General features: G+C 39.4%; 2 protein-coding genes across 9 annotated transcripts in view; one reads left to right on the top strand and one right to left on the bottom strand.

Moving 5' to 3' along the window:
- Nucleotides 1–7,304: 7,304 nt before the first annotated feature.
- On the top strand, nt 7,305–119,160 carry Ammecr1 (AMMECR nuclear protein 1). The gene is made up of 6 exons (XM_006970292.4): nt 7,305–7,840; nt 61,972–62,082; nt 97,898–98,012; nt 111,274–111,364; nt 112,708–112,804; nt 114,727–119,160. Exons 1-6 carry the CDS (start codon nt 7,368–7,370, stop codon nt 114,839–114,841), a joined length of 1,002 nt encoding a protein of 333 aa, XP_006970354.1. The 5' UTR covers nt 7,305–7,367; the 3' UTR covers nt 114,842–119,160.
- Nucleotides 119,161–133,930: 14,770 nt separating this feature from the next.
- Tmem164 (transmembrane protein 164) overlaps nt 133,931–144,179 on the bottom strand; it is a 166,325-nt gene continuing 156,076 nt past the window's right edge. For all 8 annotated transcript variants that reach the window (XM_015992039.3, XM_015992079.3, XM_042269046.2 and 5 more), the window contains 2 exons: nt 139,961–140,061; nt 133,931–138,412 (listed from right to left, as the gene is read on the bottom strand). In XM_015992039.3, the coding sequence (XP_015847525.1) occupies nt 138,206–138,412; nt 139,961–140,061 (308 nt within the window). In that variant the 3' untranslated portion in view covers nt 133,931–138,205. The remainder of the gene's footprint in view (nt 138,413–139,960; nt 140,062–144,179) is intronic.

The raw sequence follows: 144,179 nt of genomic DNA on the forward strand, positions 1-144,179 counted from the left end.
TGTGTGTGTGTGTGTGTGTGTGTGTGTGTTTTACGTGTTTGCACACATGTGGAAGCATGAGGTGAATATAGGGTCTTCATCACTCACTCTCCACCTTGTATGTTGAGGCAAGTTCTTTGACTAAACCAAATTTCACTTATTTGGCTAGCCTGTCTGGCAAACTTGCTCCTCCAGGCATTCTTTCCTGATCTCTGCCTCCTGCATACTGGCATTATATGTAGGTCATCAAGCACACCTAACTTTTCCTCAGGTTTTAGGGATGCAAATTGTGGACCTAATACAATTGGCGCAAGTCCTTTACCCGCTCAATGATCTCTCTTTTCTTCTACTTTTTTTTCTACTTTTATTTAAACGCAACATGGATAAATAAATAATCCAATTGTAAGTGCTTAAAATATACAAATATTAAGAGCAGGTATGAGTGTAAATCTTCATGGTCTTGTATTTGGCTACAGTTTATTATATATAACATCAAGAGTATAGCCAATAAGAGCAAGTGGTAGTGAGTTGTGCTTATAAAAGAAAACAGTAAATTGGACTTTGTAAAAATAATAACAATAATGAGGGGTCATAAAGATGTGGAAAATTGGAATCCTGATACATTTTCAAATAGGATTGTAAAATGTTGTAGCCAGTTTGGAAAAAAAACCTCCCACTTCCTGTAAAGGTTCAGTGGTTAAACATATAACCCAGCCATTTCACTACTAAATATATAATCAAGAGAACATATATCTATACAAAATGAAGACATATATTTACACAAAAAAAGTCTGTCATTACTTTGCTAAATGGACATAGTATCAAGCTACATTCTAAACGTTTATCTGCATAGCCATAGATTAGTGCAGCTTTCGGCTCTCATAAGAGAACCTTCTTTTTTGCTGTGGGTGCTGATTAATCCAGCGACTCACAACTAGTCAGAATGCAAAGAGTAAGGGACTATGGAGTGCACAGGCCCAAATGAGCTATCCCTATCACATGTATACCCCCAAGGCCCGAGAAATATCATAGAAAGATTATGGAAGCTAGAGGCTGGGGAGTAGTCCTGCAAACCATTGTCTTCTTGCCATGATAGGGCTGATATATTTGGGAGCTCATAGCGTTGTGGTTACCAGCACAAGATCAAGCCAGGCAACATTCCAGCCATGATAGGGGAGAGGCTCACAAGGCCCCACCCCTAGCTGAGAGCTATTGGCAGTTGATTACTGCTGGGGAAGGGAGAGAGTTAGTTGCTTTCAGGGGCGTGGCCTCTGGTAGGCTGCTTATGCTTATGGATGGCACTAGTTGGATTCAGTTGGTTATTTTTAAAAAGTAAAAAGAAGAGACCATGAAGGTGGGAGGAAGATATGTTGAGGAAGGGTGCAGGGGGAATTGAAAGGGAAGAGGAGAGGGGCATATGATAAAAATACATTGTATGTATGAAATTCTCAAAGAATACATTTAAAAAGTTGTATAAATAAATCTTCATGGCAGCATTATTCATGACAATCAATATGTGCAAACTCCCGAATATCATGGGATGCATTAACTGGCAAACAAAATTTGGCCCACCCATATAATGGAACACTGTTTAGTTATTTAAAAAAAAGGAATAAATTACTGGTAGAGGCTGTCTTATGGACACATCTTGAAAATATTGTGCTAAATGAAATGAGCCCGACCTAAGGGGGCAAACACTTCATGATTCAATTTGTGAAAATGAGAAAGTGAATCCATAGAGATAGGAAGTATGTTAGTGGTTGTCTGAGGCAGGAAGCAGTGAGAAGATATGGGCAATAACTGGCAATTGGCACAGGGTTTTATTTTGGGTGAATTTGTTTCAAAATTGATAGTAGTACAACTACAACTATTCTGAAAATGATATTCTGAAATATGGTCAATTCTAAAACTTAAATTGGTGGTTTGTATGCATTGTGGGTTGTATCTCAATAAAAAAGAGGAAACAACTAAAAACGTGTGGAAGAAATCCAGAACAGGATAGAGCATGAAAAATTTCAAGTGCATTTGAAAAGCCACGTGCTCTTATGAAGCATTTGTAGTAGAAATGGCAGTAGAAATAACTTGGGTTTTTGTTAGAGAAGCCCATGAAAGAAATCCAGAACTCCTGGTGGAATTCTGTGAAGAATTCTTTGTGGATACAGAAGACAGCTGGGGATTTAGTAGCAGCTGACTTGCCAAGCAGTTTTTTTAGCATGGGGGTGAACTGTTCAAAAGAAGAGTCTGTGGCATGAACAGCCAAAGCTAGGTGGACAGAAATTGGCTTACCGGCACCACTAGTAGTTGGGGGTAGGACTTCAGGAGAATAAGCACCCAGAGACGGCAGCCGTCCCAAACAGCATCATCATGGTGCATTGCTGAGAGAATGAGATATAAAGTATACACCTTTAAACAAGGGATATAGTAAAATGAAATGAATTACGTTTCAGTCAGGATTCTGTAGAAATTCTGGGGCTCAGATTTCTACTACTCGGTTCCACAAGTGAGTTTGAGCTATAAATTGTGTATTTGCACAAAAGAGAGTTGAACTCAAATAGGCTTTTACTTTTTAATTAACAAAGTTAATCCTCACTTTGCCAACCTGTGCCTCTAACATACTGGAACAGGTCTTCCAGAATGTGATGGGATTAGTTATAGAAAACAACTATATATTAACAATTAAACTTGGAGGCTGGATATTGTAATATATACATGTCCAATCTCCAATGAATGCATAGATAAATGTCTTAAAAGAGTAAGAAAGAATCAAATTAAGATTGTCTAAGCTGCATTTGATACCTTCATGTTTTGGTTGCTGTAACTAGTCCCTATATAAATGCTTTCATCGTCTCCTCCTGCAAAGTTTTCCTTTTTAATCTACAGTGAGCTAGCTCTATTATTTGTTCAACACACAGTGTCCATAGAAGCATATCTAAGTCTCATTAAAGAATTAATGTAACTCTGTCTCAAGGAAGTAGGTAGCAAAACACCGTTCAACCAGTTTGTACTCCAGTAGACTATAGGAAATGTAACTGGAAAAATAGTTCAAGGGAGATCTTGGTGCTTCCACTTCTAAACCCATTCTGGAGATAAAGCAAGGATTTAAGAAACAAGAATATTTTGTAACCAGGAAAACAGAAAGAGATTAATCTATCTGAACTTAAAATCAAATAAAGAATTTTAGTATTATCTCACATATTCATTAAACATGAAATGCTTAATGTCTCCAGTTTTACCACTACAACCATGGATTACATGTGTACAAGGTTAGATCAAAGTGGCAGCTAAGAATATTCCATTCTGCAGTTGTTCAAGGATGACAGTTGAGAAAGTTGGATAGCAGAGGATAAAAATAACACTTGTTTGGGCATAAATGGTGTTTTGTTTTTAATTCAACAATTGTGAGTGCTTCTCAGCTTACCATAAACTCCAAAAACCTAAGAATAATTTTTGCAACATTATGAAGTTCACTATCGCATCAAATTACAATTACTCTTGTTTTCTAAAGTGAAAAACACCTTATAAATGTGAGAATAAATTGAGGCAACAGTAAAACAATCAGTAGCCATCAAGTTTTATTCAATTTAGTTTACCACATAGTAAGCAGTGTGCATATTCTCTGAGCAGTTTTTTTCCACTGTTGTAAAAACAAAATGTTTGACAAGTTGGTTAATGGCAATTTGGAGGCAGATGCCTGCAGAAGCAGAGATGGTTTCAATTCGAATGGCCAGTTTGAATGGTGATAGTCAGTGGCTTATTTACTTTCCTTTTATTACTTAAGAGAAATGTGGAATCTTTAGCTCTCAGTGAGTTATAATGAGCAAAAGGCTCCTCTGGAAAGTATTATCACTGCACTCCAGGATCAGCAGAGGGTAGAAACACCACACTATCTTACTTTGACATTTGTACTTGGAGTCAAGAGAATCCTGATCATGGTCATTTTCCTATCCAGTATGTAATTTATATAGAGATGCAGAATTTATTTTGTAGGTTTCATATGTTTGAATGATATCCATGTACATATTTGTATCTATCTATATGTGTTTGTTTCTGCGCTAGTGACTTTGCAAGGTGAGTTTGGACCATGAGCTAGCTAAGTTTACAATTTATTTCCCCTCATTTCAACAAACCAGTACAACAAAGGACTCCAGACGAGTAAGCCCTAGTGGTCAGGTAATGATGTATTTTCTGCAGTGATCACATTTGTGTTTGTCTGTTTTCCTTGTGATAGTGACACTCGAGGTTGGAAGTAAAAATCCTTGGGGGAAAAGCTATTTTTGTAATTCAGCTGGAGTGTCCTTGTTGTTGGGTTTCCCATTGCATCAGTCAGTCCCTTAGCCTGGCAAGAGAGCCACGATAGTGTTTTATCTTTTAGATGAAATGCAGAACTGAGGACATGACTACTGGTGCTTATTAAAGATTCCTTGCTATTTTCACAAGAGTAGGGGCGTTAGACTCTTGTCTACTGGCCAAATTCTAAATTGGGAGATTACATTCTGCTTTCTTAAATTCCCTCAGCAGAAGCAACACCCATGGTACCCTACTTTGTGGTGTGATGCCACTAAATGGTTCAGGTTTTCTACTCCACAAGTGTACTCATTTTGGGGGGTGTGGGGAGTAAATTGACATCTACAGTATAATATTGTATTTAATATAGCTCCCCCACTTTTACTGAAGTATAGTTGACAAGCAAAGTGTAATTATTTCAGGTTTGAAACTTGATGTCTCCTAAAATATGTATATATTATGAAATAATCACCGTAGGCAAGCTAGGTAACATAGTCATTTTTTCATACCAGTGTGATTTTTTTCTTTTAAAAATAATTTGTTTAATTCAAGTATAATATTTGTACTTATTTAAGGGATGCAGTATTTGTACTTCTTTAAGGGATTCAGTCCATGTATCCAAGGCATAATGATAATTCAGTTCCAAAAAGTAGGCTCATATGTAGGATAAAGCACAAAGCAAAACAAAAGACACAGTGTATCAGTTATAGTTCTCTGAATTTTTAAAGTACTTTGTTTTCTCTTTTCAACATGGCAGAAAAAATTGACACACTTTTACTCTGATAGTAGCTGACACTATTTTTTGCCTTCTTTATCAGAAACCAGTTAACTCTTCCTCCTCCTTCTGCCCTGCCTCACCCTATACTCCCCCTCCTTCTTCTCTCTCCTTCATCTGATTTTTTTGACACAATGTCTTTGCTATGTAGCTTGTGTTGACCTTGAACTTGTGATTTTTTTCCTGCTTTAGTCTTCTGAGTACTGGGATTACAGTATTTGCCACTCTATCCAACTTAAATAGCGTGTGTTGGGGAGGGGAAGGGTGTAGACAGCATTTAACCATTCCAGTTGTCTGTCCATTTCATACAGTATTTTTTTGGAATGCATTTCCTTCTTGGTAACATATTTCAGTGTTTTTTAATCTTTTAATCCATAAAAACAAAGTTCTTTCTGCTTTACCCTGGTACTACTCTACTAGAGTTTAATGTCACTTTCTTTTCTTACTAACTTTTTTTTTATTATGTACTGTGGCTGAACATAACATAATAGTGTTTTATAACATAACATAGTGTAGCATAACATCATAGTTTTTTAGTTGTTTATTTCCTGATGTTGGGAATCAAACCCAGGTCCTTGCACGTGCTAGGCAAGCAATCTACCACTGACCATTTACACCTCCAGCCCTGTGACATAGGTTTTAGAATGGGACATACTTGTGTTTAAATCCTGATTCTGTCCCTTTCCAGGTGTCTAATGTTGGGCAAGGTACTTAAGAGTTTTAAGTAAACTTCAAATTCTTCCTGTGAAGATCAAATGAGGTGATACACTATTTTCTAGATTGATGGTGTAAGATAGGTATAACACTGACACCTAAAAAGTGCTTAATAAATAGTTGCAATTTTTCTGATCATATAGACAGATCTGACTTAATTTATAAGTGTAAGAGTGGAAAGTATACATATTTTCTGCACATGTCATTTTTTAACAGAAGTGCACCAGGATGTGCATAGAGGCTCAATGTTTGGTATGCAAATAAACCTCTCTCGAGTGGAATGAAATGCTGTCAGCTGTTTGTAAGGTCCCACACATTTAGACTAAAGGCACCAAAACCAATCTCCTACAGTTTACATACAGACAGACTTCTGACTTTGTGGGGCTATTTTGACATGGTGTAGACACAATGGATATCACTTGTTTTTTTTTATCAGGTTTATTTTTTAAATGAATATTTCCCCCTGAATATTGCCATTTTATAGCCCCTTCTTAAGTGCTCAGAATGGGATTGACTCAATCATACACCTTCTCATTCATTCAAGCAGTTTTGAGACAATTTTTAAAATGAGAATTAAGAACTATCTCATTATACATCTGAACAAAATGTTCTAACTTATAAATAAGTACACTATCTGACCAATATATTTATCTGTAAAGTCTGGACATTACAGATGTATTTCTAATTTCTTTGTTCTCATGTCCCAAACATCAAATTTGAAAAGGCCACAGCTACAAGTCTGAAAACACAAGGAACATATTTGAACCTGTGAGGTGTTCGTGAGGCAGTTATTTATATATTTATTTTTGCTTTTAAATGTTCTTCCTGGACTACTAGGAGAAGATGGCGGGAACAAGTACAAGATATGCTGATTGAATGGGGCTTTACTATGTGTCCATTAGGAAAGAGAAAAACATTGCATTTCTAACATAATCTCAGAACAACCGTGGTGTCTTGTTAGGTTAGCATTAAAAACACCACAGCGTGGCCATTTCCCGGACTGCTTTGTACATTCTTTACAGTGGCTGTCTCAGGTGTGTGGAGCTCCAGGGAGCACCTGCCTGCTCACACTCCCAACAGTTCAGAACCAGTGTATCTGAGGCCGGTGGCTCAGGTTTCACCTAACTGTGCTCCAGTGTCACTAACCCTACTTGCAATGGGGTATCACCAAGGTGTGCTTTGGAACTTGGATGCTTATTTCAGACTTTTTTCTTTCTTTTCCCCCTACACTAGTTTCTGTCTCTCTGCTTCCTCTTGGAGCTTGCCCACCTCCTCTCTCTCCTCCCACTCCTCCCTGGCTTGTTCTCTTTTTTTCCTTCCCCTTTGCTTTTCCGTCTTCCATCCTCCTCCAGGAGCCAAGCTCCCAAGAGGCGCGAGTCGGGCGGGACCCACCGTAGGCGCCAAGCCACGAAAGCCCGTGGCGCGCGCCGCAGGCGGGGGCGCGCGCACGCCCGAGCCGCGGCGGGCCGGGCAGCCTGGCCGCGGAGCCGCGCGCGCGCGCAGACCGCGAGCCCCCGGCGCGCCCCCGGCGGCCGGGGCCGCAGCGTGCTCGCCCCCGCCGCCAGCTCGCCTCACTTATGGGTCGGAAGCGCTGCGTGGGGGAGACTGTTCCAAGATGGCGGCGGGTTGCTGTGGGGTGAAGAAGCAGAAACTGTCCAGTTCGCCCCCCTCTGGCTCGGGCGGCGGTGGTGGCGCCTCCTCCTCCTCCCACTGCAGCGGGGAGAGCCAGTGCCGAGCCGGGGAGCTGGGACTAGGAGGCGCCGGGACGCGGCTCAACGGGCTGGGCGGGCTGAGCGGCGGCGGCGGCGGCGGCGGCTGTACCCTCTCTCCCCCCCAGGGCTGCGGCGGCGGCGGCGGCAGCGGCGGCGGGGGCATCTCGCTGTCTCCACCTCTGAGCTGCGGAGTGGGAACCCTACTTTCTACTCCGGCCGCCGCCACCGCCTCCTCGCCGTCCTCCTCGTCCTCATCCCCGGGCTCCCGGAAGATGGTGGTGTCAGCGGAGATGTGCTGCTTTTGCTTCGATGTGCTCTACTGTCACCTGTATGGATATCAGCAGCCCCGGACCCCCCGCTTCACCAACGAGCCCTAGTGAGTACCGCGCTCCCCGTCGCCCTCTTCCCCCGGGCTCGGGATGGGGCTCAGAGTTGAGGCAAAGTGCAAGTCCTCCGCCTCCTGCTCGCGGGTGCCCCTCAGCCCCTCTCGCCGCTCGGGTCCCCAGAGCCGCCCGACCCGAGGGGCACTCGGCGCTCCTCTGCTCCACGAGGCGAGCACCCCACACTTGGAGCAGGGGGGCTGCTTGCCAGACATGGCCCCCTGGCTTCCAGACTGCTCCGCTTCCTCTTTGCGCTAACTTCCAGGAGTTTTGACCCTTTCCCTCGATCGTTTCTGTCCCTCACCCTCCACCCCAGCAGCGTTTTTGGAGCTCTGGATCACTGTTGCTACCGACCTCTCCTCACTTTGCTCGCCATTACCCCACGTGAAAGCCCCGCGAGTATTCCCGCCCCGCGTACCTTGCACATGGAGAGCTACTATCCCATTGCAGGGTGAAAAATAGCAGTGATCTAACTTCTATTCAGCTAGTGATGGAACTTAGCTCCTGAGCTCCAGGGAGGTTGCCCATCTTTTCCTCCGGGTTTCCCTGTTCCTTGGGGAGGGGAGAGGTTTCTTAAAACACCTTTTGGCTTCCTACCTATTTTTAACTGAACGTACCCATTAAAACGTGTTTCTAGTGAAGCTAGCGCACCACCAGCTTCCTCACATTTGAAGAGTGAGACCTTTTTGCTCCTTCCTTCCAGTGTCTGGTATAGCACATTCAAAGAACGTTGTCCCCTCAGAAGGCGCTGTCAATTTGTACTAAGCGTGCATGCGCTTTTGTGTAGATTTCAGTTTAAGCAAAACCTATGTTAAACTCAATGATTGGAGGAACAGTTAAACAATCCAGTAAATGTGTAGGCACTTGTACAATTTCCTTTGGTTTTTGTACTTTACATTATTTTACCCTGCAAGTCTATGGTTGAAATTGTTTAAAATAGCACTGTTACAAGCTAAAAGCCAGGTTACTTTCTAATCTCTGTCCATTTGGATGTGTGGGAGATGGGGCATATGGCTTTTCTTTAAAAATGTGTAAACTGAGTGTAAACTGACTTTCTGAGTTAAATGCTAGACAGAATGTAAAGTCCACAAGAAGGCAGAATGGGGAAAAGGACGATTGTTTTTATTATGACTACTAGCATCCACAAGAAAAATACGGAAACAAATTTCAGTACACTCAAACTGAAAACCATCAACGCCCCCCTCCCTTCTGCCTAAGGGCCCCTTGTTTCCCACAGCGTAAATACCTGAATTGATGTTCTTTTTAACTTGCTGCTTTTCATTTTGTGAGATTAGAGGAATGAACTACCACTGGATGATTATAAACACGCCTGACTCTACTAAAATATTAAATTAATATGTAAAGTGAAAATTACAATAAAGTGTCCTGGAAATTGTGCCTTTGTATTGTTTGTTTTCTTTGCTTTCATTCTTTAAATGTTTTTAATTTTGTATGACTCTGCTATGCTCTGTGCATTTTAGATTTGGTTCATCTTTGGGCATCAGTTCATGAGAAATGTATGAAAAGGCGTCCAGGTGGACACTGTCAAGTGAATTAAGTACTTTTGTAAATTTCCTAGTGTGCATTCTAGGAGCTTAAATCCTAAGTCTACACCTTTATTTGGCCTATTTATTTTTTCACTAAGAAGTAAAATTCATTTTAAAAAGATTGCCATGTTAAAAAAAAATCTATGAAATACTCACTAGTTCAAGTCACTTATTTGTGACTTTTCTTTTCTTTTTTGCCTTCTCCTGGATGGCTGTGATGTAGTAAAAGCTAGACCTGGGGTAATTCTTAGGTTGGCTTTGTAAAGTCATGGGCCTGTAAAAATTGACTCCTGTTCAGTTCTTGAGCTATTGCTTGAGTTTGCCAAAGGCTGTCTTAGCATTCCCGCCCCATTGCTCCAAAGCGTATGAGAACACACTTTCAGGAGGTGCTATTTTCGCACATTTTAAAGTGAGTTTGGCTTCACTGACTGACTATAGCAACAGTTAAGAGGAAAATGAGCTTGACCAGTTCATAAAGGAAATGCTTTCAAAATGGTTTAAACAGTGGCCACTTTGCACACATACATAGGTTGTTTCTCTCTCTTTTTTTTAATACTCTAGTTGCTGATTTTCTACCTCTCAAGTTATTAAGCAGATAAATAAGACACCCATATGACCACTGTGAATGTATTGAGATGGTGGTATGAATGGTTAGTAGGCTTTCAGTATGTCACATTTCTATAGACGAACTAGTTTATAGAAGGCGCTGAACCTGAGCAACCAGAGGATGAAGAACTGTGTCTCATTTTCGTTTAAACTAATTTTAAGGTGTATGATGTCAAATTCAAGAAACTCTTGATTGTGGGAAGGAAATAACTGATTATTTCACAGTGCCTTGGTAACACCACACATTTCTCCATTTTACCTATTGGATGATATTGTGTGCTTATTAGTGTGGCATTGTATGGCCCCATCCCCACTGACTTATGGGTATCATTTTATGGGCAGTATGTTTAAGGTCTTTTTTAAATTTTCTTGTCTACCTGAAGACATGCTTTTGACAATTTCAAATTATCATATGTAAAGCACAGTGTTGTTATCTCCGTCTAGACCTTTCAGTTAGAATGCTTGTAACTGGTGGAATCTGACTTTTATAGGTTTAGAAGTTACAGATACATCTGTTACCCTGCCACTCTGAAAGGTCATCAGAAATTTCAATTATTTATGTGTTTCAGGGTTGGGGAAGAAAGAGGTCATCGTATGAAAGGCCACGTAGACACAAATACTTCAAGGTTGCTCCTGGCTTTTGAATACTAACCATTGCAGAGAGCACATTTTTTTCCTCCAAAAATAAGATTCAAGACACAAGGAAACCATAATTTTAGGTACATTTTCCTGTTCAACAATCAAAGCACTTATAGGTGAGGAAGCTCACATAAGCCACTTTAGACGAATACGTTGGCTACTATAAAGGTTCCACTGTGGCAGGTGTTGAACCAGTTAGACTCCAGAACATTCCTTCTCAACCATGGCTGCACATCGGAATCACTGGGAAGGTATTCAAAATGTGGAAACCTGCACTCTATCCCCAGAGATCCTGATTTAGTCGACCATGGATGGGACCTGGGAATCAGAGTTACTCAGATCTCCCCAGGTAATTTTAACGTGTAGTTGGAATGGAGAACTGCTGGATACTTTCTAGCTTTTTCTCTTGAGATTTGGATTAATTTGATCTGGGGTAGTGCCACTCTCCATATTTTATAAGCATCTTGAGTAATTTTGGCAAAGAACTGATTTAGGAAACACTTGTAATGTGGCCCATAAAAGACATCACCTGGGAACTTATTAGGAATGTAGGCTCCCAAGCCCCACCTCAGCCCCCCTGAATTAGAATCTGCATTTTAACAAGCTCCCCAGGTGATTCTCATGCACATTAAAGTTTGTGACGGACTTGTTCTCTGACTTGAGCATACATCGTAGTTTTCTGTTATGCTTGTTAAAACTGCAGGTTGCTGGGCACTTTCCCAGAGTTTGCTCCAGTTGCTCCAGTTGCTCCGGGGTGGGGCTGTACATTTGCATTTCTAACAAGCTCCCTGGTGATGCCGATGCTCCAGTTCCCAGGGTCACACACTGAGTAACTGGGGGCTAGAGAGAAATGAGGGCCCATATGGATGCTTGAGTGACTGTCAGAGATAGTTTGGACCGGCATGGTCCTCATTCCGTTTTTCTGTCCTTTAGCACTCTCACGTAACACTAGGGAAACTAAATGCTACCAAGAGGAGGAGTCAGATTCTGGGGATGGGATTACTCTAGGAAACTGGTTATATGGTTTTTAAAATAAATTATTTCATATGAAGGGTGTATTTCAGGAGTTAAAAGCAGCACAAAGAGAATATCTGAACATGAGTTTAAGTGAAGACCCCTCTTGTCTTCATGAAAAGTACTATTAACATTGGCTCCCTAAATAACAGGATGTGATAAGATTTTTCAAAGCCCTCATTTATACTTAACGTTTGCTGAAACTCATTTAAAGAATCTCCCTCATCAGTAAAGAAATATGAAAAGGGTCCTGGTTAAAACACTAAGATTGTATAGTCTTAGATTTTTAATACTGTGGTGTGTATTATATCTCATGAACCTTTTAATTATCTTACCATCTAGAAAATTAATATAATACTAGAATTTGTGTTGACAATTGCACATGGATATTTTGCTTTTAAATATAAGTGTTATTTTCTATTGCAAGGAATAAAACCTTTTTTTTTTTAAAATCCACTCTTGGACATGCAGATCTTGTAAGGCTCAAGTCAGAGGACTGAGCATTAACTCTTGTCTTACCAGAATAATAAAATTACTGTTTTCATCATGCTTGTGAGGCAGTGGATTGTGGTAGAGATGTAGGCATTTGTTCTACCAGAATAGCAGCAATCCTGTTTATTGAGCTATCAAGAAGATGATTGATTTGATAATGCAATTCAGGTTCAAATGATAGTGAATTAGCATTTTAAACATGAGCTATTACATTCCTATTGTCTTTTTTGAATGAAGAGTGACTAAAATAAGTAGAAAGTGTATCTCTACTGCAGACGATACAACTGGACCATGACAGATTTCCTTGTCCATGCTAACATAATGGTACTAACTTCCTTTCTCTGAGCATATTGTATAGTTTTTCTTGTAAAAGAAAAACATTTCTGACAGTTATTGAGCCTTTTGAAGGTATAATATGGTTCTTTTCACCAATGTTGGTGTACATTGGAGAACAACTTAATGTTTCTGATAGAGAAGATAGGCATATTTTCAGTTATTGCTTGTACCACAAAACCATCAGTGGTTGACGCAGAAAGATATATAAACATAATTACAAAATTATTTTTATATCTGTACATACAGGTGTATGTACACCTAAGTATATTTAGTTAAAAAAGTAGAGCTGTGTTTATTTTCCATTCTTCCCCATATGGCTAAAAGGAGTAATAATTTAGCCCATAATTTTTTCCTACTTATAAATTGTGCTTGAGTTCACATTCCAATTCATACGTAGCAGGCCAGGAGGAATCTCTGTTAAGATCCTTCAATACGATGGGAAGATCATAAACAGTAAAGTGAACGGTACTTTGTTAACACGTTTGGGCTGCTTTTCTAAGTATGCTTCTCTCTTTTGAAAACTACACTTTCTGAGACTGAAGTTGTGTGAGACACAAAACCCCTTCTGCTACAATGGATTGTATTTTGAAGTCAGTTGTGTTTTCCCTTTCTATGGATAAATTCGCTTTTTGAGAATGTATACGTATGGAACACTAAACTTGTGTAATGAGATTAGTCAGAGTTCCCAGGTTTCCTTGATTTCAATAGGCATTATTCTGTGCTTTCCATGTCACACATGCTTGCCTGTTTTAAAGCAGTACAATGACCAGAGCTTTTACATTTACATTTTGTAAGTAGTCTCTTTTTCAAACTTGTGTAATAATGTCTCTTTTTATACTGTTCTGAATCAATTAAGCTAAGTAAGTGAGGACTAGCAGTAAAAACCAGTGGCTGCCAAGAATGGACCTTGCTGTCTTTCCACATTCAGTAATTGGGCGGTTGCTCACAAGACACTGGAGACTGTGGGAAGCCGGTGGTTGTGTAGGTGGGAAGACTAGATTCCCAACAGTAAACTTATTTAGAGTTGAGCTTCTGTAGTTATTGTTGCTAAGAGCAAAAATGAACCAGAGCTTATGTAGTATAAAGAAAAAAAAAAAGAATCCTACAGAAGATGTATGGTTTAATAGTATATTGTTGGTTGGGTGCAGGAAGATTCTGTTTGGTCCAACTATAAGTGGCATCTTTTGTATCAAATGTGGGTGTATTTTCTACATTTCTTAATATATCATACTTTAAAACTTGCTCAACCTTAAAATATGTTAGTGTTGAATAGCTGACTGGAAATTCTGTGTCACTGGAGGAAAGTGTGTGTGTGTGTGTGTGTGTGTGTGTGTGTGTGTGTGTGTGTGTGTGTGTGTGTTTGTGTTTAAGCAATATATATTCTGCTGAGGTCTGTGGTTAGATACCAGTGAAATGGAAGAAATGGTGCCACCCCCCCAAGCTTCCTATCTTATTCATGCAATGATACAAATAAGAAAGTTGCTTAAAATTATTTCAACACAATGCATACATGCTCACATGCTCAGGCAATGAGACACAAGCAAAATTAAAAGGCATGGCATAAATGAGTGATCAGGAAAAAGATACTTGGGAAGGAGTGACTTCCCAGATAGCTTTTTTCAATGGAAAAAGTCCATGGATTACTGGTGAAGAGCTTTTATGGCCAACAGATTTTGAACTCTAACTTGGGTGTTCTCAAACCAGTTGCTGTTAGCACCACACCCTTTCCACAGTACTCGGGGATTCCCAGCAGCTGTCTTCAGTCAGCAACTTGCACTCTGAGCATTCTCCCACCATTCCGCTTTGCTGTGGTCTCTTTAATTCATAAACCTTCAAAGAAAGTGTAGTTTGTGTTGGAAGTTCCCAGGGAAGTCAGGATAGGAGGTTTTGAATTAGAATTAGATGATCATTTCTTGTATTAGAGATCAGGAACATACAAGAATCTTGTAGATTAAGAGGAATTGGAGGATGAGTCTTCAGGTGGGAGAGACCAGCTAGAGTTAATTTAAGATGATCTGGTAGTAAGAAAATGGTATTGGAAAGTCGGAAAGTTGACACTGAGCCGAGATTGTGATTGTGGGAATGTTGCAAACTGAAGAATTGGAAGAAGGTATCAGCATTTCAGCCATTCCTACTCTCAGGCCAGGTTTTGTGTAGGAGTGGGAAGATCGCAGCTCACCTGTTTTTCAGCTTCCATCATTGCCTAGCTATTCTCGTGCTCAAAAAAGTGTGTTAAGCAACTCCATTGGAAATGCTGTGAATTTGCTCATGAGTACGTCCTAGGAGAAAGAAGGCATTGGTTTATAGAATTTGGATCAAGAATAAAGGTAGGATAGCTTTTGGAAGAAGATCCTAAGCCAAGTGACTGCATGTGAGTCAAACTAAACTGAGAAAGAGACAGTGCACTCTTCAGAATTCCAGTTGCTGGGATAGGAGAATTAAAGGAGGAGAGGGTTTAGTGATTCTGAGCTTGTGGCAGGAGGCACCAGAGAAAATGGGAAGAAACAAGTGGTCCCACGGGGGAAATGGTAGTTCTTGGTATGTATAGTTCCACATGTTGGCCCTTACTAAATGTCATTTCTTTTGGGGGAGTTGCTTCTCTTACCTTTCCATGGGATTTGGGGATTGATCTTGGGTCACCAGGCTGGCATGGCAAGCACCTTTCCCCAAGCCATTGCTTTTTGAATTATCAAAACCACAGAGCAGCCATGAGAGCTCTTGGGATGTTTTGGTTAGTCTCTTGGCATCACTTCGGCTCCTCCAGCCACATGGTGATGTTGAACTGCTCAGATGGGCAGAGATCTGAGATAGTTTTCAGCTTTGTACTGCTAGTAAAAATAACTGGCCAAAAATTACATTTCCCTAATGTAGATTTTTACATTCAGTCTTGAGGCTTGCCAATTTGTAAAGCAGTCAGTGATTCTTATATTTTCTTTGTTATGTACCATAATACAGCCTTCAGCAAAATTGTGTCCTGGAGGACTATCCAAGGAATGTAATAGTTTCAAAACTTCCATTAAAGGAAAATTTGGAAGCACTAGGAAGGACTAGCGTCTAGTACTAACCATTGCCCTGTCTCACTTTCTCTCTCGTCCGCACTGCAAACATTGGGTATCTGCAGAAAGAGAGTCACATAGAGCTAGCTGGAGGCAGGAATACAAGGCTCATGGGACTCAAGGAGGGTGAAAATGAATTGTAGTAAGCGAGCTAACCTGGACTTGGGGCCAAAACAGGAGGCTGAGCACATTGTCTGGAGAGGAGAGCTTCAAGAATGTATTTTGTTGTTGTTGCTGTTCTTTTTTGTTTGTTTGTTTGTTTTGTTTTTTTTGAGACAGAGTTTGTCTGTGTAACAACCCTAGCTGTCCCAAAACTAGCTCTGAAAACCAGGCTGGCCTCAGACTCGCAGGTATTTGCCTCCTGAATAATGGGACTAAAGGTGTGCACCACCACCTCCCAGCTAAAAAGCAGGTTTTAGCATGTTTTGGTTTGATTGTTCGAGACAGGGTTTCTCTGTGTAGTTTTAGAGCCTGTCCTGGAACTCACTCTGTAGCCCAGGCTGGCCTTGAACTCATAGAGATCCAACTGGCTCTGCCTTTTGAGTGCTAGAATTAAAGGCATGCCCCACCACTTCCTGGCACATGTTTTATAGTATAGAAACTAAGATGTTTGTCCTTAAGAACCAGTGACCATGGCACTGCTGTTAAAAAATAATTATTTCTATCAGAAACAACTATAAGAGTACCTACTATTGGTCCTCTGTGTATTTTTAGTAGACCACTGTGAAAACCATTAACATGGATTTATCAGACTGATGCTTCTGCAAATATTTGAAAGCCATGAGACAAATAACTTTACCCTAGTTATAAATGTCTCTGATCATTACCCTTATTTTTTATTCTGCTGTGAATATAGTTATAGATTCTTGAGTATTCAGCTATATCTTATTTTAATGTCTATATGTTTATAAAGTAATAGCCTCTACTGGATGTGTGTGATGTTTCTTTTATTTAGTTTGCTCCTACTTATTATTTATAACAGAGATTATGGGACAGGTATTATTAAAGGATAGAGCCAACTGTAATTTTTCTCTTTCACCCCTCCCTCCTTTTCATAGTCCTGGGGACTGAATGTAGGGCATCCCTATCCCTAAACTATAATTTCTGATTGTACAGCTGCATAAGAAAGCTATGTGAAGACTCATCCCTATGTCTTCTACATTTTTGTCTATGAGCCTTAAGCTAATTTTCACGTAACATTCCCATATGTCAGCCATCTTGAATCATAATCAAGTTGCTGAGTTTAGTTTATTTTACATATATGAGACTGAAGCTCTGGCTGCTGTGGCAAGGAGGTGCCTATTTTCTGGTTTTTATAAAATTTCTTTATTTTGAACATCTGTGTGGATTGTGTGTGCATATGTGTATGTGCGGTCTGTGTTTATGTGTACATGTGCCTATGGAGGCCCAATGCTGATGTTGGGAGACTTTCTTGGTTGGTTTCCACCTTAATCCATTGAGGCAGAATTTCTCAGTTGAACTTGCAGTTTCCTAATTCTGACTAGTGTAGCTAGCCAGTTTGCTTCAGCGATCCTCTGTCTCGACTTTCCAAACATGGAAATTACAGTCAGGCCACCATACACATTTCCATGGTTTGGGGGTCCAAACTCCAGCCCTCACACTTATGCCAAGGGCTTTACTTCCTGAGCTGTCCACCCAGCCTGATTTTTGTTTTCTTCAGGACTCAGAGTCTTGCTCTAGTCCAAGCTGACCTGAACTCACTCCATAGGCCAAGGTTGGCCTCAAATTCATGGTGATCCACCTACCTCAGACTCTCAAGATGACATATATGGACATGAACCACCATGCCTGGCTACTTTAAAATTTTTGTTGTAGTAAAGACATAACAAGATTGATCTCTAACGAATATTAAAGAGTACTTACTGTCCAATGATACATGATAGGGGCTCCACCTAAAAGCAACTCATCTTTTTCATAAGAATTTTGGGAATACTTTAAAAAATTAAACATATAAACATATAGTAGAGGATCCAGAGCTATTTATACTATAGCTCAATTTAGGGTTTAAGATATTTTTCTAAACTTACTGATAATTATGACTAAACTAGGTTAAAAGTATAATAACCACAAGTAGACATTTGAAATGTTTTAAACTACTAGAATTTCCAATTTGGCTTCATAATTATCACTTGCTTTATTGCTATACTTAATTCTAAGTGCTTGTATTTGAGAAGAACTTGATTTTATAGCTTTCTTTTAGATTATTTTTCTCCTCTCTGTCCTTTAGGGTTTTGTGATGAATCTGCTAATAATAATATACAGAAATGTCTTTGACAGGTAGAAGCTTTGCCTTTGTTCACCCACTTTCAAAGGTACAAGGACTAAGGCATTAAAGGAGAAAATTATTTTTGACAGTTTCTAAGAAATCTGTCTGAGAAAATGGGCTTTCTAGAGAGATGGAGAATTGGAAGATAAATTGCATAATGAGTGTTATAAGTAGGGCCTTTAAGTCCATATGTGTACTGTAGGCCACTTTAAGGCATTTCTTGAGATTGCTTCTTACACTATACTCACTTGTTTCTAGGGAAAATGTCATTTAAATGTGGGAGTAGCACCTATGAAATAATAAATGTGATCAAGCCGTGGATCTTGAAAGTTTTGTTTTTCCCCCGTTGTTGCTACCCAGCCAACGTGAGGTTATCATTAGTGGGGATATGCAGATACTTTGAAGCATTACTGTTGAATTATAAAGTGTAGGTTTGAATATGGAAACAGTTTTTCTTCCGTTTAATGATGGCTTTTCAGTTCTAAATTAAAAAAATAGAATTTCTACCATGATTATCCTTTTTCTAACAGACTTTTAAAAATGAGTATTCTTCACATCTTAAGATGCATTGGCCAATGCTATTTTAGGGTAGTATATTCTTTATGTTGTGGTTAGTTGTAATACTACATTCAGTTTAAACAGTATAGTTGCTGTGGGCAGAAAACTGTACTAGTGTGGTTTTTTGAGTGGATGTGAGAGGTCTATAAAAAGGCATTCCTGTCCTTAAAAAAACTTGTAGTCATATTGAGGAGTTGAGGTTCATGAAATGCATAATGAAGTTACATATCCTTCAGTGACTGAATAAATGTTAGAGACAATGAGGTGCATAGGAATTTGGACTGACTGATGTGGGCTGGAATTTTATAGGAGGGCTTCACAGACAAGGTGGAATCAAATCTGGGTGAAATTTCATACACAGAAAAAGCATTCTAGGTGAGGAAACAAAGAAACAGATCAGAGTGAGCATTATGCAGTTGTCATTGGATACCAATCAAAGGTAGATTGAAGTTATGGAGAACCTAGGCAAGAAAGGAGTTAGCTGTAATTCAGGCATTGGGATATGATAGTCTACCAGTTGACAGTTTTAAGCTAGTAATGGTCCTATGAATTCCCCCTTTCTTGCTAAAGCTTCCCTTCTTTTGTTCAGTTAATTATGGTTCACCAGCTCTGGATAAGACATGAGGAAGTAACACAAGCAGGAGTCCACTGTGTAGACAAAGTGACAATGTGCTTTCTTTCATTCATCAATACATATTCAGCATAAGTCAATTAGAACATTGGGCATACTCTGATTGAGTGCTTTCTGTGTCCAGTATTCTATTCTTTTAAACCTCCACATCTTAAATGTGAAGTTGGAAAAACTGACTTGCTACAAAGATTATGTAATTAAAAAAAAAACCACCGCAGTTATAGAATTAAATAGTTCAAACCACTTTTTTCTTCCATAATGAAATATTGCTTGAATATTCAAAATTTAATATAATGAAAGTACTGAGAATTGCATCAACTATAGGAGGATTGTATACTAATTATTGAATTATATTTTTGAAATTGGTTTAAATATCAGTCAAATGTTTGGGCTCATTGTAGTTCTTAACACTCTAAAATGTTTCAATTCTGAGACAATCCGTATAAGCAAACTTTATAAAGGCTCTATACCCATTATTCTAGAACAAAATTTTAGAATTGTTTCTTAAGTTAAAATAGAACAATACTTTATTTCATAATGAAGAATGATTATTCTTTGAAAGAAAGCAAAACTTTCCATCTGTTAGCTAAAGGTTTATCTTTAATTGTAGTAAGACACAAATTTAAGACACAAAAAGTGATCACAGTTAAATGACAACTTTCATTCCTTTGTGCTTTTTAGAGACAGTCTTATATATTCTAGACTGGCTTCTAGCTATGGAGTAGAGGATGACCTTGATTTCCTGATTTTTCTGCCTCTACCTTCCAAGTGTTGGATTTCATGCATGTGCCATCATGATCAGTTTATGTGGCACTGGAGATTCAAACCCAGGACTTGGTGCATGCTAGGCAAGAACTCTTGTCACCCAAACTTCATCCCCAGGCCAGGAAAATGGGAGGTAGTACTGTTTGTACAGGGTTGAATCATAGACAAGCTAACTTGATTTTTCCCAGGTTTCAAAGAATGTACATTTTTATTTGTCGGTGGCCTTCATAGGGTAGACATAGTAGTGAAGAAAGAGTTATTTTGAATATGGTAGTAAAACAAGTAAATTCTATATTAAAATGGAAAAGTGGGCTTGGGTCTCATGGGTCCTCATTCTGGTTTTGACTGGGCTGCTCCTAAAACCTTGACTCGTGTTTATTTCACCTCAGTATAGCAACATGCATGTCAGCTTTTATAGGAGAATTGTCACTTACTCTTGAAGCTTCCTTTCACATTCATGAAGAGTTACAACCATTTGCTAACTTAAATAATTTTTCATCAACCCAGGATGGCCTCTGTGGCCTTCATATACTTAGAATTGCTATGTTAATATGAATACTTTCCTCTCCCAGTTTGTCTCGCCTTAAATTTGAGATATAAATTTAGGAAGAGCCTTTTCCCTTTCCACTGCAGAGTTCCTCTGTTTCACCAACTTCAAGAGTAGTAGTCTTAATGTCTAGAAGCCTGGTAACACCTGCATTATACAGTTTTAAATGACTTTAAGTCTAGCAATGTTTACCCCTTTATAGCATATGGAAAGTTATTTCCTGGGATTACTGTTTCCTCCATTTGTGGAACCTAGAGGAGTAATGAGTGGAAGGGATTAAAAACTTTTGACTGTCAAGTTGTTTCAAATAAAGGATTTGAATATATAAAGCACTGTGTATACACTGTTTAATGGGATCAGTTTTGAGTTAGTGATAGTATAATTCTGAAAAGTTTGTAGATATTTTTTCTAGACAATATTTAAAGCAGAGAATGAATGAGATGCCCTATATTGCATAAGCTTTCATTATATTTGCCAAACCTCTGAAATCTACTCTTAAACACTAAGGATATCTGAATATAGACATATTAGGAAAGAATGGAGCATTTATCCAAACAGGAATACCTAGACTCTATGTTTGGATTCTAGATTACAACTTCCTGACTGTAGAAACCTTAAGACACAAGCATTTGTCTGAACATATTGATATCCATAACTACCAAGTAAAAGATAAACAACACATGCAAGAAGATCAATGAAGACACAGCTTTCTAGAGTTAAAATTCAGTACACAAATTTGATACTAAAACACAGGAACAAGTATATCATACATTCACAAAAATAACGCATGAGGATACAAAGAAAATTGCCATTGTAATGGGCCACTATTATTGTTAGGACATGGAATTTTTCCCAGAGGCAGTTTATTCCTCATCTTGGTGATATTGAGAGGTGGTGGAACCTTGAAGACATAGATCTTAGAAGAGGAAGTTAGGTTGTTTGAGACATACCCTTAAAGGGGGGTTATTGGGATCCTGGCCACTTTATTCCTTTTCTCTGCTTCCTGGCTGCCATTAGGTGAGTAGCTTTGCTCCACGTGTTCCCCACCACAATATATTTTGTTGTCACAGGCATAAAACAACAGATGCAGAAGACTATTGACTAAAACCTTTAAAACTGAGCCAAAAGGAAGCCTTTCCTCTGCTTAAGTTGATGAGCTCGGGCATTTGGTCTCCTAACCCAATGTTAACCAACGCTACTCACTGCAGCTCTCACCATATCTGACCCATTTAGACTTTTCATCCTTTCTCTACATCATGGTACTTAAATTGAATCGTTTTAAAAGATTTATGGTATGTTGGCCTAGTGATTATAGACTAGTAAGAATCCTTTGTCAGAAAGAAACAAGGCACTGTATAGAAAACTGATTTCTACCATATACTCATATTCATTCTTCATTATATTATTGCCATATTTGGGATAGCCTGCATTTTGTGAGAAAAATTCAGCCTGAATAGACATTTCTCCTAACTAGATACATAGATAGCTACCAAATAAATGAAAGATGTTCAGTATAGCTAACTATCAAGGAAATGCAAATCAGAGCCATTATAATATATATTACCTCATACCTACTAAGATAGCTACTATAAGAAAGATGTAACAAATATTGACAAAGATGTGGATTAAAGAAATTCTTACATACTTTTGGAATCAATGTCAGTCAATTACAATGAAAGTAGTATATAGAAATTCTTAAATATAGTTTCCATTATGATTCAGATAAAGCACTTTCAGGTATACATTTGAAGAGAACAAAAATAGTAGGTTGTTACATTATTGACAATAGTCAAGATAATTGACAGTACTCAAGACAATGAACTAAGTGTGTACAGACAAAATGGATAAGGAAATTGATACACATACAGACTCAAACATACTTTGGAACAGTATCTAGCCATAAAAGAAGGAAATCCTTCCATTTTAACAACATAGATGGACCTGGAGAAGATTATGCTAAGTGAAATAAGCCAGACACACAAAAAAATGCCATGTTATGTAGAACCAAACACGTATAAACCATGAATATAGAGTAAAATGTCAAGGTCGAGGGGAGGGATGAGAGGAATGTTGATTGAAGAATATAAACTTAGTTATAAGCTGAATCAAGTTTTAGGGATCTGATGTACAGCATGGATGGTGATGGATATGGTAATTTAACTGTCATAACCATTATATAACATATACATAAATAATCACTGTATACCATGAATATATACTATAGTTTTTGAGACAGGTTCTTACTATGTAGCCCTGGCTATCCTGGAACTTGCTATGTAAACTAAGCTGCCTTTAAACTCACAGAGATGCACCTGCCTCTGCCCCATGAGTACTAGGATTAAAGGTATGAACCGCTATGTCAGGTTTATACCATATTTTTAACTGAATGTTTTAAAAACATAATGCCTTTGGTTTTGTGTAAATTATTTTGTGTATGTTCATGGGGGAGGGTATGCGCACGTGTGTGTGCGTGTGCGTGTGCGTGCGCGTGCGTGCGTGCGTGCGTGCGTGTGTGTGTGTGTGTGTGTGTGTGTGTGTGTGTGTGTGTGTGTAGGTCTTTGGACAACCTTAGGCATCATTTCTCTGGTTCTCTTCCACCTTTTGTTTTGAGAAAAGGTCTGTCGTTGACATGGAGTTTTGCCAACTGTGCCAGGCTAACTGGCCAGCAAGCTCCCAAGGATCTTGTTTCTGCCTTCCATCTCACCATCTCTGGAATTACAGGCATGTAACATTGTTCTGGTTTTTATTTTTTGTTTGTTTTTGGAGGGTTCTGGGCACCCAGGCTTTCAAGGCAAGCTCTACCTAAACATCACCAAACCTTGTTTACATAAAAAGTCTTGATGTGTCTGCATTCACATTAATAAAATGTAGAAAAACAGATTTGAGGAAGCCTCATCCAAGGGATTATAAGGTATCTTTGAAAGCACAAATACTATTTTCATATGTAATCTCCCTCGAAAATGTTTTATGGCTGACTTATTTATTTCATAGGTCTGAATCAAAAATGAATTCAATGCATTAGTCTTTAACTTATCCAAAATTAATCTTTTGGCTGAGAACCAGCAATAATTTACAACCTTTAAATGATTCCTGATGCTTATTGCCTGCACTAGGTATTTGGGAAGAGTGTTTGTAAAAAGAAAATTTTATCACATTGTGAGTTATTATATAATTTACAAGGCAAAGAAAACATCCAAGCCTGGTCAGATGATATGACAGACTCACTAAGCAACTCATTCACACATATTAGCCTTAAAACAGCAAGATTTACATTCTTCAAATTAATGCCCCAGTTAAGTGAAAAAAAATTATTTAATCAAGGACCTTATTGGCTATCCAGAAATGTTTTTGCTCTTAAGTTTTTAGAATTGCATATTTTAATTCCATAGCTCCTCAAGGTTTAGTAATGAAAATATATGTTGTGCATCATGCATTGTGTGTCCATGGATTTTTTGTAAAGTCCATATGGAATGCAACAATGAAGCACTGAGAAGGTGACAGCATCATAAGTATCGAGACTGCTATTGCTGATTTTCTGAATGATTTCTTATATTCAGTATCTGTTCTTTTAAATTGGCTTCCCAGGAGATTGCTATTGCTGATTTTCTGAATGATTTCTTATATTCAGTATCTGTTCTTTTAAATTGGCTTCTCAGAAAAGGTCTTTGACTTTGTAATCACTAATACATTGCCACTGATTTTCAACATTTTTCTGCCTGCAGCAGAAATCTGTACACCGCCACATGAGTTCCCAACTATTCTCATGTATAATTCCAGGTGCTATTTTCATGGGGGTAGAAAAATGTTACATATTTGCCTGCCTTCCAATCCCATTATTTCTTCTTCCTCTTCCTGCCTCTCACTATCCCCACCTCCCTCACCCTCTTCCCCTCCCCACCTCTCCTTCTCTACACATATGAATGCACATACACATTATTGTATTTATGTTATTAAACATAACCTCAAAGCTATCCAAGTGGAGAGTCACTTTTATGTTTTATATCTCCTGATGTAGCATTAAGATGATGTTACTGTTGTCAAACTTCCATAGTCAAATATGTTTTGGCAGCTTCATGAATAGTCAGTTGTAGTGGATAAAACAGTAACTTCTGTATTGAATTTTTAAAGATTTTTGATTGTTTATGAAAATCAAGACTTAGAGCTTATAATTACTATGTTCTTCATTTTGTCAAAGAAATGCATTGATTCCTCTTGGAAACCTTTCATCTGTTGAGTTACAGTGTTAGGCATTGAACTAAGTATTGTGTAATTAGTCTGACTGGCTAGCATCAGTTATTTTTTATCATGTTCTTTTATATAAAATTGACATATGTGAATCTTTAAAACCATAGCAGAATGCTGATAATAACACATACTTTTTTACTGGATGCCACATTTATTTCTTTGTAGTCACCAAAGGTGAAAAAGAATAACAATCAAGGCATGTCGTATTTTTTTCCTCTACTGGTTTTATGGACAAAGAATACCTTCAAATAGCAGTTTAGGTGGTGATATCACCCCAGACCCTACATATTTTGCTGTGTAATTTTAAGAGCTGAGGGTAATTTTTAAAAGATCCTATTACCAGTATGATTTTCAAACTCAAGGAATAAAGACCTTAGAAAATTACAAACAATGCTGATATAAACATAGCTGAGCAAATGCTCTTGTGGTATGATTGAGCATTTCTTGGGTATATGCCCAAGAGTGGTATAGCTGGATCTTGGGGGAGATTGATTCCCAATTTTCTAAGAAAGCACCATATTGATTTCCAAAGTGGTTGTACAAGCTTGCATTCCCACCAGCAGTGGAGGAGCGTTCCCCGAGTTCCACATCCTCTCCAGCATAAAGGGTCCTCAGTGTTTTTGATCTTAGCCATTCTAACAGGCGTAAGGTGGTATCTCAGATTTGTTTTGATTTGCATTTCCCTGATGATTAGGGATGTTGAGCAATTCCTTAAATGTCAGCATTGTTTGTAATAGCCAAAACCTGGAAACAACCTAGATGGCCCTTCAACTGAAGAATGGATAAATAAATTGTGGCACATATACACAATGGAATACTACTCAGCAGAGAAAAACAATGACATCATGAGGTTTGCAGGCAAATGGATGGATCTAGAAAAAATCATCCTGAGTGAGGTAACCCAGACTCAGAAAGACAAATATGGTATGTACTCTCACTCATAGGAGGGTACTAGATGTGGAACAAGGATGACTGGACTGCTACTCACATCACCAGTGAGGCTACCTGTAAAACAGGACCCCAAGAAAGACACGGGGATCACCCAATGATGGAGAAATGGATGAGATCTACATGAACAGCCTGGACATGAGTGGGAGCAATGAACGGCGAGGGTCGAGGGAAACAGAGCGGGAGATCCCAGCTGGATCAAGAGCAGAGAGGGAGAACAAGGAATAGGAGACCATGGTAAATGAAGACCACATGAGAAAAGGAAGAAACAAAGTGCTAAAGAGGCCCACAGAAGTCCACAAAGATACCCCCTTTTGTGGGGACAAAAGACTGCTGGCAATGACCGAGAGACAGCCGGGACTGACCTACTCTGGTGATGGGATGGCCAAACACCCTAATAGTTGTGCCAGAAACCCCATCCAAGGACTGAGGAATCTGGATGCAGACATCCACAGCTAGGCCCCCGGGTGGAGCACTGGGAGTCTAATTAGCGAGAAAGAGGAGGATTTATATGAGCGAGAATTGTTGAAACCAAGGTTGGATAAAGCACAGGGACAAATAGCCAAACGAATGGAAACACATGAACTATGAACCAAAGGCTGAGGGGCCCCCAACTGGATCAGGCCCTCTGAATAGGTGAGACAGTTGATTCGCTTGATCTGTTTGAGAGGCATCTAGGCAGTGGTACCAGGTCCTGGGCTCGCTGCATGAGATAGCTGTTTGAAACCTGGGACTTATACAGGGATACTTGGCTCAATCTGGGAGGAAGGGACTGGACCTGCCTGGACTGAGTCTATCAGGTCGATCTCAGTCCTCAGGGGTGGCCTTGATCTGGAGGTGGTGGGAATGGGGGGGTGGGCTGGGGGGAAAGGGAGGGGACAGGAAAGGGGAGAACAAGGGAATCTGGCTGTTATGTAGAACTCAATAGTAATGTAGAACTGAATAGTATTGTAAAATAAAAGAAAAAATAAGAAAAAAAAAGACCTTAGAAAATTTACTCCTTTATAAAATCAATGTGACTATTGACAACAGTTGTTTGGGTCAGCAAGATGATTTATCAGGTGCTTACTGAAAAGCCTGATGATCAGAGTTTTGTCCTTGGGACCTACATGGTGGAAGAGGAGAACCAACTCCCACAAATTGTCCTCGGGCCTCTACACATGGCGTGCACATACACACATACATACAGAGTATAATTAAAATATTTTTTGGTTTTAAAAATTTTATCAAATGCTTCTAGCAGCATGTAAGAACATCTACTCTATAAAATAGCTAATATTAGAACAATAAGCCCTGTTGTGGTTTTTTTTTTGTTGTTGTTGTTTGTTTGTTTCGGTTCTTCGAGACAGGGTTTCTCCATGTAGTTTTGGTGCCTGACCTGGATCTCGCTGTGGAGACCAGGCTGGCCTCGAGCTCACAGGGATCCACCTGGCTCTGCCTCCAGAGTGCTGGGATTAAAGGCGTGTGCCACCTGGCCGCCTGGCCCCTGTTGTGTTTTAATCTCTCGTAATTGTGTCTTCTGTGTCCATTTCCATGATAGCCTTGAAAGCCAGCAACCTCACAAACATGGTAACTGGAAGTATGTAGTCACCTCAAGGGGAAATCTCTGTAGTATCCCTGTCTTCAAATCATTTTCTTTATTTGACCTATATGATAGCACCACAAAAAGGCTGTATTCATCTGATTTGCATTTATCTTTCTCATCCTCACTCATTGGGAAAAGCCCAGTGCATTTGTTGAAAACCATCAGGGACAGTACTCTAACCCCCTGAATCATCCTGAAGTGGTTGACTTTGAGATCTTTGTGTAAGGAGGAAGCAAAAGCTAAGGCAGGATTTTATCTTCCACACTATTGAAGGTACATCCATATACAGGACACCTGGATAGAGAATGAACATCTTTTGATTTTTTTTTTTTAAAAAAAACCCTATCCTCATCATTAACTGACTATTAAGATAACAGAAGGGATACTTCAGTGGCCAGACATGACAGAGAATGCAGGCTTTATAGATTTAGTCCAGAAAAGTCTAAACAAACAATAGTGACAAAGGAGGAAGGAATGCTGTAGGATAATGCTTTTGTACATGGTTTAATAAAACACTGATTGGCCAGTAGCCAGGCAGGAAGTATAGGCAGGGCGAGCAGACTAAAGGAATGCTGGGAAGAGGAAGAGCAGAGTCAGGAGTTGCCAGCCAAACACAGAGGAAACAAGATGACAAGGCAGAACTGAGAAAAGGTACCAAGCCACAAGTCTAAACATAGATAAGAATTATGGGTTAATTTAAGTGTAACAGCTAATCAGTAATAAGCCTGAGCTAATGGTCGAGCAGTTGTAAATAATATTGAGCCTCTGTGTGATTATTTTATAAAAGGCTGTGGGACATGAGTGGGAGAGATTTGTCCTGACCGCTAGCCAGCTGGGACATAGGAAAACTTCCAACTACATTTGGTGCTCACCATTGGGCATTGAGCCATATAGACCTAAGAAAGCTTAAAGATTCTGAATGCACAAAAATGAAGCCACACTAGGCTTCCTAGTCTCACAGTCTCATGCCAACAGCAGCGCAGACTCATCTCCCAACAGCTGCCTACAAGATGGAGCTGGCCGCAAGCGGCCACAAGCTAAGCAGCATGGCTGAGGATTCCCACTGCAGTACACAGAGGCATCTGCAAACCTCACAGCATGGTGCATGGTGGATATAGCTTTTGTCAGTACAGACAAGAAAAAAAAGGAAAGAAAATATTTTTTGGGCTACATGCTGCTGGATGGAAGAATAGACCCACTGCTTCACATAGTCAGCGATGAGCATGATTCCTCCAGAGCTGGCAGTAAACATAGTTCCGCCATGTTGGAAAGCTAAGGTGGGCAGAGCCAGCAGCCAAAGTTGCCATTTCAGCCCTAGTCATGCTGCAGTTTAAAGCAACAGATTCACAATAACACAGATTCAGATGGGATAAACCTTAAACAGTTTACAGTGTGTGTAAAAATGTACGTAAGTTTGGAAGAGAGAAGAAAATTAATATAGACAGTTATATAAAGAAATAGTTTTAAAAATGAAGTCTTTAAAGAGACTAAAACATAAAAAATAAGCCACGTAAAGATGGAAATCACACACAGAGTCTGGATTATATTGTCTTTGGTATTTTTAACTACAGAAGACATTTGACTGTAAAATCTGCTGAATTAAGCCAATATATATATTTTAAAAGTACCTTGACTTCAAAATTTATGTCTAAGGATATGTTGCTTTGGAAAAGAGGTTCTGCTTTTGTTTCCACAGAAGATAAGAACCTGTGGATTGCTTCCAGGTTCATATGGTTTGATCCAGGAAGACCCCCTGAGAGGTCTCCAGATGATCCAACATCCAAAATCAGCTTCAAAGTAACTGGCTCAGAGAATGCAGCCTCACAGACTATTCGAATCAAGACTTGACCGTAATTCTTAATTTTCTCAGGGTCCCTAAAGATTGCCAGCTCCCTCATCTAACAGGAAGTAGTATGAGAAGCTACACCCAGATTCCCAAAATATTGTTTACAAATGTTTATTTTTATTTGATTACAAATGCAATCTCTTTCTAAAAAAGAAAAGGGGATAATATAGATATGATAGGACAAAAGGATAGATTATTGAATCTACTTTTAAAGAGCAACAACTTGTTCAAAAATGTTTTATAATGCTATGGATTTTAGTTTATTGATACAAATTTAAAGTTAATTTTGTTATACTTTATATATATATCTACTCTTGTTTAAGGTATTATGTTTGTACAGCTTACTTGAAATTGTAATGTATAATTAAGAAATACAGATTATTAGTCATCCATAATAATCAAACTTATAGTCATATTAAGTTTTCTAGGTAGTTAGGTAATCTTCAAACACTTCAAAGACCTACAGAATATGGCATTTAAAATGGTTTTAGAACTTCGACTTTTCTGGACTATGAGACACATCTTCTCCTGGCAGCACCATTTACTTCAAAGAGAAAGATGGGCATTGAAGACACTCTGTATGGAGTTTATCTTCTTCTTGGCAAAAATAGCCATTTGGACAAGAAACTGTTCTTGCCTGGACTGCTTGACAAATTGTTAAATTGACTGGACATGCAGGATCCATAGGAAGGTGACCACTGAACTTTGCAAGACGAGACGGTCCTTCAGGTTCCTGCTTCACAGAGGAGACTGCCAGATAATCTACAGGCCACATGGAGAAGCGATTAAAAAACTCAAGGCCAATAGGCTGAAGTTGGATGCCCCAACATTACAGAGGAACTTTGGATGACTGTCTAGGCAGGCAGCTGTCTCTGTCATTTCCAGAAATTTGGAAGTTGCTTACAATGCATTTCCTGTTTACTTATGTAATATATCCTTCAGGGGTCTTTGATGTAGTTAAAGGCTAGATAGTTATGATTATAATTTTCCTTGGTTATGATAAAAGATAAGTTAGATATGAAACTTTAGACTCACAAATATAGGATAGATAGAATATTTTCTTTAATATTGCTAAATACAAATAGCCTAGATATTGTAACTGTAATTCTTACTTGATAACTGTTCTATTATATGCAATTTTACTATGTTAAAGCCTTCCTTCTTGTTTAGACAGAAAAGGGGAAATGCTGTGGGATAATGCTTTTGTACATTGGTTTAATAAAACTGATTGGCCAGTAGCCTGGCAGGAAATATAGTTGGGGGCGAGCAAACTAAAGGAATGCTGGGAAGAGGAAGAGCAGAGTCAGGAGTTGCCAGCCAAACACAGAGGAAGCAAGATGACAAGGCAGAACTGAGAAAAGGTACCAAGCCATGTGGCTAATCATAGATAAGAATTATGGGTTAATTTAAGTGTAAGAGCTAATCAGTAATAAGCTTGAGTTAATGGTTGAGCAGTTATAAATAATATCGAGCCTCTGTATGATTATTTTATAAAAGGCTGCAGGATGTGAGTGGGATAGATTTGTCCCATCCACCAGCCAGCCGGGACATGGGAAAACTTATGACAATAGAGGAAATTTGATTTTCAAATATTCTACATATTATTTAAATGTCTAATTTTCCTAAGCAGGACACATACACAAGTAAATAAGGAGCCAGTAGGAAATTGTCTCTGAGGAAGCCCAGATATTATGCTTATTAGACAATACTTTAATTTAGATATTATAAACAAACTCCTTTAAAAGAAACCATATCCAAAGAATTATAAGAATGTTGTCTTGACTAGTAGAGTAGAGAAAGATAAATTATGAAGAAATATCTGGATTTAAAAGTACAATAACTGTACTTTAAAAAGTACAATAACTGAAATGAAAATGTCACTAAAATTATATAACAGGAAGAAGAATCAATACATTTTATTTTAGTTTTTTTAAATATTTATTTTTATGTGCATTGGTATTTTGCCTGCATGTATGTCTGTGTGAGGGTGTCAGGTTACAGGAAGTTGTAAGCTGCCATGTGAGTTTTGAGAATTGAACACGGGTCCTCTGGAAAAGTAAACAGTGCTCTTAACCCCTGAGCTATCTCTCTAGTCCTCCCTTTTTAGTTTTTTTTTTTTTTAACCGAACCTTGTTATATAACTCTGGCTGGCCTGGAACTCACTATGTAGACCAGGATGGTCTTGAACTCACAGAGACACACCTGTCTTTGCCTCTGGAGTGCTAGGATTAAAGGTATGAGCCACCACGCCAGGCAGAATCAAGAAAATTGAAAATACGTTAATTTAGGTGATTATATTTAAGGAACAAAAAAAAATGGAATGAAGAAAATTGGCCGTCTATGAGACCTGTATTATAACATGGCTCCCAATGTATACATAATATCCCTGAACTGGGGATATGGACAAAAAGAATATTTCAAGGAATAACAGATAAATACTCCCCAAATTTGATGAAAATATAAATCCTCAATGTCCAAGAAGTCCAGTGAATTCAAATCGGATAAATCCAAAGCATATTCAGATTCTTGAAAGACAAAATCAAAATAAGTCTTGTAAGGGAAAAGAAACTGATCATAGATGAGGCCTCAATGAGATGAACAGATGATTTCACATCAGAAATTTTTGACCCAGAAGAGCAGTGGGATAAAATAGTCAAACCTTGAAAGAAATTGATTTTAAGCCAGAAATTCTATGTCTAATAAGAATATATTTTATTTAAAAAAATAAGAGATTAAGAACATTCTCAACTAACTAAAAACTGAGTATTTGTTGCTATATGTCCTCTAAGAAGTTATTGAAGTGGGGAGGAATCCTTTAGACTGAAATAAAATAAATAAAAGGAAACTCATGCATTCCTCAGTTTACAGTAGGTCAACTTGGATTTTACTTCCTGGTTTTGTTTTTATTAGGCATTATGCTGATATCAAAGTGATACATACAAACTTAGTAGAAACCCTAGTTGGAATTTTGAATTTGTAACTTTTTCCAGGCTAAGGATATGAGGTATTATGCTGTCTCAGGATACCAAGCAGTAACAGTCAACCCCAGCTTCCACTGATCCATGTGATCAACCGAGACTCTACCATGTTCTGTGTTGCTAAGCTGCGATGTTTGGGTAGGCTAGTTGTATTAAGTATATTTTTAACTTACGGTATGTTTTAATTTATGATGGGTTTATTTGGATGTTAACACCACATAAGTTGAGTATCTGTAGATATAAACTTATGCGCACACAAAGAACTGGTAAAATTAACTATAAAGTTAAAAATAAAAATATTTTGTTTTGATTACAATTGCTTTCTCTGATTTAAAAAACAGAAGCTGCATAACACACTGATCATAAAACTATTGATGGGATTATCACTTACAGATACACTATTTAAAGTCAGTTATGATGGTATATACCTGTGATCTCACCATTTGAGAGGCTCAGGCAAGAGGATCATATCTCCCAAAACAGTCTGGGTTATATAGTGAGTTCCAAGCCAGCCTGGGATCCTATCTTAGAAAAAAGGGAACCTGAATGGCAGGAGAGTACAAATAAAGGAAGAGGTAATGAGCAGATATAGAGGAAGAGTCTTTGTACATTACTGCTGTTGTTTGTGTTAATCTAAAATGGATGGATTTAAGATATTGTCCTAACCATGGTAACCCTTAAGAAAATGACTTAAGAATTGGTATTTAGCGTTAGAATCTCAGTGTTTTGGCATTTCCCCAGAATCGAGATTCTGAGAGTAAAATAATAAATGCTATTTCCAAAATTAATCTTTGACAATTTATTTCATCTCATAACTATGTACAAATATTTTACCCAAATAGAATAGTTTCTTTCTGGATAAACTTTAATAAAATACTTAAAAATTCACAACAATTAATTCTCAGAACATTAAAGTGAATTATGAGTTCTTGTAATTTGAAGTTGATAAAGCTCTGTTGAAGAGAATTTAATCTTTGCCTGCTTGGAACTTACACAAATTTATATAACTTAATTACAGAATATACAAACAAAGTTCTGTACCATAAGTAATATTAATATTTAAATAACAATATTGTTGATTTGTTCCTATGGGAAGAAAGTCTGGTCTCCTTTGGCTTGTTTTCAGTTCTTGGGGGGGGGGATGTGACAAAATGAGTGAAAACTAAATAATTTTGAATGTTATCTTATAACATTATATGCAAGTAACACCAAATAAGGACTGCATGCTTCTGGGGCCTTCATGATCTGAGATGTAAGCAGACAAAGCAAGATTGCTTGCTAGTAGTAAGCTATAGAAGTTGTGCTCTCAGAAGGGACTACCGTCTTCCACCTGTCTCCAGGGATCTTAGTCTCCTTATGTAGCATTTGTTTACCAAGTTTAAAGAGAGGAGTTTAGCCATTTTGTAGTAATGTTTCAGCTGAGAAGCAAGATCTGCATGGTGAATGGCAGGAGAAGGGAAACAGTTTTCATTAATGCACAAAATGCTGGTCTCCTTCCCACAAAGTCAAAACAGCATCCTCAAGGGATAAAGCCTTGTTAGTTATGAGCACGTCATTTCTTTCTATAATGTACTTCTAGAATCATTTTCATTGTCTTTACAATAATACCACTGTTGTATTTTAAACAAATTAGTTTGGTTTTTAAATTCTATTTTTAAAGTTTGTAATGTTAAATGAACTATCCTCAAAGACGAATGACCTACATAGTAGTTGCTGTGAAGAATGCTGTGATGGATACAAAAGCTTCACCGCCTTTAAGAAGGTTATTCTCTAGCACAAGAACTAAGTTATAAGCTCAGCAAACCAATGAATGCCTTACAGAGGTTCAAATAAAGCTTGGGGAATTTTGGCTAAGGTGACAAATGCTTCACTGACGTGCAGAATGTCAACATAAAGAAATGTATAAGTAACTCACTTCCACGTGAAGTTCTGCCTTCACACGATAAAAGCTTACATCTTTGCTAGTATTGATGGTTAAGGTTAGGCAGTTGTTGACTGGGGAATGACTTATGCTAGTGAGAACTTAAGTTTTTAACAATGCTATCCCAGGGACAGCACCATTGGTAAGGAATTTTTCTGAACCTGGGGTTCTAAGAGCAAGTCAAATGGAATGTTCATGCTAATAGGTTGAATTAATTGCTGAAGATCTGTGTCTATTACTGTGTCAGTCGTTGGGACAAGAACAGCTCATACAGTGAGTGGTGCATTACACTGGAGTAACTCATAGGGTAGCAGAACTCAGAATGCCGGATCCGTGGGAAAACCTATCCGCAACTCCCATCCCATGATCTCCAGACCTTCTCAGTTGGGTAAAAAAGACAATGTGCCAGATGGAGGGGATACCTAAGAAGTCTGTAACAGGAAAAACAAATGTGCTCACAGAAAGGACTTCTTTTTTGAGCAAATAGTATATGCTCATTGTGGAAACATAGTATATTCAGATATTGTAAGAAGAAAATTCAGTGTAACCTCCCCTCCCCAACCCCAGCTCTCAGCTACCTAGTTTCCCTCTCCAGAGGCAACTATCATTACTGCCAATTGTTCGTGTGTCTTTACAGAGAGTTGCATGTGTAGATTAGTACATACTTTCTGTGTTTTACTTGAAAAGTAGCATATGAGATACATACTCTTCTATGCATTCTTCTCAGCAGCTAAGAGTTGGTTTTGGGGTTACTTTTATAAAATTTTATTTTGGGGGCAGTTTTATTTTACAGCAGAAAGAAAAGAGACATGGAGCGATACCGCATACCCTTATTCTCTGTCCCAATATACATAAAGTCCATTATCAAGAGTACATTTCTTAAAAATTGGATTACCTTGCATTGGCAGATCATCACCTCCAACTTAGTTATTGTGGGGCTCACTTTTAGGGGTGTAAATTTTACAGACTTGAGCATCCCATCATAGGCTCATGTAGAATAGTTTCTCTGTCTTAAAACTCCTCTGATCTTTACCTCCCCTCCCACCCCCAGAAATCATTGATTTTTTTTTGATGTTTCCATACTTTGGTCTTTTCCAGAATTACATATAGTTGACTTCTTTCACTTAGTAATTGTAATTAAGTTTCATCCATGTCTTTCTGGGGCTCGATAGTTCATTCCTTATTAAGTACCTCATTATCTGGATGTAACACACTGTCTTTATCCATTTGTCTGTTGAAAGACCTCTTAGCTGTTTCCAGATTTTGGCAATTAGGCATAAAGCCACTTTTAAACATCAGTGTATGGGTTTTATGTAGACATAAACTTTCAAGTTAGTCTTATAAATATCAAGGAGAATAATTGCAGGATCACACAATATGAGTAACAGCCAAATTCTTCCAAAGTTGGCTGGACCATTCTCTCCCCTCCCACCACCCAGCAATGAGTGAGAGTTGTTACTCCAGATCTTGTACGTACATATGTTATCAGTGTTCTTACAAATTCCCAGTTCTTCTCTGTTTACTTTTACTTTTTATTTTGAAGTAATTATAGACTCACAAGAAACTGTAAAAATTGTAAATAGATCCTATGTACTCATCACAGCTTCCATCATGGTGATATCTTACAGAAATATAATACATTATCAGTGCCAAGATATTAATTTTAAGTATCTAATTAACTATTCTCCCCTGTGTCTCTCATCTTAATGGCCTCAACATATTCCATTATATGGTGTAACATAATTTAATCAGTTCTTTATTGATGTGAATTTATATTGTAGTGTTGCTGGCACAAGGAAGGGCAAGAAACGGGACACATCTGTGTATTCGCCACTACTAGCATATGTTACTTGTGTCAATTAGAAAAAATGCTCTCAATGTATGTAGTCCTATAAGCACATATATTAGAAAGCGAAATAAAATCAGAGCAATTACATTTAGCAGCTCTACATGGGTATCTCTGTGGATCTATGCAAGAACCCAAATCTGATAATGGAGTATACTTTGAAATTCTTCAACTTGATATTAGTGTTTCAGTTTAAAACTTTGAAGACAAAGCACACATGTCTTCCTCACTTGGACTTCAGGTGTTGTATATTTTCTACCCTGTACGTGTCTGTCCATTGGATTCTGAGCTGCTTTGACGCCAGAGACCTTATGTCTTTAGGTTTACTCTCCTTTGCTCTCCTTTCCTCTTCTCTCCTCTCTGAATATTATTTTCAAATAAAAGTGCTAAAAGATTTTTTGTTGACATTTTTCTTCAGTAAGCCATGAGCAATGAATTTTAAGTCTGCTTCTCAATACGTCAAGAAAGTGTCTTGAAATTTGAAAACTCAAATTATTTGAATTAAAATGCCCACACATACCATTTTTGCAAGAGAGTAAAAGGGTATGCTGTGAGCTCAAGCAGCTAATGATGGGGTACTGCAGTTTCAAAAGCATGAAGGATTATAGCTTTGGCAATAAAAACCAGAGGAACAGCACTCCTTGTGAGTTTGTAAGCAGGTTGTTGAGTTTTGGTTCCACTGAATATTATACCATTGGAAGAAGAAGAATTTTTCACAAGAGTGTGTTAAGAGCTTGATGTATGCGAACGAATTGTATATTGTTATAGGTCAAGGAAAGCATATCAAGCTCTTTCAGAACAAATCTAACATCTATTATATGCATTGTATGCTTATGTTAAGTGTGGTTCTGAGATAGTGCATCATGTTTAGGCCATAAAAATACCCAATTCTATCAGCTCTTAATTTTGACATTGATTTAGGAAGGAAGCTGTATTTTTAAGACTGGATTCATCATTACTGTTAAGCACTAGAAATGTTTTATGAATTTATATTAAATATTTCATTAAAACATCACTGGAATCACGTGATACAGATATATTTTTATATATATGACTGCTGTAAACAGACAAGGAAGAATGGAAACTAATGTTTTGTTAAAGATATCGTCTACATAAACTTCATATTAGTAAATAAAATCAGTAGCTTGACTGTTCAGCCTGATCAGCGTATCTTACCTACACAAGTGACATAACAGGTAACAATAGTTAATAGAGGTAACATAGTTGTAAAAGTGGCCTAACCTGAGGGAAGGAACTGCTTGCCATCCATAGTGGGCAGGTACGTGTAAGAGTTAATGAGATCGCAGGAGAAGTTGTGTTGGAAGGCTGCGAGAGAGGTTGCTCTTCATTTGTAATCATCACAGTGAATTATCAAGTGAGAAATGCTTAGCTAGCAGTGCATAAATATTTTTCATTATAAAGGATGATTATTAAAGAGAATTGGAGAAAACATTTGTTTTTCCTGATTATTTTCTATAAACAGTTTTCTTTGAACCAAAGCAACAAAAGATTGTGGGCTCAGTGTGAGACTACGCATTGTGGCATAGAAGCTCTGTTAACCTGCTCTTAATTATAACAGGCTTTTACCAGTGGTCCAGGAAATACAGCAAATTGGGTTGGTTCCAGTAGGTTTATTTTTCAGCATTAGTGCTAAAATCAGATTGTTTGCAACTCTGAATCATTATTCTATAATTTCTTGGCTATACTAAGTAAATTACAGTATAACTTTCAGTATAATTATAAGAAGGCTTTAATATGCAGGATGCTTTTTTTGAGAATTTGAATGATTAAACATTAATTTTCTCCTGCATTTGAATTATTCCTGTCAACTACTGTTCAAATGCCATGTATGTATTTGACAGCTTATTGCAGACTAATCAGAATTTAGAGAATAGTACAGTATCTTTTTTGTGTCACAAGCTTTTGTAGTAGTGACTAGGATGGGTATATTTATGCTGTGACTGTGTTTTTATGCATACATATTTGTGATTTTTGTCTGTGGGCTTGGCATATCCATCAGATTTACCAATTAGTCTTAGAGTATAGGGAAACATGCTATCTCTTCTATGGAACTGAGTGATTGACTATTTCTATGACTGTGTGGTATGTGTCAATTTTAGATAAAAATTGATGTCACATATCCACATATCTGCAGTTCTATATATATACATATATGTAAAAGTACAATTTAATTATGACAATTCAGACTTAATACATAGAGAGCTGATTGTCATTTGCCATTATCCTGACTTTTGTGAGGGCCTCTTATGTAAACATGCTACATAACTATGATTTTGCCTCCTTTTCTTGACCTGTACCTTTGTGTGCCTTTTGAATCTTGCTCCATTGCTTTCAGTGGAGTTGGTTGCGCTAGAAGAAGGAAACACATAGAAAGGAAATGGTGAATTGAATAAATTTGATAGACCATGGGAATGGCAGTGTGTAGTGGGTAGCCATTCCAGCTTGGTTCTGGAAGTTCCAACCCCCATTGAGACTCTGGCAACTGTCACGCCTACGAGGCGGGGCGAGGGGAGGCGCCTGGGGACCCGAGAGCTGGATGGGCCAGCGCTCGCTCTGGGCGCTCTCTCGGTGCCGGAACGCTGACCGGTGCAGATTGACTGTGCAGAGAGCTCCGGAGAACACCGCTAGACTGCGTTACACCTTCCCCAGACCCTGCGACCTACCCATTACTTAATTTGTGAGTTACGCCATTAAATAAATATCCTTTTAACTACGTGGAGTGGCCAAAATAATTTCTCCAATAGCAGTGTACATAGTGGTATTTTATAGTTCATGAACTTATTTGTTGAGGAAGGATTCAGGGATGGGTTTGAATTATGGCTCAAGTCATAGTGATTAGAATTTTATTGTGAGGAAGACGACTAGACATTCCAGTGTTTGAGGATCATGGACAGGGCTGAATGATTAGTTTTGTTCAGAAAACTATAGGGTACCGGGGATGTTTAAGAATTTGTTGGTTTTGGTTGTTGTTGTTTTTGTTTTTTGAGACGGTTTCTCTGGGTAGCCCTGGCTGTCCTGGAACTTGCTCTGTACTCAAACTCACAGAGATCTGCCTACCTCAGCCTCCTGAGTGCTATGATTAAAGGTGTGCAGCACGACCATCCAGTTTAATTATTCTTGAATCAAGTGACTTCTGATATTCTTATTGGAATGACTTGAAATTACAGCATTTGTTTATTCATGTTTACTTTGTTTTCTGACTTACTGGGAAATGCTGTAAGAATTATATGGTTGAATCAGAGTAAGGAAAAGTCACATATAAAACCAGCCTGTTGTTAAAGACATGGGAAGTGTACAGCCCAGAGATGACTCTGGTCTACATAAAACTTAGTTGTGAAATTAGATTTGAGAAGAACAAGAAAGGAAAGGCATCATTTGGAATTTAATTGAATAATGTGGCTGATAGTTTGGTGGTTCCTGATAGGCTAGCTCTGTTCTTCCAAAGAGAAGGGTTGTGCCATTTTCAAGTAGAGAGTTTGGAGAGCTTGGCCAGCCACCCACTATTGAAGCCCTGAACAACATGGTTTGTAATTTGCTGCCAGGTATATCTTGCAGATCTCTAGTTTTCTATCAATTCTTGACAGTGTACAAACTAACCTCTGAAATTCTCATGTAGCTTACGAAGCTAAATCAAAAGAAATGAATGCTGCTGGATGAGAGCATAATGTATGATGTGTGCCTGGCTGGATGTTTCACATACCTATTTTTATTTTTCTCCACTAAGCCAATACATATGAGGGCATGTGTGCTAGTGTGTTAGTGAGTGGACACTTCATTGAAAGAAAACTGTCCATTCTATCAAGTCCTCTATCTTCTAAAAATGTTAAGTACTCTGGCCCTTTTTCCCCCTTTTCCGCTATTGATTTGTGGTTTCTGATGGCTCAAACACATAAATAAAGATATAATATACTTCCTCCTTAGTAATCTTCTCTTTTCTTAGTTACCTGAACTTGAAAATTGGTTAAGTGGCCTTCACATTCCTCATTCATATATATATATATATATATATATATATAATTTTTGGTTTTTCAAGACAGGCTTTCTCAGTATAACAGCTCTGGCTGTCCTGGAACTCACTCTATAGGCCAGGCTAGCCAAGAACTCCCAGAGATACGTCTGCCTCTGTCTTCCAAGTGCAGGGATTAAAGGCATGCACCACTACCACCCAGCTCATAGCTATATTCTTACAATGTATTGCTTTCATACCAAACTTCTGTTTAATTTTTCTCCCATCCTTTACTGGTTCCTAAAAACTAGGGATGGTGGATGACCTTTTAATTTTTGATTCTTGCCTAGCACATGGCACATGATAGAGAAAATGCTTCATAATGGTTTCGTTCTTAGATTAATTTTTACTTTTAATTATGCATATATGTTTCTGTGTACGTATATATGCACATGAGTACAGTGTTTGTGGAGGCTAGAAGGGGGCATCAGATCTCCTGGAACTGGAGTTACAAGTGGTTGTGAATCACCTGGTGTGGGTGCTAGAAACTAAACTCAGGTCCTGTGCAAGAGCAGTCCCCGTGCTTAGGTGCTGAGCCATCTCTCTAGCCCATAATGCTTTCTTATATTAAATTGACCCTATCAACTGCAACCTGGAATTTCATCTTGTTAGTGTTACAAGATTATCTCTGCATCCTCGAACCAAGTCTGTCTATAAAGAAAAACCCCTTAGGCTTCTTTGGCAACCTATGTCTGAAATACTTGTGACTTGCTTCCAAGTAACACACCAATCCTCCATGGATGTAACTCACCATGTACAAGATGGTGCATATAGATTCAAGTGCAAGTAGAGATTGAGGCAGGGAATTCAGAGCAGCAGTATATACAATCATTTTTGTCCCCAGAAGAGTGTAACCAGGGAACCAAGGATCCTCCTAGCCCAACAAGGAATCAACTGCTTCAGGTAGAAATTAGAAGAAGTCACACCAGCTCTTATCACTGTTGTGACTGGAATACTGATAGCCAGGTGTCCTTTCTCTCACAGCAACAGGGTGGCCTTTTTTTTTTTTTCAAAATTGGAGAAGAAACTGGAACTGCTTGACACTTCTTAGTGAGCTAGGTCTGGAGGGGAAAGAGCCTTTGCTTTAGTGACTCCTTGTAGCTCCCAGTCACAATAGATGACTGAAATTTAGTCTCTTACTAATGGGGAAATGTATAATACATTGTTATAGACTGTAGACAGACAGCTTGCTGCACCATAGATTGCAGAACCTATTTCCCTTTGTACTGTGTTCAAATCTATATTCCCTCCCTCCCTCCAGCCTCCAGTAGCCATTGTTTTATACTTTTTTCTTGCATGAGTTCAACTATATATATATTAGATTTCACATATGAGATGAGATTATGAGGTATTTATAGTTCTGTGAAAAACTTATCTTACATAGCATATCCTCCAGATTTATCCATGTTGTAGCAAAAGACAAGGTTCTATACCACCTTTTTAAGGCTGAATGGTATTCTAACATGTGTATGGAACATGTATATTTCCATCCATCCATCCATCCATCCATTGATGAACAGTTAGGATGTTTCTATTTCTTGGCTGTTATAAATAGTATTGTAAGGAACACAGAAAGGTAGATATCCTTTAAACACACTGATTTCAGTTCATTTGGATATAGACCCAGCCATGGGAATGCTGTTTTGTACTGTAGGTTTGTTTTGTCTTTGCAGTGCTGGGAAATGTAGCCAGTGTGTTTATGTGTTCTAGGCATCTCTCTACCATTGAGCTGTCTATACCCACAGCCCCGTATAGTAAGTTTTATTTTTTTTCAATTCAAAAAACAAAGCAAACCAAACAAAACCTTCCCTACTGTTTTTCACAATGGCTGCCCTATTTACATTTTTATTGACAATATTTGAGTATTGATATACCCTGTATCACATTTGTATCCATTCTAACAGACACAAGGTAGTATCTCATTGTAGTTTTGATACACTTTACCAGTGATCAATGATACTAATCATTTTCTCATGAATCCCTTGGCTATTTGTACCTCTTCATTTGAAAAATGTTTCTATTCTTTTCCCATTTAAAAATCAGATTTTTTTTTGCTATTGAGTCATGAAAGTTTCTTTAATTTCTTATATTTGGGACATTTATTAGTTCCTTATCAGTCGCATAGTTTGCACATATTTTCTTCTAATCTATGTGTTGGCCTTTTACTCTGCTCATTTTTTACATATGACACATTTGAAGAACCAATTAACATTAAAATGAAATAAGGAAAGAATTGAACTTCGTTGTACAGCACATTTTTAGCTTGGTGTCATCCTATTTGTCTATTTTTGCTTGGATTTCCTGTGCTTTCAGGGTCATACTCAAAAAAAAAAAAAAAAAAGCCGGACAATAGGGGCACACATCTTTAATCCCAGCACTCGAGAGGCAGAGACAGGAGAATCTCTGTATCTCTGTGAGTTTGAGGCCAACCTGAGCTACAGAGCTAGTTCTAGGACAGGTAACACAAACCTGTCTTGGAAAACCAACCAACTTTGTCTGCATGTATGTCTGTGTGAGGGTGTTAGATCCCCTTGAACTATAGTTACAGACAGTTGTGAGCGACCATGTGGGTACTGGGAATTGAATCCAGGTCCTCTGGAAGAGCAGCAAAGTACTTTTAACCACTGAGCCATCTCTCCAGCCCTAGCTCTTACATTCTTTTAGCCCCTCTTACATTTGTTCCCTGAGCCTTGGTCAGGGGAATTTTTGTATGTTGCATGTAATGAAGATCCAATCTCATTCTTTTGCACATGGACATCTGCTTTTCTTGAAACTGTTTTTGAAGACTACTATCCACTCCTCATTGTTTCCTCTTAGCCCCCCTGTAAAACAGACAAAGAAACAATCAGGTGACCATAAATGTGTGAGTGGATTTAGAGTCACTTCAGAGTGTTTCGGGATTTTTGCCAAGTTTAACTGAGGAGGAAAGACCTACCATAAGTGTGGGGACCTCATTCCATGGGCCGGGGTACTGGGCTGAATAAGAAGGGAAAAGTGAGCTGAGCTCCAGCAGTCATTGCTCTGCTTCCTGACTGCGGACGCAATGTGGCCAGGTTCCTCACACATCTGCCCCACAGCCAGAGCTGCTTCTCCCAGGACGGCTGCACCAGCAAACTGTGAGTCACAATCGCCCCTTAGTGGACTTTGGTTAGTGACTTTTTTTCACAGCAAGAGGAACTATAACTGATACACAGCCTTTTATCTCCTTGTTTAAATTTGGACATAATTTTGTTACTATTAAAGTGAGGTTTTCTTTAAAATGCTAAAAAGATATTTAACATTTTGTTTTATTGTATTTTTTGATGTACATGTGTGCTTTGCCTGTATGTATGTCTGTGCACCACATGCATGCCTGGTGCCTGCAGAGGTCAAAAGATGGCAGGGCGTCAGAGCCCCTGGGACTGAATCTAAAGTTGGTTATGAGCCATCATGTGGGTGCCAGGAATCAAGCTCACGTCCTCTGCAAGAGCAACCTGTGCTCTTAACTGCTGAACAATCTCTCCAGCCCTAACTCTTTTAATGTGTTCCTGAATTTGGTTTGACCAGTATTTTTCTGAAGACTTTTGAACTTCTATTTCATAGAAATATTGCCTTATGATTTTCTTGTGGTTTCCTAGGTCATGGCGATATACACCTGTCTTTGACTATTTTTTTCTGTGGGGGATTTTTATTATTGTGTTAATCTTTTTGCTTAATACTGAGGTGTTCAGATTTTCTATCCCTTCACAATTTGTTCTTGGTTTGCTTTATGTCTTTAGGAATTAAGCTGCTTGGACACTATCCAGTGTGTTAATGTAGAATAGTCCACGGAAAGCTCTTTGGAGCCTCTGGTTTTCAGTGCTCTCAGTAGTGCCATTTTTAATTCCTGCTCGCTCTTCAGCAGTCTTTCTCTTCCTTAGGTGAGCTAGGGGTTTGTCTGTTATCTCTTCAAAACCAGAATTTTCTCCGTGTTTATTCTCTATTTGATTTGATTTTTTTAAAGAATGTTTCCTTTGTTTCCAGTCTGATCTTGAGTCTTCTACGAAGTTTTGAGGGGGTTTGTTCTACTCTTCTAGATGTTTGAAATGTATGTTGTGGAAGATCTGTTGTATATATGCTGCTTCTATGTGATCTTTGTTCTTTTTTTGATATATTGGACAGCTATTAGTTTCACTCATAGGGTTGTTTTTTTCAATGTGGTTTTGGTATGTTGTTTTTTCGTTTCCCCCCCTGGAGTTAGAGTCTTCTATAGAGTCAGGCTGTCCTTGAATTCCTGGCAGTCCTCCAGCCTCAGCCTTCTAGGTGCTGGGATTGTAGGTGTTTATGGCACCATGCCTGGCTTCCATTTTCTTCTGACTAAAACATTTTTATTTCTTTTAAAATTTCTTCTGTGGCCCATTTGTTGTTTAAGAACATTTGTTTAATGTCCCACTATATGTGTGTTTTCCAAGATTCTGTTAATAATTTTTATTTTCATTACATTGTGATCTAATTTAGGGATATTTTCTACCCACCTGCTCTTATCTTTTGATGGCAGATTTTTAGCTATGAAGTTTTATGATATATTCTTTTTCCCCCTGTTCTGGACCTTCTGTGCTTTGAGTTAACTGGCTTTTGTTTAGAACATTCTGTCTCTGGAACTATTTTCTTGCTGTCCAGTTTTATTTTGTTTTGATTAAAGTTTCGTTGGTATTCTGTCCCTATGCAGGAAAGGGGTCTCTCACCAAGTACTGTGACATAAATATTTATTTCCTTTCAAGTTGGTGGAATTAAGGAGTAGGATCTTGTGAGATGATTGGAAGTTCTTTCATGTGAGCCTCATGAGTAGGACTTGGTGCCCTTATAGAAAGAAGGCCCAAGGATTGCTTATTTGTCTTTTCTGCCTTGTGAAGATACAGTGAGAAGTTGCTGCCTGTGAGCAACTGATCCTTACCAGGCAACTTTTCCGCTGGTGCCTTTATCTTCAAATTCAGTGTACAGAACTGTGAGAAATCCATTTGTCTTATTTATTAGGTACCTACTTTGTGTTATTTTATTGTGGTAATCCAAATGAACTAAGTTACTAGTCATTTCTTTAGATATTTCTAGGAAGAATACTTACTTAATCAGCAGTCTGTAAATCCCTAAACCAAAAATATTATCAGATGGAAAATACTGGAAATGGACGTTTCTGGTTGACAAAGATATTTCAAGTTTGAAAAGACATCTCATGCATATTTTGTAGACTCTCTCCCATCCACCAGCACCAAGGCGCCAGACTTTACCCAGACTGAGAAGCAGTGTTTACCATGAATTTAGAGTTTCCTTTGAATAATTTGGGTCCTAGTGGCATAGAGTGTGCACATAGATTTGAACCCATATCTTAACTGATTTGAGTGAAATAACAGAAGGAGAAATTATGTACAAGCTTTCTCATATCTGGAAATGAGAAGCCTTTTCTGGGTCTTTGAAGTCAAATAGCCTTGGTTGGTCATATTATGTCTGTTCTATATTATGTCTTTGGTAACTAAACTAGTCTCTTTAAAATTTAAATTAAACTTATTTTATCTTTTATATAAAAATGTAACAGTTGTACATACATAAACCAGTCTTGCTATGGATGTTAAGTACTCAATAGTACTTAAAACCTAGTGTGCTCTTCCTCATTGCTTATTCTTATTTTCCTTCTTGATGTTCTTAACTCTGAACCATTTGACTGATCAAGGTGCATTCCCTTGTATTGCATTCATATTGGCTCCAAAGCTTATATTCCTTATATTCGCTAGATATGGAATCCTTTCATGAACTATTTGCTCAATGATTTTTATTATGATTATTCACAGTACTTAGAACATCCCTTGTTCTCCCAGATATCTAAACAAGGAAAGTGAGAGGTTACCAACTTAGTAGATGTCTCATTGGTCCAAAATGATAGTAACATTTAGAGTTACACCATTATTGATATGGATTTACCTACATGGCAATTTTCAAAATCCCTTTAATCAGTAATGTCTTTGGATTATGTATTAGTTATTTTTCACATTCCTATGAGCAAATACCAACTTAAGGGAAGACAGGCTTCTTTTGCCTCATGGTTTCAAGTGATCTAAGTCCACAATGACTGGGAAGACAGGGAGCTAGAACCAGCTTAGCTATGGGGGTATTTGGCTCACATTTCTGAGGACCAGGAAGCAGAGAGAAAAGGAAGTGAGATGTGACTATAAACATCAAAGCCTACTCCAGTGACCTACTTCCTACATCCAGGCCTCACTGCCAGAGGTTCCACTGCCTCCTAAAACAGATCAGATGTGTGGCGTCCATCTTGAATAGCCATGTCTGAGGATCAAGAGAGTTGGGTGGGTCCCTTATACCCTTCTGACTGAATATGAACCTTAAGCACATAGCTTCTGATAACTCTCTCCTTCCTGCCCTGTTCCATCAACTTTGTCTTACTAAGCCACAGTGATTTGAACTGTGAGGTTCTGGTACATGTTTTTTGTAATTACTGGATTTCTAAGAATAAAGTATTTCCTTGCTTCCTCTCAATTTGATCCCTGTGATGCTTCTCTCACTATGATAGTCTAAAGTGTGGGACTCAGAAATTCAGTAAATGCTACTTGTGCCTTTGGTGTGCACCTGTGTGCTACAGATAGACTTGCACTGTACATTCAACAGCAGTATTTGTTGGAATTAGATTTGTAACAGAAGTGATCTTTAGTGTCACAGACTCTTGTTAGAACTATTAGATTAATTTATTTCATCTCTTTTTCTTTCGACAAACATATTTAGTCCTTATTATGTACTGGGGCTATGGTTATGTCCATTTAAAAGGTGGGCTCTCTGTCCTCTTGAGACTTACAATCTAGCAAGATAGATGATAAAAATGATAATTATTGTAAAGAAAAATGAAGCACTTCAAAATTTGCTTATGTTAGGATCTTACTAAATTATAAGAGCTGCCTCTGGTAACCCCTTTTTACAAAGTTAATACTGGGAAGATGGCCTTAGAGAAAGAGCATTGTCTTTGAGAGCTCTCTGCAGGGCTCCCTTTCTTTTGTATCATTTGGGCTATTCCTTGTATAGTGACAACCTTGATCAAATTGGAGTTTAAAGGGCTGGCCAAGCAGGTTGTTGAGAAAGGAAGTTAGGAGTGAAACAGTTTTGGAGAAGCAGCCTCATATCATTTCAGAGTTATTTTACTATTTATTCTTTGTAGTGTCTTATACTAAGAACAATGAAAACTGACATATTTCAAAATACCTATTTAATTCTGCTGTATTTAAGAAGATCATATAAAGCCCGGTGGTGGCACAAGCCTTTAATCCCAGCATTTAGACGGCAGAGGCAGGGTGGTCTCTGAGTTCAAGGCCAGCCTGATCTACAGAGCATGTTCCAGGACAGCCACGGCTACACAGAAAAACACTGTCTTGAAAACACAAAAAAAAGAAAAAGAGAAAAAAAATCCCATTAAAAGCATTCTACTTGGATGCTTTTAGTTTTGTGGCATTAGGACCATTGAATAAATTCTTCTTGATATAGGTTCTGAAGAAGAGGGAGCCCATAAGTTAGAAAGAAGCCATTTTTACCATGGAGTAGATATACTTGAGTTTAATTTTTAAACTATAGCTGTGGTTTGACCATTAATTAAGACAGCCTCTTTAGCAATGAGAAAAACATTTAACACAGCTGCCATTGATTCAGCTGATCCATAAGTGCTGGTCATAAAAAAAATATACTTGAAATTTTAACTCATTAAAGCCTGTCTCTGGAAAGCACTGATAAAGGCATTCAATAAAATGCATGGAATGGTAAAATATTTTCAGACTTTGATCTGGTAATTCCGTTCCTTTTGCAATCTGTACTGAGAAAATAAATCTGAGATCCCAATAAACCATAATACACAGATGCTTTGCCCAACAGTTTAACAAGGGGGAAATGATTAGCTAAGGTTTGGAAAACTTGTGTAATGAAATGTCACAGAGCCCGTCAAATATTTTTAAAGAATATTAACCATGCAGGAACTTGTTTGTACAGTTAAACTGAAGAAACAAGCTGTATAAACCCAGGGTCTCACATGTGCTCGGCAGACACTTGACACACTGACCTCTACCTCCAGCCTGCTTCTGTAGACAGTATTTCCATTAGACATTTTCCTGTTTGTTGTGTTAGAAGATTTATTATTATTTTGTCTATCTAGTTTTCGATACCCAGCATGGATTAAATTCATAGTGAGTAAGCATGTTCTGTAAGCGTTCTGGCCTTACCCTCAGTGAGACAATTTTTATTACTATCCAATCAATTTCTATTACTGTAACCAATTTTTTTCTACATTTTTATCTTTAGAACATTTTTTCTTTGTAGTGAGTTTTTAATATTCTGGTGTTTGATTTTTTTTTATATGGCTTTATCTTTGTTAGTTCCAGTTTCTAGGTAGTCTCCTTAAAGAACAACAATTCAGTTCCACATTGGAAGACTATTTTTCAGCCAAAGAGTGCTTCCTAGCACATGCAAGGCCTTGGATTCAGTACACAGTACCACCCCCCCCCCATACAATACCAGCTATTCTAATCTTTGATTCACCCTATACATTAAAGCCCTACTTTAGTGGGAAAAGTGAAGAATGTCAGATGTCAGTATATTCCAAAATAACTATATTTGTTTCTTTTAAAATGCTATGATCTTAATTTCTCTATAATAATCTCTTCTCCCCAGACAAATCAGTGGTGTAAAGAAAGCTACCTTTCATTTAATCAGTCATTGGGCTAAACTTTTTATATCTTACACGGTTTTGCAGTCTACCACAAGAACTATTTTAAGTAAAACAATCATTTGGAAATTGTACTCTTCCATTAGAAAATTACGAATGTGTTCCTACAGAAAACAATTGAATTTAACGTAATTCAAACTGTTTATTTGTACTGAATAATTAGTTCTTCATAGCTAATTAATTTGGCCATTGCTTTGTTGCCTTCCAGGGAAGAAGAGGTTCTTTCATGGCCTCTGCTCTTCCCTTCTTTCTTGCCTGCCTCTTCAATACTGGACGCCAGCACTCTCCACAGCATTGCACTCCCAGCTCACTCTCCTGTTACCTTCTAGTTTAAGAAAGGTTTTCACTAAGTTACCCAGGCTGCTCTTGAACTCACTGGAGCCCAGGCAAGCCTTGAACTTGCAGTCCTTCTGCCTTAGCCTTTTGAATAGCTGAGGTGATAGGCCTATGCCACCAGGACTGACAAATTGTGCTTTCTTCTGTTATTGCTGTGATTAATCAAAGTAGGCTGCTTTCATTCCTAGACCATATACTAATCTCCATGTTACCATGTACCTAGCAGTTCAAGTGGAGACTTTTTAAACCCAAACATTTAAATACACGCAGGAAGTTGTTGTATTAGAGGTTGTTGGTAGGACTAGTTTTTTCGTTTTTGTTCTCTGTTATCTTCCCAGGGGACTTGGCCCCTTTGTTGGGCTTCTGTTTGATTTGTTTACAGAGATGCAGGCTTTGAAGTAGACAGTTATATAGGACCATTAGAGAGAAGGGTGAAGCCAAAAGGCTGCTTTATACATTAACAGGTGTCCTCGTTTTACCATCTTACTGCCTGGAGTTCTCAGCCGTTGTCATTCATGGATTTTGCTTTCTTCTCACATGTCTGCATTGACTTTCTTATTGCTGTCCTAATTTTCTGTAGAAATTTACTTTGTTCTTTGTCTCCCAAATTAGAAAATAGTTCACGTTATTGAACTATCATAATGTTGCCTGATGGGTTAGTGGGGTACTTCTTAAATGAATTTTTGGATATAATAATTTAATGATATTATCTCATTCTGCTTTTTTTATGATAAAGGGCTTTGCATATCTGGTTCCCTTCATATGTAGTTCCTGTCCTTAGGTAACTGTTCCTTTATAGATATGACATTGGTATTGAAAGATTTGTACTAGTAAAATTGATACATTTAGTGTTGTCTCTGGTCACAGTGAGGTAGGTAGCTGTGATGTAAGACTGTTTAAATAGTCCCAGGTAAAATAGCCATTTTAAAATGGGAATAAATGAGACATATACCTCAGACATTGTTCATGATTACTGAGAACATCTTCAGGTATGTCGGGTCTTGTAAATATGGTTGTTCAGATTGTTTTTATTTTTTAACTCACGAAAGGAGAATAAAAAGTGATCTATTTTTGGCAGAGACTTAAGGGAATATCAGTGTGACTGTTCACTGACACTTTTGTCAAGTTCAATTTCTACCTGAGTGCTTTGGCTTTTTTCTTTCTTTCTTTCATTACTTTGGACATTAGAGTTTTCAAAGGGAAATTTGTAGCAGTGACATCTCTAACCTTTAGGTCTGAGCAGTGCCTTGCTCCTGAAATTGGTCAAGTCACTTAATATTTTTCACCACCTGTCACAGCTGAAGAGAGCTGTCCCTTTCCCCTTCTGCTTCCCGAACCATCTTCCTGCTGGTAGTAATCTTCTATTATGTGTGGCAAGTTTTTCCACATTTCTGATGTGAAACCTACCAGAGTTTGATCCTTAAAGCGACTCAGGGTTCAAAGGCTGCGAGACTTCCACTTCTGTTCATGAAAGAGTAACTGGTACATGACTGGTTATTTTTCAAGTCTTATCTCCCATAACAACTGGAAACCAGACAAAATATATGAAAAAAAAAATTGTGTTCAGACATTCCACGCAGGCGGCAATCTCTAAAAGAAAGAGAACGAATGAATGAAATGAGTGTTTCAGTCGTCCTGACTTTTTGTCTACAAAATGGCAGTTTTTAAGATCTATGAGCCTGTGATCTTGCTGAACGTAAGAGACAGGGAGGAGTAGATAGCAGGAATTGGTGGAAGAGATTATTGGAGATGGGGAGCCACTCACAGAAATAACTCCAAAATTCTGCATCGATGTAAATCTGAGCATGTGTCATAAAGGACTTCTGAGCTCCTATACCAGGAGTTATGTCTAATATCATGTGCATACAAAGAGACCCAAGAGTGCTCTTACAATATTAGCAGACTTAAATTAACCCTAGAGTAAGGCCACTCTGATCCCAAATGAACAAAACAAAACCACACCTTGACAAATGACTCTAACATAATTTAACTGTGTGCACAACTTGAATACTCCCCAAGGGAATAGGGCAGCATCCAGATACTCAGCAGTGTAATATTTAAAAGATCTAGTACTCCACCCCAGATTATTAGGTCTTCCAAGAATCAGTGAAATATGAGCTGTAACTAGGAGAAAGTTAGTCAATAGAAATAGAACCAGAGATGACGGCAAGAGAATTAACAGAAGATTTTAAAGCAACTCTGAAAATACATGAAGGATTGAAAGAAAAGCATAAATATAACAAAGAAATTAAAGACTGTAGTGAACCAAATGAACTTCTGAAGATGAAAGGTGAACCGCATGAATTGAAAACTTACCAGATGAGATAAATAGCAAATGAAACATTACAGGGGGAAAAGGACTGATGAATTTCAATAGATGAGTGGAAATTGTCCAGTCTCAGACATAATGGGAATAGCCCAGTTCGGGGGAAGAGTCCAATGGTGAGGCAATATCAAGCAGATTTATATGCCATGTAACTGGAGTCAATAAAACAGAAGAATAAGCAGAAAATAGTGAAGTAATGACTATAAAATTTCTAAATATGTTGAAGTTTTGGAGACTTTCTCCATAGATCTGAGAAATTTACCAACCAGAAACAGAAAAACTACAGTGAAAACAAGAGTAGAGCAATTATAATCAACTTGATAAAAACCAGTGATTGCATTTTAAATGCTGCTGGAGAAAAACAAAAACATATTAAGTGCAGGGAGGGCCGTTTACTTCTCATCAAAAACAGTGACTGAGGATGATACACTGACATTCCTTAAAGTACTTCAAGTGAGGAAACAGAAAACAAATAGTACTTCTGACTGTAAAATCCATAGGTAATGAAAGGATCTTGAAAATGAAGGAGAACAAGAAAAGAGGGAGAAATATTAATGGCATTCTTTAGATAGAAGGAGAATAATGCCAGATGGGAGAAGAGACAGGTAGGTCCTGGGGCTGACTGGCCAGTCACTCTAACCAAAATGGTGAGCTTCAGATTTGATGACACATAGTTTCGGCCACTAGCCACCAGACATGCAGGCACCCACACTTCTCACATATATATGCATATAATAACATATACACATGCACACACAAATATAGGTGCAGTAGACTTAAATGTAAACATACCAATAGTTAAATATAAGTAATGCAACCACTGCTATTAAAGGTTGAAAAATGCAAGACCTAATAATATACGATATAGATAAGAACAAACTTTAAGAATAAGCATGGATTAAAAGCAAGAATATGGAAGAAGATAATGTGAACAGTTACCACAAGGAAGCCAGAATGCCCATATAAATACAAGATGAAGTAGTCTTCAGTTAGAGTGGTATTACCAGAAATAAGGCTGGCCATTTTATAATGATAAGTGATCAATTCAACAAGAAGTCGATGACCAGAAATATGCCCCTAACAGAACCTCAAAATACACAGAAAATAAGCATATTCTGATAAGCTAAATAGACAAAACTATCATCAGAATTGGATATTTTAATTGTCTTAGCTTGGTGCTTGGTAGAACTAGAACTAATGAATAAAACTTCATTGAGTCGATGGAAGGTAGATAACAACTACCTGAATCTAATTGACATTTATAAACCACTGGGCACAACACTACCAGTATGTATTTTCTTCTCCAGTTCATGTTACATTCACTATGAACCATAAAATAAACTTTTAGTACATTTAACAAGGAATTCATAATGTGTGTTCTTTGACCAAAATGAAATTAGAAGTAATAAAACTATCTTTAATTTCCCAATTTAAGTTCCCACTATTATACAGTGTATTTGTTTGTTGTTATTGTTGTTTTGAGACAGTCTCACAGTGTAATCCAGGCCACTCTAGAATTTACTATGTAACCAAAGTTGGCCTTGAACCTATGATGATCCTCCTGCCTTAGCCTGCCAAGTGTTGTGATTATGGTCATGAGCTGCCATGCTTGGCTTTTAATATACATCTAAAAAGATAATGAGCCAAAGTCTTAAGTCATTATTATCTTAGATAAATAATAATGAAATACAACATATGCAAATTTATGAGATGCAGGTACCACAGTGCTTGGATAGAAACAACTTTAAAAGGAGAACCTTATAGCTGGACTTACAAAGATTAAAAGGGAGAAAAGACCCGTTAACATAAGTGCCCAATGTTGGAGACAATATAATCCTACTACAGCTCTTAGAGCCATTAAAAGAATAAGAGAATATTCTGAATATTATGCTAGGGATTTTTACAATGTAGATAAATGAAAAGATTCATTGAAAGGTACAATTGATCAAAATGGACTCAGAAAATCTGGAGAGCTTGACATCTGTCAAAGACATTAACTTTACAATTAAGAATCATCCCACAATTATAACTTTAGCCTCTGGTATATTTAATGGTAAATCCTGTCAAATGTTTAAAGAACAAATAAACCAAACTCAGAATCTAGAGGACAATAGAATGCTTCCTCATTCGTGTCACAAGGCAGATGATGTTGGAACCTGTTGGTGAGAATGTGCAGCAGCCATGGAAGACAGTGTAGAAATTGCTGACAATTTTTAATTCAAAACTGCCGCAGTGCCCCAACAGTCCCACGTTTGAGTACATATTCAAAAGAATTGAAAACAGGGCTTATCCCGAGTCTAGTATGCCTTGTCTCATTATTCACAATAGCCAAGGTATGGAAATAACTCCTAACAATCAAATGAATAAAGGAAATGTTAGTTTTCAAAATGGGAGAAATCCTGGTATTTACAACAATGTGGATTAATCTGGAGACCATTATGCTAAGTGAACTAAAGCAGCCACAGGAAGACAAACACCACGATTATAAACACTGCATGATGATGCTTATTCGAGAAGTCTCTAATAGTGCTTACTGGAAGCTTACGACAGGGCTGGAGGGTTGTTCAGTGTGTGTTAGGTTATAGTTACAGTTGAGATAAGCTGTAAAGATCTATGCAGTGTAGCCTTATAGTTAATATATATCAAAATTTATGAGATCATGGTAAGTATCCCTACTACAGAAAAAAAAGATGCAATTTGAGGGGAGCTGATGAATATGTCTATTACCTTGATTGTGATGATGGTATCATAGTTGTTTGCAACTATACAAACTCATTAAATTGTGTGTATTAAATGTGTGTTTGTTTTTGTTGGACTAGGAGCCATGTGCCTATAATCCCAGCTAATTGGAAGTCTTAGCCTGCTGGATCTCAAATTCAACCATAAATCTGAGTAACAACATAGTGCTAAGTAAAAACCCTATCTTAAAAAAGAGGCATATATGTGTACACACACACACACACACACACACACACACACACACACACACACAAAACTAACGCTGTTAAAAACTTGAAGAGAGCCGGGCGGTGGTGGCGCACGCCTTTAATCCCAGCACTCGGGAGGCAGAGCCAGGCGGATCTCTGTGAGTTCGAGGCCAGCCTGGGCTACCAAGTGAGCTCCAGGAAAGGCGCAAAGCTATGCAGAGAAACCCTGTCTCGAAAAACCAAAAAAAAAAAAAAAAACTTGAAGAGAAATAATCTCAGTGTCCTTATTTGTAACAGTCCCAAACTGGAAGGCGCTTGCATACTGGTACGTCACCAAACTGGAAGTAACTTACATATTGATCACCAAACTAGAGGCAACCTACATATCTAACAGGAGTTTACTGGATACATTTTTTGGAGTATTCATTCAAGGTCTAGGATTGCAAGGAAGGAAGCTATTACTAAAGGGCATGAGGGAACTCTGTGGGATAATAGTAAGAGTTCCAGACCTTGACTGTGATTCAGCTTACATGTATGTGTACATTTGCCACAGTTTGTTGAATGTTACATTTCACCCTGGTAATTTTTGTATGCAAATTATGTTTTGGTAAAAGTGATGTTTAAGAGGCAGTTTGGAAGAAAGATATCTATTCTACCTATAGAAACACTGCAGGGCCCAGAAAGTATAGCTCAGTCAGTGGTAGAGTGCTTACCTAACTTGTATGAGGGCTTTGGTTCAATCCCCAATACATACACAGACACCTACCTTGGGTTCAGTCCTCAATACAACACACACACACACACACACACACACACACACACACACACACACACACCAAGACACATACCACACACACACAGAGGCACATATATCCCTTGAGTTCAATCCCCAACACCACACAGACACACACACACAGACACACAGACAGACAGACACACACACACACATACACACACACACACACACACACACACACACACACACACGTACTTACATGCATGCATGCATGCGTGCTTACACACACACACATTCAACCTCTTATATATCTCATGGTAGAGCTTTTGGGGCGTTTCAACTGTTCTCTGAAAGGTGAAAGGTGAAAGCAGGAGAGGACAACTATAGTGCCACTTGTCTGCTTTGTCCCTGGAACCGCTTTCCTTCCCTCTGAAATGAGACAGTCTTGCTGAGTTTCTGCTCTAAAGCTATGTCTTCCCAGTTCTTTTCTTCCATGAGAGCATGCAATCCAAGAAAAGACCTTAACATCCATAGAGTTAACCTTGCTAAATCCAGAAAGCACAAGAAAAACAAATGCATCAGTTTTATTGTGGCTCTTACTTATTAAGCTGACACATTTCATCAGATCTCCATGGAATGAGAAACAAGATAAAATCTAGGATGAAGAAGCTAAAATGATTTTCCAGCTCCTTTTACATTAGTGTTGAAATTAATCAGCATATTTATTTGTTTTCTATCTACTTCATTTCTCCTGAGTGGGCTCCACAGCAAGGACAAGATGGTAAAGTATAGATCATTAACGGAGGAGGCAGAATATAACTGCCAATTCCAAGTCCTTACTCAGTTGTTTCTGTTCCCTGATTGTGCTACATACTCAGTCCCAAGAAAGTGCCAAAGCGAAGTCCCATGAAAATCCTTAGTGATCAAGAAAAATAAGAGGAGACTACATCCATCAATTGTATCCATTAATATTCATCCTAAAACTTCTGGACCTAATTTTCTTTTTCTTAATTTCGTTCATGTCAAGGAATCTTCAGACGTCAATAATAAAGTCTCTTTTTGCTCAGTCTGTTACATATTAAAATAACCCTTTTCATAGCAAAAGCTGACTTGCAAGATTGAAAGCTCTTTGAGAAAAAATGGTTTTCAGAGTAGAAATTCAAATGGAAATCATTTCATTTTTGAAATCTGTAGTAAATTGTCACCTAAAATTAGTGAGTTAGATAAAAATTTGTGGTGTGTTTTTCTTGTCAGGAAAGAAGCCTTAGCTAGTCCATTTTCAGAATGTTGCCATGGATTAAATTCAATGCCCACTGCAGTGTAAATTAGGGAAAGAAAATATGTACAGATATGTTATTTTTTCCAGTCTAGGTAATCATTCTTATCTAAATTGGACTGTAATAAAAAATAAGACCCCGTTGACCTGAAACTGAATTTTTAAAGAAGTTTGCTGAAAATGGTTGATTTAGTCTTGCTAAGGGGAAGAAATGGTTCCTTCAGTTCAAAAATTGGCAGAATCATGGTAATCTCCTACAGCATGCATTTGATTGGGGTGACTGTGTGTCAGTGTGATTAGACTTGATTATAAAGAGAATTCAGAATTTTCAGCTCTGGTAGACTTTACCTCTCCTTCATCTGGCATTCACCAACTAAATTAGAAATATAAACATGGGGCAAAGCATATAATGCTGTTATTATTTCATTTCTGTGAATGCCAAACCAAAAAAGTGATAGAATAAGATAATTCTTGATTCTCAACTTTAGATATTTATTATCGTCTATACTATACATGCTATCTAGCCTTATTACTTTGGTTTCCCAGGTACCATGAGATACCGGCTACATACAAAGTTTGAAGGGAGGGATGTAGTAGAAAGTTATGATGTTTTTGGTTTGTTTGTTGTTTAATATATTTTTATACATAAGAAAACAATGGTGTGAACAAAAAAGTGTTGAATGCGTTTGAACTTTACCTTCTCTCCTCTGTCTCTTCCAGTTTAGCCTATTTTCTCTCATTTCCAACTGCTCTGAGCTTCAGATTATCTGGAACCTAAGCATTATTCATTCCATAACATAAATTGCATAATTATATGATCAGATCCCATCCCTAGCTGAATAATCATTAAACAAGGGTAAGTGGAAAATTTCATTTGATGGACAATTTGTAGAGAATAGTCAAAAGACCTGGATTTCATGAAGGCTGCCTCGATAACAGGAGAACATGAAATAAGAAGGTGGGGGGAAGGGGGAGGTAGAAAGGGTGTTGGTAAGCCATTGAGGATTAAATAGTAGGCTTTGCTGTGGGTTTCTTTCTTTCTTTTTTTTGGGGGGGGGGTTCGAGACAGGGTTTCTCTGCGTAGCTTTGCACCTTTCCTGGAGTTCACTTGGTAGCCCAGGCTGGCCTTGAACTCACAGCGATCCGCCTGGCTCTGCCTCCCGAGTGCTGGGATTAAAGGCGTGCGCCGCCACTGCTGTGGGTTTCTAATAGGAACAGTATAAGAACTTGTAAATTGGTGCTGGTCTTTCTAGATCAGTGATTCTCAATCTGTGGTTGTGTCCTGTTGGGGTCAAACGACCTTTTCACAGGGATCACCTGAGATCATTGGAAACCACAGATGTTTACAATACAATTCATAACTAGCAAATTTATAGTTATAAAGTAACAATGAAAATAATGTTATGGTTGGTGGTCACCACAACATGAGGAACTGTATTAAAGGGTCACAGCATCAGGAAGGTTGAGAACCACTGCTCTAGATGGTCTGCCATTTGTACTGCATCCTGTCATCTTTTCAGCTAATCTTTTCACTCCTTAGAAGAAGAGATGGAGGAATGGGAGGAGACTGGCCCTTCTGCTCATCTGTCTACATGGTTAACTGTGTAGTATGCATAGAATTTTCCTACATGGTAATTACATGACAGCTGTACTTCCTACCCAAGAGATGCTGCCCTGCCACGCACACAGAAAATGGCATGTGAGGGCAAAGTAGCTTTCTCTATGCCTGACGAGGGTTCTAAGAACTCAAGTCTATTATAACCTGCATCATGCGATTTGGAGCTCCTAAAGCTATAAGTAAAGTTTCTTTAAGCTGTCCAGCCTAGGAGAATTATTACAGCAGTCCGTGCTGACTAATGCAGAATGTAATGATATCGGGCATATTTTGTATTCACGAAAACTATAATTTATATAGCTTGGAAAGGAAACACACAACCTCCTTTCATTGAAATATGAAGAGAAATGTCTTAGCTTGGTGGTGGAAAGAAGGTGCCATCGTTCTTGTTTTTACTTAAGCTTCCTAGATCCTGGAGTTTAGTTGCATGGTATAATGAGCATAATTGGATTTTTGAGCTAAGTTGCTGATGAGACCAAGGACACTTGACAGCCATTATTTGGTGGTGTAAGAAACAAACTAAGATACAAGGCTTCTCTCGTGTTCTTTTTATCTCTCTGTGAAATAAATAATCTTGTTGAATTCCTGTAGCAAATAGGTATGGTTTCTATTATCGTGTTAATGTTGTTACCGGTAAGCTTCATTCTAAATGAGAGAAGTAGAAGCTCACCACGGACTGTGGTTTTAGACTTCCCATTTTATGCTGTTGCAGAAAGAAAGGCTTTGAGCGACACCATTGTTAAGTAAATACATCTTTTTCATTGTTTCCTGTAATTGTATTCCAGTCCTACAGACACATTTCTAATGTGTTGTGGCTTAAATCAATAGACTGTCTCAGAAGAGGGCATTAGAAGTGGCATGAAACGGGGAGAATCCTGTGCAGATTTATATTGCTCTGTGTTCCATTATTGTTCCATAACAGCTACATTTCGGAGAGCCACTTTTGATCTGACAGTATTGGCTGCCAGTTGGCAGAGAGGATTCACCTAGATTAGGTGGCTGTTTCCTGTTTCTATGCACAGGCTTGGGGAAATGGGGTTTACTTTTCTCCAACTGTTTCTCAGAACATACTGGTACAAAATGTTCAGCAGTAGGATAATTCCTTTAAAAGCTACATCTGGTTACCCTCAGATAAATATTTCCATTAATATTTCAACTCATTTTGAGCCTTCTTGTAGTTTGTAGTATTTTTTTCAATGTATGTAGGTGGCCTTAAACCATATGGCAAAAGCGTTTTCCAAAAACCATTCAATCTTTGCCTTACTATGAACTATTTTCCTTTTTCCCTTGTCATTGACTAGCTCCTCTCAGCAAGCTCCAGCCCCCTTCTTCCTTTGATCTGATTCTGCTTATGCTGATGGCTTAGCTTATGTACTTTGGCGGACTCATACATGTTTTAGTACCATATTTAAGAATGAAATCACCTATTCCTTTCCTCTGTTTGGAGTGAAAATAGGTTTTTACTATTTTTAGGTAATATGCATTGAATGTTCCTGCAGCCATTGCCCTGTGCAGAGTCCTTATTATGCACATGATGCTATCTTTTGGGCTCAGTGGTTGTGTGTCAATTCACTTTAAAAGCTCAACTGCCTAGATTCTTTTTTCCCTATTAAATGATGCTTTTAGACACTTTATTTTTAAGTCTGTGAATACTTTTTTTTAAAAGATAAAAGATATTGGATGTGCGTTTGTAAATGACAAATGTGAGACCCAGACATTATGGAAAAACTTTATACGGTTTACTAAAAGTCTGACTTCTTACATCTTCAGACATCTGTCTTAGTAGGGTCGGCATTCCCTCCCATTTTTGACAGCTGCTTTACTGCAATCTTAACTCCCAAAGTGGATATTGGTTATGGTAGGGAAAGAATAGGAAATAACATAAATAATTTTACATCATCTATTTTGCCTGTTATGAGGACGCTTAAGAACATATATTCAATAATGTCAAAAATCCAAAGAATGTTAAATCTGAAAGAGACCACAGCAAGTTCTAAAGGCCGTTATCAGACAACCCATTCCCTATGCAGTTTTTTACATCCCCATGCCCTGGGTTATTGTGAAGTGCCTTTGCTTCCCAGGCTGCCTTGCAGAAATGCAGTCCTGTAGCACCCTTAGCCATATATGAACAATTCCCCAAAGAATGAGCATAGCATTATAAAAAATGGCATGTAATTTCCCCTACCATGTGGTTGAATCCCTTCCAACATATTTGATCATTCAGTACAGTGATCAGTATGTGTAGTTCTATTTATCCTATATATTTTAAGTATTTACTGGAAAAGATGTTACATTATTGTAAGAATGACATATGTATGTATTCTAGTGGGGTAAATAGTTGAAAGTATAACACTATTAAATGACTTTCATTTCAAGTGTTTTGGTAAGAAATGAATTAATTCTCACCTTTTAAGTTTCTTAAGTCACTGGAGATAAGAATAAACAATGTTGGTCTGTTACTGAAAAGTTGTCAAGGTACTTTGGATACATGGCTTTATATAGATTACAGGATGACTCACTTCACTCTGAAGCTGTCAAAGCTGTCAGACGACCTGCCTTATGTAGGGATATTGTCTAGTCAGTGTGATTAGAAAGGATTGATGGGGATGGAGAGATGGCTCAGAGGTTAAGAAAGGATTGATGATCTTGCTGTCCATAGGAATTGTTGCAGATGTAGACTACACTAAGTTGGAAGACGGAAAAATAAAGAGATGAAATTTATTCTGAAGAATGCATAAATCTTTTGATATTAGTGTTTCTCTGAGTAATGAAAAGAGATCATGATAGTGTAATTCCCATCTAATTTTTGTCTTCTTATGAACTGCTAATCAAGAGCATTTAGAGGAAAAATTTCAAATGGATGATTATAATCTCAAGTTATTTATATTTAGCACATAAGAGCTAAAAAGCAGAAAAGTTGGGCTGTCCTTTTTGTTTTTACTTTAGTACCTTTAGTGTAGGTCATCTGGCGCCTTAATGTCATCTTTGCCTCGATACTGCAGTCATGTTTTTCAGTGCTACTGAACGTTGAGTTCGTGGAAGAAGGGAACTTTTCATGGTGCGTCCTGGTTTGTCTATGGGGTTAATTTGGGACCCAGTCTGCCATTGTGCCTATCTGTCAGAACTCGCCATAATTTAAATGTTTGAGGTGGATGATTAAACTGTTTTAAGGGACTATCTTGTTTCTGAAGAACGTTTTAAGGAGAGAATGTTCTTTTTGAACTCACTGCTGATTAATGAGAAATATATAAAATATGGTATAACCCCATAAATGTAAATATTTTAGAAAACAGAAATAGATTATCCCTCTATTATTGTGAATATTCATGGTAATCCAGACCACCTTACCTGCGGTGTATTTATATTTTTGCAGAATGTCCTAAAATGTATAGATTATATAAAATTATTTGCAATTACAACATAATTGTTTTCAGACTTAATTGTTTAAGGATATTTGCTAGTTAATGTTTGCAGCCACACTTTACCTACCCAAACCATCCTAATTTTACTAGGGCAAACTGAAGATTATCAGGTCTGATGAAATGTTTTCTTATCCCTGTAGCTTAAATTATGGCATTTTGGGCATGGTTTATAATGCTTGTTTTTTTTTCCAAAATTCATTTCACTTTGTTTTATGTGCATTAGTGTGAAGGTGACCAATTCCCTGGAACTGGAATATAGACAGTTGTGAGCTGCCATGTGGGTACTGGGAATTGAACCCAGGTCTCTTAACCACTGAGCAATCTCTCCAGCCCCCTATAATGCTTGTTTTTGTCTGCCTTATGTTAGTTACCTGTGACTGTGTCTGCCTCTGTGCTGGCTTCCTACAAACCAATGACTGCCTTTTAGTGTTTCATAGCCCCTGTATTTTCAGAAAATGTGCTTGTTAAAGTTGTTGATTACCCATTCCCAGTTTTCTAAATCAGACTTACAAATCAGTCAGTGATCCTAGGTTTAAACAGGGAATCCGGCAGATATCAATGATGAGTTAAAGCTTTGTATTCAACATTACCAAGTTTGAGTGTTTATTTTACTGTTTGGTCTGTAAACAGGAAATTAATATCTTCAGTCTGCAAGAATTGTTGATGAGGATTAACAAAAATACTTCATGAAAACATTAATTTTGGTGCTTAATGTATAGAAGACACTGAATACAATGTACGAAACACTGTTACTGAGCTAAACCTTGAGCCCCTTGAAGGCTTGTCCTTGGTCTTTATATCTCAGTCACCTAACCTAGCATATGGTATATACTCAATAAACGCTGGCTGGTTCAACTGACTGATTTCCCCTATTTTATGTTCTGTTACAGCCCACTGTTTGTAACATGGAAGATTGGTCGAGACAAAAGATTGCGTGGATGCATAGGTACTTTTTCTGCCATGAATTTGCATTCAGGACTCAGGGAGTACACACTTACCAGGTGAAGACCAATTTTTGTTTCATTTATGTCTACTTATAAAAAAATCTTACAATACTTGAACCTAACACTTTAATTTGTTTTCATTTACTAAATTATTGACATTCCTCTCTCCTTTCTTGTTAGTTTTTTTCTTGGTATCCAGTTAACTTCTCTTACAATGTATTATTGCTGTGTATTATTATATAAAATGCTGTGGTGACATATATCTTGCCATAGATTGTGAATATGATCTTTTTTTTCCAGTGGGCAGCTTATTTTATATAACTTGAAAATGAATGACTAAATGTCCATGAGTTACCAAAAGTATTATTTCTGTCTTAACAGCCTTTACTGGTTCCCCTTTAGACCTTTCAAAAAGAGTTGTTTTTTTCCTTCATTTATGCATTTTGCTACACTTTTATGTGCTTTAAATTTTGAAAAGAAATCCTAGGAAGAAAGTGATATCACAGCCCAGCAGCATAATCATTCCCATTCACTCTTTACCCTCAAGTTCACTGTAGCTTGTTTATTTTGTTTCCTCTAACACAATGAGAACGTAATGAGCACCCCATTACACTTACTAAGACTTTGCTCTTAATTTCTCTACTCACAACAAGCTATCTAACATGCCATCTAATTTTTTTAAAAACACAACTTCTAGCAAGTTGTGTTCCAAAATTATTTCATAAGAAGAAAATGTCTTTAAGTAATGAGCTGTTAGTAAAGGTATTTCCTGGTTTTGTTCATGTGTTAGTGTGGCTATTTGACACATAGTTGTAATCCACACAGTATTAGTACAATATGAAATTGGTCCTTGCTAACTAACTATTGGTACTTGGGGGAAGTTGCATAACTAATAATTCAAGTATTTTTTCCTATATACTCAATATAGGTGTTAGAATGAAATAATCATTATTTTACCGCAGGATTAATGTGACAGTTAAATATCTTGTTGTAGAATTGTGTAAATTCAAACTTACAACACAAGTTAATAAAAAAAACTAAGTTTAATATTCTTGTGTTTGAAGATATGTAATAGCTCATAGCTGCAAGGTTTTTCCCTATCCATAGTGAATTGCAAGAAAAAAATATGCAATAGCTTGCGGGGGGGGGGGCGTATCTATTGTTGTCTCTTCTCAACTATGAGAAACAGGGTGCTTGGACTTGATTAGACAGCACAAAGCTTGGGAGAAGTCAAATATCTGTATCTCTACATCCAGCCATCATCAGTCTATATATCTATGTATCTATTTATCTACCTTTCTATCTACTTATCTATCTTTCTATCATCCACCCACCTATCTATTTATCTATCTATCTATCTATCTATCTATCTATCTATCTATCTATCATACCAATCATCTGTCTGCTTTTCTTTCTTTCTTTCTTTCTTTCTTTCTTTCTTTCTTTCTTTCTTTCTTTCTTTCTTTCTTTCTTTCTTTCTTTCTTTCCTTCCTTCCTTCCTTCCTTCCTTCCTCCCTCCCTCCCTCCCTCCCTCCCTCCCTCCCTCCCTCCCTCCTCCCTTCCTTTCTTTCTAACATTTATCTACCTACTTACCTATCTACCTATCTTCTGAAAAGAACTCCAACTCACTAAAGATTATAAATGTTGCCCTTGAAATAAATATTTTAAACATGTAATAAGATTTACTTGAAGATCAAATTCTTTAAGTGGCTACTTTTTGAGGAAACAGATACATATGAAATTGCTTGTTGACTACATATAATGGATAATTTATTACATTTTCTACAAAGTAACTTGCTATGAGGCATACTGGCTCCTTGACATTTCCTGAGAAAGAGTTCTGTGCCAGGTGAACTTGGGAAACACCAGCACCAGTTGATAAATGTAGAAAGCTCTCCTTGATTGCAGCAAGTTTCAGGCCCTTGTGTGGAGGTATTGTTATAAATCTGGAAAACTATATGATGCAGCATTTTCTAGACTACAGATCCTCTTTATCCTTCTACTCCGGTGTCTTGTGCCACTAGGATTCCAAAGAATACAACTTTGTAAACATGAGCCTGTGATGAAATTTTACAAGTGTTATAAGGTATGCTTTTTTTTCTTTAGGTTGATACACGCTATTTATAGTATCGAGGTTCTTTGTGCTTTGAAGTGAAGTTGTGGAAGAAATTCCATTATCAGATATTGCATACTTTAAAAGTCTTGGGTGGTGGTGGCAGTAGTAACCTGTTTGGGGAACTTCTTTTGCCTAGGCGATGAGAATGTCCAACTTTTCTGAGCTTATGAATTTTTTGACAATAATGTGAACTGAGTGAGTTTTTCACACAGTTAAAATTTGCCTGTATTTATGGACCTTTTTACTCTCATTGCATTGTGCTCTGTGGATGGGAATATCCTGTTTACTTTTCGACCCTTTCCTTGTATTTCTATACAGCTTCCTTAAATTGTATATAGCACATTACAAAGGAATGCATGCATATATACTTTGTGTTTTCTATATACACATACATGCATCTGGCTTGTTTCCCGTTTTTTCTGTGCAATATAATCTAATTAACATATTATAAATCTTGTTATTTGAAAGATGTAAACAAAAGAAATGTTATGAAATTTAAGCAATATTTTAATTCATTTTAATGCATATTTAGAAGTTTTAATATAATAATGCTCTTCAGTCCCTTGTGCTTACTCCCCTCTCTTTCTCTTTCTCTTTCTCTTTCTCTTTCTCTTTCTCTTTCTCTTTCTCTTTCTTTCTCTCTCTCTCTCTCTCTCTCTCTCCCTCCCTCCCTCCCTCCCTCCCTCCCTCCCTCCCTCCCTCTCTGTGTATGTGTGTGTCTTTCAATGTGTGTCTAGAGAAATGTATTTTCAATTAGGGTTTTTAAAGGCAATAATTTTTGATTAATTAAATTGCTTATCTGACAGTCTTATATAATGCATCCTGATCCTTACCCCACTTTCTTTTATCTCTTTCTCGTCACTGTCAACCCCCACCCTCCCTACAGGTCCCTTTCCCACATCCATGTCTCTGTTTTGTTTATGACCCACTGAGTTTAACCTGGGTTGTCTGGATGACCGTGAGTTTGGAACTGTGTATCGAAGCTTGCTGGTCTCACCAGTGGGTACACAACAGAAGACAATGGCTTCTCCGCCCCTAGCATCCATCCCCGGGCAGGAGTGGTTCAGCAGTGAGGTGCTGGGGCCCTTCTCGCATCCTGGCCTGCCTCCAGCAGTACCTGTTTCCCACAGCTATGCTGTTGTCAGGCTGGTGCTGTGTTAGACATCTGGGAGGTGCTTTGTGCCTGCCTTCCTCATAATAACTCTTAGGTATTGATAGCTACATTTTTAGTAAGGAAATGGAGACTCGAGAATAATTTATTCAGCCATGCTTCTAGTAAGTGGTAGAACTCAGATTCAAATTTAGGCCATGGACTGCAAAGAACATATTTTTCATTGTGACATATATACACAACTCTCTGTCATATGTTCCCTTAATGGAAACTTTGATTAAGTTAGATTAAAATAAGACCTTATAAACAGAAGTCAAGTTATTATTCTGATTTTATTTGTAGCTTCATCATGAAAATAATGAACTCAAAAGATTACTATGAATTTAATGAGTTGGTGATCAATAATTCTTCAAAAATTCTAGTGAAGATTATGAATAAAGTTGGTTTGAATTTTTATTATATAAAAGAAAATGCTTATATAAAAATACTACTTGGAGGTAAGAAATTGTAATTTTTGGTTGTATAGTCTAGACTTCAAGAAGAATTCAGAATATTTAAACATAACAAGTAGTGATTCTTTTTTGGAGTCTGGTGTTTTCATCATAAAGTCTGTAACTCAAATGAACTAATAAAATCAGATAAACTAATGGACCAGGGAGCAAAGAGCGGTAGAATGGGTTAAAAAATTAGAATATCTACTTATTTGTTATCTTCATCTGTGATTAGGTAGAGATTCAGTTTTCAGAATGCTACTCAGTTGTACCGTGTCTTATTCCAGTAAAAATTTAAATAAATAAAATTATATTTTATCATTTTAATCATTTTTAAATGTACACTTCTGTGATCTTAAATACATCTCGAGATGTTGTGTAACTATCACCACTGTTTATCTCCAGAACTTTTCCATCTTCTCTTTGCTTAGTGTCTACCTTTGGGCTATCATGGATAATAATAATAATAATAATAATAATAATAATAATAATGCTGCATTGAAAATGGGCATGCAAATATCTGAATACTCTGTTTTTTAGATGACAGTCACATAGCTTGTTTATAGTCCATTAATCTTTTAAAATATTTCTTTAAAAATTACCAGTTTTTTTAATGAAACATCTACCCTAGATTAAGTTTTGATTCATAAATGAAGTTTTTAATTGATGATTTTCATCATCAAAGTGTTTGCTTAATTGAAATTTTGATTTATTTTAGATTGAAATAAGACTTTATAAATTGGTGATTTTCTCCCAATTATAGGAATACATAATTAGAAAGTCTGAAAACTGCTGGGCGGTGGTGGCGCATGCCTTTAATCCCAGCACTCGGGAGGCAGAGGCAGGTGAATCTCTGTGAGTTCGAGGCCAACCTGGACTACAGAGTGAGTTCCAGGAAAGGCGCAAAGCTACACAGAGAAACCCTGTCTTGAAAAATTAAAAAAAAAAGAAAGAAAGTCGGAAAACCTTGTGACAATTACAATATGGGACTCTGAAGAAGACCACCTTTCCCTTCTCCTGGGAGGCTCTTTTAGACAAAAGCAGGAAAGATTCTAGTGAACAAGAAGCAGGATGTAGAGCTGAGAGTCACAGATAAACATTCATAAAATACAGGCTGATGGTAAAGTATACGAGTTAGTTCTTTTTTCAGTGCCTATACTTTGAAGTAGAAATAGTCCTTTGTCTCAGTGAATAAGAGTAGCCTCTATTATTTACCATTTTCAAAACCAATAACTTAGAGTATTTATGTAGATGTATAGCTTTTGTAAGCTGGACAATAAAAAGACTTCTCTTTTTTGCTACTTAAAAACATACTTTTGTATTTAGGAGAATTAGGATTAAGAGAGGAATTCAATCATCTCAGTCAATGAAGGTGGCTTATAAATTGCTCTTGAGAGCACAGCTCTAATTCTTTATATAAATTCATAATGATAGCGTGGTATTTTAGAATACAGAAGTGACTGATACTTTGTGAGGACAGGGAAGTGGCCAGTCAGCACACTTAGAAGATGACTATCTTTTTTCTCCTCTCTTTCATTGTCCACAGAGTCTCCTCTGAGCAGGGAAGTCATTATGTAGGTTGTGGCCGGCCAGACCTGGAGCCGGAGTCTTCACTACGCTGCTTTTGTTGTGCTCTGAATTCTGAGAAATTAGCAGTGGAGCTTTAGTTCTTTCCAAGAAATGGAGTGACCATATAAAAGGCAGAGAAGAGTTTGTTTTGATTTAGAGTTTTCTTTTCTTTGATTCTGTGCGCCCGACTGGAGTGTACACGTACATATGTGTGTCTGTGCTGAAATTGAATAACAAGAAAAGCAAGCAAGGGATTGTTTGCACATTACAAATGTGTTTGCTTTTGATTAGATTGTTTGAGATATTGAAAATTCCAAACAAGCTTTGCTTTTTACTTTTCTTTGAAAGGTTTTATTCAGATTGGGTACTTCTAGGTGACTAGATGCGTTCTAAACTGAATTTTCTTTTGTATTTGGTAGCATAATCTCTCATTTTTGTAGCGTTTACAGCCATTGTAAGCACCGTGATTATGTTTTTTCCACTCAGACATAATAGACTATTATGTGCTAATTCTCATGATTGATTATTTTAGTAATACACATGGCTCATTGTGAATAATTAAATTAAACAAGTTATTCTTCCTTTTCATGTAATATTGGTCCTTATGTTAGCATCGCCCAGATTGATTTTTCTTATGAAAAATCAATGAGTCACTTCTGACTGTACATTATTGTCATGGCAGCTCATTCCTGAGATGTTGAGGACAGACTATTTTTGGTAAGTGTCTATGGCAAGACTCCTGGCTCAAGTATGCTTTGGGAAAAGTAGATTTATTAGAAATACAATGCAAAAATAATTACCTTACCTTAATTTACAATCTATGCTTTACTCTTTGCAAAAAGGAGTATGGCCCAAGTTCTAAAACTTACAGCTACTGTAGTCATTTCAGCTCAATTACCAAATGAAAATTTGTTCAGATTTCATAAAGTATTTAACTTAAGGTACAATTTGGAACCTAGATTGTCATGTGCTTTTTATTCAATATTACCCTTAGAAAAGCATGATGAAGAAACTTAGCTGCAGAAATCTGAGATCTTCATTTTAGCTGCTGGGTTAATGTACCCTTTTCATTATCCCAAGTTTGTGCTAATGTGCAGAGATGTGGCCAGAAACATTGGCCAGCAGAATGTGGAAAGAGAAAGGAAAACGCACGAACCCTTCCCAGTATGGCTAATGGCTCCTGAATTAGAGAGAATTGTCTGAACTCCTGTAGCACCTCCTGCCATAGGAATTAAATGCACTGAGTGTATCCGATTCTAATTCCCTATCACATCTTTCAGATCTCTGGAGTCTCCACTTGGAATTCCCCTGCTGCTTTGATTAAGTGCCACAGGCACAAAGCCTTAGGGCAGAAAGGCAGAAAGGACCATCTGTAGAAAAGCTGTGAGGGAAGCTGCACACGGAGCTTTTTCAGTGGCAGGCCTCTTGATTCTTGAGTTTGACAGGCAGAGAGTGAAGTACAAGAAATTGACTGGATTCATACATACGTCTAGCAACTGAACCTGTTTGCTCCCCTGATACTGATATTTCTCCCTTTTAATCGGGTTTAAATAATTCTTCCTGAAATCTGTCTGTGTTTTGCCTTAGGAATTTATGACATCATAGGAGAAAGAAGGTAAATAAATAAATAATTACAATACTAGGCAGAATAGATTGTTGCCAAAGAGACAAAAAAGTTGAACACAGATTCTTTGCATTGTGATAAAACTGAAACACATTTAATGCAATTCATACATTATTTCAACTAGCCAGTTGTTTTACTGGGTATAAATTATTGTACATGAGTTTTTTTTTTCTACAAGGATATATTCAAATTGTTGCCAGCCACGTAACCTTATAAGATTTTGGATATTTCAAGAGATTAATAACATTTAATTTTTTTTGTTTGTTTCTTTGAGACCAGATCTCAATATGTGGCCTTGACAACCATGAAATGTGGTATGTAGAACAGGCTCATCTGGAACTCACAAAGAGCCGCTTGCCTCTGCCTCCTAAGAGCTGGGATTAATGGCATATATTACCATTCTCAGCAACACTGGCAAGGGAAATGAACTTCGTATGGAAAAATCTTTTGGAATAAAAGAACTTGTAAAAGTGTGTGTGTGTATTGGGCTAGAGAGATGGCTCAGCAGTCAAGAGAGAGGACCCGGGTTCAATTCCCAACCTCTACATGGTGGCTCCCAATCATCTGTAAATCCAGTTCTAGAGAAGTCCTCTTCTAGCCTCCACAGGCACCAGATAGATATGCAGACAAAACACTCATACACATAAAATTTTTAAAAATTAAATAATTTATTTCAAAAAGTGTGTATATGCACATATAGGTATGTACACACACACACACACATGCAAACACAAACACTACTACTAAAAATATCTAGAACCAACTTGAATTAAGCCTGTTGTTTGACAAATGAAGACAGAAGTTAACAGATTTTTCTCTGATCCATCTACATTAAAGTTAATTCATGTTTTGTTGTAGTATAAGCTGATATCCACCCCCTTTTCTAAGAATCCTGAGATACTTATCATTTCTTTTGATGAAATATTGACTTGATAAAGCAGTGTTAGAATAGAAATATTATCTGGCATTATTGTATTAAATGAGGCTTAAAATTATACTCAGGTACTTACTATGTATATTGGGTTTTTTTTTTAGGGGGAGGTACAGAGTCTTATTGTGCATGCAGGCCAACCTCAAACTCATGATATTCCTGCCGCAGTCTCTGGAGTATCTGGAATTACAGGCCTGTGCCTCCATGGCTGGCTTTAAAAGCGTATTTCTTTTGGTCTGAACATTTCAGTGATAAATATTGGTTCTACTTGTAAATGTCTAAAGTGTTTAAGTCAGTAGGACCTGAATCAACCAGAAAACAGATTTGTGTCTTGATATTCAGGAAGAATAAAATAATCAGGTTGATGTAAGCTCAAAGTGATTATTCCAGAATCGGACACAAACGATATATGCTTTTGCCACATTTGGGGATGGGGGCAGGGGCGATGTCGCTAGTGATCTGAGTGGTTTAAAATAATGAATGTTGAGGTTTGGGTGTGGCAATTTCATATTAAATTTTTAGCTATGGGTTTTTTTTTTGTTTTTTTTTTTTTTAGCCTGAGAAATGCTTTTGAAAATATTTCCTTAAAAGGCAATAAGAAAGTCTTTCTCTGTGATCCTTGCCCCTCTCTCAGACTGTAAAGTGTTTCATATGTGTATATTCAAAGTAGCCGTCACTGGAAGAAAATTCTCTTTTTATTGCTGATAACAGTTTGTTGCCCTTCTAAGGCCAAACACTGTGTTAGCCTTTCATGTTGCATCAAGAATATATTTTTCTTAGAAACAACTTCCAGATGGTTTTACATTTTTTTTCTGCTTTTTTAAACAAATCACAAATACTGGTTATAAAATGAGGGAACCAAAGAGCTGCATTGTTTGAACTGCTGCTGGTTAACAAAATAAATTATATACATGTATTCACATACATATATATGTGGAAAGAGATTATGTAGCACACTTCTCAGTATATTTAAAATCTGTAACACGAAGAATATAAAAATGCAGCCTAATAATTGGTGTTGTGATTAGAAAACATATGTATTGCTTTTTTAGATTTATGTATTTTATTTTATGTGTATGAATGTTTTGCCTGCATGTATGCATGTGTACCACATGTGTGCCTGGTGCCCGGGGAGACCAGAAATAGGCACTGGATCCTTTGGAACTGGAATTATAGGCAGTTGTGAGCTACCATGGGGGTGCTGGGAGCCGAGTCCAGGTGCTTTGCAAGAGCACCAAGTACTATTAGCCAGGAAGCCATCTCTCCAGCACTGTCTTATTAATTGTATAACCTTACTTCAGCTCACAGAATTAACCTGTATATCCACGTTCACACTGTAGGAATGTCATTTAAATGAGATTAGCATATTATTGTCCCAATTTCCACCACCACCCACTTTTTTTTTAACATTCCACATTGAAATACTAATTTGTGTCCTTCCTTAGAGAAAAACTAAGAAAAATCCATATAGAAAATCCTCCAGAAGCTTTAATTACAGGGATTGCTAAGAGCTCAACCTCCTGTTGCTATACCCAGCTCTCCTCGGGCCTGTTTTCTGTGTTCCACAAGTCGGGTTAAAAGGTTCCAACTGTACCTGCTTCATTGGCAATGGCAGGGCAGAGGATTTCTTTCCACTTTTCAGGCTGCTTTTAACCCAAGACATTCTTTTGACCTTTTGTTGCTCCCTAGATAAGAGGACCTGATTTGCTTAGCTAGATCCAGAGAACTATTCTAAGCCTTTGGAATAGTGGGCAGAGTTGCAGATGAAAAGGAATAAACTATTCACTAGGCTAGCCTTATGCTACTAATAAGGTCGTTGGTTCAAGGCCCAGTTTGGGCCAGTTCGCTTTGTTTGTTCCACAGAGTTGACATGGTAAAGCTGAGGCAGAGCTTGTGCACGGTCAAGTATAAATCCAAACATGATATCAGACAGGCCACATTAAGACTTCTAACACCGAGCCATCCTGGGAAGAGTTAATAATTGCTTTGACCCTCTAAGAAAAGGCGCACATATTAAAAATTGGTGATTTATTTTCAAAAGCTCTCTTAAGAGAGTCAATATGGCTTTGTGGGGGAAAGTGTTTAGCTCTTTGGAGTATAAGGGAAAACTGAGAACATAGGTTGGCCTTCAACAAGCCTGAAAATACTATGGAAGAAAAGAAAACCTGCACTCAAAACCTCAGGAACAAATTGTTTATTACTTCCCTTCCGCTGCGTCCCCCACCTTTAATGTCGAGAGTAGTGGCTAGAATTAGTGAGAGTCCTCTCAGAGAATAGTAGATGTACGCTGCTGCCACTGCTAAGTATTTCAGTGGGAAAAGATGACTAGATTAAATTTACCAGTGTGAAAACTCCATCAAGTACAATTGCTCCTCATTTCAAAGTACATCTTAAAAGGCTCCAGGTTGAAGTGCTGGTCTGTTGTGGGTGGAGATGTTCCTGTGCCTCAGGTAGCAGCTCACTAAAGTGGTTATCTGTGGTCTCAAACTGTGTGCCCTCCTGTGCAATTGCCTCTTCCACTTCAGAGGTTTTATTATTGCTCAGAACAGCACACTTCACCCATTAGCCAGTGTAGCCACAGACACTCACTGGCCTAGCTAACCTCTCCCTCTGAGACAAGATTTCCATCTACCTCTCTTTGCCTAGAGTAAAAGCCAATCTCATTATAAAGTCTACATTTTACTCAGAGTAAAATTAATATCCTACAATGTTCCAGTGCTCTGCTTGCTTCCCCTGCTCCTAGTCTTCTGCTTTGCTCTTCATATTCCACCCCCCCAGTTAGCCTTAGCCCTTAGCCCGCCTGGCTTCTTTGTTTTCCTTTAAACCTGTTAAACGCTTTTGCACATGCCATTTTGTCAACTAATCTTCTCCCAGATACCAATGTACTTGCCTCCCTTGCTCTCTATATGTCTCAGTTCAAATGACTTAGAATAGTCTGGTGTTAGTCTTTTTGATAATAGCAATATTTGCCTCCTAATTTACGGGGGTTCGATGCTTAATTTTTAAGAAAAGAGGCTGTGTGAGCATATCAAGAGCCTGAGCTTTAGAGTAAGCAGTAGCTGCATTGTGGTGCTGGTTACCCCAAGTCTTTAACTTTGTGAAATTAAAGAAGCTAAGGAACTTTTATGGAATTTTACTTTCTTCAGTTGTAAAATAGAGATGATACCAATGTGGTAGGTTTCTTGTGAAAATTAAGAGGCATATTGATATAAAGTATCAGCATGTTCTGGTTATGCTGTTTTTCTACTTCAGAAATTAAATAGTAAGAATAATAAACAAATAAAAATTTAAATATACTTGTAGGAATTGAAGTTTTCTTTTATCTCTTGCACATGTGAATTAGCAGTTCTTATTGTATGAAAAGGCAGAACCATCGTTAAAAAATAAATCAATGACAATACAATCTGTCACCATCTCACTTTTGTTTATGAAATCCTTTAAACACACATGCACCACACACACACACACACACACACACACACACACACACACACACACACACAATGTGACCATTGAACAAAACACCACCAGTCAGTATTCACAGGTCGTTCTACACTATCAAGTATGTCCTCAGCTGATTCTCAATCTCAAACATTTAGGCCACTTTTTTACTCAAGGCTCTGATGTTGACTCATGGGGTTCATACATTTCCCATCAAAACCATTTCAGACACAATATATGGCACTGCTTCGAGGAGCTACTCTTACTCTGTCAGCACAGAGGAAGGCCCAGTCTTGTAAGCAGCCTACCCTACAAAGCCCCAGCCTCACAATCTAGCCATGCATGCTTATTCGCTATTTCCTATGTAGGTTCTTTCATGTCGTTCTGGCTTTGAACATTTTTTTTTCCTCTGCCAGCCATGCCTTGCCCCATTTCCACCCAGTCAACTCCTACTCATTATTCAAGCCCCAGCTTGCTTGTTACTTCCTCTACCAAATTTCTTTGACACTCCCCAGCAAAGCTGGTTAGTCTTTTGTGTTCCCACAGCACTTTGTTCGGGCCTCTGTTGTAAATATTTAACCCACCAGATTATCATTATTGACTTTATATGTTTGTCTCTGGTATGAAATTGCCCTGGATGGTAGTTTACCAAGCCATGTCAGAGCAAATAACCAGAAACCAGTCTTATTGCTTGGTAGCAGCCTTCCTTGGTCCTGAGAGCCATGTCTACTTTCCTCCTTGGTATCTGCCTCTGTTGGCTTTTGTTACCTTTCATTGCTGCCAACGTACTTGAGTGTATAAGAGATGCTGAAGTTGATTGATAGTGAGGAGTTGGTTTAAGGCCAGTTGCAGTTTGATTGAACTGTAGGACAGGCACTGGGTGTGGAACATTTTACAGAACAGATTAACACGAGACGAATACCTTCTTTTAATAGGCATAAGTGATGGAAGAAGCTCCATGTAAGCTGATGCTTGCTGTAGGACCATAGAGCTGGAAGAGACCCTTAGAAGTCTTCTGGGCCAGCCCTTATTTGATTTGCCTTTAAATCTTCCAAGAAATGAGCATTTAGTTTCTGTCTCAATTGTTTTCATTGACTTGGAACTCACTACCAGCTCAGCGGACCATTTCATTTTTGGACACCTCTAACCTCACTACCTTTATTTACTCCAGTTATTCTTTCATGGGGCACCAGTTACTTTGAATGCCAGAAGCTACAGACTGCCTGCACTTAGCAGCTTCTTCTTCATGAAAGCCACATTAACCAGCAGCGGTCAAACTTAACCTCTGAGTTACATCCTCATCTTCAGAAGTTTAGGAGTGGTAAGATACAAAGGTTTACAATTGACTTCCTTCTACCCACCCATAAGAATTTGAACTGGCCCCTTATTACTGAAACCTGTGAAGCTACTGCCATCACAACTTTTTTCACTGTCTATCTTAAACTTTTAGAGTCAAATGAGCAAGAGAATCCTGAGATTTCAAGCTAGAACAAAAATTAGATCTTCCAGTTGTCCCAATACTTTATGATCGAGAATTGGAACTAGCGTTAGAACACAGCCTCCTGACACTGTCTTGGACTGCCACGCAATGTACATAATGGAAGGCATATGTGTATGCAAATTTATGTATTTTAGTTTTATATTAACATGTATGTGATTTCAAGGAATCCTATAATAAAAGAATCATTTCATAATGTAAAGTCTAACTCTCAAGCTACATGCCTTTCATCACATTTTTGACACTGTTTCCGTAAAATGTAGAGACTGGGCCAGCAAGATGTGTGACCTGAATTTGATTCCTTGGACCTACTTGGTAGAAGGAGAGAACTGCCCACCATAATTTATCCCCTAACCTCTACAGCCATGTGTGTATATACACACACTAAATAAATAAATAGAATCATCGTTTAAACCTGCAGTAGTAGAAGCTGTTATAGGAACTTGAAACAAAACCTTGTTTATTGTTGTAGGTTTCCTTTTTATCAAAAATATCTTCAGTAGTGGGAAAGATACACAAACTTCCACTCGTCCACTAGACAGTTGCTGGCTTCTGAGGGAGGGAGAGTCAGTTTCTGTTAAGGGCATGGCTCCTAGTAGGTCAACTACACTCTAATAGGTGGCCCCACAGTCAGAGGTATATGGAGAAGAGGACTGGGGGCAAGAATATGATCAATATACATTGTATTCACAAAAATAAATAATAAAAACAATGTCTCAAACATAGTAGTAGTTATGTTTCCTAATCATAGTAATAACCTTTATTTTCTGTGTACTGGCCCTTTACTAAGTGTTTTACACATGGCTTCATTTAATCTCTTCAGCACCCTATCAAGTTGAAGTCATTTCGCTTATGTTATATATAGTCAGGGAAATCCAAGGCTTAGGAAAGTTCAACTTTACTGAATGACAGCAAGTACACAGCAGTACCTGGATTTGACTTGCATTCTAAATCGTATTCCTACACTGCTCTTCTCCCAATAACTTCACTCCCTCCTCTTTGTACATAGGCTTGCTTCATTCACTCAACTAATTGGTCTTGTGTCACATGAAAAAAAAATCTATGAGTGAGCATTCTTATCCTTTGGGCATTCAGTTCCTCAACTCTTAGTTTCCCACAACTTCCCTTATATCCCCAGTTTGTTTATTCCTGTGTAATTTAGCCTCTCCTGAGTTGTCTTTTCTTTTAGAATCCCGATGCAAGCTTTTTTGTTCACAGTGACCTTCTTAGTGCAGTTGGGACTTATGAACTCTCATACACCAATCAGAGCTTCTCATTTGGGGGATATGCAGTCTGAAGGTTTTGATTCCTCTGCCTGTGTAATGTGTGCAGCCAATCTCAACAGATTTACATGGAATACTAGTTCAATCCTCAAGTTCTACAGCTCTGCAATCTACTATGATTTTGAGGGCTTGGGGAAATGTTTCCCATAGGGGGACTGCAGAGTCATCCCAATTCTGCTCTTTACAGCTTGCTCATATAGGAGGCATCATTTGGGGAGTAGGAAGTTAGTCTATTCCTTAGAAATTATAATTAGGTAAATAGCCCAGATTTCTAGATAATTTAGGTCAAACATTGCTTTCATTTTCTTTTCTTCTTCCTTTTTTCCCCTTATAATTTAAGTCCCTTAAGAAAAGTTAGCATAAAAGAAGAAACAGTTATATAAGTAGAACATAAATGTACCTATGCCTGACATTTTCCTCACAGAAAAATCAAAAATGGATTTTAGGAAGGAATGGTGTATATGTGGTAACAAGCTATGCCTCTTTTGCCATATTTGGATTTACAAGAATTAATTTTTAAAGTAATTAAATCATCCAGAATATGTCTTTTGTTTTTTGTAGCAGAGATTTGAGGAGTGAGAGAAAAGAAAGGAAAATACTTTGAAATTATAGTAGTATTTTTATATATGGATTGTCTTTAAATTTTTGAGTTGAATTATGGAAACTTTAGAAATATAGGCATTATTGAATGTCCTCTGGGTTTTTTCCTGATCCATGTAAGAGCTTTTTTTTTTTTTTTATTTCTGAGCCAAATAATAAGTTGTCTGGACTCCTGTTGTCAGGTTAGGTATTTTTTAAATTTGGCAGTGAAAACATATTTTTATGTTTGTTCACATATTGCCTGTTAATTATAATGAAATTGATAGCAGTATTTGGGGCATTATCCATGTTACATATCTCTTAGAATTTCAAAGACTTTTACCAGTGTAAGATACTGTCATTCCACATATTTAGGGCCTACATACTTACTCATGGTAACATGGCAAATTAATGCTGCAGCGAATGCAAAACCAGCAAGTGGCTAGAGATGCTAGCCCAGAACCTGGTAACATTTTGTTCTTTTAGGATAGCAGTAAGATGTCACTTTGTTAGAAAGAAAAATGGAAAACTGAATTTATTTACAATTTGAGCCAGAACCAGAGTGAAAGAAACTCTCAATTTATTTCTGCCTTGCCTGTAGCAGAGCCACAATTTATAGAAAAGATGAACCAAAAAGTAAGAATTTTCATCTGTAGATATAGCTGTGAGGGCAACCTGCTGGGACTGGGAGATGAGTCTTTCTCTGTGAGAAAATTCGTCTGCTGTCACCAACATTCCCTTGAGTGGCCTATATTCATCCCCATTGTGAAATTTCCTGAAATAAATCTTTTGGACCCTCTTTAGGGTCCCTTTGTTTTGTCCATTCTTCAGCCTTCAGGAATTTGGGGTGTTGTGCCATCTATTACTGATGGGTATGTAGATTCTGGAAGTGGCTCCTGAAACATGTAGGTATGAAAGAGCCACGTGCCTGCAACTGAAGGATACCCCATGAGCAGAATACAAGTAGTAGTATAAATTAGACATCCAGCTAGACATAAGTTCCATGTAACTATATATAAAATCTTCTTCTCCTTTGCTTTCTGTCTAGTTACGTTTGGAAGGTCTAACACAAGTGATTCAGATTTTTTGGTTGGCCTTTGAGACAAGGTCTCACTGTGTAGTATAGGCTGGCCTCTAATCCATGACCCTTCTGCTTCAATCTCCCAAGTCATGTGCTGGGGCTACGGGCATGCACTAGCACAGTCAGTGTGACTTCATTTTACATTTTGGTAGTTTCTCCTCTTGTCTCAGAAGACATTATAGATTAATCAATGTGCGGCTAGTTCTTAGTTGCCCTTTCTTGTCAAAATGAGGTGTGTTCCTATTGTCTGATTGGGAGTCTACTCTTAATTTTAATTTAGGTTTCATGTGGGCAATATCCTAGCATTTTAGGATATTTTGCTATACGTTGTATAAGTTCTAGAGAACCAGTCAAGCTATCTTTAAGTTCATAGAAGGACAAGTGCCTGAATGAAGGCCAAAATTATACTCCAGCTACTCTGCAGGAGTCTTTCTTCAAATGCATCCTCCCTTGTTTAGGTTAAAAGGTCTCTGTGACCCAGGATGAGTCTGGTCCTGGCTGAGTCACAGCACTCTAACTGTAGCAGTTCTCCCCTGAAACTGCTAGCTGGTGTGTGGATTCAGTAGGAGTCTTAATTCTCCTTCCCAGAACACCTTGCTTGGTTCACTGTCCGTCCACGTCCCCCCCGCAGCCTCTGCTTGCTGTACAGGATGTGCTGGCCCAGTGCAGACATGTCACCTCCTTCCCACCACTGAAGTGCTCCAGCCCACGACTTTGTGTCAGTTGTAGCCTGAAGTCATAGGCTAAAGAAGTAGGAGGAAAGGGTGATAAGACCTGGTACAGTGATAATTTTGCCAAATAGTTGAAAGTCAGAGTTGGTCTTCTGTTCTTGTGTAAGGCATGTGCCATTTTCAGTTCACAATTTCTAGAAAGAAACTCAGGCTTTCTCACAGCACATAAATAAGTAAATGCTTATGGCTTTATTTATACTTTTTATAGTGTAGAGTTCCTTTTCTGTTTCCCTAAGGACTCACTTTGAAATCTTCCCCAACTTCCCAGAGTTACTGTTCTTCCTTTGTGTGCTCACATCACACTGCAGGTACCTATGTTACAGCTCTTGCTTCCTCTTGCCTGCTTCATTTCTTGCATGCTTATGTTCCCTACTTAGGTTGATTATCCCCTCCCAAGACCAAATATTTCAAATATTTCACACCTTTACATTCCCTTGGTAACATAAGTTTTTGACCAAGAGCCGGTTGTCTGTTTATAAGGTGGTTAAGGCAATTAAAGCACCGAGAACTGTAATCCTATATAAGAGCTGTGAGAAGCAAGGAAATCTCTGAAAATATGTGTTAGGTAAGTCATATTAAAATAAGTCAGTTTGCAAAAGCAAGCTTTTTTTCATTTGTAGCGATTTACTTTGGAATTGAGAGTTATCTATATTTTGTTTTCTACTTATAATTTTAAATCATGGACATTCTACCTTGTTGTGTTATAACAGCATCAGTCATCCTTTAGTAAAGGATGGGGATACTCAGTTTTCACATTTAGATGTTCTCATTGTGGTAATGAAGTTGTGTTATTCTAAAAATGAGGCTAATTGAAATACAAGTTTGAAATCTGCTCCCAAGGAAAAATCTTTATGTATTCTACACATAAGGTGAGTGAGAAAGAGCAGTGGCTGGAAAAGAAGTGGTAAGTGCAGTGTGTGTGTGTGTGTGTGTGTGTGTGTGTGTGTGTGTGTGTGTGTGTGTGTACACTATAGCATATAGTTGTAGCTCACAAACATTTGTAAGAGAAGATGCCATCAAGCTACTATTAAAGTTGTTTTGCAGAGGACATTTTATTCATTCAGAAGGCCAGTTCTGTGGCGTTTTGTTTAGAGTTCCTGTCTTTCGGAGTTTGAGAGAGTAGGTGAAGGTGGCTTTACAGAAAGGACCGTTCTGTGGTAGGGGAACAATTTGGGAGGACCAAAGATCTAGGTAAGCAACCCAAGGTCCTGGGTTCATATTGTGTGTGCCATTTATTAGTAGCTAACTAGTTATGTTTAATTTTACTAATGTATGAAAGCATTTCAATGGTGTTGGTACAGAAATAAAACTTGAATTCAACAAATGAAGTACTACTTAATATCTTTTTCCCAGAGAAGAAGCGTTGAGCTAGTGATTGAGTCATTTTTTCTCATTGAATTTAGCAAGTTCAGAAAAGCTCTTTTGAAACCCAGCCTCTAAGAGCTCCTGTTTACAGTCATTAGTATCCATTCCCAAAAGGGCCCCACCCCTTTCTGAACTTGACTTTCTTCCTCATTCCCTGTGGAATAAATATCACACAGTAAACAGCGGTGTGAGGAGTAAACAGTTTGGGGGTTAAAAGGAGTGCTTAATGCGATAAAGCTGAGATGCAGTGGGAAAATGGCCTTCTGATGTGCATTTGATAAGGACTGGGTTAATTTCAACAAAACATCTGATGCAAAGGTTGTGAATGCAAGACATTTGAGAGGGGTATCTAGAAAGAGAAGGGAGTTACTGTCAGTAGCCAGGCACTTGCAAGTTGTGATTTTTGTCAGACTTGGAAATTAAGTGTGATCAGGTCTCCTCAGCCCTTCAATGAGAGAAGATGGAAACCTAGCTGCAAGACAGAGCAGTGTGAGTTTGTACTGATACACTGTCCACAAGTCTTCTGGTTAGTTTACATTCATGTGTTTATTATTGCCCTCTTTATAGTCTGGACTTTGAAAAAAACAGAGGCCCGTGGAGCTTATTGGTTGAACTTGTCCAGCTGGATTCTTCTCCAGCCACCGTGATGTTACTACAGATTTCACTGTGCTTGCTCTCCTACTTCTTTTCTTTTGCTCCTTCTTTTCTTAATAAGGTAATTCCAACTCTGAATAGTTGCTAGAGTTCCAACGCTTGATTGAAAGATACATTCAGTTTTCTCTAAATATGCAGCAGTTATAACAACACAGCTGTAGTTAAAGATAGACTTTTTCATAAATCCTCATGGCTTTACTTCTTAATCACATCAGACCGAATTAAGGTTTTATTCATTTCAGTTTCACGATGGTTGAACACTTAATTCTGAAAACATCACTAAGTACTACAGAGCACTAATGGTGACCATCAGGACACATCCACCTTCAGTTTTGTAAGGAATACTTGTGTATATACACAAGATCTATGATGAGCAAAGTAGAAACGTCCTCATTAGGTGGAGGTACCGTGCCAACAGAAGTGGGAGGAATTAGATGGGGCTCAATAGATTGACAGCTTTAAGGAATGAACTTTAAAGCTGAATCTCTATGGACATTTTAAGATTCAGTTTCAACATCCAACGGTGAGGATATGGAAAGGATATGCATTCTATAGCCAAAAAATACCTTGAGCTAAGAAGGTAGAAGTATGTGTTATTTGAGAAAGAATTGTAAGTAATGCTGCATGATTTGGCCTCTAGTGGAAACAGGGGGAGATACAGTGATAGACTGTAAAGGCATTGAATTGCCATTGGAAGATGTCAGCAGAAGAACAAGGTTATCAGGGATATATCTCTGGTTACTCACATATAAGATATTGGAAAAGACAGATATCAGTAACAAAGATGGGCACAATGATACAAATCTACTTTATCTTCTAATGTCAAAGACATTTTGAATTTGTCTTGAGCTATCTTTTTCAAATTTAAGTGTGTGTGTGTGTGTGTGTGTGTGTGTGTGTGTGTGTGTTCATGCATATGTATGTAGGTGCCCTAAGGCTAAAAAAGGGCATTGGATCCTGTGGAGTTGGAGTTATAGACCGTTGTGAGCCTCCTGGTATGAGTGCTAGGACTGAACTCAGGTCATCTAAAAGAGAAGCAAGTACTCTAAACTGCTGAGCCATCTCTCTGGGTACCCAACATTTATTTTTTATGTGTATTATGCACCTCTGTGTGTGATTTTTCTTTTTTTTTATTAAATTATTTTTCATTTATTTTATGTACCAACCACAGTTTCCCTTCCCTCCTCTCTTCCTGCTCCCTCCCCCTACCTCCCATCTACACCCTCCCCATGTGTGAGACGTTTTAAGAGTATTAGTCTCTTAATAGTTTTCCCCAGGGAAGAGCACACCAATTGGTTATCCAATACCAAATGATCAACCCTGAAAAAAAATACATATGAGTAACATTATACAGACTGTACAGGTTGTTTACATGTATGTATCTATAAAACAAGAATAAATGAAAGAAGAGTCTGTGACTTTGGAAGAGAGCAAAGAGGAGTATATGGGAGAGATGTGAAAGAAAGGGAAGGGGGAAATAATATAATTTACATTATAATCTAAAAAATAATAAGTAATTTAAAAACAATTAGTTTCCCGGTTATAGATGAAATGACATTCGTAAACGGGGAAGCTGATAGGATGGCCCATTGTGCAGAATCGTTTGTCATACAAGCCTGACAACTTGAGCTTGATGCCCAGAACCGATGTAAATGTGGAAAGAGAGAAAACGTTCCACAAAGTTGGTCTCTGACCTCCACATGTTAGGACATTTGTTAAAATACAACAGAACCCTGAAGAAAAATTCCTAACCAAAAATACATTTGTGGATGAGAAATCTGTAAGAAAATAAATATTTGTAAACAGTGGATGGTTGTTATGTAATTTAATATCTATATTTATTACTTAAGTATGTCCGAGGTTTGTGGCTGAATTAAAATAGATTCTAGGCTTCCTTAAAGGTAAACAGCACATCCTCTGAGTAGTACAATGGAAACTAAAGTTTGATTGTTATAAAAGTCAGTGTCTTCTACTCCATCTATTTAGCAATACTTTTGAGTAATCTGTTCTCCACTGGGGAACTTTCTAGATGTTTTGTGACTATGATTCAAATTTAGAAGATCTGTTTGTATATTGTAGCTGAGTGATGTCCTAAGATGACACTTTTAGATGAGGTAAAATTCTATCCAAAGAATTGGGTCCTTTGCAGTTTTTAGAGTAATGCCCTGTGACACTGTGGACTTCTTGACTCTGACTTTCAAGTCTTCTTGAGTGCAGGATGGGGAGAGCTTCCTGGAGGGAGAGTTCAGCCCTCCTTGTAGTAATGTACATTAACAAATAAAATAATATTTCCAGAAATCAGCTGGGGTCTAAGTTTTGAATAATGATCATGTAATATAGGACAAATGAATAGCTGGTTCCACAAAAAAAAATTTAGATAGTTCATTAGGTGCAGATATTGACACATATTCTAAAGGGAAATTCCTAAAATTTAGTGAAAAGAGAGGGTGGATGTACTATACACATTGTGAAACAGAACCATTTCCAAGTAACAGATTACTTAATTTAATGCTGATATGTTGTAGTAGATTAGCACTGAATAGTAAAGCAACTTCAAACAAGCACCCCAATTATTTTATAGCTCAGTTTATTTTTAACATTTATGTAGTAGTCCACATTTAATTTTCCTGATTTTTATAATGCTCTGTAGAAAAGCCATCCCTAAATGGAACAGCTGGTTTGTACCCTGCATATGTTGACTAGCTTAGAAACATTGTTCCAAGAAAAAGTCTCCTTTCAAGGTTCACAAGCTTATGATGTCCTGCTGTAGATGATTTTTGGACTGATAATACAGAACAGACCTAAATGATTAACTCAAAGCATAAAGATGCTTCCATTTAAAACAGAGACTCTTTGTGACTCTCCTGGCCAAAACCATTTTGACTTTTCCCCTGTATAAAATGTACTGGTTAGCATTTTACTTTTGTTGGAACATTGACCTGTGATTATTTTATTCAGTATTCCTATATAGGCCTTTGAAAAGATACCTATCAATTTTAGTGTCCTAAATTTTCTTAAGCAAACACATTTGGTGGTTCTGGTGTTTTAAAGGTTTCCATAGAAACAGGACATCTTGTTGCTTTTTTTTTTTTCTTTTTAAATCGCTGTGGTTTACAATTTTGTATATGAAAAGGAGGCATCTTATCCTGGCCAACCAAGCAAAACTAGTAGAATATCCATGGTGTGCTGGTTAAGTGTGTCTTGTGCTTTAGGGAAACCTGTATAAATCCAAGAGTTAGCCATATAGTTAGGGTAGTCAGATGTATATTTTTGTCAGGGTAACAGAGCTTCCTAGGCAGTGAGCCATACTTGCCGAGGGAGTGTTGTAGAGAACTGGAAGACTGCCCTGTGCTGGTGAAGTGAGAGCCAGGGTAGATGCATGAGGAGTAACAACTTCCAGGAATGCCTCCTTTGGACAGGATGATATTTCATTGGGTTTTTACTTGGTATTTATTTTATAATGACTAGATATTTAGTACTTAACATACAGTGTTCCAAAGGATTTTATTCATTGTTTTGGCTTTTTATTTTGTTGGTTTTGGTATGTGGATCTCTAACCTAGGGAATATAATCCTTTCTTACCCTCTGTTTTCCCTCTTTTATGGCTAGAGCTATCTCATATATGAAACTGGATTGGTTCAGATAGTGAGCAAGTAATCAAACTCGGTCCACATGTTTTAGTTTTATTTTCTGTTTGAGTTATTAGTGCTCTGTTGTAAACCATAAACTTAGTGACCATTGCCACAGTAGGCAAGTGACTAGTAATATTACCATGTGAGTAAAAGCTCCCAAATTCAAAACAGTTGCAGGAAGACCAGAGTAATCAAAAAAGAGTGGATGACTGTGATCGGGATAGAAAATAAATGAAAAAAATTAACTAATAAAAAATTCATACCAAAAAAGAATGAACGAAATATTTATTTTAAAATTAGTTGTGCTTGGTTTAGTGACACAGATGTCTCAAAATAGGTTGTGTTGTCTAGCAAAAGTTTGCCAGAGACCTGCCTTTTTAACCTACACAGAAGATTTGTAACTAGGATGTTATCATGCTTGTAGATGAGTCAAGTCAGGAAAAGAATTTGTTCTCTTTGAGCAAGTTCTATATTCTCCTTACAACCTTAATTACAGACTTGATTTGCTTAGCTGATCCTTATTTTCCAGACTTGCTAAAGGAAACCTTCAGCCAAGGTCTGTTTGAATTAGGCCAATTTTTTGAAATAGTAGAGTTGAAATTAATGAGGCTTTATTCTGTTTGGAGAGTTTGTTTTCCATCATTGATAATTATTTCCAGAAAAGTTAAATCCACAGAAAATATTCCCTCAGATTCCTTAATGTTGTTTACCAAAGGGTAACTACACAGAGAAACCCTGTCTCGAAAAACCAAAAAAAAAAAAAAAAAGAAATGGCTTTTAGTTTCATGGGGCTACAGAGAGGACATGGCAGCGGCCGATGAAAATGACGTGCTATAACCTGGTCTCATACCCGTGGAGCAGGCTCTGAGCAGCATTCTAAGCCAATATTATTCCATATAAAAAGCAAACGAGACCTTGGAATGTTAAAGTCTAATGTGATTGATAGAGTGCATGCCAGTGCATGCTAATACGTTAACCCGCATGAGCCTGGTGAGTTGTAAGACCTTCGAAGTCAACATTTTCATAGTCTTGCCAGGTGTACACACATCTTCCACAGAATTTGCTTTCTCCTGCTAAATAATCCTCATGGCTTCAAAGGCTTGATTTTCAACAAGGCCTTTTCTCCCTTTGATGAATTTCAGGTTAGTAAGTGTCTAATGTCCAGAGAACAGGAAGTGGCCACAGGATTTTTTTTTTTTTGTGTGTGTGTGTGTGTGTGTGTGTGTGTCTATGTGAATTGTTAGCCAATTTCCTCCAGGTCTGTGTTCATTTAAAGAGACTATTGTGCTTCTTTTATCATCTGTGCCTACCCTTGATGTCTTATGATTCATCCAGTTCATAATATGTCCCTTTATAAGAAGGTGTGAAAAGCATAAAATAGGTTAGTAACATGGGTCCCTGTATGTTTCGTGCTACAACAAAATGGTAATAATAGCAACATAAACATAAGATGCTGTTGAGCTCCATCAGGATGCGAACATTCATGTTTTCCTCAAGGGGAAAAAGGCTTGTGAGATCAAAGCCACTCTGTGACTATCATGGGAGATTATTATCTATTTATAGCAGTATGTGAGTTTCAGATAGAAAAATATTGCCAAACAGTGGCATTGTGAATGCACACTAATCTAAATAAAAACTAAAAAGACCAGTTGCCACATTCTAAATGAACATGGTTTAATGGCTATAAAAAAAAGTAAGATACACTTTAATGGCATAGTTTTTAAACTGAGCAATAAAAGATATACATAAAATATAAGAACAAAAGAATTTAAGGGACCATTAACCACTTAATAAAGTATATGCTGCACAATTATTTTAATGCTTATTATATTACCAATAAATGTGTATTGAAATGAAACTATATGAGACTGCTTTTCCTATATTTTTTATTTCATTCATTAAATATCTACTTATCAGCTACAGTATTTTAGGTAGTAAATATACAGCAGTGAACAAAAATAAGAATAATGTCCATTCACTTTGGGTGTAATTAATTTATAATATGTACATGGATACAAATAGAAACTCCTTTCAAATTTCAACTCCTTTCAAATCTAGTCATGTTACTGCAGTTTAGTGAAACTTTCATGAAGCAAGGTGTTCCTCAAAACTAAGTAGAACATTTAATGACCCTAGATATATACTTGCATTTTTCCTGTAGCAGGCACTCATGGATGTCTGTGAAAATAAGTCATATTCACTTGATGTTCCTTGCTTCCCATAGTCATTATAGCTACCACCTGTTAATGGCAAGTTCTGCTCTGGGTGATACCACTACTGTTACCTGACTGTGATTTAAGTTGCATGGCTTTTATCTGTTGCATTTTTCCTGTCCTTAAATGATGATGCCCCTTTCAGTATCAGTTGTGGTTTTACCAAAATGCATCATAGGACAGAATCAGCAACTGTTATTTTAGCTGCATATTATGAAGCCTTTCCAATATATTTTATTAGCCCACGTGCTTTTCTCATGGAAACAAAGTCAAAGTAGTAGTACCCTTTTGTTGAGTTATTTCATTTTTTGATGGTAAAAGAATGGAAAACTATACTAGCAAAATTTGTCTTTGCCTTTGAAAATTAGGTTTCTTAAGCTATATCCAAAAAAGAAACAAAGACTTAAAAAACAAAGACTTAAGACTTATCAGGCTCAGTTTAAATATATTGGAGGGAGTGAAGTCAAGTCTGTTCTAGTTAAGCGATTGGGGAGGAGGATGGATTCAAGTCCGAGAGAGCTTCAGTACATCGAGCACCACATATTTCCCCTGTACTGAATCTACACATGGCATTGTGCTATTTCCTTGAAAATGAACACTGAGGTTATCTTGCCCTGACCAGCGTATAGTCTGACATAGTTGTGCAAACACAATCGGAACATACAGTGGCTTTTACCATGGGGACAAGACTCCAGTTGTTAGACTTTAATAAAAGGGAATTAAATGTCTTATTTTTAAAATATGTAACTTTTGCTGTTGAATGGTCCTTTATGTAACTAAGTAGCTAAGGAGAAATGATTCGTCAGACTAGATGGAATGCAGGACAAGATGAGCAAGGGTAAAGCAGGAGAGGAAAAGAGCCCCATTGTAAAAGACTGTGTAAGGAGTGGACAAGATCAGGAGAGGGAGAGAGTCCTACTGTATAAGATCAGGAGAGGGAGAGAGCCACTGTGTAAGAGCAGGAGAGGGAGAGAGTCCTACTGTGTAAGAGCAGGAGAGGGAGAGAGCCACTGTGTAAGAGCAGGAGAGGGAGAGAGCCCCACTGTGTAAGATCAGGAGAGGGAGAGAGTCCACTGTGTAAGATCAGGAGAGGGAGAGAAAGCCCCACTGTGTAAGAGCAGGAGAGGGAGAGAGTCCACTGTGTAAGATCAGGAGAGGGAGAGAGTCCACTGTATAAGAGCAGGAGAGGGAGAGAGTCCTACTGTATAAGAGCAGGAGAGGGAGAGAGCCACTGTGTAAGAGCAGGAGAGGGAGAGAGCCCCACTGTGTAAGAGCAGGAGAGGGAGAGAGTCCACTGTGTAAGAGCAGGAGAGGGAGAGAGCCCCACTGTGTAAGACTGTGTAAGGACTCTATCTATAAGAGCATAGAACAGGAGTGGGCACAAAATGCAGGAGGGCAGTAGTTAAGACTGCATTGGTGCCCTGCTGCTCCCATGCCCTCATCTGCTCAATTTCTAGGTTGTCCTTGGCCTCAGCAGGGTAACGAGTACCAGGTGCCCAACAGTGTTGAGTTATGCTGAGCAGCACTCACTGTTTTATTGTTCTAGCTACTTCCTGGTGCCAAAGGCACCAGTTTCCTCTTTGCTTCTTAAACATCTGCTATGGAGTGTTATTGGATCAGGGTGGAGCTGATCAAGTAGTATGTGGCAGAATAATGGAACGCTCAGTGGAAACAGGAAGAAGTCAGGAGATGCATGTAGAGGAGTGTGGAGTCTCGGTCCTGCTGCCAGGTAGCCGAGTAACTTTGGATACATGAAGTCAATTGTCCTGGGAAGACTACATGTTCTAAGGATTTCTAGCAGTACCCTTTGGTTACCATGACTATAAGGGACTTGAAGTCAATTGTCCCGGAAGACTACATGTTACCAAGGATTTCTAGCAGCACCCTATGGTACCCTGACTATAAGGGACTTGTTCTTGGAGGACTCCTATTATAGTTTCTGACAAAATGTATGATTAGCTTTGTCTACCTCATGAGGCTGCATTGAGGCTCAGCAATGATAAAAAAGGTAAATATACTTTGGAAACAGTGAAAAATACCATGGAAAATGAAAAAAGGTGATGGATTAAAGAATGCCTCACCCCAAAGATATGATGTAGTAACCAACATTAAAATAGTTAAATTAAAATGGATGTATGGCAAATTACAGTGGTCTTAAGAACTCGTGTGTACTTATAAGTATTGTAGAGAAACAGGCCATGTCAAAAGTACAGATGAACTGTGTAGTAGGCACCACCTCCCATTGGTTGGTTAAACAGGTAGGCTGTGGGCATGAGGTATGCTACTTTTCTTCCCAAGCCCCTTTCTGCTTAATCATGGTTTCTCTAAAACCCTAGAGAAGTACACAGAGGATCACTCACTTTTCTCTGTCGCTATCACCTGTCTCCTAAAAGAATGAGCTAGAATATGGATACCTGTTCAGAAGGGAAAAGGTCATCTTGACCCAGTGGGAAAATGTGGGAACACAAGCCTGTCTCGCAGACACTTCTAACCTGTGTTCGCAGGCACATGGAATATTATTATAGGTGGCCACTGTGTATCTTTGTGTGGTAGTCACCTCTTCTCTTCTCTCATATCCAGTGTTTTCTTTCATGGCTTCCTTCTAGCATTTTACTATTCTTCCTTCCTTTACTAGGGTAAGCAAGCAAGAAAGATAGGGAAACATCTAGAACGGCACAGTGGAAGAAGAATCAAGATGGAAAACATTACAGTGAAGTAGTAGGCGGGGTTCCCCTCCTTCTCTTTATTTCTTAGTTAGGATAGAGCACACAAGCTCACTTTGCATCTGATCTGTTTAGTTAGCATTACTTCTTCCCGTAGTTACCTTTAGCCCCCTGCCAGCAGTAACTATAAAAATTATCAACAAGCCACACAATACAAACCGTCATGCTCTCTGTCACCAGCCCCAGCATCAAGGCCTGGCAACAATGTTAGAAAGGACAGTAAATCAGTAGGTAAGACTGCACGGCTCTAACATGGCACACAAGTTGGAGTAATAACACATGTCTTGTGGTTTATGAAATTCAAATTATAGATTTGATTGTCATGGAAAAAAAGGAAGAAAAATAACATGACATTTGTGGCAAATATGAGACAACTTATTCAGGTCCAAATAGCAGATAAAAATCAGAAACAGGCCCACCAGCTTAGATAGGTCCAAATCCTAGTACTTTGGTAACTCTATTATGACTTCCAGCAGATTAAATTTCAAGCTGTGGAAAGGTTTCAGAATAAGGCAAGGCTTAGTATCCCACTAATAAGACTTATTAAGTTTAGACAAAACAGATGTTTTTCAATGGCAACAGCTCTGAATCACCAGGATCAAAATGGGAGAAGGAAGAGGAGAAGGAAAACAAGCGAGGGCTTTTGCTGCAGCACTTTCGGAACGTGCTCCTACTTGTACTTAGAGCTCCTAGCCAAACTTCCTGAAAGGAAGCCTCCAGTGGGAGGAAATTCTTGAAACTGATGGAGTGCATGTATACTTATGGTTATTGGCCACATAATCATGTTGGTTCTCAAAAGAGAATGGGCTTTTGAAACGGGCAGTGCCAACTTCAGGCAGCAAGTTTCTCACCCGTTTTGGGACCTAGGTAAGTTGCTTAATATCAACTTCTGTTTCTTCACATCCATAATGGGATTATTGTAAGGACTAAACAGACGACTCCATGCATAGCACCTGGCTCACAGTAAATGCTCAATAAATCTCGACACTCTAGTGGTTAAAGCTGCTTTTGCTCAAAGTTTCATGTCTAAGTATATTAAGACTAGTCTTCTAAACGTGATAGGAAAAGTCAGTTAGCAGCTTCAAAGACGGATGGGTAATCTAATTCTTGAAGAAGTACCTTACTTAATGAAATAGGTTCATTTCTGTAAAGTTACCTACAATCCTAGGTCATTTGGAAACTAGCAAACTAGTAGTTAGATCTTTCCCAAAAGGGAGTTAACCCCATTCTGATTATTCCTCTTCAGCATTTTATAATTTATTATTTTAATGGGTGTGTTACACATATCCATGTGTTATTTAGTAATCCACTTACTGTAAGCTGAGTATCCTGTATCTGAAGTGCTTAGGACCAGATGTGCTTCTGATTTTGGGTGGGTTTCCAGTGATGGGGTATTTACCATACCTAATCTAAATCTGAAATCTGAAATGCTCTAAAATCTGAAACATTTTGAATTTTGTTGATGCTCAAAAAGGTTTTTGCTTTTGGAGCATTTTGGACTTTAGGTGTTCCCATTTGGATGGTCAGCCATTACTATTACAGCCTCTGTAGTCCTTCTCATAAATGACAGATAGTAAGTGCTCAGTAAGTATTTCACAAATGGAACAAAGGCTTTTTAAAGGTACTTGTTAAAATCTTTCCCTAATGTGACGAAAGGGCCAAGCTTAGACCGGGTGCTCCCTTCCTTTCACCAGACCAGTCCCTGGGTATAAACTTATCAAATACACCCACTACCAGAGTTCTTCAGCAAGCTCTGTTTATTAAGCACCTAGTATATGCAAGTCACTTCTGGACTTATATTATTTATTCTTTTATTGTCATAGTAACCCTATCAGGCCAGGGACTGGTCTGGTGAAAGGAAGGGAGCACCCGGTCTAAGCTTGGCCCTTTAGTCACATTAGGGAAAGATTTTAACAAGTACCTTTGAAAAGCCTTTGCTTCATTTTCCTTCATTTTCAAAATACTTAATAAGCACTTACTATCTGTCATTTATGAGGACTACAGAGGTACTATTATTATCTTCATTTTATAAAGGAAACTTCCACAGATTAAGACATCACATAGCTAGTATGCAGTGGAGCCAATATCCACATGCAAGGATTTCTGATTCCAGGGCCCCAAGCTCTTGACCATGTTAATATATTGGATTCTATACAGTTGTGAAATAGTGCTTATTTGTTAACTGTGACTTCAATTTTGCATTTTCTGTGCTGTATTTAGTGACTCCACCATTGAGACATACATTCCATGGCTGCAAAGGTAATTCATTCAGGGATATAGACAGAGTGTTTTAATTCTAAGTATTTTAAGAAGTAATTCATTCAGAGCCAAGTGTGAAGGTACTTGCATGTAATCTCAGCATTTGGAAGGCTAAAGTAGGAATATTGTGAATTGGTAGCCAGCCTGGGCTGCATAGTGAGACCTTGTCTCAAGAAATTTAACAAGCTGGGTGTGGTGGTGAATGCCTTTAATCCCAGCACACCTTTAATCCTAGGCAGAGGCAGATAGAAAGAACTTCAGAGTCAGACTTGTCTACATAGCGAGTTCCAGGCTAGCCAAAGCTACATAGTGAAACCCTGTCTCAAAAAAAAGTTCATTCAGTTTTATAGTGCCCTAATTTAAATGAGGTTGAGCTCCTTGGAAGATTTTAGTCAGTATCAGTTTATTATTGTATTTCAGTCACTTGAAATCAGAAATAATCTTGTTTTTAAATTTGCCAAAATGGAAATTGTTCATGGCCATATTATAGTCTGTTTTCCAAACCCACACAGCCTTTCCTTTTCAATATGATGAGAGTACTTTTCTTATCGTGTGTAGTAATGGATGACTCAAACTCATTTTGAGTCTTAAAAATGAACCTGACTCATAAAGTGAAAATTAAATTACCATTTACTCTGGCAGAATATATTTTAAAGACTTTCATCAGAAAAAAAAAATGTTTTTTTAGTTGTCTATTTCCAAAACCAAGGTAGAGAAACTCCACAGAGAAAGCATGGCATGGACATTGCACGGGAGGAAATGAGACATATTTGCCATATGCACATTTAGCCATCTGTTTCTTTAGGTGTCATGTATTTGGCAGTTTTCATCTTGCTCCATTAAATCAAAATTGCAATCAGTTCATCTAATTTACAAGGGAGAAGCTTGCAAGCCTACAGAGGCAGATTCTGATGATACTCTTGCCTAAAGAGCACAGGTTTTTAAAACAGGTATTTCTTCTTTTGCTTTTTGAGATTATAATATAAATGCATGCAGGCTTTTTTGGTTTTTCGAGACAGGGTTTTTCTGTGTAACTTTGCTCCTTTCCTGGAACTCACTCTGTAGACCAGGCTGGCCTCGGACTCACAGAGATCCGCCTGGCTCTGCCTCCAGAGTGCTGGGATTAAAGGTGTGCGCCACCACTGCCTGGTTTATGTGTAGGCATTTTAAGAATCCAACAACTCCAATAGAAGGCCAATGGGCGATAGCACTCTTGAAGGCTAAATGAATTTCATAGGGGCCAAATGTGTAGCAAATCCTACAGAAGCTACTGCCCTTTATCTCCGTCACCCATATAATTCTCCCTTCTGTGTTTTCTCTCTTTTTCCTTTGATGTGTATCTCTACTGGACACTTTCCTAGGTATCTTCCTTGTATCCCTTTTTTGCCTCCCATTTACCCTTCCTCACTTCTTTTTCTTTTCTTTCCTTTCTTTCAGCCCTCTTCCTTTTGTCCCAGCCCTGTTCTTTTCTCTATTCCTCATGAATTGCCCATTATTATACCACACTAAAATGGACATCAAAATTTACCAACAGAAATGTTTCTTTAGCAGCAAGTAAGTTGCCCGTATAACTGTTAAAGAAATAACACTTTGCAGTCAGGCAACAGTGTACCTATGACAGAGTTGGAAATTTCCTTGCCCTGCACAGCCCTTACCCAAACCAGGGTCTCTTTCTTGTCCCCTGCCAGCAGTATGCTGAAGATTGAACAAGAGTTACATGTTTGAATTTTGGATTGTGTCCCATTGTTTCTCGAATTTGTAAAAGCTAAAATACACTACTCAATAAGAAAGATAATCAGTGTATAAATTTTCAGATGTGGGTTTAAGATTCTAGTTTTCTAAGTTTGTGTGGTGCAAATGTACCACATGAGCATTCTGGTCCTGGGGTCCTGATGCCTAGGAATGGCAGAATAAGCAATTTCCTAATGGTCTAAACTTTTCAGCAAGATTAAAAAAAAAAATCATGCACACTTCATTCATTTCTCTTTATCTATTCCAATAGCAGTGCTTAATTGTGGATTTAATTATTTGTTCTGCAGAGTGATTCTCTGTAATAGGAAGCCCTGTCTATTGCTTTGGTGACTTCCCACTACTTAACTGATTAATGGGCTCTGTTTCAGGAAGCGCGACAGGTACACTTCCGCCATTTCTGTTGCAGGTAATAATATTGTTTAGGATGAGCCCTGTAGTAGCTAATGCTGTGACTCTTTCCAGCTCTGTTTTATTTCTTTTCAGCAGCTACTCTCACAATCTTGATTCCTCGATAGCTGAAGTCTTATTTTCTTAATAGATTCACTGGAGTGCCATTTAACATTAGATATTAACTTTGACAGATGTTAATGCTGTTTCTCAATTAGGTGAAATGTCTACTTGGGAAGGTGCCAGATTGAACTGAATACATTTGAATTTGGTATGTGAACTAAATTATGTTTAAACCTTTCCTGTCCATCATATGGTTGATGGAGCAGCCAGCTGATTTTGTGCATAAACGTTTTGGTTATTTTCCCTAGTACTATTTAAACATTTGAAAATGGCTTCCTATCATTTCAAAGAGAAACTTCATGATCGGTTTACTACAAGATCCCCCTGTCAGCTTCTTAAACTCCCTAGAATTTCAATTGGCAGATACTTGTTGGGTAGAAAATATTTTTAGTGGACAATATTACTAATTTATTCTTGCAGATTTCCAATAGCCAAGAAGTCTAGGAATCCTTTCCATTTGACTACAAATGAATGCTACTGAATGATTACATATCTTCTTTTAGGCAGAGACACTACAGGTTTGAGATCAAAATGCCAAGTAAGACAAGTATTTCATTTTCAAATTTAAAAGTATAATCTATTCAAAGGTGAAGACTAATGTGTGAATACTAATTTTTGGACTTGAGCCTAAAAATCTGGGTTATAGACATACCTCCATTTTTGGCTTAGCTAGGTCACCTCATATAAGTCATTGCCCAACTTCAAAATGCAGCATCCTCTCCAAAGCCCTAGGTTTAACAGTGTGTATGGTGTGTTCTAAAAAGAGCTTGGTTGAGATCAGCTGAATTCTCTTGTGTATCAGTTATCCACACTGGCCTGGCAGCTTGGAGGTGAGTCTCCAGCTGAATTTTTATCTCTTTAGGATCCCTTAAATCCTTGCTAGGCTTTCATTGCCAGTGTATTTCTCTAGGAATTTGCATTGAGATCCATTGATGTTTCTCGGCTTACAAGTTTAACAAAAAGTTACTTGGAGATGGAAGAAAAATGCGAATACCAAAATTTGTGTTTGAATTCTTTGATACAATCAGACGATTTCCATCATGACTCACTCATTGTTCTAAATACTTTTTTTTTCCCTTAAGTTCTAGAGTGACTGAACAGCAAGGCTCCACAGCATGAGAAAAACTTGTTCCATTTTAGGTACTTGAAATATTCATCCATTTGAAATAGATTGAGTTTTAATGGGCTTGAATTATACCGTCATTGGTCAGTTTAGGAAATACGGCACACAACGTAACTTACCACAAAGTATTGAGACATTAACTATATGATAACTGCATCACATGCATTGTTTCTTGGTAAAAAGATAGAGCTGAATGCAAAAAATGTATTTTCCTTAAAGCAGGCCCCGAATTATACAAAATAACAAAAACACACAACAGATGACAACAAGCGTTGTTGAGGATGTAAACACATGGGCGCCTTAATATATTGTAGGTGAGAATGTACAATTATTCAGCCTGTTTTGGGGAGAAATCCAGTTCCGCACAGAGTTAAAGACAGAAAAACTTTTTTTTTATTTTAAAGATTTGCTTATTTGATGTGTGTAAGTGTTTTCCTTGCATGTATGTCCACGCAGCACATGTGTGCCTTGTGTCCTTTAGAGTTCAGAAGAGGGCGTCGGATCCCTGGAACCAGAGTTCCATGTGGTTGGGAGCTGTCAGATAGGTGCTGGCACTCAAACACTTGTTCTCTAGGACGAGCACCCAGTGCTCGTAACTGCGGAGCCATCGCTCCAGCTCAGCAGAATGACCTTAATGACCAGTCATTCTCCTTGCAGGTAGGTACCCAAAAGAAATGAAAAATTAGGCCCTTACTAAAAATTATGTAGATATTCACAGCAGCCTAATTCATAGTGCATAGCAAAGAGGAAACAGTCTAAATATCCATCCATCCGTGAATAAGAACAAAATACGGTTTATTTATATGATGAACCATTATTAGATAATAGAAGGGATAAAGTGCTGCTGCACAGATGAAATCCCAGAAACATTATGCTCAGTGAGAGAAACCAAACACAAAAGGCAATATTTTTATTTTCAAATATAGTTTTTAGTTTTTTGTAAGTCTAAATCTACATGCATAAAATGGCCAGAATAGGCAAATCCATGAAGGCAAAAAGTAGATTTACAATTACCAGGAAACTGGGACTAGGGAAAACTTGGATTCATTGCTGACAAATACAGAATTTCTTTATGAAGTTATGGAATACTCTAATATTGAGTAAGACTGATAACTGTACAACTCTGACTATATTAAAACTCATCAAATTGTGTACTTTAAATGGGTGAATTTAGTGCTATGTGACTACTGTAATAAAAACAATAGTAAGTATATTCTAGCACAACTATTTGAAATCAAAGTCTACTTAATTTATATTTTATGCCAGGAACTAGGGGCAAGAGAGGAACGGGAGGTTAGTGCTTAATTGGTGTTTCACTTGGGGAACCTCTAAATTTCTGGGGATAGAGGGTGGTAATGGCTGCGAATATACTTATTCTCCCAAAATAGAGCTATTTAAAAATGATTAAAATGTTAAGTTTTATGCATATTTTACCACAGTAAAACCCACTCCCTAACTACAAAATTTGTATTTTACATGATTCTGATGTATAAAGGGCTTTTTCTTTCTTTTGGTTCTTTTTAACAGGAAAACTAAAACATGGGATTGGCCTTTTAATCATGCCAGGGACACTTCTACACAACGTGTTAGCACTTGGTTCCAGTATTTGTGTGCAAAAGAGGTGGTTAAATAGAAGTGTGTCTTCAGCTTGCCTTTGGATGAGAGCTTGAGAATGTTTTTAAGAAGTTTATTTGTCAGGAGGAAAATAAAGCCAAACCATAGGAAATTTATGTCGTTAAATTGTAAAAGAGTGAAATGCTGCCTTCTGAGTATGAGTTTGCAATTTCCTGGTTTTCTTGGTTGATCGAGGCCTCTTGAATGACACGAACATTTGTTCTTTATAAATTTTTACATCTGCATCTTCCTAAGAGCATTTTCTTTTGTATAGTGGGATGGCAGTAGCACCAGAATCACTGAAAATATAAATGCAGTGAGTTTTAGAATGTCAAGAAGGGAGGGAAAAGTAAAAAAAAAAAAGTACATACAAGAGCCTGTTTCAAAAATACAAAAGTGGAAGAATAGTGGATTTGGGAATGAGTCACTTAGAGGGGAATTCAATTATTTCCAAAGGCTGTGGGACTTTGTTATGTTTCTGAGTTTGTAATCTGTGAGAAGGAAACAGTGAAAACGTTTTCCATGCCTGGCTGCTACCTAGGCTGTTTGATTATGGATGCTGTGTCAACAGTTGCATTTATGTGTTAGATAATCAGAGGTGTGTTCTGCTTGACCAGGAAACGATTTCTTTACAAAGTACAAGGAACATGGTATGTGTGTGTGTGTGTGTGTGTGTGTGTGTGTGTGTGTGTGTGTGTGTGTGTGTGTGTGTCAGAGAGAAAGTAAGGTGGTGTGTGGGAGGGGCACCATTGATTTATCTCTTCTACTCTTGGAAGAAGACCATTTTTATCCTTTACAAGGGTCTCTAGAGTTTGGCACAGTGGAGTGTGATTAAAGGGTCTAATCAGAGTTGATGTATGCAGAAACTCAGAACTTCACTGATGGGATTAATGACCTCGCAATCTCCTAATCAGACCTCTGTTGTACAGATGAGCCCTATTCTTGCAGTTCCACGGTTTTTGAGTCCTGTCTTCAGTTGTCCTTTAATGGGTACATGAAATCCTTGTGTTTTTAGTCTATGATTTGAGTGATTATTTTCATTTTCTTTGATTTTATTTCCTTAATGAAAAAAATTCATCTTTTTGAGTTATTTAATGTTCTGTGGTAACTGTTGTAGCTTGTATTAACTTTTTTAGTTTTACAATGTGATTTTCTATATAGAAAAAGAGCTATGTGTGATCATATATACATTTTCTCTTCCAATCATTGATTCAGAGGCCTTCCAGCATGTTTGTACCCCTCTAGGTTTTATTCTCCTCAAATGTAAAATAAAGCATGTTCTGCTTTTACAAATAACATGGAGAGACATTGAAAATTGCTTAGGAGAGTGAATTGAACATTCATTCTTTACAGTTGAAGTAGCCACAGGATTAGCCAGTAAACAGAATCTACTCAATGAAAAATAGTGACTTCTAAAATCTCTGGGTTTCTGAAAATGCCCGGGACAGTCACTTGCACCTTTGATACATTTCCAATTCTTAATTATTTGCCTATTTCAAATGATGGTCAGTAGTTGAGCTTAGGAGCCTTCATATCAATGGATGGCTTTAATCTCTGCTCTGTCTTCCACAGTGCCCTTAAAGACAGCCGTTTTCCACCAATGACAAGGGATGAGCTGCCACGGCTTTTCTGTTCGGTGTCTCTGCTCACTAACTTTGAGGATGTCTGTGACTATTTGGACTGGGAGGTAAGAGTATAAGATACTTTACATGGCGGTAACTCCTGAGTAGATGCTACCAGCTGGGCCCAGAATGTAAGGCTTCCTGTCCATTCTAACACTGAAGTAAAGCTCCCCATTGAACAATGAGATGTGAGTGAAGGTTTTTTGGTTTTTGTTTGTTTGTTTTTCATTTTTTTGAGACGGTTTCTCTGTGTAGCTTTGCACCTGTCCTGGGACTCACTGTGTAGGCCAGGCTGGCCTGAAACTCACAGAAATCCACCTGCCTCTGCCTCCCGAGTGCTGGGATTAAAGGTGTGCACCACCACCACCACCACCACCACCACCACCACCACCACCACCGCCCGGCTGGAGGATTTTTTTAATGGCCAAATACCCTGTGGTGTTAAAATCTCCAGTTGAATGTGGTGTTACTTTTGAACAAAAGTACATCACTTAAGTATCCAATAAGGCTGTTAATAAGTAGTGAGAAAGACTAGCTGGAATCTATTTCTCCCCATATTTCCATTCCAGGGTGGTATGCTGTAACCACCACAGAATGATTAGGCAGTCAGAATACACATATCAGGAAGAAGCAGCAAGAGTTAGCAAAATATACCACTTGGGGGAAAGCAGTTTGTGACATGAGCTAGAATTCAATAGTGTGAGTTCGGCCGGGCGGTGGTGGCGCACGCCTTTAATCCCAGCACTCGGGAGGCAGAGCCAGGTGGATCTCTGTGAGTTCAAGGCCAACCTGGGCTACAGAGTGAGTTCCAGGATAGGTGCTAACGCTACACAGAGAAACCCTGTCTCGGAAAAAAAAAAAGTGTGAGTTCATTCTTGGCTACATACACACACTTGAAATTACTCTGAGAATACTGTTCTACCTAGAGTATGTCTGTGCCTTGTCATTAGGAGAGAAACCTATATTAATTATATTTTTCTTCTTTACTATGTGGGATTCAGAGGTTCTCATGGTGATTTTCTTTGGCGGTTGAAATAGTTGAGTGGAGGTCATGCCTATATTCCTGAATAGCAGCTGTGTTCCAGGCAGTGTTCTACATGTACAGAAATGACAAGATCGGGTCTCTACCAGGATGCAGAGAGAAATTTATATGCAGGGTATGAAGAAACTAGTGGTAGAAGAACAAAACAAGGGCAGTTTGTTGATAAATAGCATCCTCTCATGCGCCACTTAGAAACAGAACCACTGAATCCTTAGAAGAGCTTTTCCTTCTACTGTGGTAGAATCAAAGAATCATCCCTAGTGGTACTGAGACTGCCTTGTAACCAGATCCTTGTACTCATAGTTAACTGGACTTGAATTTTATTTTTGCTTTTTCTATGATTCCTTGGGAGACTACAGATGATTTACTCCACAGAACAGGTGTACAGAATAATATTCTGGAGAATCATCTCAGAAGATCTTGGATATGAATTATTTTGGAGACACCAGAGCTATTTTATAACATTTTGCATAAAAGAGGAAGAAAGTGTCCCTTCTGGGTTTTGTTACAGGCTTTTCGTGCCATTATCAGAATATGAAAGCATTGTATAACCTTTATAAAAGAAGAAATGAAAAAATCTAGTAACATATTAGAAAAAATTGAAGAGTATCAACCATTTTATAGAACTAAAATTTCCTTCTTTATTTTTGAAGTTTGACATTCCTATTTGATGTCCCCTCCCTGCCTCCTTCCCTCCTTCTCTTCTTTCTCTCTGTCAACCTTTATGTTTGTTTGCAACCATGTTGCCCAGGCTGCCCTTGAACTCAAGATCTCTTACTGTCTGCTTCCTGAGTAGCAAGATTTCATGTGTGCTCCATCACACCAGGCCTATTTGGATTTTTTTTTTTTGAAGAGAAGTTTACCAATATTATGGAACTATCTCCCAGTAGTTTTTATTTAATGGCTCCAATTCATGTCCCCACTGATGAACATATAATCTAGATGGTTATTTTTCCTGTTGGGGGACTGTTGTTTGCTTTTCTCTTGGATGACCAAGCTACAGAAGCCCTTTTATCCTTGCTTGCAGCCACTGAGTTGAAAATATGGTTTGAGCATGTATAAACACATGAATACATTTTGTTCATGTATACATAGTGGGTAAACGTATGTATGTTTCATGGGAAAGAAAAATTTGAGACCCCGGCAACTGATGAATAGGTATAAATAGGCAGAGTTAATAACATCCCCTTTAGTTCACATCAAGAGCTCTCAACAGCAAAACTTCACCTTGCTGTGTGGCTTTGATGTTCTGCTAGGTGGATGGGAAGTACAGCACTTGAAATAGTAGCACTATGTATTCTGTCAAGTGCTATTTGTCTTTTGTGGTCACTGTCTGCCAGCTTGAATTTCTACAGGGTTCTATATTCCTTCGACTTGCTGTTTGGGAGCGTGAATCCCCGTCTTATGTAACATTCTCTTGTCAAATTCAAACAACACACAGGGGTTTGTACTTTTAGTATATCAGCCTTTGAAAGGGAATTATCCACTGCTAGAATGGCTGTGCTAGGAGGGAAAGACTGTCTCTTTCTGTTATTTCATCGCTGTTTCAAGTAAGACACTGGAACCTTGCAAGAAATATATTCTCAAAGAGTAACAGTTACTTTTTGAACTAAGAAATGTGAGTTGGTTTTAAGTGTACTAGTGTGGTTAAAAATAGAATGCTGTTCTTTTGGGAAGGATAGTCTAAAGGTTGCCTTTGCTAATTATGAAAACCATTGCTGCTTTAAACAGGGTGTCAAAGTGGAAGTAAAAATATTTTTAATTATAGGCTGATACAGTTCCATTTCTAGATATATGCCCAAATTAATTTAAGAAAGATATTGAAACAAAAACTTAAATAAGAATGCTCATAGCAGTACTTTTCACAATAACCACAAAGTGAAAACCCAACTGTTGGTTATCAATAGTATATCCATATCAGCCATAATCCATGATATAGCATGGACTAACCTAAGAAACATCATGCTAAATGAAAGAAACCAGACACAAAAGGCCACACATTGTATGATTCTATTTGTATGAAATGTCCAGAATAGGCAGCCCTATAGGAAGATTACTGGATGAATAGTTGTCAGGACGTGAAGAAGGGTGAATGGGAAGTAACTGCCTAGTGGGTCCAGCGTTTCCATTTGCAGTGGGGAGGTTCTGGAATTAGTGGTGGTTATCTGAGAGGAGAAATACATTTAATGTCACTGAATTATATGCTTTTCAAATTAGGAAAAGATAAAAACAAAAGCTATTATAATGGTAAATTTTATTTGTATTTTATCAAAACGAAAATAGCAAAATAAATTTTACTAATACGCACACACACACACACACACACACACACAAACACACACAGTATCTTTAGTAATTTTGATTTCCTGAAGAAAACGCTAAAAAAATTTAGAATATAAAGAAAAATAAGATCCTCATAATCTCACCATTTCATTTTTTCTGTACAGTCAAGGCCTTAGCAGCATCTGTGGGCTCTATAAGCACAGATCTAGCCAGCTATAGACTGAAAATGTTTGGAAAACATTACATCTGTACCAAATATATAAATTTCTCTTGTCACTAGACTTGGGTGTCTTTACATTCTTTGTGTAGCAGTACATTTATATGCTTAGTAATATATGTGATTATTATGTAAAAGAAAACTATGAAGATGGCCTTATGGCTTATCCTTGCATATTAGTTAATTATGTATTTTTGATCTTTCATTTGGAGACGTCAAACTATATTATGAAAGCTATAGCCTTCTCTTGGAGAAATTTCACACTGTTGAGTAATTAGAACTCTTTCCCCAGAATAAAATACCCTATTTGCTGTGTTTAATTTTAACATGAGATGCAGAGTCATGCATGTGCTTATGCCATAGGGGAAAACAAAATTATTAAAGAATTTTAGTAGAGAATTTAAAATTAAAAAAGTAAGATAGTACATTTGAAATAAGCAGAAGTTGGAATAGGGCCGCTGATGAAGTGTAGTACTTCAGTAGAATCCCTTATTAAAGGGACCTTTTAAAGGTATGAAAAGTGAGTAATTTGGGGAAAATATTCATTAACTGATGTGTTGTCATATCCACCTGCAAGGCTAAAATGATTGTTAAATGAGAAAAATTACTCCCCCAGGGAGAATTTTAACACAGTCTCTCTTGTGTTTGAACATAAAAACTTATCACTACCACTGCTCTGTGTTCTTCCATTGACAGCATTATGCTAATTCTAAATGACAGGATGATTGACAGACACGGCACTTTAGAAAGAAAGAGAACCGCACGTAGCATGTCGGAACCTTCCAAAATGACACATAGCCTGAAACTAGTATAGTTCCGCTGTTCAGGAGTCGTGTTGCCCTTTCAAACAGTATGAAAGGTTGTAAGACAAATGACAACGGGCAGAGTTTGACAGGTTGGTTCTCGGGATAGTCACCTCAGCCGCTCATTTTCAGGCTATTCTAAATGAATAGGCTTTGTGTTTGTAGAAGTTGTGTGGCATACATCCTAACTGTGATTTTGTTGGGATGTAATGTAGAAGCACATCACTGACAGAAGTCAAAATATTTTCTAAATTATAATCAGGCATTTTTACTTCTGAGCTTTAGAGGGAAGAGCATTTAAAGGCATGAAGAACAAATGTTTTCTAACGTATCCTAAAGTGGGAGCTCAAATCATATTTAGAGAGATTAATGATGCTTGCACAAACTTTGGGACTTTTTCTTCCTTATCTGGCTTTGAAGACAGCTTTGTGGTTTTTTTTTTTGGGGGGGGGGCTCATTTTTAGTACATCACACTTACATGGAATCATCCCATGCTTAATGGGGCTGGCCAGCATGATTATTGTGTGATTCAAAAATCTTTCCCTGGACTATTAAAGCTGGACCTCATGTCTCGTCTCACTCTGTCCCTAATATAACAAAGCATCTGTCATTGTATGTGAGCCTTGAGGACTCCTGCCACTCAGAGAGAGCTGTACTTCATTTTCAAAAGAACCTCTAATGCACACCTCTCGAGCGATCCCAGTTCCATTTCTGATGTGTCTGGTTGCAGTTAATAATAGGGTGCTTTTATAACATCCTTCATGAGAATAAACAGATGAGAGGAACAAATTGGCTACTGTCATTATCCCCCCCCTATATTTTAGAAGCTAATATTCTCTTTTTCACTCTCCTTCCCCCATAAAGGTTTCCAATTTTTTTTTAGATTCTCTTAATGTACAGCTGAAAACAGAGTCCCCATTCATACACAGATGGCTAGCATGACTCACAAAGTCACCAAGTGAAATGACTTCTAGTCGCATGTATACAGTCTGTTTTCCCTTTGATTATTTTTCTGCAACTATGATGCACATTATGTTCTGTTTTTCTTCTGCGTTAAAATTTCTGCCTTTATGAACACAAGACAAGCAACAACAAAAATAAAGCAGTCCACCTAGCTCTGGAAATTGCACCTCATTGTTACTTTCAGAAGGACCTTGAGATGGAGTGGAAGATGCTATTATGGAAATCAAGTCCTTGTACGAAACTCTGCTTTGAGCATTGTTCTCAGTGCCATGGAACACTGGGATGCTTTGCACTTACTGGCCATCTCCAGAGGATTTGCTGGGTATCAGCAAGGCCTCGTGCAGAACAGGAAGCCTAAGGAGGAGGCAAGCAGTTAAAGCAACTTCTTAGAAGGGGATTTAGTCCATAAATATTTGCATTACTCATTTGGACCCTTCGGGAATGGGCAACAGAGTCCATCCTTGGGTCTCCTGCCTTCCTGTCTGTATTGTTTGGTGGAGGAAGTTTCTGTTTCCTTCCCTAGAATCCATACTGTCTTCCTTCGGCTTGCCTAGAGGCGCAGTAACAGTTCTTTCGTCGGCAGTTTGCATGTATCCCCAGCATTTAATTTTTTTTTCAAGTGATGAATTCTGAGAACAAGGAGACTTGGGTTCTGTTCCTAGCTGTCCCTACCCCAGTTCTGTGACCTTTCTGGACCTCAGTTTCTATACTAGGAAGTTGAAAAGGTTGGACTAAGGTCTCTTTGACAGAGTGTGTTTCTGTGGCAGACTCCCTTAAAAAAAAATGGCTTCTGGTTCATTTTACATCCAGAGAATGAATCAGCTATTTAGAAATCATAAAAAGAGTTCCCTAACTTTTGAAATGGCCATTGTCAATGTAAATGTTGGCCAAAAGTTGTCAAAGAGTCCATTTTTTAAAATTATGCATTCTACATTTGATTTTCACAAAGAATTCTCTTGGGTAACAAAATATTCGAAGCCATTAATGCCTCTGTTTGATTACTGTGTCATTTCTTCCTTTAAGTCAGCATTTTACATTTAAATGTAAGGGGAACAGTCACACTGGGGAGACATTATTCCTTTTACAAGTGGTGCTTTGCTTTGCAGAAGGATTCAGTGTAGCATCTTTATTGTCTTCCGCGTGATTTCAAGATTAATTTATTTTCATAAATTCAACCCCCATGTAACTGTTTAGACCTCTTCCATAAACTGAGCTAACCCATATTGAGTTACATATTCAATGTACAGTTAGGACTTGGACATGATTTTTCTTAATTTCTTACCAAGCAAAGATTTCCTACAGAACAGGTTTGACCAGAGATACCCTCTGTACCCCAGTCTTTGAAGAGTAAATTAATTCATAGCTCTAGGTTTTGAAAAATATAAATAACTTCAGTTTCCTCATTTTTAATTTCATCTCCTTTGTCATTTCCTTTTTAAAAATGGTAGGAATAAGATTTAATGAAAAGTGGGCCTTTTATTTAGAGGTATGTTGCCTGAACTTTACATGGGGAGCTTCCATGTATTCAATTTTCTGAATGCTTATTATAATTAGTCATAATAAAGAAGTGGTTTTTCCCCATAATTACACTCTGAGCTATAACTTGTTCACTGTAAACCTTTGAGTAAAGAGCATTTTCTTTCATTGAAATGATATATATATATGTTCATCTTCATAGCTTTTTAATGCACCACTTCATTAATACTGCTTTATTTAAAATCTTAACTGATTCTTTAAAAGGTCATAGGGGTTATTGTTAGATAGTTCAGGCACTTTAGAGTGTCAAGCTATTAGGTAAAATAAATGCTATATGTGATTTTTGTTCATGGGCCTTTGTGACTAAATTGGCAGGCTGTGTTCTTTATAGACAAGATGTCTAAGTCTCCTACATGAATCAAAATTACTACAACAGCTAAAAACTGGTCTAACTGCACTAATTTATTGCTAAGCTAAGGTGACTAATTTACAGGGATTTTAGACTATAGCAATATATATGTATTTTATTCAAGGGGATACTTGCAGTTGTTGTTACATAACAAGAAAAAATAATCCATTAGCTGAAGTAGATGATGAAGCCAAGTTTTTATATTCAACTATGTTAAAAAATTACTAATGTCTAGGTGATTAATTTATAATCAGTTATCACTTTTGATTTATATTCCTGTTTTTTTTCTACAAAACTTCTCAAGAGGTATTGAGTGTGTTTTAAGAACTGGGTGGATAATAGATAAAAGCAGCCTAAGATGTACTTCTTATTGGTCCACTTCAGGAGAAAAATATTTTTAAGTCACTAAGTTGCCTGTTAGTCATACTAGGGATTATGGGCTAATACACCACCTTTCCTCCATTATAGTCTTCTAAAGAGAAGTTGCATGCGTGCTTTTTCTTATTGACAAAATATTCATGGTCACAGGTGCTACAATTCACAAATCAAAAGCTACTAAGGGACAAAGCAAAGACAAAAATCCAAATTTCAGCAAGACTTTAAAAATTTGTAATTTAGCCAGATTATAAAGGGGTCATGTTAACATGAAAGATACCTTCAGAACTCCCGAATTTCTGCTCAAACTGGTGGGCAAAGACATGCAGCCAGCCACAAGACTGAGAATTTGAATGGAGGATCTAGAGAATATACAGTCTAATTTTTTTTGGTACTACTGAGTTTGGGGGTAAGCACTGAGTAGGATCCATACAGATCAGTATCAGCTTCTACGATTAAATAATTCTACCCTAAGAATTATTCCAGATTGCAAACTTGGAGTAAGTAGGCCTGCATTTGAGGTCCTGTCATCTTTTAATGTTGAATTTTCTCTCATTAGGAAAAGTCACTATTGTGATAGGCTGAGCTAGAGTGGAAGAAAATTGGTTGTGATGTGATGAGTTTGAGAGAGCAATGTATAGCACTGTGGATTTATAGTATTTTCAGGGAAAAGAAGTATCAAGTTTTTCTACTCAGAAGTAAGAGAGTCTGGGTCTGATCCCTGGACTGTTCTGTGCAGCATTTGTTTCTGGCCACAATATCCTAGGCTGCTTTCTGGATGCATATGTATGTCATCAGCAATGCAAGCCTTGAAAGAGTTGGGAGTGTGCCAGACATCCCTGTTCCTCTCATTAAGAACTGAGTCCTTTCATTTACTTCAATAGTGCTGGTATATTAAGCCTGGCAGGTCAGTCTTTTGTGAATGGCCAGTAACTGACTGTGTTGTTAATTACAAAGCATATTTTGCCAAAAGATTTTATCCAAAAAGGCATGCCAAACAACTTTTAATTCTCTGACCTCCTGCTATATGTTTCTTCATGTTATTCAAGATGAACTTACTTCATGGTGAGCCATGGCCATACTGTTGGAAAACCATGAGGTCCCAAAGTGGGCGTTAATGGAACTGGCCCCACCACTACTGTCTGAGATAAGATAATACCCGAGGAAACTGATTAATATTCTTGGCCAAAATATTATCAGGTGCAGAGTCAGCTTCAAAGGTCAGGACTTTGAACGCAATTGTAGACCCCAGTGGTCAAAGGTTTCATGGAGCCCACTCAACACCAGAGCACATTTTATAGGCAATTATACTCTTAGCCAGATGCCTTTTTTCTTCTTTTTCGTGTTTGAACCTATTCAGATTGTCTGCTCTCCGATTAGGCTCACCGATTAGTAAAAGCAGGACCCTTTTGTAGTGCTGCCTGTGTATTATAGGACTAATACTTGCCTTACAGATAGATGGGGCTTTATTAAGCTTTGACTGTGCAGCTGTAGAGAACATAATATGGACCATGTATTATAATGGAGTGGGAGAGGGCACTTTTTTTAATACTCTTATGTTGAGGGTCACTGCATTAGAGAATAATAATTTTAAGTGAAACCACGTTTCTAACAAGGGGCCAGATAATGAGGATAAATGAAATCTGCAGACAGTCTCGGGGCTTCATTTCAGCCATTAGTTATAATCTCTTCTACCAAACCTTTTACTATGAAACAACATTGATTAATTTGCATGTATTTCTTCTCCCTGCCCACACATGCTCACTGATAGAATGAACAAATAGAGAAATGGACAAGAGAGAAAAGATGATGGGGCTGAGGCCTGGTACACTTGGGGATACATAAACCCCAAACTGGATAATCAGCTAGGGAATAATCAAGATAACCAACATTAATCTTGATATGTAATTATTCTGAACAATGTTTAAAAATGAAAGATTGTATAATATCACTAGTAAAAATGACTTGCTATGGAATGGCTCTGAATAAATATGGCTTTCTTTTTAGCATGAAATAGAAATCTGTTGAACTGGTCTGAATGTTCACTCAACATACAGATATAGCTTCCTTTAACTCCATATTCTCTTAGCTATAAGTCCTACATTTCATATACTACAATTCTAGTTGATTTATAGCTCTACTTAGCAAAAGTACAGTCTTGACTAAAACAATATTATAGTAGCTGATGGACCTTGAAAGCATTTTTTCTCAGACATTCTAATCATTTTGAAACTGACCTGCAGAGTCCCGTGAAGCTAGATTTGTAAGTCTCAAGGTTTTGCCTACATGCCTTTTTAAATTTTTTTTTTGGGGGGGTGGTACAGTTAGGTAGGGATATATTACTGCCTGATTGCCATTCTGTTCCTAGATACTTTCTCTTTTTCCATCCTAAGACAGTTACTAAGATAGTTTTAGAGCACTCTTACTTCATGGAACCCCAGTTCTCTATGTAACTGATCCCATATTTCATTGATAACGTCAACCATAGCTGTTATGAAACAGCCCAGCAAAAACCATTTAAGGGAGAAAGCATTTATTCTGGCTTCCAGTTCCATGGGGAATACAGTCCATTGTAGTACCGAAGGCAGGGTGGTAGGAGATGAGGCGAGCACCTCCCAAAGCATCCATCAACAGTTGAGAAACAGGCAGAGAGAACAAGAAGTAGGTCCAACTATAAAGCCTTACTTGCCCCCACCACCTGAATTACTTCTTCCAGCAAGGTCACAAGCTGGACACGCGTCTTCATGGCCCAGGAGCTTATGGGGGAACTTTTCATATTCAAACCATGGCATCATTCACTTTGGTGGAGAAGACTCGGGTTGCAAAGCCAGCGATTTCCATAGGCTGATCAGAATTGGTTGCTTCCACTCTCCTGTATTACTTCTTCAATGGAACTATTTGTTGGCACCCGTGGTCCAAGTACATTAAAAAAAAACTACTGCTTAGCAAGTACCAAAGAGAACATTATTCCCATTCTCCTTGTTCTGCTTGTTGAAAAACGAGTCACCCTAGTTTGGGCTTCTAGCTTTGTGGAATAGCTTTCTGAACAGTGAAAGCTTCTCACAAAGCATTTACTTTAAAATGACCATATTTATAGGAACTTTCAGTTGTTCAAATCATAGGAACCCAGAAAAGTAAATGGCTTTCTTTTTTTAAATCAAATTTGATGCCTGGGCCTTTTTACAATAAAAAAGTAAATAAACAATCCTGTTGTTGAGCAATTTTTATTTTATTCATCATGTCCAAGTTTTGATCTCAGATAAACAGGTTTTTCAAGAAACAATTCATATATACCATACAATTAGTCTTAGCCTCTTTTAATTATTAAATTACTGAGATTTAAAATGTCAGAGATTCTTATTGAAGAGAATGTGTTCCTATAGAGGATTATATGTCTAAACTATCCCATCACCTAAGTAATTATTTTCCAATATGTAGGCACAGAGCTTGTAGTTTGCCAGAGCTTGCATGGTTATTAGAGATTATCTAGTTTAGCATGTTAAAAATTGTAAGGAGGTACTCCTTTTCCAAACCATCCTTGCTGAAACGTGAGTAGCCCTGCAATTCTGATAATATTTTCATCCCCTTCCTCTCTCCGAGACAGTTAAATATCACTGATCTTTGCCTGACACTCTCATCATGCAGATAAGGAACCTGTCTCAGAGTTGTGACTAGACATCTTAATAACACCAAAATTATTTTCAATTTTAACATGACAGATTTTTGATAAATAGAGGTAACGATTCAAAATTCACTGCAGTGAATAATAGAGCATAAATTACCTGTGCTGTGTATTTTGAAGAAACAAATTATGAAGCATCTGATATTGTCAGAGACTAAACTCTCAGAGTCACTGATCAGGACGTTAGTATAGAGAAAGTGTCAGATCTGTCATTGCCTCAATGCTGTGTCATACTTTGGGGTGACTGGTAGATGCCCTTCATCCTGGAAATATTTGATAACTAAATACTCATGTTTCCCCTCAGCTGTCCACAGTCACATCCCACAGTGCCTGAGAGGCCTTAATGCAGTGGTTTTTAAACAGCTGTCTTGGTTGCATTTTTAGCAAGAGGAGATTCATGGGAATATTGATATCTAATAGATAGAATAGCCACAGGGGCACACTTTAATAATAATTATAACAGTAATTGCTCAAAAGATCTAACAGGCTCAAAGGGTACATGTATGAAGACAGGATGAAATCCATTTCCCAGGGGACATTTCATTCCCTGAAAAACTAGAAAACTTCTGCCAAAGGGCAGAAACAGCAAAAGAGGTTCTCACTGGCACCTTTCTCCTCTAAAACCTTAGCATACACATGGAAAGCGTATGCCTGTCTTCACTTATCTGCTCTAAAAAGAAAAAGAAGTCTCTGTCTGGGAATGGTGTGTCCCTGCCTTTACATCCTTTACGTCAGGCAGCCTTATACTCTTCTTGGGAACTCCTAATCTGAGGTACCTAGAGAAAGGAGAGAATGGAATAACATGGTCCTACTTTAAAATTTACATTTTTATTAGCAGTGTGTTGAAAGAAGTTAAGAACTCTGAATAACTTCTCTTCAGCATTGTGTACTATTCTGTCAGGGGAAAGGACCACTTCCTTTTGATTATATGCTAATCAAAGGGAAAGCACATTGGTTTTGCTTCAAAACAAAATAAAAAGTGAAAACCAAAACATTAGCAACCAGTCTTCCTACAGCCAATAGACTTCTCTTTTCGGGTGTCACTAAAAGTTTATTTCACACTTTAAAATGTTATACAAAATGGCCGGGCGGTGGTGGCACTCACCTTTAATCCCAGCACTGGGGAGACAGAGGCAGGCGGATTTCTGTGAGTTCCAGGCCAGCCTGGTCTACAGAGCAAGATCTAAGACAGGCACCAAAACTTCACACAGAGAAACCCTGTCTCAAAAAAAAAAAAAAAAAAAAAAAACACCCTACAAAAATGCCCTGTCCAAAGGTAATTGGAAGTCTTTATTGCTGTTAAATTGACACATATTATGAAATGGACAGTCTGATTGTTTTCATTACTTTTTAGTCTTTTCTTTTGATCAGGGTCTCACTATATAGTCCAAGCTGCCCAGGATCTCGCCATGTAGCACAGGTTGACCTCAAATATATGATTCTCCTGTCTTGTCTTCCGTGTGTACCACCAGCCCAGCCTGTTTTTTTCAGACCTATCGGACAGTGGTAGTTTGCCTCCAGATGAGTTAAGGTTTTGAAGGAACTAAAGCTTGAGAGGGCCTAAGTACAGGGAGTTTGGGGCTATAACCTGAAGTCGTGAGTGTGACTGCATGGGGTTTTGCTGTCTCCTTGAAGGCTTTTCCTTATTCCAGGTGGGGAAGTGTGGCAGGATTCTTGCCATCAACTATCCTACTCTATGCCTGTAGTTTGTTTCAGATTTCTAAAAAAAAAAAAAAAAAAAATAGCATAGCCTGGTATATGTTGGACATATATAAGTCAGCATTTTTTCAGTCTCTATGGATATCATACTGGCCTTCCAATCCAAAATCAGTGTTGGAAAACAGAACTACTACATCCTTCTAAAAACAAGAGGAAAGGGTTGGACACTTAGCTCAGTGATAGAGTACTTGTCTAGCAAGCACAAGTCCCTGGGTCTGGTCCTCAGCTCTGAAAAAAAAAAATACAAATATATAAAAACAAGGGTGGGGAAAGAATTGCGTTGAAAATTAAATTATAACCTTTTCTTTCTGTTTCCATAAAGAAGTCTGTACTAATAAAACTGCCAATTTCTTTCAGGTGGGTGTGCATGGCATTAGAATAGAATTCATCAATGAAAAAGGATCAAAACGCACCGCCACCTACCTACCGGAGGTTGCAAAGGAGCAAGGTCATTGTTGGACTTTATTTCATATGCTCTAGTGAAGATTGTAAACTGAACTGCCGTAGCCGACCTTGCAGATATGTCTGATAATTAATTGATCGACATCACATTATAATAACCGACTCTTTCATCACTGACTGCCACTGCAGTGTCTGGTTCAAACTGGTGAATTACACAGAATCTGCATCTTGACAGTGACATTTGACAGCATATACTCATAAATACATAGTTTCAAAATAGCACAAATTTATGAAAGTTGGGGTTTATTTTAAGCAACAGTTTGTTACCACTTTGGAACACAATTTTCCCATGCACCAGTATGCAGAACTCAGCATGGTGGTAGAAAGAGGCCTTAGGCTTAGAGACAGCCGGGTAGCTTGATGGTATTCACTGTCAATATCTACCAATTCTTCTTAGGTGATTGCTATTATTATTCTTAGGTGATTGCTATTATTCATTCTGCTAATATTGAAACTGAAAGTTTCCCATTAAGATTGGGAGCTTTGTGAATACATGAAGTAACACTTTATGTTTAGTCTCTACTTCATGATCAATAACAATTTTCTTACTTCACAGATATGCCACACATCATTATGAACTAATATGGTGACTCCAGACAAATTTGCTATAGTACTTCATCCTTTCTAGCCACTACTAAACTCTAGTCTCACATTAGTTTAAATAAATGCTTTTCAAAAATTCTTTAGAGCTTATCTTTTCAGTAACCACTTAAAATGTGCTTTTCCTTGTATATGCTCATACAAATATGAAAGATATAACAACAAATTTTAATGTGTTAATCCTCAAATGAGATGTTAATCTTTAAGGCAGTTATGTGAAGATTTGTTTGGATTGCTTTAGAAAATGTCTTAATACTACAGAATCATTGACTTCATAAGGATATTAGAATAGCATTCGTATCAGAAACAATAAAATACCCTTGAATGTTTCTCATAAGTATAGATTATTGAGCATAGAAGATACCATTAAGACCAGCAATCACCATGAAATAGTCATGGGAGCCCCAAATACTACTGAGTTAACACAAGTCATGTTTTATTTATTTAGGCTTTCTCTCCCTTTTGAAGGTATGACCATTAAAGAAGAGCACATTTGTTACAGAGACATGACTGAGTGGTTTCTTAGACAATTTAAGGCATGTGGTGATGAACCTGCTTCTATACGAGGATAAAATCTTAGCTCTTCTGTAGGACTTTGTTTAGGACCAAAGGAGTTGATGGCATTTGGTCACAGTGATAGCTGACCTCTACAGAGTCATTTTTGTATTTAACCAGTGGTGCTTTGTGATACGTGCTTGACTGATATTTTGTCTCATTGTCTCCCCGCAGGATGGGACCATATTCAGACCATAGATTCCTTACTGAGGAAAGGAGGATACAAAGCTCCGATTACTAATGAATTCAGGAAAACCATAAAGCTGACCAGGTACCATGGCATTTTGTAGCACAAGACCAACGAGTACACTTCCAAGTGTATGCCTATAACTTTGACTTCTTTGGTCTCTCAAACAGCACTTGCTTCTCTTGTTGAAAATAGTGGAAACAAATGGCAGGCCATACTGAGAGTGGATACAATAGGACTCTGCTTGGCAGTAAATACTGCATGATAGATTAGCCCATCCTTTCCATCTTTGGCTCTGTGGGATCATTCTGGCTTTGTACAACCAACCCCCTGAGACTTTAAACTACCTTACTGGAGAAAGTACCAGAATTAGCTATTCACTAGCTTTTGACATTGCCTAGCAGAACCCCAGGATTCTGATAAGCAGTCCTAAAATTTAAATTTAACCTTAGAATTTTGGCAGTGATAGGACTCTACTATGAAGGCTTATTGAAAAACACAATTGAGCTGAAGTTGAATGCTAAATAAATTTCATCATGGAATAATAGGAATACTTACTTAAGAAAGAAAGTGTCGAACATTTTAGGAAAATGGGTTACTGTTTCCATTCATTTCAATTCTAGAAAATAGCATTATATGCCTGTGGTTTAAAAATGGATTTTTCTCAGCTCTGCATAGTTACAAATTTGAAAATGCCCCCATTTCTGTTCTCCCCAAGTTTATAGTTTGAGGAGACTAGAAGGGCATGAATAAAAATAATTACTACTCCAAGGCAGAATAGTATGGATGTGTAGGATCATAATTCTGGGGAAGAGGAATTCCAGGAAGTCAGTGGGTGACAGAAGACTTCAAAGAGGAGGTGGATTTAGGGCTGGGCTTGAAAAATGGGTAGACTATTTGACAGGTAGAAAGCGAGGGAGGAAAGGGATTCCCTGAAGATGTGTTGTGAATCAAAGCATGTAGGTGGCGAAGTATGAAGCCAGTTTTAAGGAATACAAAGCACTATGATTGGGCTGGTCTTTCAGTGCACATAAGAAATGTTATGAAGGGAAAATGCGGCCCAGAAGGTAGACTGAGTCAGATCATGCGAGGGCTTGGTATTCCAAACTAAGAAATCTGGACCTGATTCTACAAACATTTGATAGCCATTAGAGGGTTTTAAAAAAAATATTATCCAGGCCACATATGGTGGTGCTTCCATCTCAGCATTCAGGAAGCAGAGGCAGGTGGATCTCTATGACTTGAAGGCCAGCTTGGTCTGTACAGTAGGTTTCAGGACATCCAGGACTATGTAGAGAGACCTTGTCTAAAAAATGTCAACTTGGGAAGTATAGGATTGGAACAGGTAAATTAGAGAGGAAACATTGCTGTTATCAAAGAATCTATGCAAGTGGTAAGTGGGACCATCATGGAAAGGTTCAAGAGAATCCAAAGAAGCCTCTGACAGCCATGAAGGAACAGTGGCAGAACCAAGGTATGCTGGGCAATGGATAGAAAAAGAAGAAGACTGAAGGGAGAAACTGTGCTTCCTCTAGAAAAGCAAGGCAATGGAAGAACACCTAGACTCAGGCAAAGGAGAGGGTTCCAGTGCCAGTATGGCAAACCCCAACCCAACATGTGTGGACAAAGAAAGGAATGGTAAAGGAGGGAGAAATGGAAGGTCTCTGAAGAAAAATAGTCCAATGAATGAGATGTATCCATGATAGAGATATATCCACGATGGTAAACGATTGGCTCTCCCCTGTTCTTTCTTCCTCCCAATGGGGTGAAAGGGGCAATGCCATTCCTGGAGCACTGTAAACAAGCAGTAGAGCAGAAAAAGCACTGGACTCAGAGTTTGGTTTCCTGTGTTCTGATCTCAGCTTTGCTACTTACCAACTTTGTGACCTTGGGCAAGTAACTGCTTCTCTCAGGGCTTCTTGTTTTCTACTATGTCAAATGATCTCGATAGTAGCATGTCATCCATTTCTTGATGTTAACTTTTCTCTTCCCTGACTCTCTTTTAGGTACCGTAGTGAAAAGATGACCTTGAGTTATGCTGAATACCTTGCTCATCGCCAGCATCATCACTTCCAAAATGGCATCGGGCATCCCCTTCCGCCATACAACCATTATTCCTGACACTGAGCCGCACAACCAGTCACTGGGCCTCTCTGCAGACCTCTTCCCAGGAGACCCTACACCTTCTTGGTCTAGCTATCTCTTTTACTGTACCATTTTATGATGATAGTTTCCGTTGCCATGGTGAAGCTTCGACATTGTCAGTTAAGACCATCATGGTAACGGGTAGGAAAATGGCATTTGTTAAGAAGATCTTGTTATTATTTTAGATCATTGATTTTTTTTTTTTTTTGCAGCACATACAGCTTTTGGAGTTTTCTTTCCTTACAATATTAGGTATATTTTTGCTTTGCTATCTCAGTCAGGTTTCTGTCTTTCTATCCCTTTTCTTTTTCCTGCTTCCTCCTCCCTTTTGACTGTGGATGGAAGAAAGTATGCAGTTTTTGAGGATTTATTAGGTTTGTCTTTAGTATTCCTCAGTAAGATAGTCATTTTTTGATAGCTGAGTTGGGGATTAATTGATAAACAAATTCAGGTATTTGTATATTACTCTTGAATTTGCCTAAAATTCTCTTTGCTATGGTAGCTTTGTATTTGGGTCAAGTACATGTTTTTCCCATGGTTAAACTAAATGAGCTTTAGTTTAAGTAATGAACATTCAAAGGTCCATGATAGGGCTTGTCACAGAGAGCAAAAATCCATTGACACCTTCTGTGCTGGTTATCGTAGAAGAGACAGCTCATGGAGTTATAGAATCCATTTACAATCTAAAACGCTGTTTTAGAAAAGTATAAGCTACCTTTCAAATGAGCTGCAGAATTCATTTGGAAAGGCAGCAAATATTAGGAAGAGATGAGATGCAGATTTAGTGCCTTTGAGAAGACTGTAAGTCAAATTAAGAGGGGTTTTGAAAAGGCAATTTAGAGAAATATTCTTGTAAAATTTTATTGTTTCTATATAAGAAACAACAGATTACAAAAAGTCCTTACTCCAAAGTATTTTTTTAGGTGAAAAAATTATTTTGAGCAAATAACCAAAAAGACACTTGTCTATTTTGTATTAATTTAAATTTGTTAGCTTTAGGTTTCAATGAGTCATAATTGGTCAGAGACAACTTTAGCTACTATCTAAGACATGATAAAGATAATCTAGTGAAACAAAAGTTCATATATACTATGATTTCAAATTTGTCTATCATGGAGACAATGCTGAGTTTCAGAGATACTATAAAGAGTTTGAATCTCTTTCTGCACTACATACTTTTGATAGAAACACATTTCTATGTTGACAGATATTATGTTGGACCTGTGAAGATGGCATTCAGATATATTAATTAGAGCCCAGCTCATTTGCAGGGCTATTCTTCCCATGGCACAATCAAAGAAAACTTAACTGATGTCAATGGGAAGCCCTTATATTTATCCCCAGGAAAACCACAGATGATTCTGGCAAATGATGACCTTTGTTTATGGTAGTATATATATATATATATATCTAGATATATATATATTTGGGAAAATATATAATTTTTTTCAAATAGAAAGTCAATATAACAAGTGGTGAATGAAATTATGCTGTAGAATGTATATTCTAAAACTATGACATGCCGCTGATTAATGAAATGGTCAAGCTTATACATTTAATTGCTGTGATAAATGACAGACTGGTAGTTTAGAAAATCATTTTCTAGTTTGTAAGACAATTGGATGAATTCGCTCAAAGTATGCAGTTTCAGTTTTTGATGAGAGTTCTTCGAAGTTTGGTATTCCTTCATCCACAGCATCCATTGTTGAAGTAACCATTTTCAGTTATGATGCCTTAACTAAGAAGCCAATTGCTAGCCTGAAAGGCAATCTCAGTAGCCAATTCTACTGAATTCAGAGACTCATCAAAAAAACGTAAGCTTCTGGGCTTTAGAATGGGCTTTTAAGTCCTGTTGTTTCTGCTTGGAAGCATGTTGTGATAGATTAGTCTTTCGGTATAAAAGCAAGCGGCTACCTGATATTTTCTTGCCCTTATAGGGAAAGTGAGCACAAGCTGAATGGTATTGTCTGCTGCAAAAAAATAAATAAGTAAGTAAATAAGAGAAAGAAAAAAGTAAGAAACATACAAATTGAAGAGAGACAGAATAGACCAATATTGTTGTGAAATCCATCTTATCCATCATCTCATCATTTCAACAGCTCCTCGTCCGGGGTGAGCTTATGGCTAGTTTTTTTCTGTTGTTATTGTTTTTAAAGAGAAGATCTATCACATACATATATGCATGTATGTATACATATACTTACACATGCATACATGCATATATGTGTGTTTATGTATTTAACGGTGCTAATCAATCTTGAGCAGGTCACGTGACTGGTCATGCGGACTCTAAAAATCATATCAGAGTTTTTAAAATCCTTGATATATGCAGATATTATACAGATTTTCTTACCAGTGTAATAATGTTATACTGAAGAATAACCATCCTGCAGGCTTCAAAGGACGAGGTCAGCAATATTTCCCACCATGGCTTGGGGAAAAAGGATAGTTTTGTCTCCTTTTGTATTCAAGTTGATGCACAGTGCATTTTTGTGTCTAAGTAGCTGTTGACTAAAAGACTTTGTAGTGTAAAGGGTGTTATACAAACTCTAATGGTGTGCTTCAGACAAACAAATGCTAGGCCCTTTCACTTTTGATGTATATTACAAAGCTGTTAAATATGTGGTTTGAAATAACTTTGAACATGTGGAAATATGTAGCGTGTGTCTTTAACTCGGACAAAGATTCTAATTGCACAAGTTGTGTTCTAGCCAGTTGTGGTTTATTTGTTCAGAAACACAAATGTGAATTGCACTCTTTATCACCAGAATATTGTATAAGTTCCGTGATCTTTAAACAGCTCAGAAGTAATACTTGAACTTCATTTGAGTAGCACAAAGTTTACAGATGCCCTTTTAAATGTTAATTAGTTCCAAGTTAAGTTTTCCGTTTTTTTTTTTTTTTTTTTGTTGCTGTTGGTTTTTTTTTCTTTCTTTCTTTTTTTTTTTCAAATGCAACTGGGTATTTTCTTGGAAAACAGTGTGTATTTTATTTTGGTATGTAGCAAAAGGCTTCCACTTCTGGAAGGTTTTATTGTTCTTAAACAAGGTCAGCCAGGTACCAGATTCTATAAGAACAATTGCCCCCCCCCCTCAAGTGGCCTTCTGATTGCACGAATGTGCAGCTACCCTCTCTAATCGCCCCCATCCAGAGGAGGTCAGTGAAAGCAATGGAGGAAGTGCAAGGCTTGCTCTCTCCCCTCCCCCGCACCTCACCTAGGATGTCCAGTCCAATGCAAATGGTTCCATTGCACGTCCAGCACACCGGAAGTTTGTATACTGGCCTCTTTTCCTGTCTTCAAATGTGCAAGAATTCGAAACTGTCATCTGGAATAGGTTCCATCTCTTACGTGTGTTAGATCAAACCAAAGAAGCCCCCAGCCATGCCCAAATGCTGCTCCAAAAGCCTGCCTTCCGGTCCTTACAAAAACCTTGCAGGATTAAATGTGTTAACTTTTTTATTTTTGTACAGTTTCTAAGTGATTTTTTGCTAGTGACGTTAAAATGAATTAAGTTTATTTGAGGAGTGTACGCACCTCCTCCATTTAAATAAACTGGTGACTTTCCTTTTATTTTTTACAAGTGGAAACCCATTGTGTGCCTCTCGATTTAAGGGTTTCTGATTACATTATTCTTAAGACCAGCATTGATCCTTTATATACAAAGATATGTTTTCCTTGTTTTTTATTACAGTTTCAGAAGAAAATGAACCTTTTATTTTGCTCCAGACCCAGTAACTGCGCTGGTACATAGACGCACTGAGAAAAACAAAACAAACAAACAAACAAACAATACTTTTGTAACCACCTCTGACTGCTTTTGTATATCAAAGTTGATTACTTTTGAGATATTTGGATCTAGTTTCTAAGTTATTTTAGTGTTTTATATGTTCCCCCAAATTACTTTGAATCAGTCACCAGCACAAAGAGTTTTTGGTGATGCAATGGTGAGACTTGTAATGAGCATAAAGCTACCTGGAGTAGCTCTCCCTCCCCTTCTTAGTACCTGGTATTTTGATTACAGTGAGACATCACGGATTACCTGAAACCCATTCATTATAACTAGGTCCTCCCTCCTTCCACACTGAATTGCTTACTAGTTTGAAGAAGCTATTGGAAGTGGGTATTTTATATGACCTGTATGGCTTTACAATATTAAAAATGAACAAAAAAAGAAAAAAATATGAAAAGGTTTATGTGGGTCTGTACGGTATGGCTGTGGAAAGATATTGTAGTAGTTTTGACACTATTGTTATTACCTTTAAAATCATTTACCCAATAAAATGTTAAAACTAAATCTTTGTTTTGGATTTATGTATTTGTTTAACTTGCCTCATGATGAGGTGTTAGAGTCATTGGAACTTCTGTGTTTAAGAGAAAGGGTCTCCTGTGCCTCAGGCCGGCCTCCAAGTCACTTTGTAGTCAAGGGTGATCATTCATGAGCTGTGGAGGCCATGGTCAGTGTTGGTGAAAACGCCTGATTAAGTGCAGACTGTTTCTTTTAACGTCAGTCTCTACCCATTTTCAGAGTATAGGTTGGACCCTGAAACCGTTCTTAATATGGTGCCAAGCCAAGGGCTGTACACAATGGCATTCTACACACCGAGACTGAGCACCATGTGCATTGCTAGCTCCAGAGTGGTACTTGTGACTTGCAAGCTTGAGGAAAATGCCTGGGCTTAGGGGCAGGGCAACCGGTGCTACAACTTCCAAGGGCCAGGTAAAATCTTGCATCCAGAAAGGAGGCACTCACACTGTGGGTCTCTGGCAGAGGCTGCCATGTGTCTATTTCCTCTGGGAAGGCTACCAACCAGATTGTGGACAGTACCTCTGGCTCTTTATCAGTCATATCATGTTTGCTGTCTCACTTTCATCTTGCATGTTTCAGCCTTAGTTGCTACTTGAATATAAACAGGACAGTTTTCAGTTACATTGCCCCAAAGCCCTAGGACCATGTGAATTTTATAACATGTGCTTATGCCAATCACGGTAGCTGAAAACAGCCATCTCAGGCCCTAAAGAACTATTGTGGTTTGGGCTAGTACTCTATTAAGGCAGTATCTTCTGCTTGTGGTTTATTCATTTTCTTCATTTGTATTTAATGGGACATTAAGATTTCTTCATCATTTAGACCATATTAATAGTTTCAGGTAGAATAAAGTAATATAACAGGCCCACAGCATTCTTTTTATGGCATCAGTGGTGAACTCAATGGTCTGGACAGATTTCAACTTCACTAATCACATTCTGCTTCCCTCAATTCTGCCTTGACTTTCAGTAGTCCCTTTGGATTTCATGCCCCACTGGGTACCTTTTAAACAGCTGGGCAACTCAGAAGGCAAGTGTGGCTTTGCAGGCTGAGGCAGTTCCTCTCTGTTCCTGGGACAACACCATCATCATGGGATCCTGTCAGTGTGAGCTAGGGAAAGTGCCCGGGTCAGGAGGGAAGCGCCTCTGGCTCCAAGCTGCCAGCTAGGAGAGCTGGCGAATAAAAGACTGCCTATCCAACATGCCTTCTCCTCCTGTCTTCGGCTCTGCCCTTAAGAGCTGAAACCAGTGTTGGTTTGGATCAGTTGAACACTTGAAAACTGCCCATCTGTGTTTGCCCAGGCTTTTCAGTTTCAAGAGGGAAAGCTAAATGGGAGATTGCAGCTGAGGCCAGCCCTTGTTAGAATATTTGGTTTCAGTCTTGTTTGTTTGTTTGTTTGTTTATTTGTTTGGGTTGGTTTTCCTTTTTTTGTGGGGGGGACTGTATTGAAAAACCTAGCTCCATACCTACAGCCTCCTACTTTCCAGTTCCTAAGACTGCTGGAAGAAATCTCTCAAGAAATGGAAGGAATTATCTCAAGTACCATTTAGAAACCAGGTTACTTTTGCCAAAAGCTTAGATGCCATCTCTTTAAAATGATCCTTTAAGAGTGGAAGTATAGCTCAATTATAGAGTTCTTGTCTAATGTGCCTAAGGCCCTGGATTTAATCCCTAGCACCACCAAGAAAAATGGCCCTGTAACAGTATACAGATTCCTTATTTGTAGGGGGAAACATACCAAGTCCTTGAATGGATGCCTGAAACCTGCCAATGGAAAACCCCAATATATACTATTTTTCCTATTACTGCCCATAAAATTAGGCACTATAAAAGATGAATAACCAAGAATAGCTGCAAGAGCGTCCTGTAATACAATCGCCAGCATCACTACTCCTGAATTTCTGACCATTATTAAGTAAAAGGGTTCTGTGAATCCAAATATTACAGTACTGCATGGTCAGTCTGATAATGAGATGCCTGCTAAGTGGCTAACAGGTAGGTTTTGTAGGTTTTGTGTGTGTGTGTGTGTGTGTGTGTGTGTGTTATGTGTGATATAGGTGTTATATATATATATATATATATATGGTGTATATACATTATATATATATATATATATATATGATATGGTAGACAAAGGAATGAATAAGACATAGTGAGGTAGTGTGAGAATTCTTCATGTTACCTCTAACACAATGCGATTGAAAACGCAAATACTGCTTTCTGTCCTGGACTTGGTGGCCAACCCTTGGGAACTGGTGCCCGGCCATGCAGCTGCCTCAGACCCAAGCGCAGGTTGAAAACTTTAAGAAAGAAACTAGTGAGCTGAATGCCTTGAATTTGGTTCCAAGGGGGTAATGCATGCAAGGTGAAGTAGTCTCACATAGTGACCAGGCTTGCCTATGTCCCACCTTAGGATTGGGGGGCAGCGTAGCAGATCCATTGTCACTGTGTTGCTAAGAGCTGAACTCCCATTTTCTAGATAAAAAAAATGGGGTTGTCTAAGAGTATCCCTGAATAGCTTGTAGTAATTGGTTGTACCGAAGGTAGTCTCCACAAATTATCCACGTTAGGGACTTTTTTTGGGGGGGGGGGGGCAGGGGTCAAGTCAGGGTTTCTCTGTATGCCCGGCTGTCCTGGAACTCAAGAGATTAGTCTGCCTCCAGAGTGCTGGGATTAGAGGTCTGTACCACCAGTCTGGCTCTGACATGTTAGGCTTTTTGAGGTGCAAGCAAAAAGCGGGTTTGAAGGACATTCGTGCTAGCGCGTTAGAGTATGTTGGTATAGGAGGTGGGGCTTGTAACTCTCTGCATGCTAGGACAAGTTGTTTGCTAGTGCCTAGTCGTGTGCCAGCAGTCAAGATGTCATTAGCTATTGTTACATATCACTAATTTTCCAGACTCTTACATAAAGGCTTTTCCTATGTCACCCCCACCCCAGAAAAGCAAAATAAATGAATAAGAAAACACAAATACTTGTTCATTTCTGGAATCTTCCATTTAATATTTCTGGACTATGGTTGACTATAGGCATCTGGAGTCACAGGTGATTGGAAGCTCTGTTAATGTTCGGCAGGTACTGTATCCCCAACCCTTTAAGTGGAACCACTCAGAGAGCTGGAAGAGGACAGGCGTATGCTTTATTGTAAGCAGGTGTGGACCTGCATTGACAGATTGCCATCCCGGCCACTGATTACTTATTTACACTGAGGGAGCTAGAAGGCCTGCTGTCTAAGTTTGTTCCTACAGCTGGGTAGTGGCTGCCTTGAATGCTTCTGTGCTCATCAACTGCCCTGGCTGCTCTTGCTCCCTTTTCCAACACATCTGGGTCAGAAGAGGTGGCTAATTTGTTCAACCATTAGTCTCCTTTCAAAGTGGAAGAAGGAGCTGGTTTTTTTTTTTTTTAAATCAAAATCATAGTTGTCACTTGACTGTGTTAAAAATAGATGTAAAGTGGTATTTCATCACTCTACACTACAAATGGATGCCAGTTGCTTATAATGTTAAGAACAATAAGGCTGTGTTAGTGACTACAATACAGTTGTGATTGGGGAGAGGGATGGCGGTTGTAGTTAATCTCCAGACTCAATTTCTTTCTCTATTTTAGTTTGGCTGGGCAACAGCAAGAAGGTCTTCATTGGCACAAAGAGCAGGCATTATATTATGCACACAGTCTCATAGCAGTAGGTCCATATTAGCCTAAGCTATAAAAGCCCAGTACAGCTACAACCTGAACCAATGAGTCAAAGCTCCAAGAAGTTCTAGCAGGAAGAAGCATCGCCCCCATTGTTGAGCAGAAATGAGTCAACTTGCTTCTGCTAACTCACCGGTGGGTATCCACTGCCCTTCGAGATGTAACATATGAGATGTTCTCTTCAGTTTGGTTTTTAAGATTACATTTTGAAAATAGTATATACTTAAACACACACATAAGTGTGTTGTTTGAATTGTGTTTATGGAAAATTGGAACAGTTGCAATAACCCAAGGATCTCACGGGACAATCCGAGGATGACCGCTGGAGTCCCAACTGCGAGTTATTCTGGGAGCCACTGGGAAGCCGTCATTAGATGAAATGACTGCCGTTTTTGGCCTTTTCCTCCCAAATGTCAGGCTCAATGTGATCCATCAATATTTATTGAGTGCCTGTGGCCTCAGAGTCAGTGCTTTGCTTGCTTGGTTGCAGAATGAATATCATGTAATTGCAGAAGACAAATTAATAATCTGGGATAAGAATTGGGAGGGACATACAAGTTAGTTCTTGCTGCAAAACTTCAGACTGGATCCGGGCAGCAGTGGCTTATCATCATAGGGTTTTTCTAAATGGCTTCCACCTCAGAATGATGTTAAGAAAAATGGCATTTTAATTTCTGGCCCACCAACATGTCTGGGCCATAAACTCCATATGAAGCACAGTAAGACCGCATTTGTTTTTCTACCCTCACACGTGGCTATGAGAAATGTGCAAGGTCACTAGGATCATTCAAGAATAAGGTTTATAGACACGCAGAATGGTATTTGGAAACGGAAAATTGTGTTCCTTCCTGTGAACCTGCCCTCTGAGAGGCACATGGCCCTCCCTGGCACCAAGACAGAAGACAGATAAGAAGAAATAGAGTCTAGGCCGTTTGCTCCAAACGGCTGCCTTTGGGCCCAAGATGAGAGCGCACAGCAAGATTCCTAGTCCAATGCTGATGCCATAGGAGGCAAAACTCCCTTCCCAGGGCAGGAGGAGAAGCTAACGAAGGCAAATGACAAGGGAAGGGAAATCAGGGTAACTTCATGAATCGCCTGCTACATAGGAAGGGCAAGGAGGCGAAATGAAGGTGTGGCTATGTTGAGGCCAGAAGCACAGAGGGCAATGCCATTTGAACTGGGAGAAAGCGGCTGGCAGGTAGGAGGCACCGAGTGACCATCAGGGGGATTCAAAACTGGAAATTTTTCTGTCACTTTCTGTGTCATTTGTAATTCCTCCTAAGTGGTATTCTGGAATAATCCACAGTGGTACATACCCACTATGGGTTTCAGCATAAGACATAATTGGGACCTGGCCAGATAGCTGGAAGGAACATAATAGTGCCCACTCATGCATAGCCTGGCAGAATATAAAGAGAGTGGCATGAACTGGAAGGAGTTGGAAACCCCGTGGGAAAAAAGTGTGTGTGTGTGTGTGTGTGTGTGTGTGTGTGTGTGTGTGTGTTGCATGAATGAGTGCAGACACCTACAGAGGCTAGAGATACCTGATCCCACTGAGCTGGAGTTACAGGCATTGTGAGGTTGTAAGCCACTAAACATGGGTTCTGGGTCTTCTGAAAGAGCAGTACACACTCTTTCCCACTGGTCCATCTGTCCATCCCTGAAAACCCCATCTTCTTGAGGAATAGTGCTGGTGTGAGTAATGCAACTCTTTCCCTACACTCTTGCTACTTCAGACATCCCAGGGAACTCCAGGAACTTCATAGAGGCATTGTAACCCTGTAACCCTGTGGCACAGGAGGCCTCAGCAGTGACCTCTTTTTAAGACGAAAGTGTATGGCCTTCATTACTAGTGTCTTGGTGATTTTCGTCTTGTTTGTCTTGCCATGCATATCTAGTAATAGCACCCCTGAATGACAGGTTTAAGAGATATGGGCTGGCCCAGCTGTTCCGATAGAATGGATTCCTCTTCTGCGGGGCATTTGTCTTAGTTTACTCGAGTAGAATCCGCAGCCCTGAAGAGGGTCAAATAGACACTGTACTGGCATAGGCTGGGAAAGTGTGGGCAACCCTTTTTGCTTTGTGGATGGTTATACCAGGAGGTACTGTGAGAAGGGGTGCACAAGGCACTTAGGAGTGAAAAAGAAACTGCTCGATTTCATTATTTTTATTGGACATTTTCTTTTATTAAGGTAAAATTCAGATTGCATACAATTAACCAGTTTATAGTGGGGGGGTCTCAGTAACAGTTAGTGTCTTCGGTATTTTACAGCCACCAGCTCTCAGTTTCCAAACACTTCTGCATCACTCCATAAGCACACCCCCAAACAGTGACAAGCCACTCCTCAACCCCCAGCCACGTCTTGGTACTGTTCCTTTTCATGGGTGAATAATATTCCATTTTATCATGTAACACAATTTGTTTATCCATCCTAATGTCTTGTCTCCACCTGTTGGCTCTCAGCAGCGGTGTTGCCTATGGACAGTCCTGGTCAAGTTTCTATGTGCATGTGTTTCATTTCTCTGAAATATACACTCTGGCCTTGTTAAAAATCAAAGCCATCTTAGTGGAGGTGACATGGCATTTCAATGTTATGATTTGGCTAAGTGTCCCCCAAAGGCCTATGTGTCAAAGACCAAGTTCCCAGCCTGTGACACTGTTGAGAAGTAGTGGAACATGTAAGAGGTGAGACCCTAGAGGGAGGTGAAGTCTATTGACTCAAGCACATCCTTGAGGGGATACTGGGACCCTAGCTCCTTGCTGACTGCCTTTGCATCCAGCAGACATGAAATTCCGACCTTTGTCCAGCACTGGCTCTTACCATGATGAGCAATAGGCTAAGCCACCAAGGAGACAGTAGAGCTGGGAGCCAAAGGACACATTTCTTCCATGGAAATCCCTTCTCTCTGGTATCTGTTACACTCATTTTGGCTTTTGGTTTTTGAGACAGGCCCTCACTTGAAGTGGAGGCCAACCTTGAAGTCATAAACCTCCGAATCCCACGTCCCTGACAATGGACATCACCATGTCCAGCTTCATTATGGTTTGCATTTGCATTTCCTTCATGATTCGGGACGCAGAATGATTTTTGCCACGTTTATTGGTCATTGGTGTATTTATGGCATATCTTTGGGGAAATTTTCTGTTCAAGTTCTTTGCTTAGTTCTTAATTGAACAATTTGTTTTTTAGTTTTGTTTTTTTCTTTTTTTTGGGGGGTGAGGTGTATTTTTCTACCAAGTTATAAGAATTCTTTTTGTACTCAGGATATTAAGCCTTTATCCAAGTTTATTAGTTTTTAACTTGCTCCTTTGTGTTTTTTCTAAGCTAAGAACTAATTGCCAAGCCCTCGTCCTAAAGATTTACCCTATGTATTCTTCCAATAGCCCTGTAGATTGATTAAACCTTTAAATTTAAGGATTTGATGTGTTAATGTTTGTATTAATGTGAGGCAGCCATTCAAATTTCATTGTTCTGCATGTGGTTCAATGGCTCACCCAATACCATTTTCTCCCATTGAATGGTTTGGGCATCCTTGTTGAAAATCAATTGATGATAAAGGTCTAGGATTATTTCTGGACTTTTCTATTGTTTTCCATTGGTTTATCTTTCTCCTAGTACTAAATCATCTTGATTACTGTAACTTTGGAGTAGGTTTTGAAACAAAGATTTTTTTCCTTTTTCAATGCTGTTTCAAATATTCAAGATTCCATATATAAAGTTAAGGATTGAAAACTTTGATGGGGCAGTAGCTAGCTTTGGAGACCATTGCCATCTTACTATCTTTCCATTTATTCAACACACAACATTTTATTTATGTACACATTTGAGCAATATTTTGTAGTTTACTGTGTACAAGTTATTTACCTCCTTGATTACATTTACTCCTAGGTTTTAAAAAAATGCTTTTACGTGCTATCATAAATAGGATTTTCTCCATTTTTAAATTGTTTTTTTCCTGGCATGCAGAAGCACAACTAATTTTGATGTGTTAGTTTTTATATCCTACAATCTTGCTGAATGTATTTATTGACTCCCATAATTGAGTGGCTATGTTTTATGGGATTTATTTATATATTAATATAATGATATTGTCCACATACAGTTTTGCTTTTCCTTTTGTGTGTGTATATGTGCTTACACACATGCACATGTATGTCAGAGGACAACAGGTATCATTCTCAAGAATGCCATCTACCTCCTTTGATACAGGGTCTCTCATTGGTCTGGAGCTCACCAAATAAGTCCAACTGGCTAACCAGTGAGTTCTGGGGATCTCCTGTCTCTGTTTCCCCAGTGCTGAGATTACAAGCGCGTGTTACCATGCCTGGCACTTTTGCATAGGTTTTAGGGACAGACTCAGGCCCCCTGTTGGAGAGGTAAGTACTTTGCTTGACTAAGCCATCTTTCCAGTCCCTGCTTCTTCCGAATTTCCAATGTAGATGGCTTTCCTTCTTTTTTTCCTTTATAGATCCATTTTTCATTATTCTTAGTATGCAATGTATTTTGATCATTTCCACCCCATCCCCCAACTACCCACTGCCCCCAACACATCTCCTTCCTAGATTCATGTCCTCTTTTTATTAATATTTTTGTGTAACATATATCACAATGAAATTCTTTCAGCCATAGAGAAAAGTGAAATCATGTTGTTTGCAGGAAAATGGGTGCAAGTGGGGAATTAAGTCCATCTAAGAAAAGAAAATATCATATATTTTAAGTTCCATTTCTCTAATTTGCAATTCCTAGATTATATACACATATATATGCATACATACAGTAATGATAGTAGAAACAAAACTATCTTGGGGAACAAATCCTTTTGCTCAACTACTCTGGCTAAGATTCCCAGTTGACAGCAGAGGTGTGAATAATAAATGGGTCTTCCTGATCTTAGGAGAAAAACTTTCAGTCTTTTATTGGACAAGGGAAAAACATTATCCCCTCAGCAAAAGCAGAGAATGCATTTGACAAGAGTCAACACCCTTTCATAATGAAAACATGGCAAATCAGAATGGAAGGCAAATTCTTTGCCATGATAAAAAGCACTTACGGCAAAACCTACCATCCAACTATGTGATGGAGACTCTGTTTGATGCATACATATTTTCAATTGCTGTGTCTACACTATTTTTTATTCTTCTTATCAATAAAATGTACTTTGTTTCTTTTGTTTGTTTGCTTGCTTGGTTTTTCAAGACAGGGTTTCTCTGTGTAGTCCTAGCTGGCCTGCAACTCATTCTGTAGACCAGGCTGGCCTCAAACTCACAGAGATCCACCAGCTTTTGCCTCTGAGTGGTGAGATTAAAGGCATGCATCACCACCACCTGGGGTACTTTGTTTCTTGTAAGTTTTTACTTAAAAATTGATTGATGGTGGTTTATATTAGTATAGCGACCACTTCAGTTTTGTTGTGGTTATTATTTGCATGGACATGCTTTCTTATGTGTACGTATATCTGCATATGCCACATGTAGGCAGGTGCCTTCAGAGGACAGAAGAAAGTGTCGGATCCCTTGGAGCTGGAATTATAGATGGTTGTGAGCCTCCCAACGTGGATGTTGAGAAACAAACTCAGATCTTCTGCAAGAGTGTGAAGTACTCTTAACATCTGAGCCACCTCTCCGGCCCCAGAAGGGTTTTAATACAACCCGCCATTATCTGTATTTTAGTTGGTGAATTTCCTTCACTTATATTTAAAGTGAGTATTGATAATTAACTACTTAATTCTGCCATTGTGTAATTTTTCCATATATCTTCCATTTCTTTTGTTTCTCGATTCTTCCAGTTACTACCTTACTTTGTGTTTGATGTGGTGTATTTTTGCAGTATATTCTTTTGATTCCTTCCCTGTTTCCTTTTTTCTATATTTTTTAATTATTGTTTAATGACTGCCATAGGAATATATTTAACATCTAGCTAATCATTCCTTTCCGAATCTCCCTCTAAAACAGGTTGTATTGTTTAGAAGAGTTTTAATTTTGCATGAAAACTGAAGAGAAAGTTCCCCTTCCCCTTCACAGTCTGCCCTATCAGCATCCTGCACCAGAATGATACATTTGCAGCATCTGAAAGGCCCACACTGTCATGTACTTATTAGTCCAAGTCTATAGTTTACATTAGGAGGGTACACTGCTGGTATTGCATATCCTTCAGGTGTGATGATGTAGTGAGAAGTGTGCCCACAATTAAAACATCATTTGAATGCTTCAACTACACTAAGTATCCCTTGCTTTGCATCTTCATTCCCACAACCATAAACATTTAGGCACAACTCTTCATGATCATTCCTTTTTAACAATTAAAATAAGCTAACACCAATTAAATGCATCCTGTGAACTAAGAATCATATTGTACATTTTTCAATAGCCTGATGATTTTTTTCCATTTTACAAAGTAAGAATGAAATTCAAACAAGTTGTCCCTTATACATGGCTACCTAAAGTGGCAAAGCCAGGATTCAAATCAAGCTTGTTGGGCTCCAGTCACTATTGGTCTTGATGAAGATGATGGTGATGACAATGATGGTTATGGTGGTGGCGATGGTAGTGGTGATGCTGATGGTAGGGGTGATGCTGATGGTGGTGGTGATGCTGATGGTAGTGGTGATGCTGATGGTAGGGGTGATCCTGATGGTGGTGGTGGTGATGCTGATGGTAGTGGTGATGCTGATGGTGGTGGTGATGCTGATGGTGGTGGTGATGCTGATGGTGGTGGTGATGCTGATTGTAGTGGTGATGCTGATGGTGGTGGTGATGCTGATGGTGGTGGTGATGCTAAGTGCTGATGGAAGCAGTTCCTAGAATATGCTGTGAGGCCCTGCACCAGGTGTTTTATGTACTCTACTAGAGCCTTACGATAGCTCTCGGAAGTGGGTACTGTTACTGTTTTCTTGTGAACGATCAAACTGAGGCTCAGATAGGTTAAGACAGCAATCTTCCTCGAAGGCAGAGACTCTCCTGAGTGGAGGCTAGTGGCTGCCGTTGTTGACGGCCTACCATCTCTCTCTACAAATGAAGACAGTAAAAGGTACAGGACTAAGTCCATTCCTGAAAGTGAATTTCTTGGTCGGTTTTGTAGGTCTGTATCTGGAAGCTGACAGGTTGGTCTGGTTTAGTAAGGTCACTATCCACAGCCCTGACTGATGGCTACTCGCGTTTCCCAAGACTCGGGGTGTGTCTGACAGCAGTGCTTTCCTACAGGCAAGGCAGACTCGGCCTCAGCCACGGTTATTGTCTTTCTAGTCAGGGGAGGACTGCTCCCAGGCTTGTGGGTACATGACTAGTGCTCAGAAATAGCCCCCTAATCGGCCTCATCAGCTTTGAAGGAGGCCACAGCAGGAGGGGCCTAAGTAGGCCAACACTTTAACCCAGTTACGTGAGGGCAGCTCTAATCCAGGATGATCAGATCTTGCTAAACCCTCTAGGGGAAAAATGGCCAAAAGCTGTTTCTTGACTCCAAGTATCCCAGGTTTGCTGCAGACACGCCTTTTTCCTTCTGGAAGAGCATGACCCGGAGGTTATAATGGGCCAAGCTTAACTTGCAAGGCAGCCAGGCTTTTAGCAGCTGGCAACTGCTCAGGCTATTGGAAATGCCCAGGGTTCAAGCTGCCTCAGGTCAAACCATTGGTTTTCCTTGAAAGGCCCACTGGCTCCCCTTCCTCCACCTTGAGAAAGCCAGGAAATCACTGCCTTCCTCTGTGTGGGCCAGACAAGCACTTACGTCAACCTGGACGCTTCTGGACAGGCTAGGCTCTGCCTCCCCTCTGCTACCACTGCTGCCAGCTCACCTCATGTCTGGTGTTTGACTAACCTAAAGTTCCCTAGGGAACCAGACTGAGCTGTCTTTCTAGGCTGTGGTTGGGAAATAAATAAAAACAAAACAAAACAAACAACAATAATGAAAAAACCCCAGAGCTGTTGGACCTGGCCTGGTCTGGTTTGTCTGGCTCTCTGCCCCTCGTTTGGCACAATGGTCTTCCTGATGCAGGTGTACTTGGCCACCTCAGTATTGTGTCCCCAAAACCACTTGTTTTGGGAGAGAGTTCAACAGAATGATTCCCTCAGGTAGGAAGCAGAAAGCTTGTCTGGCCTCATGGATGCTTGTAGAGAAAGAAGACAGTCTTGGGTTTATGTCTTCTTTCATTGACATGGGGTCTTGCTCTGTAGCCCAGGCTGTCTTCCCAACTTGGAGTCCTCCTGCCTCAACATCCCAAGTGTGAGGATCCCAAGTACTGGGATTTCAGGCCTGTACTACCACATCTAGGTTGGACAAAGTGTGATAATGATGTCACATGCTAAAAGTTTACAATTTTTTTTTCACCAAGGGGTTTTCTGTAGCAGGAAAGTGACTTCCTTGAAGAAGGGAAGAAGAAACAATTCCAGTATTTAAAGCGACTCTAAAGCACTTTAGGTTGTAAGATAGCTCTTAGTTCATAACACTGGAAGTGAAAGAAGGTGCATGTCATTGATCATAAGGTGCATTCAGCTTTCTAGAGATATTAAAACATGACCAAAAATGTCTTAGAGCCAAAGAAAAAGAGAAAAATCCATTAAAACAGATAGCACCTCTTCTACCCACACCACATCCCCCCAGACTTCCCCAACACAGGGCGCATAAAGGCACAGCGGGTGAGTGCAGTCAAAACCCCCGTAGCTGCTAATGGCTACTCTGAGGACAAGCTGTGTGATGAGACGCAGAGGCCAACTTCTCTGCCCCCCATCCCTCATGCCCAGAAGGGGCCCTCTAAGGTACCTCCTCAGAATCTATGAAATGTGGAGGAATGATTTCTAACTGTCTGGAGGAGCGTCAATTGCACTGGTAATGTTCACTCCCTTCAGTTGGATTTAGCTGTTCCTCTTCGTGCCTTTGAGATGTCTTAAAAGGTTTCGTAAAAGCACCGCTATAGACTGTCAGGTCAAAGAGATGACTCAGAACCTGGGGGCTTAAAGCAAGTACAAGAACAACAGAAAAGTTTGCCTGGAATTATGTGCTTGAGTCAGGCCTCGGCATTGATATTCTCTACCTGACCCCCACCCCCGCACCGCTGCCTTCCAGGCCATAAATACACAGCATTTATGAGCCTGATCACTCTGGCACCCTCCAAACATAAGGTAGATCCAAAGATGCATAGGAAGGGCCTGAGTTCCCATGAGACATAATGCTGGACGGTCCAGGATCTTTGTGAACAAATGAAATAGCCAAGAGGTTGTGCTCTTGGCTGGTAGGAAGGAGGAACCTGTAGATAGAGCCGAGGCAGGCTAGCACCCCCTCTGAAAGCCCCTGGGAAAAGGAGGTTAAAGGACAAGAGTCTCTGTACCAGGGAAAGCTGGTGGCTAGTACAGAGGCAGGGCTGGGACTGAGTTGTCGGACAACAGAATAGACCAGCGGCTCATGCTATTGTCCGCAGACCCTGGCAGGGACAGGCCAAGGCAGGATCCACCTTTATTACTGGGACTTGCCTTGTGAGATGCTGGGATCCCAGGCAGCTGACATGTCAAGGTTAGGGAGTCTCCTGTGGAATGTGTCTATCAATGGAGCAATGTGTCTACTGCTCCTTGGCTTGCAATTTAGCCATCTCAAATGCTACACATAACACTGACTGGGCGAGACGAGTCAAGCCGACTTTGAACGAGGCCGTCCTTGTCTGCTGAACCTGGAGCTCACCTTTTTTTTTTTTTTTCCAGCTGGCCTGGCAGGACAGCAAGCCCCCAGCAGCCCTCTTGTCTCCTTCCCATCAGGGCTGGCGTCACGGGAACATCTAGGCAAGCCTGGCTTTTACGTGGATTCTAGAGATCCGAACTCGGATCCTTCTGTTTTCCCAGCAGTCCCTTATCCAGTCATCTCCCCAGACCTCTCTTCCGTTTTCTCTGAGAGCTGGGCCCCTAAGCCATGGTCTCCCTAGCAATCTAACACACCAAATAGGCAGTCGAGCCCAAGGGAGGTGCAGCTTAGAGTACTGGTTTCTAGCTTCTTGCTTATTACTGAGCCTCATTTGACTCAGCTTCTCCCCTTCAGTGGGAACCACATTGCCAGTCAACTCCCAGAGCATCGGGGGGTGGGGGGTGGGGTGGGGGGGTTCCGGGAACACATGGAGAGGCACTGAACACTGGGACTGGCACACAGTTGTAGTTATTGCTTTACAGAGTGGGAACCTGAGCAGCCAATGAAATTAAAAACCAAGCTGGTTTATTTCTAGTTATTTCTAGTCAGGGACTATAAGGTGCTGCATGCTTCCCAGCCTGGGGGCCAACACCTGGCCAATGGGGGTGAGAGGGGTCCTCCTGCACTGACTGTCACTATGCATCCCTTCTTGAAGTGGCAACATCAGCAAATAAAAGGCAGAGGACTTTGGATAAGCACAGCCGGTTGTTGCCGAAGGACACTATTATCTTGCTTATTGTCCAAGGGACAGTCTGACCCTAAACAGATACTGCTTACTTGAAGGGCATTTGGGGGCAATGGGCCAGAAGTCAACATGTTTTAAAGTTGCGTTCTTTCTGTGTGTGTGTGTGTGTGTGTGTGTGTGTGTGTGTGTGTGTGTGTGTGTACCCTCACCCACATGTGTTCAGAAGTCAGAGATGAATGACCAATGTCTTCCCATTGATTGGCCAGACTAGCTATCTAAGGCCCTGGAATCTGTCTCCGTCCCCAAGGGCTGGGGTTAAAAGTTCATGCTGTTGTACTTGGCTTTTACATGTGTACTGGCGATTCAAACTCAGGTGCTCTTGCTTGTCCAACAAACACTTTATATACTGAGCCATCTCCCAAGCCCCCAAGTTGCATTGTTTGACCTCACCATCTGGCCTAGCAAACCATGGCGTCCAGAGAGCCTATGTCCCTGGCTGATAAGCTCCCCTTAGAGTGAATGGCCTGACAGGCTTCAGGAACCTCAGTGGAAGTAGGCAGTGTAGGGGAAATCAAGGCAAGTCACTATGCTGAGCCCAGCTGCCCTGGCTTGGGGAGGTGGTAGCTACTTCGTGACACACCAGGCCAACAAATGACCCCTTTTGTCTCCTTTGCAAAGCCTTCTTAAGAGGGTTCTGAGAAGCAAGGCCAGGACGCCTGAGTTCTCATAAATCTTTTAATAACAGTAAATGAAGAAAACATTATAACAATAAGTCCCATGGGGAGGGTTCCTTTTCATTCAGGGATCTTCAACGGCAGAAACACCTGAGGCTAAGATTCAAAATGCTAAGTACACAAATTAAGGACCATTTATTTCCAAAGGTGGCTGCAGAAACCACTTCAGTACAATCAAAGGGGTTTTACAAAACAGAAAAAACACATTACAAAAACCCCCAAAGAGGGGAGGTAGACTGGAGGTGGGGGAGTAAAGAACACCCCAGAAGCAGCCTAACAAAGAGGCTCGATCTTGCTGCCATCTAGGGAGTTCGGAGATGGGCTCTCAAGGGAGCCGTGCACATGAGGGGGACAGTACATGGCAGTCTCAGCATGGGAAGAAGGATGGAGGAAGAGGCGTTCACCAATGTCCCAGAAGGAATAATTGTACATCATTCAATTCCGTTCTCTTCACTACAATTGCATCAAATAAATGAAGAATGCTTTAAAATCTAATACAGCGCTGACACTAAAATGAATCAAGAGTTTCCAAAACATCGTTTCTGCTTAAGACGACTTTTGTTTTTGATTTGTTTATCATTGAGTGGGGGGTAGGGGTCGGTTTAGTGGCCCGAGTAGCAAATCAGTGGACAAAAGTGTCTTAGACAAGGGCCACGGCAAGTACCTCGGTCTTCCTGCAGTTGTGTACGCCAGAGGAAGACTGACTCCCCTCGTGGACTCCTACCTCAGAGAGGGCAAGGCCAGGAGAAGACTCAGGACACTCCTTCCCAGTCTTGGGCCTTCCCAGGTGGCCCGGGAGGCCCGGTCCTGGCTCACTCAAACCAGCAGCAGTGTCTTGTCCTCGAGTGTCACAAGGCCCCCTTTCCCTCCCCGCAAGTCTCCCTTCCAGTAGAAACTGTTAGGAAAGTCCTCTCCCAGACAAGGCAGGTGACAGAATCCTAGGGAAGTCTGTTTGGCAGCTGGAGGGTTCAAAGGGCCCTTGGCATCTCCTGAACACCCAGCTCAACACAACTCAGAGCATTACCTAGCCCCAGTTCCCCTGTGTAGAGCCCTGCTGACACTGAGCTATCTGTGAAGCTGGTAATTACATACAAAACACTGAGTCCTCCACGACCACACACAGCAAAGCCCCACCAGAGGCTACAGCAAAAGGGACCATCCGACGGGCACTCTAAGCAGCACGGGATAAAGCGCATGGCCGACCCCGCGTAGCCCACTTCGACCCTGTAAAGCCACAGGTACAGAAGTCCACAGACAGACAGAAGGCAGACTCAAGAGAGGTGGAGGTGGTGGCTCCAGAGCCCCACAGTGCATCACAGGATGACAGAAGTACTTGCTGCTAGGCTTCTGAGAGGATGTTGGGCCAAGTCTTATACAAAACCAAATACTGGGGGGCAGGAAGGACCTTTAAGGAAGCAAGACAACCTCTGTTGCTCAGAGTGGCTGCCACAAATTGTCCAGTGTAGCCAACTGTTCTTGTTGGCACAGCCCCTTGACCATAGACGTCGAGGACTTGAGGATGCGCTGTTTGTTCTCTCTTGCCGGGACTATCACAAAAAAACTGGCCACCTCTATGAGCACTCTCACACAGACACTGAGCTCACACACGCTGGTAGACTGCACACGGAACTTTGGCCAAGGTACCTAAGGAACAGCCTTCATAGGGACAAGAAAGGCCTGGCCCTTCAGAGTCAGTGCAAACTGCCTTCTCCTTTGTCCCTGGTACCACAGATAGTCTCTACCATCAGGCAGGCTGTTGGACATACCTGGGGGGGCAACTCCCAAGTCAAAGTGCTTAGTGCCTAGGCAGGTTACCTCTTTCCATGTGGGTTTGGACCAAGGTGAGAGTGAGATACAATGAAGAGGTCCCCTGTTCCCTAACACCTCAAACCCAGGCCAAGACTCCCTACGGAGTCTGTTGAAGGGGCCGTCACCTGCTTCTTTACCTTCTTTACATGTGAGCAAACCTAGGCCCCCTGCATTCCCCGCTTCCCTTCCCCCTTCTTGACAGCTGTGGCTGCCTCTGGCCTGGCCAAGCCAGACAACAGGGTTTGGAATTTCTTCTCTCCCTCTGAGCACCAGAAAACGCCTACCAGAAATGGGTCTGCTGAGCTGGTGCCAAAGCAGAGGCAAGCTCCTGGAGGCATGCCAATGCAGGGAAAGCCCAGGATGCCTGGCAATCTGGGCCACGGTGGTGCCTCAGATAGGGAAGAGGCCTGCGTGGCACTCCCACCTCTGTGGCATGCTGGAGGTGGCTCCCTCAGCGGAGGCCCTGCATCACTGCAGGAAGCAGCTCCGTGTTGTGGCAGAGGCCCAGGCAGGCCCTCATAGGCTTCCCTCCCATGACCTCTTTCCACATTCTTCTTTTAGAGGGAGGCCCAGAGCCAGGGAGGCTCTCACATTCTCTTCATCCATCGACTCCTCTGAGGGGGTGGGGGCAGATGAGCAACTGAAGAAGCATTTCTAGAGCCCAGCAAGAAGGTGAGAGGAGGAAGAGCCCCGCCCGGCGGGAGCTCAAGGGGGCCAGCGCACTAAGAGCTCTCCCTTTCCTGCTCTCTGTATCTCAGAGTCCATCACCTCATGGGCAAGTAGCCGTTCCCCAGAGATGCTTCCCTTAGTTTCCATTTGCTCCAGCAGATTCTCCTGCCGCTGCTTCCCCTGCAAGTCCACTTCATAAAATCATGGCCACTGAGGCACTGAAGCTCAGGTTAGGCCTAATACCCACAAACTCACACTGAAGACTGCAACTAGAACAAGGCGATGGGGTGGTCGAGGAACAAACTCTTCTACGCTTAAGCAAACCGCCTCCTACTAGAAGTCAACAAGGAGTCAGTAAATGCGCAGCCACACACCACTAAGTACCTTTCAACCAAAGAACACTTGAACCTCTACCTATGCGGACCTGACCCATTGGCAGTTCCCTTTCAACCTACGCCTGGGCTTTGGACGTTGTCAAATTGCTAAACCAGTGACGTTTCCCCCACACTGAGCACTTGGAGCAGAGTCTAGCTACGTGAAAGAAATCTAACCCTAAGGAAACTGCCTTTAGGAGCTGTGGCCACGTCCTCTAAGTACCAGGAATGTCTCTAGCGTACCTTCCCGAAATGCAAGGGTTTACCCCATTTCAAACATCTAAAATACAAACAGGCAAACAGCACCCACGGCCAACCCCAGCTCCCTCTCCCAGGAAGCGGCCTCAGACAAAGAGACACAGATAGACACATACAGAGACGATGAGGATGGTTCACGGGGGCAGCTGAGACTAGAACGTTGCCTGTTATCGACAGGACAGCGGTGTGATTCAGATCACAGCTTTCTCAAGTTGCCCCTCGACTTAGTTCCTGTCTAAATCTCTATGCTCACTTCAGATCGGGATGTGGATCTGTTCTCAGCTTTCACGGGGAAGGGTTTTTGTTTGTTTGTTTGTTTGTTTGTTTTTGTTTTGGGACGGGGAGGGGGTGTCCTGCCTGGTACTGTGCACACCTTCACCCTCTTTAGCCTCACTGTGGCAACCGATCTCCAGCAGCCCTCTACACAATCATGCCCTTGGGCTGCACATTGCTATCACCTGCCACCCCAGGCAGCACCCTAGAAGGAGCGGCTGGGTGGCTCCCTGCTTTGAGTCATGGGATACCCGTCACTGGAAGAATCAATTTTGGCTGTGATCTGGGAAGTCCCTTGGCTCTGGGCTTGCAGCTGGTATAGAAACAAGGCCTTGGTCCCCTTCTGGTGGGGGCTATGCTGGAGATAAAAGGGGATCCCAGCATGAGCCTGGAGGTCCCTGGCAGTGGAGAAATGAACCCAACACTATTTCATTGCTGGGATGCTGGAAGAACTAATGACTGCATGTTGTTCCCTGCTTCTTCAACTAGCTGTTGTCAAAAGCACCAACAAGCAGTGAGAGGGGCCCGCTGACTACCATTTCCCTGCGGAAGGCCACGCAGAGGGAGTGGGCCACAGGAGGGACCAAGAGACCAGGGGATGAAAGGGAGTAAGTGCCAGCCCCTAGCACTATGCCTGGGCACAAAGAGCCATCCATGGGGAGGAGCTGGGGAGGGAAGAGCAGTGGAAGAAAGGGACAGAGAGGAGGAAAAAAGTAAATACACCAAGCATCATCCTATCGCCCTCTCCATTGATTTTGTCAAGAACTGGGTGTTCTCTGAGTCAAGTCTGACTTGCTTCCTCAGGGAGAAACAAACCAAAACAAGAAAACAAAAAACAAAAAACAAACAAAATTAAACAAAACAAAAATCCAAGCACCTTCAGTCTATTTTCTTGGCTGGAAGCCGGAGCAAATCCAGCAGATATTTACACAAGGGCCCAGCCATGTATGAGAACAGGATGACCAGCTTCCCGTGGGTCATGGTCATGAGAGTCTGGTGTCCCGAGGCCCAGATGCGATACCAGGGGCCGTAGAATGGGTCTGAGATGGCCGGACACAGCATGTTGTTCAAATTCACTTCGGTGACCTGCAGGGACAAGGGAGGTAGAGTGAGCGTTCGCCATCCCGAGGCTTCCTCCGGCTACCGCCAGTTCAGCCATCTCTCCCTAGGGGTGACTAGACAAGGTGGGATTGACCAATCCCCACCTGTTCATAAGGGGGCTTCTTTGCCCTAGGCTTTCTGATGGGTGATGATGAGTCAATGTCCTGGGCGAAAGCTGTCGGGTTTTGCACAGTCTTGCTCTCCAGTTGGGCCCAGAGTCCATTGCCATTCCTAAGCATTTATTGTGTGCCTAGCTCCTGGAGAAAGATTATGGTTTCTTTTTTTAAGCTGTTAGCTGCATGGTCTCTGTCTCCAAGTAGCAAGGGCAATCATTGACTGCTTATGACCTCAAACTCGATGGTGCCCACTCAGCTTTACATGCCACGAGGAGGTCTGAGGAGCGTACAGACGATTTTGTGAGGGAAGTGGCACGTGAATGGACTCATGAAAGATGGACGAGGTTATGGCAAGGAGTGGGGGAGTCGAGCTTTCCTGGTGGGAGGTGTAGCAGCACATGGTATGTATGGTCACATGAGCACACCGACACTCCTGGAAAGCAGCAGACCAGTGAGGAGCGGCAAGAGGGAAGGAGGGGGCTGTGCAGGTCAGCATCATGCCGAGGCTTCCTGTAAGCACGCCGCTGGCAAAGAACCCAGCCGACCTCCGGCAAAGCAGAGCGAGGAAGACAAAGCGGGCGCCTCTCCAAAGGCATTGGGGACATCCAGTTACACGCCCGTATCATGCAAGGCCGCACGAGGCTCCACATGACTAACGCTGCGTTAATGCCAACCACACGAAACCAAACATGGCGCCATGTTCCTGCCTCCAGGACAGCCATAACACCTGCCTCCCAGAGCTCTTCAGCGCTCGCTCACATTAAAGACAAGTCCTCACCATCTCTCAAGGAAGCTAGGCTTCTATATCCTGCTAGAGTGAGGTGGAAAACTCCCTGTCCACACCCAACCATGAGCTTTCTCTCCTCACTTCAGCACTGATATATACCCTTGCAGTTTCGGCGCTATTGGACTCTGGGTATTTCAACATGGGGGCCAGCCATTTTTCATAGTCCAGGCACTTCTCATATTACAGAATGCTCTGGGGCCCCCAACACCTCACATACACTGGCCACACAGCCGAAGGAAGGGTCTCCCGAAGAACCTGGGAGAATCCCCAGAGTGGACCCAAGGTCAGAGGCCGTCCCAAGGCCCAGGGCCATCGGGATAAGGGTCCTACATGCCCATGAGGTCCACAGCAAAGCACTTGCCAGTTACAGACCCAAGTAGCCATGAGTGAAGGATATCCTTGCATCCTCAGGAATGAAGGAACAACCATTACTGAAGGATTCAGAAAACTCTTTGAAGAGGCCAAAGCTTTGGATCATAAATCAGCATCCCAGACACAACAATCTGACGTCCTGGCCTTTAGCATCATGTATTTTTCAAAGCAAACTGATACAACAGCACCAAGCAGGATTATCAAGATTTATGAAGAACTCCAAATAGAGGGGAGAGAAGGGGATCTAAGCAAACTTACCAGGCCGAGGATCTGCAGGATGCTGAAGTGGTAAAAGAACATGAGACCCGTCGAGAGAAGAGCCCACCGGAAACTGCTGAGGGGCTCTGGGGTGTAAGCACCTGGAGGAAGACGGGAGATGGTGAGCCGAGGGGAATAGTGACCCCACTTCTCCTCCTCTGCTCACAGGGGTGCAGGTGCTGAGGTCCCAGCCACAGCTGCAGCAGGCTTCGTGTCGCTTTCACTTGTCAATGACAGAACCTTCCAAGGGCCCCGATGCTTAGCGAGGAACCATGGCAGCCCTTTCTCGACCCCGGTTTCTGCCAGTTGATATCACACCATTAGAAAGAGAGGTTTCTGTTTTGGTCTAAAAGTCATTCATGATTATTCAAGGCGATTTGGAGTTTATAAAAAAACCAGAAAGAAGATAGAAGCGAAGGAGGAAAGCATTCCCAGCCCTTGATTCCTAGATTAGAACCCTCACTAATAACATGACTGTGTCTCCTCCATCATTTTCTCCATGCCCCAGGATTGTTTTAAAATTAATACTTAAATTAGTACTATCTGTATATGTAACTGTCTTTGTGTCTATATTTATTTCCTCATGATTCTAAATAATATGACACAGTAGTTGAGAGGTTAATGTTGAAGTCAGATAGATTCGGGTTCAATTTTTTTGTATGTTTGGTTGTGGCTTTTCCAAGATAAGGCTTCTCTATAGCCTTGGCTGTCCTGGAGCTCACTCTATAGACCAGGCTGGCCTCGAACTCACAGATCCACCTACCTCTGCCTCCTGAGTGCTGGGATTAAAGGTGAGCGCCACCACCACCTGGCAGATTTGGGTTCAAATTTTGACTCTACCATTCATTAGCTGTTTGGCTCTGAAAAACTTGCAACAATTTTTGCAAATCTTACTTGCCCATCAAATTGGGATAGTGGTGTCCCCAAAGTCTGCCCCAACATGGCTGCTCAAGGAGTATCAATGTTCTCTTCCTGTCAACCTTCCATCTAGAGCCCTTGTAAGCGTTTTTCCCAGGGATTGTGCCATTTCTCACCTACTGAATGACCCCTCCCAGGAACACCGGGTGATACCTTTCCTCTCCTATTACTGCTGGCAACTACTATCCTTGTAGGCCTGCATGTATGTCAGAGCGTACAAAGCAGGGACATGGTAGACAAGCTGCTGCAGGTAGCTCTCTGGTTAGGCACTTGGAAGGTGTGTTTCAGAAAGGGACCTGAAAAACACCTTCCCATCCCCCAACATGGGGGTGATGCCACCTCCTCCTACAGCAGTGTTTGCCCACGCCAGCCTTTCACTGATTCGTTCCTGTGTCCAACAGTTGTCTGTACCTTGCAGATGTTGGAAGAAGGCAAGGCCCCGTCAGTTTGAGAAATGCAGGCGATAGTGACGATACAGAGAGCTGGGGGTGGGGTGACTGAGGTTAGTGCTTCCAGTTCTGGGAAGACAAAACGCAGCCTGGGAGTGGGAGGTGGAGGTAGGGTGAGGAATGTTTCTTCATCGAGGCAGCATTGGAGCAGAGTCCTGAGAAACGAGTGGGACTTCAGGAGGGCCCCAGGCCTTTCGATCTGCACCCAGGCAGACATGAGGCAGGCAATTCAGAGCCAGACAGTAAGAGTTCGGTGGTGGTAGTAGTGGGGGGTGGTGGGGGGTGAGGATTCAACAGGTAAACTTGTGTGTTGTTCATGCCTGGTGACCTGATCCCGGGAACCAAGTAAAAATGCCAGATGTGGTGGGGCACATCTGTATTATCAACACTCCTATGGTGAGATGGGAGGCAGAGACAGAATAATCCCCTGGAAGGTTGTGGTCCAGCTATCCTGGAGAACGCAGACCAGCAGAAACAAGAGACATCCTGCCTCAAAACATGGTGGAACAAGATAACCAATTCCCAGAAGTTGTCCTCTAAGTTCACATGCATGTTGGGGCACATGCACACCCATACTCACATAAATACATCTTTCTCACAAGCACATACAACTCTCTTTCACACACCAAATAATGATAATAACAATAATAATTGTAATAGTAATCATGAAATGATTCAGTACAGTCCCAGGAAGAATGTAATGGAGGCAGTGAGTAAGCGGTTAGCAAAGCTGGTCTGCCCCAGACAGGGCCATGTGAGCCTCAAGGAGCTAGGCTGAGTGAGGGCTTTGGGCTATGGGCATCTGTTGAACTGCAAGGTCAAATATGCCATGTCTTACAAAGATTCTAGGAAGCAGGAGCATGACTAGGACTCAGAGATCCTCGGGAACACTAGAGCCTGGTAAACAGCCCACACCCTTTCTAGAGAGTTGGCCACCACTTAGTTCTGCCATCCTAGACTATGGCTCAAGGTGCCCGTTTCTTGCTTTTTCAGGAGAAAGCCAGAAACATGAAACTTTATGTGGAATGTCCTGATTTTTAAATGCAGGCAACTATTCAAACTGTCTTAAGCATGCTCAATGGGCCAAGCAAAACATGGGTTCCAGATGGATTTCAGTCCCTGGGCGGCCATCTCTGTGCTCTGCTCCAGAGCCACCCACTACCACTCGCGGCAGGGAGTTTGAGGAATGTGAGTTCTGGTCATTCAGGTGAGGGTATCAGGGTCAGTTTAGAGCAGACAGGGGAAAGGCGGGGTGCTGACAAGGGGGCCGCCCCAGGGGCCTAGAACAAGGTCCTTTCTGTAGGGAAAGCAGCAGGAAATGAAGAGAGGGGTGAAAATCACAAGGATCTGGTAGAAGACAGGAAGGTGGGGTCGAGGGGGAGGAAGGACAGCAGGGACCCTCAGAGTCATACTAGGAGCTTGGCCATCACTGGATCGGTGACGCCATTTATTGCAATGGCGAAGACAGGCAACAGCTGATTGAAGCAAGGGTAAGGAAATGACGAAGTCCATGGCAGCCATGTTGAAAATGGAATAGCTGTGTCTATGCAATATCCACATAGAAACATTCCTGCAGGGACTGTATAGACTCTAGAGTGTGATGGGTGACGTTGTGGATACCTGGATCCTAGAAGGGGGGCGTACTAAAATCCCAGTTCTATCACTTACGGATTTCAGAGCTTTGGACAAATCGCAGTATCTCTTCAACTCAGTTTTACTCATCTGTCTAGTGGAAAAGGCGCCATCTCATTCCCAGAGCCGTTGGTCAGATGAGGTAATACAGGCACTTATGATATGAGCCACAAACTCCATGAAGAGGATAAGGCGAACATACAAAGATGGGGGAGGGGGCATCAGCACAGAGCCCAAAACAAAATCATGGAAACATGTACACAGAGAAAGAGTAACAAGTCCAACAGCAAGACACCAAGGAACCAGTGTAAGACGGGGCAGAAAGAAGGCCGTAAGTGGAGTGACTGAAGCCAGGGGCTATCCCGTGACGTTCGCTCTGGCCATGGTCAAGTGTCTGCGGTTTAGGATTTTGTGCTGCGTTATATTTATAGCTCTCTTTAGCCACATTCGGCCCATGTGTTGGACACACCTTTGGTACCCAATGTTCCACACAGTCTTTCCAACAGCCCACGCAGCACTTGGTTCATGACAATGCATTGAGCAATATACTGGAAGTGTGAACACTGGTCTGTCAGATAAATGAGTGTGGCCTGGACACCATGTTTGCTGCCCCAGTTTCCGAGGGCACACAGGGGAAGAAGAGATCTGGCAAGCCTCCATTCATCCCTTTCTCCGCTGCCTTTTCCTTCCCTCTGACCTCTGTTCAACCGCCCCCGCCCCAATGCAGCTAAGTGGCAGTGGCATGCCTCAGATGCCCAGTGGGGTGCAGCAATGGACTTATGGACTTGCGCGCATGTGTGCGTGTGTGCGTGCGTGTGTGCGTGCGTGCGTGCGTGTGTGTCCTTGCCCAGGATGAGCTCAGCAGCCATAGTCCCGGGGAAGAAGGGAGTGAGGGTTCAGGCATAGGAAGGAAGGACAGTTGTACCTTCCCTGTGCTTCTCGTGTCGTGTTGTGTGTTCTGGGATGCTGTCAGGGGACATGTGTTTCAGCGGTCTCACTGACCCTTTGCGAAGCCCCGTCTGTACCATCCCTTCTCTGCCGTATCAGCTCTCTCAAGCACACTGACTGTTGACGGAGGGAGGAGCTCTCCCTAAAGCTCCTCTGTTTCCTCAGTCCTGGATGGACAGTGGACACTCAGATCCTCACTACATGGCACAGACTTGCTGAGGAATCCTAAAACTTACTTTGATCCAGTGCTAGTACTGTGAAGACTATCTTCA

Source organism: Peromyscus maniculatus, chromosome X (assembly GCF_049852395.1).
Source record: "Peromyscus maniculatus bairdii isolate BWxNUB_F1_BW_parent chromosome X, HU_Pman_BW_mat_3.1, whole genome shotgun sequence".
Taxonomy (NCBI): Eukaryota; Metazoa; Chordata; class Mammalia; order Rodentia; family Cricetidae; genus Peromyscus; species Peromyscus maniculatus.

Excerpts from the sequence above, each read along its gene's own strand:
- Ammecr1 (XM_006970292.4), top strand. The coding sequence starts at position 7,368 with ATGGCGGCGGGTTGCTGTGGGGTGAAGAAGCAGAAACTGTCCAGTTCG. Across the intron at positions 7,841-61,971 it reads CGCTTCACCAACGAGCCCTA|CCCACTGTTTGTAACATGGA; the intron begins GTGAGTACCGCG and ends GTTCTGTTACAG. Across the intron at positions 62,083-97,897 it reads AGGGAGTACACACTTACCAG|TGCCCTTAAAGACAGCCGTT; the intron begins GTGAAGACCAAT and ends TGTCTTCCACAG.